Source organism: Gorilla gorilla, chromosome 4, assembly GCF_029281585.2.
Source record: "Gorilla gorilla gorilla isolate KB3781 chromosome 4, NHGRI_mGorGor1-v2.1_pri, whole genome shotgun sequence".
NCBI classification, from domain to species: domain Eukaryota; kingdom Metazoa; phylum Chordata; class Mammalia; order Primates; family Hominidae; genus Gorilla; species Gorilla gorilla.
In genome coordinates, this window is record NC_073228.2 from 81746844 (window position 1) to 81858008 (window position 111165).

The 111165-nt window shown below is 49.4% G+C and overlaps 2 protein-coding genes and 4 long non-coding RNA genes across 7 annotated transcripts; 1 reads left to right on the forward strand and 5 right to left on the reverse strand.

Annotated features, from left to right (window-relative positions):
* Positions 1 to 20758: 20758 nt before the first annotated feature.
* Positions 20759 to 23950, reverse strand: LOC101141502 (ubiquitin carboxyl-terminal hydrolase 6-like). The gene is made up of 3 exons (XM_063706619.1): positions 23673 to 23950; positions 23157 to 23306; positions 20759 to 22210 (listed from the first exon to the last, which is right to left on the reverse strand). Exons 1-3 carry the CDS (start codon positions 23935 to 23937, stop codon positions 21825 to 21827), a joined length of 801 nt encoding a protein of 266 aa, XP_063562689.1. The 5' UTR covers positions 23938 to 23950; the 3' UTR covers positions 20759 to 21824.
* An 86-nt stretch (positions 23951 to 24036) lies between these two features.
* On the reverse strand, positions 24037 to 27241 carry LOC134758551 (uncharacterized). The gene is made up of 3 exons (XR_010133860.1): positions 27042 to 27241; positions 25504 to 26705; positions 24037 to 24790 (listed from the first exon to the last, which is right to left on the reverse strand). It is a non-coding gene; the product is annotated as an uncharacterized lncRNA (long non-coding RNA).
* Positions 27242 to 27331: 90 nt separating this feature from the next.
* On the reverse strand, positions 27332 to 30779 carry LOC115934598 (uncharacterized). The gene is made up of 3 exons (XR_008679534.2): positions 29995 to 30779; positions 28136 to 28235; positions 27332 to 27820 (listed from the first exon to the last, which is right to left on the reverse strand). It is a non-coding gene; the product is annotated as an uncharacterized lncRNA (long non-coding RNA).
* A 5248-nt stretch (positions 30780 to 36027) lies between these two features.
* Positions 36028 to 69345, reverse strand: TNFRSF13B (TNF receptor superfamily member 13B). 2 transcript variants are annotated; one of them, XM_004042197.3, is made up of 5 exons: positions 69242 to 69345; positions 49549 to 49686; positions 45820 to 46065; positions 37420 to 37605; positions 36028 to 36891 (listed from the first exon to the last, which is right to left on the reverse strand). In XM_004042197.3, exons 1-5 carry the CDS (start codon positions 69300 to 69302, stop codon positions 36641 to 36643), a joined length of 882 nt encoding a protein of 293 aa, XP_004042245.1. In that variant the 5' UTR covers positions 69303 to 69345; the 3' UTR covers positions 36028 to 36640. The 2 variants fall into 2 exon arrangements, with proteins under 2 accessions (XP_004042245.1, XP_055241971.1); XM_055385996.2 differs by lacking the exon at positions 49549 to 49686 and having other exon boundaries at positions 69242 to 69343.
* A 4191-nt stretch (positions 69346 to 73536) lies between these two features.
* LOC109026903 (uncharacterized) lies at positions 73537 to 78980 on the reverse strand. Its single transcript, XR_002005956.4, has 3 exons — positions 78828 to 78980; positions 77730 to 78245; positions 73537 to 75166 (listed from the first exon to the last, which is right to left on the reverse strand). It is a non-coding gene; the product is annotated as an uncharacterized lncRNA (long non-coding RNA).
* Positions 78981 to 85906: 6926 nt separating this feature from the next.
* On the forward strand, positions 85907 to 87760 carry LOC115934573 (uncharacterized). The gene is made up of 3 exons (XR_004070347.3): positions 85907 to 86101; positions 86492 to 86627; positions 87693 to 87760. It is a non-coding gene; the product is annotated as an uncharacterized lncRNA (long non-coding RNA).
* Positions 87761 to 111165: the final 23405 nt, after the last annotated feature.

Genomic DNA, 111165 nt, shown 5'->3' on the forward strand with positions numbered 1-111165 from the left:
CCTGTATAGCCAAGACAATCCTAAGCAAAAACAACAAAGCCAGAGGCATCATGCTACCTGACTTCAAACTATACTACAAGGCTACAGTAGCCAAAACAGCATGATACTGGTACCAAAACAGAGATATAGACGAATGGAACAGAACAGAGACCTCAGAAATAACAAGACACATCTACAACCATCTGATCTTCAACAAACCTGGCAAAAACAAGCAATGGGGAAAGGATTCCCTCTGTAATAAATGGTGCTGGGAAAACTGGCTAGCCATATGCAGAAAACTGAAACTGGACCCCTTCCTTACCCCTTATAAAAAAATTAACTCAAGATGGATTAAAGATTTAAATGTAAAACCCCAAACCACAAAAACCCTAGAAGAAAACCTAGGCAATACCATTCAGGACATAGGCATGGGCAAAGACTTCATGACTGAAACACCAAAAGCAATTTCCACAAAAGCCAAAATTGACAAATGGGATCCAATTAAACTAAAGAGCTTCTGCACAGCAAAAGAAACTACCATCAGAGTGATCAGGCAACCTACAGAATGGGAGAAGATTTTTGCAATCCATTCATCTGACAAAGGTCTAATTTCCAGACTCTACAAGGAACTTAAACAAATTTACAAGACAAAACAATGCCATCAAAAAGTGGGCAAAGGATATGAACAGACACTTCTCAAAAGAAGACATTTATGTGGTCAAAAAGCATGAGAAAAAGCTCAACATCACTGATCATTAGAGAAATGCACATCAAAACCACAGTGAGATAACATCTCACACTAGTCAGAATGACAATTATTAAAAAGTCAAGAAACAATAGATGCTGATGAGGCTGTGGAGAAATAGGAATGCTTTTACACTGTTGGTGGGAATGTAAATTAGTTCAACCATTGTGGAAGACAGTGTGGTGATTCCTCAAGGTTCTAGAACCAGAAACACCATTTGACCCAACAATCTCATTACTGGGTATATACCCAAAGGAATATAAATCATTCTACTATAAAGACACATGTACACATATGTTTATTACAGCACTATTTACAACAGCAAAGACATAGAACTAACCCAAATGCCCATCAATGATAGACTGGATAAAGAAAATGTGGTACATACACACCATGGAATACTATGCAGCCATAAAAAAGGATGAGTTCATGTCCTTTGCAGGGACATGGATGAAGCTGGAAACCATCATCCTTGTTTGGGGGGTGAGATTTATTGGCTCTGTAAACAGAGCATGAACTTTTGCCCATTTATAAAATCAGATTGTCGGCTGGAAGCAGTGGTTCATACCTATAATCCCAGCACTTTGGGAAGCCGAGGTGGGTGGATAGCCTGAGGTCAGGAGTTCGAGACCAGGCTGGCCAACATGATGAACCCCTGTCTCTACTAAAAATACAAAAATTAGCCAGGCGTGGTGGTGGGCGCCTGTGATCCCACCTACTTGGGAGGCTGAGGCAGGAGAATCGCTTGAACCTGGGAGGTGGAGGTTGCAGTGAGCCGAGATTGTGCCACTGCACTCCAGCCTGGGCAACAGAGAGAGACTCTGTCTCAAAAAAAAAAAAAAAATCAGATTGTCATTATCTTCCTTATTGCTTTTAAGAGTTCTTTATGTATTCTTGATATAAGTCCCTTGTCAAATAATTGTGTGGCAAATACCTTCATCCAGTGTGCCTTAAATGTTCTTCTTTTGATGAACAAAGTTCTTAAGTCTAATTCATCAATATTTTCTCTAACGGTTAACGCTTTTTGTATTCTGTGTAAACATTGTTTATTCCAAGATCATGAAGATACTGTCCTATGTTTTCCTGCAGAAGCTTTATTGTTGTATCTTTCACACTAAATAGAAACCCTCTTTAAAATCACCAACTCCTACTGCATTCTTAAAATATTTTGCTAAACTTTTCGAAGATTCTGGCACCACAACACTCGCTTCCCAGCCTCAAACCTTTTGGGGAGGTGGGGACAGAGAAAGAAAGAAGCTGGCAGGGAAAACCCAGCCTCAGCCAAGACCTAGCCCAGATAGTAAATTAGCAGGGCTGGGAGTCTCCATCATATCAGCAGTCACATGTCTTAAAACCAGAATCTACCCAGATTATATATATATCTTGTATCTGCCACTGCCATTACCTTCTTTTCACTTTATGTCAAAAAAAGAAAAAGAATCCCAGCACTGAGGCAGGAGGATTGCTTGAGCCCAGGAGTTTAAGTCTGCAGTGAGCTGTGATAGCACCACTCCACTCCAGCCTGGGTGACAGAGGGAGACCCTGTCTGAAAAGAAGAAAAGAAAGGAAAACCTATCGTGTTACTGACCAGTAATAGGGGCTCCCAAAGTATAAACTCACCTCAGACCCCTGTTTGTTCTTCCTGCTACCCTGTCCATTCTGCCTCCGCCCCGTTCCGAGGCTGGACCATACCATGAAGGAAGGCCCCTTGGTTACAGCCTCCCCAGCCCGTCAGCCATGCTGCCAAGAATACTGGAAAGAATAAAAAGCTAGAGGGAGGCGGCTGCCTGCAGGAGGTTTAGCATAAAGGAAATAGGAATGGTAACAGGAAATTGAAGAAAACAGTTAAAAAGAGCAGTCATTCAAGAATGACCCCACTGATGCCACCTGTGCTGTCCCCCACCTGACAGAAATGGACCGAGGCAGCTGCCAGAGTGGATATGCAAAGGCAATTCACATGTTCATTAGTGCCCTTTTATGATGTAACCTAGTCATAATGAGATTGCAGGGAAGAGATGGAAAATAAGATGTTTCCAATCTTGATCATAAGAATAGTATTTCCTGCTGGCGTGATTGTGTGTGTGTGTGTGTGTGTGTGTGTGTGTGTGTGTGTGTGTGTGAATATTTTGGATTAGCTTTCAAAACATTTTACATTTGATGAAACCCAAAACTCATTTTGCCTGGAGTAATTTTTATTCATTGTTAAATCTCTGTAAAATTAGAAATATAAATATGTGTCTGGTTTATTTACTCTTCACAAAATATGGTGTCTAGACCTGTTTGTTTATGATGCCTCTTAGGCTCGTTCTCTCTGAATTAAGAAGCCAAAAAAAAGTGGTAAAAGTCAGATGATTCGTAGTCTTTTTGAAAACCAGTAGCCATGTGCATTTTACTTAAAATGACTTTTCTTTTTACCTCACCAAAGTACTACATGATAGGTTATGTTCAATCCCTGTCGCTCTCCGTGTGTGTGTACATATGTATGTATTTTATTTTAGATTGAGGGGGTACATGTGCAGGTTTGTTGCATTGGTATATTGTGTGATGCTGAGGTTTGGGGTACAGTTGATCCCATCACTCAAGTAGTGAGCATAGTATACGACAGTTAGCTTTTCAGGCCTTGTACCCGACCCTGCCTCACCCCTTTCAGAGTCCCTAGTGTCTGTTGTTCCCATCTTTGTGTCTCTATGTACTCTATATTTAGCTCCCATTTATAAGTGAGAACATACGGTATTTGGTTTTTTGTTCCTGCCTTAGTTTGCTTAAGATAATGGTCTCCAGCTGCATCTGTCTTGCTGCCAAGGACATGGTTTCCTTCTTTTTTTATGGCTGTGTAGTATTTCATCATGTATATGTACCGTATTTTCTTTATCCAGTCTATCATTGATGGGTATTTAGGTTCATTCCATGTCTTTGCTATTGTGACTAGTATTGGAATGAACATATGAGTGCACATGTCTTTTTGGTACAATTATTTGTTTTCTTTTGGGTACATATCCAATGAGATTGCTGGGTCAAATGGTAGCTCTGTTTGAAGATCTTTGAGAAATCTCCAAACTGCTTTCTACACTGGCTAAACTAATTTACATTTCCACCAACAGTGTATAAGTGCTCCCTTTTCTCTACAGTCTCATCAGCATCTGTTATTTGTTTGACTTTTTAGTAGCCATTCTGACTAACGTGAGAAGGCATCTGATTGTGGTTTTGATTTGCATTTCTCTGGTGATGAGTGATGATCAGCATTTTTTCATATGTTTGTCGGCCACTTGTGTGTCTTCTTTTGAGAAATGTCTATTCATGTCCTTTGCCCATTTTTTAATGGGGTTATTTGTTTTTTGCTTGTTGATTTAAGTTTTTCTTATAGATTCTGGATATTAGATACATCGTTTGTGAATATTTCTCCCATTCTGTAAGTTGTCTGTTTACTCTGTTGATACTTTTCTTTGCTGTGCAGAAGCTCTTTAGTTTAATTAGATTCCACCTCTTTTGGTTGTTATTGCAATTGCTTTTGGGGACTTAACCAAAAATTCTTTGCCAAGGCCAATGTCGAGAAGGGTATTTCCTAGGTTTTCTTCTATAATTTTAACAGTTTGAGGTCTTGCATTTTTATTTTTTATTTTTTATTTTTTTTGAGATGGAGTCTCACTGTGTCCCCCAAGCTGGAGTGCAGTGGCGCGATCTCGGCTCACTGCAAGCTCCGGCTCCTGGGTTCACGCCATTCTCTTGCCTCAGCCTCCTGAGTAGCTGGGACTACAGGCGCCCGCCACCATGCCTGGCTAATTTTTTGTGTGTTTTTAGTAGAGACGGGGTTTCATCGTGTTAGCCAGGATGGTTTCAATCTCCTGACCTCGTGATCCACTCACTTCGGCCTCCCAAAGGTCTTACATTTAAATCTTTAATCCATCTTCAGTTAGTTTTTTTATGTGGTGAAAGGTAGGTGTCTAGTTTCATTCTTGTGCATATGGCTAACCAGTTATCTCAGTATCAATTTCTGAATAGGAAGTCCTTTCCCCATTGCTTGTTTTTGTTGAAGATCAGATAACTGTAGGTATGCAGCTTTATCTCAGTTCTCTATTCTATTCCAAAGATCTATGTGTCTGGGTTTTATACTAGCAACATGCTGTTGTGGTTTCTGCAGAGTTATAGTATAGTTTGAATTCCAGTAGTATGATGCCTCCAGCTTTTTGTTCTTGCTTAGGACTGCTTTGGCTATTCAGGGTCCTTTTTAGTTCCATATGAATTTCAAAATAGTTTTTTCTAAATCTGTGAAAAGTAGTTTGATGGGAATAGCATTGAATCTGTAAAGTGCTTTGGGCAATATGGCCACTTTAATGATATTGATGCTTCCGATTCATGATCATGGAATGTTTTTCCACTTATTTGTGTCATCTCTGGTTTCTTTCAGCCTCCTTCCATATATTAACCCAATAATGAACTTGTGTTCAGGGACCTGTTCAGCTCCAGTTAATATTGTAGGTGCTGGGGATTCCACAGTGAATGAAACAGGCAACAGTCCCTGCTCTCGTGGAACTTACATTGTCATGGGGTCTGGCAGTTAACTGAAATAGAAGGTAACGTATGTACCATATTTGAAGGGGATATTACTGTGGAGAGAAATAAAGCAGGGAAGGAGGATTGGGAATGTTGGGTGAATGGTGCAGTGTATATACAGTAGTCAGGGAGGTGACATTCGAGCACTTGCACCTCTTCCCTGAAGGGCTTTGGTGTCTGCATGAAGGTTTATTTCCCACCAAGGACTAGGTGTGGAAGGTCAAAGTAAGGAGGTCATCACTGCCGTGACTGTGCCAATAGGAGCTGAAGTGACACAATGGTGGTCGCCTCAGGTCAGCAGCACTGGGAAGTGAGCATCGCAGCCAGACCCACCTGCAGAGCCCTGGGCCAGCTGCCTGACGTCTTGAGTGGCCCAGAATTGAGACCCAGTAAAAGGACATGAGTCTGCTCTCACTGTCAAGTGAGGCCCACGCTGAACTCAAAAAGGTGCTCCTAGGAGACCCTTCCACACATTCTGCTCAACTCAGACATCCTGGGGTCTTTTTGGAATAAGTCACTCCCAAGAAGGCCCTGCAAATTACTCTCAGTCCTCAAATTTCATGCTCCTGATGCATGTTAGCTCTTTTCCAAATCAAGGGCAGCCCTGACCCATGGAACACCTATACCTCCTTTTCTTTCATCTAAGAGTCTACTCTGAGCTCCTGGTTTTGTGTTACGATGGGGAAATCTCCATCTCTAATGTACTTTCCAGTAAGAATTCTGGAGGGACGGAAAGCCAAGAGGGTGAATGTGACAGACAGAATTCTAAGGATAATCTTCATGACTCTCCCCGGAATAATGTCCTGCCCTTTATATGACACAGGGAGGTGGTCTGGATGTGCCCCACCTAATCACAGAGCCCTGTAAAAGCCAAGAGGTGTAAAGCATGAGAAGGACTCTGCATGTTCTTGGTGGCTTGAAGAGGGAGGGGCACATGAGAAGGAGCTGAGAAGGGCCCGGGCCCCTGGCTGACAGTCACCAATGCTTTAGTGCTAGAAAGTCCCTAGCCATGCCCAGAAATTGTCATGTGGGTGCTCTGCAGTTCTGAGGTTGACACCTGCAAATGTGGTGCCACCAGGTCCTTTGTCTCCGTCTCTGTCCTGATGCCCTCAGACCTCAGCCAGACCAAGGATGCTGTTTGCTTTGCCTTCTGCCTTCCTTCAGCCGGGGGATCTTGGCCTGGAAGTCACTCTGATGAATGTGTGGAATTCAGCTCTAAGTCTCTCCTGCATCCTCTGTTACCTCCCAAGAAGCATGATGAGGCACAGCCACCCCACACCTTCATGGGTGGCACCTTGGCTGTGGTCCTTGGGTCCTGTCATGCCATGGACCCTTGGACACTGGTGAATCAGGCAAGGGCATGGGTAGAGAGTCCCTGCATCTCACCTGCATCTCAAAAGCTGGAATCCGTAACCCTTAGCAAGTTGTGATGGGACGAGTTTAAGAGTTTTAAAGGCTGCTGTTTTCATGTTTGAAACTACAATATTAGAGCAGTATTGTAGTATTAGAGTCAGCAGCTCTGTGAGGTGGTGAGAACCCCAGCCCTGGGGGTGTGCAACCAGGAGGGGAGGTGGGGCACAACAAGAGCATCCTGTAGTGACTGTAGGCTTGCTTGTTTCTACAGACAGAAAGTTCCTAGCAGTGGGATTTGTTTGTTACCTCTTTCTTAGAAATCCACCTGCCAGAGCCCAGCTGTTGTTTTGCTACTGTTCATTGACACAAGCAATGAAATTTAAGTTACAAATAGCACTAAAGGCCCCTTTGACGGTCACCCCCAGTTCTGTCCCACCCAGTGGTAGCCAGTGTCATCATGCATGTCCTTGCAGGCTTCTTATGCTTCACAGTCACGTGTGCATGATCACGAACGACACAGCACTGTAGTGTATGTGTGTGCGAGTGTGTGTGTGTGAGTGTGTGTGTGTATGTGTGATGTTTGGTTTATCATACTGAGGCAGGAGAATAGGGTCTGGAGGCAGAGAACTTAAAGCCAACTCATGCTGAATTCCTAAAGGTGAATCAAGGGAAACCACCAAGGTCTGGGGGCAGGGAACCTGGGGTCAATTCATGCTGACTCCCTAAAGAGAGAACAGCTGGATCTGGGGGCAAGGAACCTAAGGCCAATTAATGCGACCTTCCTAAAGCTACCACTCCCCCCACACAAACCATTCTCCCCACACCCAAGTGGCAAAGGATCAAAGGCTCCTCTCCTATAGCCCTCCCCTTCCACCACGTCTCAGATGGAAAGGGAGAGTGCCTTGGATTGGCCAGGGCCAAGCACGAGCCATCCCTTCCTCTGCATAGGGCACCAGTTTGCCCCAGCCTTTAATTAGCCACGACCAAATCCTTCATCCAGGTAAGGGGTAGCCTATAGGGTCCTCAAAGGAGTACTTAAAACCCAGAAAACTTTGTAACCAGGCCCTTGAGCCCATTGCTCGGGCCCACTCCCACCCTGTGGAGTGCTTTCTGGCTTTAATAAATCCCTGCTTTCCTGCTTCCTTCCTGTGTTTAATTTCTTTGTTACTTTGTGTGTTTCGTTCAGTTCTTTGTTCAAAATGGCAAGGACCTGGACAACTCACGCTCCCTTCCTTCCAGTAACAGTACTGTAAGACTTACGCTATAAACTACTTTTATTCACTCAATATCTGTCCCGAGAGCTTCCACATCTGTCTCACGCTCTTAATTGTAGCACAGATTCCTGGCTCTGCCCTGTGCACCCTGCTTATTCAGGCATCCTCTGCTGCATGAACATTTACATTGTTTCCTGTTTCTCTCTGTCATCAGGAGGCTCACGGAGGAGGAGAATTTCTCGAGGGTGGGTTAGATCTGTGTTGTACATTTAACTGACCCTGGCTGATTACTCACCAGAACGCTGCTGCCAGCTCCCTCCCTCCAGTGGGCCCTGAGTTCATGTTTCTGTAGATCACCCCCCTGCCCTTGATGTTACCAACTTTAAAACTTTGCAACCTGATGGCTGAAAGTTAGTTTTTCATTGTTCAGTTGTGTTTTTCTGATTTTTGGGAGACTGGACATTTCCTGTGTTTGCTGACCATCTGCTTCTCCTCTCATGCTCTGTGCACCATCACCCTGCTCCGTGCACCATCACCCTGCTCCAGCTGCTTCCTGGAGCCTCCCTCCTTCCTCTCCACCTGCTCACATCCTCCTCGTCCTTCAGTTTCTTCCCAAGGGCCCATGGGCTTTCTTTGGCTTTTACGTTCCTCTCACTCCGCCTTTGGCTGTTGCTGGGCTTCCCATCCCCTGGGAAGTTTCAGAGGATCGGGAAGACACAGGAGTGCAGTCACCATGCAGTGCAATATGGGCCGTAGTATTCATCCTCCACGGCCTTTATTGAGGACTTACTGTGTACCAAGAACCTGCTCTAAGAACGTAACTGTGCTCCCTCACTTCATGCTCATAACCACCTGTGAGATGGGCAATGTTCTCATCCCCTTTTATGCAGAGGGACAGAGGAGTAGAGGCACAGAGGAGTTCCATAAATTGTCACCAAGGCTTTCCACTGGTGTGCGGCAGGGTCAAGATTGAAACCCAGGCTGTCCAGGCCTAGGGTTCAGCCTTTCCAGTGCTCTGCTAGGTGTTGGATAGGGCCAACGAGACACAGAGAAAGAGCATCACCTGACTTGGGCTGGGTCAGGGATGGCTTCCTGGAGGAGGTGACAGCTCAACAGAGCCTTGAAGGAGGATCAGGAGGAGCTGACTAGGCAATGAATAGAATAAGTATGTCCAGGAAAAGGGAAGGGCCTTCTCAGTGATGCTGGGAGGCTGGAGAGCTGTCCTGGCCCAGGATGTGTGCCGGGGGGGCAGGATATCAGGCCCAAGGGGTGGCCAGGGCCAGATCTAGAAGACTTGGGCCATCCCACAGTTGATACCTGATCCCAAGGCCAGGCAGGCCTTCCACTGCTCTGTGCGCACTGGTGGGCAGTGCCCCATGGGACCCCAGGAGCCTGGACCCCAGCCACTCACCTGGGCTCCTGAGACCCAAGGCGCAGGCACGGGGGTGGGAGGGGGTGCGGCTAATTTACATCTAACAGGTCAAGGGGGAAACTGCACGTCTCACTGTGCAGATGGAACCCACCGCTGGATGGACCTAGGACACAGCCTGGATTCACAGCCTTTCCCTGCTGCTGTGTCGCCACACCCCAGGCAGGGAGCGAATCTGTTCTCTGATCTTCTTTTGTGTCCAGTTAACCATGTCCCCAGATACATACCTGATCAGGAGCTCAAGTACATAAACTTTCTGAGAATTGAACAATGCAGTGACCAAAGGCTGCCTCGACACAGGATGATGTTGCTTAGAGCCCTGGGACCACGAGTCAGGACCAGCCGGAATTGTGACCTCGTGCTGGCAGAGGCTGTCTGGTGCTGCAGAATCAGCCCTGGCCAGTTGTTCCCTGACCCACACTGGGACTTTGGCTGAGACACTTCCCGTCAGCTGTAAAACAAAGAAGACTGTCTTTCCTATTAGATACGCCTCAAAAACACAAAAGTGCTTTGAACCTGCCAGACTTCCTCTTGAAGAGTCACAAGCACACAAGGAAAGGCTCTGAGAAAGAAGGCCTGCAGTTAAAAAAAAAATACTTTGGCTTTCTTTTTTTTTTTTTTTTTTTTTTGAGACGGAGTTTTGTTCTTGTTGCCCAGGCTGGAGTGCAATGGGCGATCTTGGTTCACTGCAACCTCCACCTCTCGGGTTCAAGCGATTCTCGTGCCTCAGCCTCCCAAGTAGCTGGGATTACAGGCATGCGCCACCACGCCTGGCTAATTTTGTGTTTTTAATAGAGATGGGGTTTCACCATGTTGGCCAGGCTGGTCTCGAACTCCTGACCTCAGGTGATCCACCTGCCTTAGCCTCCCAAAGTGCTCGGATTACAGGCGTGAGCCACCACACCTGGCCGCTTTGACTTTGTTTAACCCAGCATTTTTCAAGCTAATTTGACCACAGAGATCTAGCAGCATCTGTTAACCGGACAAGCACATGAGGCACAGGCAGAGGGCTCTAAGAATCACCCTCCTTGGCTGCTGTCTGGTCTCAGGGTGCAGGGGAGAGTCTCTCCTGCATCCAAGTCTGCGCTGCCCAGAGTGTGAGCCCAGCCCACAGAGCTAGTGCCTAAGAGGAGTTTTTCCTTTCTTTTTCTGTCAACAGAGCTTCTCTCTCAAGCTTCTACTCCGCCTGGCTGTGTCAGTCTTAGGGTTTTCCTGTTTCTCTTTGGGGCTTCATGGGGGTTCTGAGATTTTATGTGGGTTGAGATGGTGGTAGAAGAGGAAGGGCATGGACAGCTCCTCTGGTCAGTTGGGCAACTGCCATCTGGTCAATAGGGCACTGTCTCCCCTTAGGTCCAGTGGCTTTGGTGGCTTCCAGGCCATGAATGGGTCCTGGAAACTCCCCAAAGCTGCCCTTGTCCAATAGAACCCACTACCGGCCTTCCACTCAGCCACTGCTTCACACTATGGCAGGGTGTGCGGTAGCTCCTTCCCTCTCCACTCCCCAGCCCAAACTGGGGGAGAATCAGGGGTCTCTCTTTAATTTTTTTTGTATCCTTTGATTTCAGACTTGCTTTTGAATAGACAGTATTAGTCAGGTGGCTTGAAACCCAGAAAGTATTGAAAGATATGATAGAAAGTCTTTTTTTCCTTCTTTTTCTCCAGCTGCCCAGTTCTTGCCTCCCCTTGAGTAAATAGTTTTATCGAAATATAATTCCTGTGCCATAAAGTTCACCTGTTTAAAGTGTATGGGTCTATGTTTTTTAGTATTAATGTATTTACAGAGTTACGCAACTGTCACCATAATCTAATTTTAGAACATTTTGATCACCCTAAAAGGAAACTTTGTCAGTCTTCATTCCTCCCTAGCTACAGGCTACTACTAATCTATTCTCTGTCTTTATAGATTTACCTGTTTTGGACATTTCACATGAATGGAATCACACAGTGTATGGTGTATTGTGACTAGTTTCTTCTAATTGGCATAATGTTTCCAAAGCTCATCTGTGTTACAGCATGTATCAGTAGTTCATTTTTATGGCCAAATAATATTCCATTTTATGGATATATCATATGTGGTTTATCCATTCATCAGTGGGTGGACATTTGGGTTGTTTCTGCATTTTGGTCATTATTATTAATAATGGTTCCATGAAGGCCAGGTGCAGTGGCTCACACCTGTAATCCCAGCACTTTGGGAGACTGAGGCAGGCAAGTCACTTGAGGCCAGGAGTTCAAGACCAGCCTGGCCAACATGCAAAACCCTTTCTCTACTAAACACACAAAAATTAGCTGGGTGTGGTGACACATGCCTGCATTACAGGCATGCACCACCAAGCCTGGCTGATTTTTGTATTTTTGTAGAGACAGGGTTCACCATGTTGCCCTGGCTGGTCACAAACTCCTGGGCTCCAGCTGTCCACTTTCCTTGGCCTCCCAAAGTGCTGGGATTACAGGCATGAACCACCATTGCCAGCTGATAAACCACATTTATGAAAAACCCACAGCCAACCTCATATTCACTGGTGAAAGACTGAAAACATTTCACCTAACATAGGAGGAACAGGTCAGAACGCCCCCTTTTACCACTTATGTTTAACATAGTATTGGAATTCTAGCCAGATAAATTAGGCAAGCAAAATAAATAAAAAGCATCATATTGGAAGGGAAGAAATAAAACTATTTATTCACAGATGAAATTACCTTACATAGAGACAGTTCTTAAAATCCAGTAGAAAGCTACTAGCACTAATAAAGGAATTCAGCAAAGTTGCAGAGAACAAGGTCAACACGCAGAAATCAGTTTTATTTCTATACACTAGCAATGAATTTTCATTTGAAAACAAACCCACCTACAATAGAAACCAAAAGGATAAAATTCTTCAGAATAAATTTAAGGTGAGAGACTTGTGCACAAAAACTATGAAACATTGCTGAACAGAATTAAAGGCCTATATACCTGTAAATACAGCTCAGGTTTATGAATTGGAAGACCTAATATTGTTAAAATGCTATATACCACCCAAAGCAAAATACAGACTCAATGCAATCTCTGTCAAAATCTCAATGGCCTTTTTTGTAGAAATAGAAAAGCTGATCCCCAAATTGGTGTGGAATTCCAAGGGATCCCAAAGAAACAAAACAATCTTGAAAAAGAGGGACAAAAAAGCTGGGCATAATGGTTCATGCCTGTAATACCAGGACTTTGGGAGGCTGAGATTGGAGGATTACTTGAGGCCAGGAGTCTGAGACCAGCAGAGCAACATAATGAGACTGGTTTCTACAAAAAACTAAATTAAAAAAAAAAAATAGCTAGGTGTGTGTCATGTGCCTGTAGTCCCAACTAATTGGGAGGCGGAGGTGGGAGGATGGTTTGACCCCAGGACTTTGAGGCTGTAGTGAGCTATGATTGCACCACTGCACTCCAGTCTTGGTGAGACTGAGACCCTGTCTCAAAAATTAAAAAATGAGTAAAGTAAGAAAAAAGAAGAAAAAGGAGGACAAAGTTGAAAGACTCACACTTCCTGGTTTCAAAACTTATTACAAGCTACAGTAATGAAAAGAATGTGGTCATGGCATAAGGAGAGAGATGGAAATCAATGGAACAGATTGAGAGTCCAGAAATAAACCCTCACATATAAGGTTCATTGATTTTTGACAAAAGTGTCAAGATCATTCAATGGGGAAGAGCCAGGCTCTTGAAAAATGGTACCGAGGCCAGGCACACCTGTAGTCCCAGCACTTTGGGAGGCCGAGGCGGGTGGATCACCTGAGGTCAGAAGCTCAAGACCAGCCTAGCCAACATGGTGAAACCCTGTCTTTATTAAAAATACAAAAAAGCAGCTGGGCATGGTGGCGGGCCCCTGTAATCCCAGCTACTCGGGAGGCTGAGGCAGGAGAATCACTGGAACCCAGGAGGTGGAGGTTGCAGTGAGCCAAGATTGTGCCATTGCACTCCAGCCTGGGCAACAAGAGTGAAACTCCATCTCAAAATAAATAAATAAAAATAAAATGGTAATTTTGATGTGAATTTTACCTCAAAAATATTTTTTAAGAGCTGCATAGGGAGACTTTGTCTGTAGAAAAAAATCAAAAACTTAGCCAGGCATGGTGGCCTGCGCCTGTGGTCCCAGCTACTCGGGAGGCTGAGGTGAGAGGATTACTTCAGCTGAGGAGGTAGAGGCTGCAGTGAGCAAAGATCACGCCACTGCACTCCAACCTTGGTGACAGAGCAAGATCCTGTCTCCAAAAAAAAAAAATCAGAGCTGCTCTTGCCCTTGTGCTAATGGGCGCTCCCTCTATGACATCACCTACCTGGCTCTTAGGGGCACCTGAGTTTAAGACTCCTGCTCTAGATTCATGTTACCAAATCCCCTTCCGGAGAACGTGCAGTCAGTTACACCACCACTCAGGATCCAGGAGAGAAACATTTTCACCAAACCCTGCTCAACACATTGACTTCCTCATTTCAGTGGGTAGGAGAGTGAGGTTCAGAGACGTTAAGTGACTTGCTCCAGGTCACACAGCCAGTCAGGACAGTGTCAGGACTGGAACCCAGTTCATCTCATCCTGAATCCAGTGACCTGTCCTTGTGCCCCACAGGTTTCCTACAGCCGGGGAAGCCAAAGAATAGGGCTGGGAGCCCCATTCAAGGGCTCTGACGCTCAGAAACTCATCACAGCCCGCTCTGAGGCCCTCAACTGGCACAGTTCCCAGCCAGGTGAGAGAAGAGGAGTAGTTCAGACCCCTGAGTCTGGGAGCAGTTGCCGGTGGCCGGCTTCCTCCAGCATTGGTGGAGGGGGAGCCACCAGGGGGCATCTGCGTGCATAAGAGTCTTGGTCTTGGCTGCCCAGTTAGTCATGGGGCTGCCCAAGTATCTGCTCCTCTTTTGCCAGGAGTGGAAGGAGCAGCTCAAAACCAAGCTGTGGCAGGTGCCACAGGAGATGGGCTTCCCTGAGATTAGCACCTCCCTTTCCACCAGGAGCCGAGAATACTCAGGTTGCTCATTTGAACCCATATGGTGAAGTTTCCCTCTCTCTCTCTGGATATTTATTCTGTAGTTTCAGTTTTCAAAAACAAAACCCTTCTGTAGCATGGAGTTCTCAGACTGGGTGCTGTCTCCAGTGTGTTCCTTGTGAAACAAATGGATTTTGCTTGTGGTTGTGCGAAGTCTCATAATTACCCCAGGGGGGAGTGGTCCAGTTGTGAAAGGGGATGGGGTAGCACATCAGCTTTGTTTTGGGGCTGTCCTATGCATCCTAGGATGGTTGGCAGCATCCCTGGACTCTACTCATTAGATGCCAGTAGATCACCTCCCTATCCCCCCCATTGTCATTGAGACAACCCCAGTGTCCCCAGGCACGGCTACCTGTCTCTTGATGGTGAGGGCAGAAGCATCTTGGTTGAGCACTGCTGGTGTAGAGACAGCCTGGATGAGAAGAGGAGAGAGATGAGAGGCTAAAGCCTCTTTGAGGTGAAGGTGCAGACTCTGGAGCCCAGCACGTGTCGTCAGCTGGGCCTCAGTGTTTCCCTGGACAGTGTTGCCCTTGGGTTTCCAGCCGTAAACAGCAGGAATAAATCCCACGAGAGGCTCATGCCTCATTCTCCGTTTGCTTCTTTTTTCCTTTTCTTTCCTTTCCTTTTTCCTTTTCTCTTTGTTTTTTTTTTGAGACAGGGTCTTGCTCTGTCACCTGGACTGCAGTGCAGTGGTGCAGTTGTAGCTCACTGCAGCCTTGACTTCCTGGGCTCGAGGAATCCTCCCACCCCAGCCTCCTGAGTAGTTGGGACCACTGGCACGCACCACCATGCCCAGCTGATTGTATTGTTTTGGGTTTTTTTTTAGTATGTTTTGTAGAGATGGGGTCTCGCTGTGTTGCCCAGGTTGGTCTTGAACTCCTGGCCTCAAATAATCCTCCTGCCTTGGCCTCCCAAAATGCTGGGATACAGGCATGAGCCACCATGCCTGGCCTAAATTTCTAGTTTTGACAGATGTGCCAGGGTTATGCAAAATGTCATTCTTTTTTTTTTTTTTTGAGACGGAGTCTCGCTCTGTTGCCCAAGCTGGAGTGCAGTGGCGTGATCTCAGCTCACTGCAAGCTCCGCCTCCCAGGTTCCTGCCATTCTCCTGCCTCAGCCTCCTGAGTAGCTGGGACTACAGGTGCCCGCCACCCCGCCCGGCTAATTTTTTGTATTTTTAGTAGAGACAGGGTTTGCAAAATGTCATTCTTAAGGAGAGTTGGATGGAAAGCACAGGCGAACTCTATCGTATCTGTTTAATTTTTCTGTAAATTTAAAGTCATTCAAAAAGTAAAAGTAAAAGTTCATTTTAAAAAACTGAGGAGGTTATCATTCCCTCTGTGTAAAAAGCACAGGAGGCTGGCCTACAGAGTCAGGCCGTGGTTGCAGGGGCAGTGCTGGGAGGGCCTGGGCATGTTCTGCTTCATGATCTGGGGGCTGGCGAGTTCCATCTCTAAGTCTTTGGAGCTGTGCACTCACAGCAGATGTAAGTCTTCATCTTACATCTGTAAGATGTAAGTCTTCATCTTACATCTGTAAGATGTAAGTTATATCATAATAACTTTTTGAAAGTTTAATTCATATAACAAGGTCAAGAAATGTCCATTTGGGCTGTGGCACCTCAGATGCTTATCCAGCCATGAGCCTTGGCCCATACGCTTCTAGAAGCATCCACTCCCACATAGCATTTGTCCAGACCCAGGGCACCTGGGGAACAAGGAGCAGGATTGGGGAGATTTGAAGTTTCAAGTGGGGAGGTCAAGAAGAGTCACTGAGAAGGGGCCAATTGAGCAAGGAGCTGCAGAGGGCGTGGAGGGCCCTGAGAACATTGCAAGTGGATGGCACAGAGCCAGGCCCTGAGGTGGGAGCCTGGCCAGTTGTGGGGACAGCAAAGAAGTCAATGAGAGCAGGAAAAAATGGGGTAAGGGAGATGGGTGGGAGGAGGTCAAGATTATGGGGGGTTGGGTGCTTTTCGAGGTCCTTGGCTTTGCCACAGTAGGGTGGGTGCTGTTGGGAAGGGTTTTGAGGGGGAGGGGCATGATCTGACTCAGGGTTCACAGGGTGCCTCCCTCCAGCTGCAGTGCTGAGAGCAGCTACAGGGGCAACCACTGGGAAATTGGGAGACCCATTAGAATTGAATTGCAATGACCCCAGGGAGAGATGAGAGTGGCTTGAAGCAGGCATGAAGGTGGTGAGAAGTGGTCAGATGCCTCTGCAGAGTGAAAGGGTAAACACCATAAAAGTTCTATCATCTGGCTGTCTGGCCGGGGTGGTGGCTCACCTGTAATCCCAGCACTTTGGGAGGTCGAGGTGGGCGGATCGCCTGAGGTCAGAAGTTTGAGACCACCCTGGCCAACATGGTGAAACCCTGTCTCTACTAAAAAAAAAAAAAAAAAATTGGCTGGGCGCGGTGGCTCACGCCTGTAATCCCAGCACTTTGGAAGGCCGAGGCGGGTGGATCACGAGGTCAGGAAATCAAGACCATCCTGGCTAACATGGTGAAACTCCATCTCTACTAAAAATACAAAAAAAATTAGCCAGGCGTGGCGGTGGGTGCCTGTAGTCCCAGGTACCCAGGAGGCTGAGGCAGGAGAATGGCGTGAACCCGGGAGGTGGAGCTTGCAGTGAGCCGAGATCGCGCCACTGCACTCCAGCGTGGGCGACAGAGCGAGACTCCGTCTCAAAAAAAAAAAAAAAAAAGTCCTATCATCCCATAAAACCACTCACTCCTCATTGCAGCCCTAGACTTGCTCTACCCACACACTTCAAAGGGGGGCTCTGCGCTCTTCACCCTCCTGCACCCGCGCCCATCCAGGAGTCAGAGCAGGATGTTTTCCTCTAAGGGAAAGCAAAGCGAGTGTGTGCACTCGTGCAGAATAAAGTTTGGGCCACTCATTTGATTTCTTTGTAGATTTTATTCTCGTCTTTTTTCCAATAAGAAACACCATAACTAATTACTTCAGAGAGGCTCTTCCTAGTGTATTTTTAAGAGGAGAGGCAGTATTAATAGTTCCAGCCGCATGGCAGGTGGCCCTCTGTGACCCGTCACAGTGAACAGCAAGCTCTTGGGGCCCTCTTAGGCTTGCGCTTTGAGGCTCCTGCCTGCCCTGGTGGTTCTAGAGTCCCCCAGGTTACCAGGCCTGAGGCTTCTGAACATCCCCTAAACACAGCCTAACTTCCCAACAGTCTCCTTCCCCTCGGGGAGTCTCCAAAAGGAGATTTTTTTTTTTTTTTTGGAGACAGAATCTCGCTCTGTCACCCAGGCTGGAGTGCAGTGGTGTGATCTCAGCTCACCCAAGTAGCTAGGAATACAGGAGTATGCTACCATGCCCAGCTAATTTTTTAGTAAAAACAGGGTTTCACCATGTTGGCCAGGCTGGCCTCAAACTCCTGGCCTCAAGTGACCCACCCACATCGGCCTCCCGAAGAGCTAGGATTACAGGCATGAGCCACCCCTGCCCAGCCTGATGGTTGCTCTGAAATAGCCAGAGAGCTGGGATGCAGTATAGAGCAGTTCGTTTCCCAGTGCTGCCTTGAGCCTGGGTTAGATCTTCTCTTCATGCCAATCCAGGCCTTCTGTTTTCAAAGTTTCTCTTGGAGTCTCATGGGACCTTGGCTTCTCCTGCAGCATAGTCCCACAGCCTGGCCCCAGGGTGGCGCCCTCCTGAGGTACTCAGAGGTGTGTGGCGTTGATAGTTGGTGGGGGCAGCTTTTAGGGCTGGAGGTGGTAGGCTAGGACTGAATGACTTCAGCCGAGATTGGCTCCTCCCCACTCCTCACGGTGGAGATCCCAGGGTGAGGGACCTGCAGCTGAAGTCCATCCATACAGGCAGAGAGACTGAGGGTGATTCTCAGACGAGTGTGGGCTGGTCACTTGCAGGTCTTCCTAAAGCCCGTGCTGGCGTTTCTGATTCAGCAGGTCTGTGGGGGGCAGGGGCTTCTTCACTCTTAATCAGTTCCTAGCCGATGCTGATGAGGCTGGTTCAAATGCCGTGCTCTGAGAACCCCTATACTTAGGTAACAGGGCACCTGGCTGCCTGTAGGTTACCTGTGGCCTCTGGGCTGGCACTGCTAGTTGTAGGCGATATCCTACCAGTTAATTTTAACTTGGAGTCTTTTAGAGGACAAAGACCTGTTTTGGTGGTTCACTGAGTTGAACAGCCTGGTGGGCTGGCCTTCCCAGCGCTTCTCATCAGTCTCAGGGCTGCGCCGCCAGGCCCTAGGTGTGCATTGTTCTCTCTCTTTGCTACCGGTGGAGTCTCCACCACCATAGACCTTTTCTAGGACATCAGCTTGGATCTCCCCAGCTCTTCCACTCTGTCTGGCCGCTGAGCCCAGGGAGTGTGGGCAGCGTGGTAAATGGGGACAGCCACGTGTGGGGAACCGCCATGCTCACGGACTGCTTGTGACAGTGGGAAGCCTTCCTCACCCACATGGCAGGGGCATGTCTCCTGGCCAGAAGGCTGTGCTCCATCAGAACCAAATCAGGGCTCTTTCACACACCCAGGACTGAGCAAAGATATGGCATTAGCCTGGGTTGGCTGCGGTCTCTGGTGCTAGTTTGTCTTTTGTTTTGGCCAGATGACTTGATATTTCTGTCCCTCAGCTTTGCACTATGCTGGGTATTGGTGTCAGCAGTTGCTGTTCCAACCTCCTCATGTAAATGAACCCAGAGCCAAACTGGATGCCCCTCAGCCTTTGTGTTAATCACCTACCCCAGAGTGTGAGCTGAGAAGCGCCCGGCCCTCTCCCCATGGTCCACAGCCTTCTCCACATGTGATTAAAACTTAGCTGTGACGTTCTGCAGTAGGGCCATTTTTGAAATTGTGCACTTACTGCTTCAGTTGAGATAAGTAATAAGATTTCGGATGTGATTGTTTAAAATGTTTTTAAGTAGCCATAGCATACAGTTGTTCAAAAAGCAGAAAACGTTCCTAAATTTTAATTGTCTAGTGTTTTATAGTCTTATTTCCTGTTAGTTGCATTAATTAAAGGTTACTGCAGAACAGTCCTTGTTGAGTGGAAGTATTCCTTAGAAGAGGTACAAGCTTTTGGTTTCTATCTTGCTGAATAGTCTGCAGGACGAAAGCTGCATGTATAGAATTTTAAAATGCAGCAACTTTGTTACTCTTGTCAGAGGCGTTGGAACCAGTACAACTCCATCTTGAATAGAGGCTGGGTAAAATAAGACTGAGACCTACTAGGCTGCATTCCCAGACAGTTAGGGCATTCTAAGTCACAGGATGAGATAGGAGGTCAGCACAAGATACAAGTCATAAAACCTTGCTGATAAAAACAAGTTGCAGTAAAGAAGCCAGCCAAAACCCACCAAAACCAAGATGGCGACAAGAGTGACCTCTGGTCGTCCTCACTGCTACATTCCCACCAGCACCGTGACATTACAAATGCCATGGTGACATCAGGAAGTTACCCTGTATGGTCTAAAAAGGGGAGGCATGAATAATTGACCCTTGTATAGTATATAATCAAGAAATAACCATCAAAATACCTCCCCAGCATTAACATCAGCACAGACCTAAAGTCTGATAAGAAACATTTTATAACCTTTCTCTGAAGACTGCTAGCTGGAGGCAAACCAATTTATTTCTTAAATATGCGTGATTGAAGTCTCAAGTCTCTCTAAAATGTATAAAACCAGGCTGCACCACGACCACCTTGGTACATGTTCTCACGATCTCCTGAGGGCTGTGTCCCGGACCACGGTCACTCATATTTGGCACAGAATAAATCTCTTCAAACATTTTACAGAGTTTGACTCTTTTTCATTGACAAGACCATAGAGAGTAACTTCTGGATGTTGCCATGGCATTTGTAAACTGTCATGGCCCTGGTGGGAGTGCCTTTTAGCATGCCAATGCATTGTAATTAGTGTATAATGAGCAAGAGGACAACCAGAGGTCACTTTCATCCCCATCTTGGTTTTGGTGGGTTTTGGCCAGCTTCTTTACTGCATCCTATTTTATCAGCAAGGTCTTTGTGACCTGTATCTTGTGCTGACCTCCTGTCTTATCCTATGACTAAGTATGGGTAACCTTCTGCAAATGCAGCCCAGTAGGTGTCAGACTTATCTTACCTAGACCTTATTCAAGATGGAGTCAGTCTGGTTCAAATGTGTGTGACACATTTAGATGGTCACAGGGGAGGTGAGGGGCCTTCAAATTTTATTTTGGTTCATGATATGGCTTGGCATGTATGCTTTTCATTTGTAAAATTGCTGTTCTTTTGACAATTTAAGTGACTATTTCATTGACTAGAAGTTTGAAAATAAAAATTAATTAAGAAAAAAATTCCAATGACTGTGCTGTGGTTGGAGACTTTATTTACCAAGATGTTTACCCTTTCCTTTCCCCTCTCATTATGAGCAGCTGTGTCACTGCTCCTCCTCCTCCCCTAATGCTTTGTAATCTCTCCTATGTCATAATAAAGCTACACTTTATTCTGAAAACTGGCCAGTTCTCCTTTTATTGACACAAGCAGTCAAAGAGAGGGTGGCAGGAGGGAAAACAGCAGCCAGGGCAGACCGACCTGGATGGGGCGCCCTGGTCACAAGTAATGCCATATAGGCTGCCATGGTGGCGATAGGTAGAGCCGGCAAGTCTGTGTCCAGGTAGGGGCTTCCTACAGTGAAGGCTGATCTCAGCCCCCTCCACAGTGTGGGCGGCCTGCCCACAGGCAGCCCGCTGGTCCTCCTGGGAAATGGTGCCGGCCCAGGAATCCACAGCAAGTCTCTCATCATCAGATGGGGTGCTCAGCAATGGTGAGGCAGGCGTGCAGCAGGCAGGGCCTTGAAGCCTCCAGGTGGCGTATTGGCATGTGAAGCCGGGGCACTCAGGACACTTTTGGGCTGGGCTCCAGAGATCAGACTGCCTGCACTGCAGTGATGAGGCTGGGAAGAGGCAGCAGTGTTCACAGCTGTTGGCCCCATTGAACCAGCCCTCCACATCCTCATTACTGCACGGGCTCCCGTCTTGCCCAGGTTCTCTGATGTGAATCCTTACAGCATGAGGGCTCACAGTGCCCTGGTCCCCTCTGTGGTCACCCTGGGAGCCCGTGGTGCCTCTGGTGCCTCTCTCCTCCTAGGACTCGAGTTGAAGCCGGGGACCTCTGGGCCTGGGACTCACAGGTGGGGTCAGAGGCCCCAGGGCATGCTGCTGGCTGGCTGGCTGGCTGGGGCTGCAGGAACCCTATGCTTAGCCTTCCCTCCAGAGGCCTTGATGGGACCAAGCCTCCCTGAATGGGATTTTCCAAAGCCCAGAACCAAGGTCGAGCAGCCATCTGGGGCTGCGACGCAGCTGGGCGTGTGCCACCTGGGCTCCTTCCATGCCACGTTCTTCTACTGAGGGGCATCGCAGGCAGGTGCTGCCTTGTTGCTGGGGTGTCTCCTGACCTGCCTCCTCTGTCATAAGCCTGGGCAGGGCCTGGTGTCGGGGTCCCAGTGGGCTTGCTGGGCCAGGCCCGTCCTGTGGTTGCAGGGCTGTCCAGGTAACATGTTGAAGTGACAGGGGCCCAGTAGCCCTGTTCAAAATTGTAGTAAGGAAACCATGGATCCCAGCATCCAGGTCTGTGTGGAGGTGTGGCATAGAGTCCCAGCACAGGTATTTTTATGTAATACGAGGCCTGACCTCACCGGGAAACAGGGTGGCCACATCTTGATCCTCTGGGCCACCCAGAGAGCAGCCTGCTGCCCTGGGTTCTGGGGAAGCCCCTTCGTGCTGCTGGGCCTTGGCCTCCGCCATGGAGACAACCCTGTCAGGCCAGGCTGGGGGAGGACAAGGCTTTTGTCCTGGGGGGCTGATGGCATGAGCCCCTGGAGCTGAGCTGGTGGGCTGGGCAGGGCCAATCTGTCTCCCTCACAGAGGGGCCTAATGCCAGGAGACAACCTCGAGGACCCTCGCTCGAGTTCTCCTGAAAAAAAAAAGAAACAGATGTGGTCGGCATCTTCACCAAGCTCATCGGGCACCTTCAGGGCTGGGCCCCACAGGCCTGGGTCTCTGGAGTCCTCGGGGTCCCTGACACTGAGTATGCCCCCGCAGGCTGCTGATCTCAGGGCGAGGACTGTGTGCAGTCTGGGGTCAGGGAGCTTTCAGGGAACCTCAGGTTGCTCCTGAAATGGCCCCCAGGGTTCAGGCTGGCTCAGGGCTTCCTGCCTCATGCCCTCACCTCAGGACTGTTCGGCAGCCCCAACTCAGAACTCAAGTGGGAGGGACCTGCACTGTCACCCAGCCCCCTTGCCACCACACATGGGGGCCTGTCTCCACAGAGCATGAGAAGGTCCCAGGCAGGGGTTCCCCTCTGCCCTCCAGGCTGTTCACCCCATGCCGGGGCTGGACCAATCCCATGTCCAGCTGAACTCTTGGTTCTGGCTCTGGGTCAGGGCTTCCCCTATCCTGTGCCTGAATCCTCTTGGGTCAGGGGCACTGATTCTCTTGTCTCCCTGGCTTGTTGTCTTGACATCCTTGGAGGGGCACTCAAGAATGAGGGTTCCCTGCTGCTCTCTGAGGCTGCTTGAAGGTGGGGGTGGGGGCTTCCACAGCTGGGTCTGACTGCCCCAGTGTCCCTCAGGGCCCTTCGAGGAGGAGAGGAGGACAGTGTGGAAAGTGGGGGAGGGGTGTTGGGGGTTCCTGTCCATGGCCCCTGCCTGTCCACACAGCATGTCCAGCACACACACATGCGCTCAGCGCCTGCCCTGAGGAGCGGCAGACCCATTTGACTTTCTTAGAGTAGAGGAGGAAGAGGAGGAGGAAGAGGTGCAGGAGGAAGGCCAGGTAGGAGGGCTGATGGGGCCAGGACACCCCCAACCATTGACTGCCCCAGAGGGAGACTCGGGAGGGGACCTGGTGCTGGAGCCCACCTGGGGGTGGCAGGTCCCATTGTTTTTTTGTGAGTTCCTTCATAGAGGTTTGAAGGTTCCTGAGGACCGTGTTGTCCTCCAGGGCCCAGCTCTGAGAGAGTCGCTCCTGAAACTCCCAGACGGTGCTCCAGGAAAGCTTCATGAGGCACTCTAGGGAGAGGGCGGGCATCAGGCCAGGAGAGTTCCCTGGGAGGGGTCAGTGCCCGTACCCCATTTCCACCAGGGCTACCTCCCACTGGGTGGTGCCGGATCCTTTTTGGCCACCCCAGAGTCGAGCTGTGCACAGGAGGCCACAGCTAGGGGAGGCCGGGCAGGGAAGTGCTCCCCACACTCCTTTCATCTGGGTCATGTGGGGGGGTGGACTCAGTGTCATCATGCCTTGCCCAGCCCACCAGGCCAGGCCCTCTGCTCGGATGGAGCAGAGAGTCATGGTAACAGTGTGAGGACGCTTCCCTCAGGCCAGCGGAGGTCTGTCCCACGTGTTCCCTTGGGCACCCTCAGGCACATGGGACTTACCCCTGTGTATTTTGAATGATGCATGCGCCATGGCTGTCAGTACCTGCTCGCCCTCCAAGATAAGCACATCCCACAGTCGCAGGGTGAGCCCGAAGGATTTCTTTGGGGACAGCAGATGTGGGAGGACCTGGCCTTTCCAGGCTGGGGCTGGTGGCCTGAGCAGGACCCATTGGGGTTTCAGTCCTCTGGAGTGCTGAGGACCCCTTTCCATGGGATGAGACCCCTCCATGAGGCTGCGGTCAGACAAGGTCCTGCAGCTCCTCATGGGGGACTCATCTCAGCAGTGAGGTGGCTTCTGGAAGAAGGGGCCTCCTGAGGACTTGGGGCTTCCCTGGGCGCCTCCAAGTTGGGTCCTAGCCCAGTCTCCCCATGAGGCTGGGCCTGAGCCCTGGCCTCTGCCATGGGATGCCCCCTCTCAGGCAGAGCCTGGTTTATGTGCCCTGTAGGGAACTGCCTGTGCCTCCTGCAGGCTGGAGGGGATCTGAGTCCTCCTGGCGGAGCTCGACCCCTGGGCTGGGGGTGCCGGGCACTGCGGGACAGGAGGGTCCCTGGGCTGGGGTCTCCCTGTGCCTCCTTACCCCATCAAGGAAACACCAGAGGAGCCTCGTCAGCATGGAACCCTCAATGCATAGCCCTTCCTTGCCCTGAAGGGAGGAGCAGAGGTGCTCAGGGCCCCTTGGGCTGCCCTGAAGTCCTCCCACTTCCAGGCCCCTCTGTAGACCCTTCCTCAAGGAACAGAATCCAGGGCGGTGGCCAGGGCTCCAACACCTGCCCCATGCACGGGTGCCCAGTGGACATACTTCCCTTAGCCCTGCTTAGCCAGAGCTTGGCCCTGGTCCCAGCCCTTCTGCCTCCGCCAGGGCAGGAAAAGGAAACCCAACTCCGAACCCTTGGAGAATCCCCATCCCAGGTCAGGCTGTGGTTGGGACTTGGCCTCTTGTCAGCTCTGTGAGAGACTACAGCCTCCCCTGGCCTGTGGGGCCCAGGGCCTATGGGGAGGAGCAAAGGGTGTCATCCACTCACCAGCTGTCTCATGATCTTTGGGAAGGACTTGTGCAGCACCTGCTCCTGATGTGATAGGAGCTTCCGGAGCTGGGCAGTATTTGGGCTGTGGAATACTGAGAAGCCGCCGACCCATCACCCCATCAGAGCCCACACCCAAGATGTGGAGGCATCAGCTGGAAGAGCTGGGCAAGATGGGGGACCCCGGACCCCGAGGCTTCCCTCCTTCCCATCTGGTGACCCCATCACGCGGCCTCAGCCCTGGGGAGGAGGGCCCTGGCTGGAGGCGCTGCCCGGCGGCATCCTGGGTTGAGGTGCCAGGAGAGCAGCCTGCCTTTGACACCATGAGGTAGGGCCGAGGCAGGCAGGTGCTAGCGGGGAGACCGGAGTGGGAGCTGGGGGCTGTGTGGCCATCTCCTGGATGTGGGATCAGGCTGGGGGACATGGGATGGGCAGACATTGCCATCTTGGCTTCGTCGGCCCATCCATAGGAAGGGAGGGTGGCTGGGAGCACAGCCAGCTGGAGGCAGGAGGACACTCAGGGAGGTGAGTGGCGCCTGCACAAAGTCGGGGCTGGCTTCGGGCAACAGAGGGTGGCCAGGAAAAGGTGTCAGTGCTCTCTGATGTTAGGGATGAAACGTGTCTGACTTGAGGTTTGAGGGTCCATGTCCAGACCCAGGCTGCTGTGGGACCTCAGCAGGGACATCCTGGAGGCTCCAAATAAGCTGGGATACAAGGAAAGCACCTTGACTGGAAGTTGGGATCACCGGCCAGAGTGGCTGTCCCCTGGCATGACTGTGTAAGGCCCTGGGGGCAGCTGTCCACCTACCCTGCAGGGAGTGCCTCTCACCGGCCAGCAGCTGAGCCAGCACCCAGAAAGCATCTTCCTCCGGCAGATAAAGGAGGACAGCAGTGATGCGGCTCAGGTCCCTGTGGTAGCCCACCTCCTGCAAGAGCCAGAGTCACCGTGGAAGGATGTCACCTGGGAGGGCTGAGGCCACCTGGGAAGACTCACATCACCAGAGATGGCAGAGATCCTTGGGGACACCTGCCACAGGCCCCCGGGGATTTGGGGTGGGCATGAGGACTGAGCAGGTCACGTATGACTCAGCTGACAAAGAGCCTGGGGGACTCCTGCAGTGAGTGTCTAAGCTCAAATGGCCCTAAAGGGCACAGTCAGGGATTGTTTATGCTCCTTCCCCTAGGCAGGCTGGGGAGGCCACTATGCCAGGCCCGGAGCATCACCTGTGAAGTGCACCCACCATGAGGGCAGGCGGCAGGGTGCTGACCACCACACAAAGGGTCCTGCGACCACTCAAGGGCTGCCTGCCCGGCACAGGAGGGCGGCTGGGTCCAGACCCCATGTGGCAGCCCATGGAGTCGGCTCAGCAGCTCTCCCTGCCTGGAATGGTCTGGAAAGTGGGGGCCGAGCAGGAACAGCCACCTGGGTGACCCCCTCCCTGTCTGCTGCACTCCTACGGGGTTCAGGAAAAGGGGAAATTGGATCTCTGTCTGGTTTCTGGTGAAGAAGAGGCTTCCTCAGGATGCCAACTCATTTCATGACAAGAGCCTGGCCCATCAGGCACCCCAGCCACTTGTCAAACCTGTCTCCTGCCAGGACCATCTGCATGCGCCCCTGCCAAGCTCCTGGGCTTTGGGGGCAATGCCAGGAGGGGAAGGTCATTTCTTCATCTGAGACATGGTGGTCGGGTCCAGGTGACACCAGGAGTCTGGGCTTCAACCCTTTTCTGTCTCAGTTTGACCCCTTGAGCCGCCCCCTTGCTTGGGTGTCCATGCTGGCAAGTGAGCTTGAGTCCTGCCTACTACGTCCTGGTGGGTCACAAACACTGAATTTTCAAGAAGTGCTGAAACCCCCGAGAGGCACCTATGCCTGTGAGTATGGGCACATGGCCCAGGAATATTGCTGCCCGGGAATACTCTAAACATCATGTGATTCTGCAGGGTGTGGCTGACATCTGCCTTGATGCGGTGGGTGATCCTGGAGTACCTCTTGCCCTTCTCCTTCATGACCTGTAGGGCAGGGCCAAGAGGAGGAAGCAGCCTCAGAACAGACAAAAGACTCCCTGCCCCTAACAGCTGTCATCCCACAGTCAGCACTTCTGGAAGGAAGGGAGGAAGGTTTCCTTCTGCAGAAAGTTCCTTTTTTGTCGTGTTTCTGAAGCCAGGGAGGGTCAGCAGAGCCCAGCGCACCTGTGGTGCCTGTGTCACCGTCTGTGCCTAGTATGTGCATCTGACTACAGCCCCCACCCCCAACCCGGGCTTGACATTCCTTCCGGCTGGAGTCCTGGGCTCCTGACACAGCCTGGCCTATTTGTCCTGCCCTGGCCGAGTGTGGGAGGGCCTTACCTTGTATTTCCTGGGTTCTGGGACTTGACTTTGTCAGTGTCTAGCAGGAGTGCCCATGCCTGGCCTCACACCAGGGGAATGCCTTTGTACCTGGCTTCGAGACAGCTACAGACAAAAGAATACTCCAGTGAGACAGGATGTGTAGTGACTTGGGGAGGAAAGCCGGTAAACAGGCCTGCTGTCCTATGATGGGGATGGAGTGCCACCCATCTGCTGAGAGGCAGATGGTGCCAGGTCATGGCCATGGGCACCTGTCTCCTGACTCTGCAGAGAACAGTCATGGAGGCCACTCCCTCCCCACGTTACCTTCTTTTCCTTTTGAGATGAAGTCTCGCTCTTGTCACCCAGGCTGGAGTTCAGTGGTGCGATCTTGGCTCACTGCAACCTCCACTGCCTGGGTTCAAGCAATTCTCGTGCCTCAGCCTCCTGAGTAGCTGGGATTACAGGCGCCCGCCACTGTGCCCAGCTAATTTTTGCATGTTTAGTAGAGACGGGGTTTCGCCATGTTGGCCAGGATGGTCTCGAACTCCTGACCTCAGGTGATCTGCCCACCTCAGCCTCCCGAAGTGCTGGGGTTACAGGCCTGAGCCACCAGGCCCAACCGCCATGTTACCTTCTTGCTGTTCTTATATTTTGGCCAGTCTCCAAGCATCTTCAGCCACTTGTCAGTACATTTTATTTCCTGACATCTTTGCTGTCAAATGAGCCATGATGGAGTTAGCGGAGCTGCCAGGCCTCCGGCAGCGGCCCATGGATGCTGGGTCCTGGGCTTTGGGGCCCTGAAGGAGCAAGGAAAGAGCAGACCCCGGGGCCTGAGACCCTCTGAACTAACTGGAGCTGGTGGTCTGGACTGGTCATGCCAGGACACACCATCCTCAGGCCACAGACACCCCGAGTTTTGGTCAGGCCCTGGCCTTTAGCTGGGGACTTGGTACAAACAGGCAGTGACCTCTGAGCCAAGACTGTGGTTCTTGATTTGGGTTTTGGTCAAATGCTCATGGGAACAGAGTCCGTCAGGAAAGGCCGCCCCTCCCAGGGACAGCCCTGGCCCACTTACCACCGCCCGGGCCCGCGGGCCACCCCCTCTGTCTCACCAACCACTCCTGATTCCCTGTCCCTGGACCAGTCTCCCACGCAGCAGGCACAGGCTCTTCCCTTCACCTCCAGGGCACTGACACGGGCAGCTCTGTCTCACTGTAAGGCAACCCAGACAGAGCTGAGGACCTGCCTGGGCCAGGAGCCATCCTCATCCATGAGAGGGCCCCAGCCCTCCCCATCCACCCTAAGTCTCAGCCCGGGAGAAGGCACAGGGAAGGAAGGCAAGGGCCTCCCTGTGGAGCTGATGCCCACGAGGCACCAGGACCCTGGAGAAGAGAGAGCTCGAGGCTGGCCTGGAGGGGGCCACTCGGGGCCTGTGGGGTGCCTTGGGCTGCACAATGGGGCTGCTCCTCCTGGGCTGGAGGTGACACCCTCTGTGGGAGCTGAGAAAGTCCAGTCCTGAGACGAGATGGGTGCCACCCAGGGTGGGTGGCTGAGCCCTGACTGACAGCAGTGCCTCGTGAGTGACCACATCACCCACCAGAGTCCAGGGAGCCTGGCCTGAGAGCTGCCTAGTGCCCTGAGGACGCACCTGGGACCTGTCCCACCTGACACTCCCCATAGGCCTTGCAGGGTGTGACCTCCCAGCGTTCACCTGCCTCTCCCTGCATCGTGGCTGCAGACCCTGCCTATTCCTCATCTTCCCCCATCCTGCCCGCCACAGAGACTGTGACCCTCTCTCCGGCCACCCTGGCCCTTCCAGGACCCTCTTCCTGTCAGAGCCTAGGTATGAGACCCCCAGGTCTCTTACTGGGCTGCTCAGCGCTGCTGGGGAGAAGCTTGGGGTGACAAGGGTGACCAAGGGCCCTGCAGGCAGTGGGGCTGGCCCCACCACCCTGCCTACAGCCTCAGCTGGCTCTCAGGGCAGTCAGCCTTCAACCCTCAGCCTCCTCCCAGCCACTGCAAAAACCAGGACATGGGATGCCTGGCTGTCCTCCCCCTACTGTCCTGCCTGCCCCGACTCAGCCTCCCGTCCACCTTCTGCGGTGCTGACTGAGCCAGCAGGAAGCAGAGTCTCTGGAGGGCCACGTAGAGCTTGGGGACTGACTGAGTCACCCCCACTGAGGGGTCCCAGGTGAGCCGCTGTTCCCTGACCACCCCATCTGTTTTCCTCCCCAGACTATCAGCTCTACCCTGGGCCAGCTTGGTTCAGGTGCGTCCCAGAAGTGGCAGGTCTCACAGGCTCACCGCCCCCCAACCCCAGGCTCCTCCCTCTCTCCATCCTGTGAGTCCTGAGGGGCCGGCTCCAGGCTGGGCTCCCCTTACCAGGCCCAGGTCCCTTCCCAGCACCACTCCTGGGGCCTTCAGCTTCAGGCTCTGTTGCCCCCCAGGCCTCACTGTGGGATGCCCAGGACAGGCCCTACCCTTCTTCTCCCCCAGCCTCCCAGGGTCACAGCCCTTGCTGTCCCCATGCCCCTCCCTATAGGATGCCCCAGTGGGCCCCCTGAGCCCTTGGAGACCTGCTACACAACAGCCCACAGGCCTGGCCAGGTGTCCCCTTGCCCTGTGGCCACCACCCTCAGATCTCACCAGGGCAGGCCCCAAGGGGACAGGGCCAGACCCTTAGGCTGCCCCCTCCTCTCCTGCTGATGTGGAGCGCTCAGTGCTGAAAGCCCCGGGCCTGACCCAGCCCCCTCTCTGTCCCACCCGCTCTCTTGAGCTCCCTAGATGGGCCTTGAGGCTCTGCCCTAACCCTGACCACAGGCTGGACTTGCAGGAGAGGCAGAGAGGAGTTCTGACCCTGGAGAGGAGATTGTCCTGAGCCAGGGGAGCCTGCCCTACCTCAGAGAGACCTTTCTAAAAACAAAACCCGTCCCTGAGGTGAGACTGGTGGGTGGGGGGACAGAGGACTCACCACACAACCCAGAGACGACTGGTGAATTTCCAGATGTCAACACGCTCATGCTCTGTGTCCACTGCTGCCCCAGCTCAGCGTCCCTGTGACCCAGCGAGGGCCAGGGAGACAGGGGCAAGGTGAAGGGCTTGGGATCCTGACGGCATGGAGAGCCTGTCTTCACCCTGTGGTCCTGGGGAGCCCAGGACCCTCTGACCAGGCTCTGACCAGTGGGGGAGGTGAGGCCCCACCTTCCTCAAGGGAGTGGCCCGACCTGTACCTGCTCATACTTAGTAATGATGATGTTGCCTTGCCCCTGGGTGGGCAGGATATCCGGGTGCTCATCCATCTCCATCGTGCAAGACAAAGTCATCCAAAGGCTCTGCAGCACCCGAGAGCTCCAGAGAACACCCGAACGGCTCCCACCAGACCCCCAAATGCTGGCCAGACAGGTGAGCCCCATTCCACCATTGCTCCCCAAGACAAAGGGTTAAACCCAGTATTCCCACCCATGCCCTAGTCTCTAGAGTCCCTGCCCTGGACCAGGAGTAGGCTCCTTCCTGAGGACTTGAACACAGGGGGACCTGGACAGAGAGGCCCATTGTTCCCAAATGCCCTAAGACAGACACACACTTGCCCTGGCAGGACCAACGGCTCCCACCTGCTGAGGGTAAAGGGCCCACGATGGGCTGTTCCGGGCACCTGGAGGCAGTTGGGGTCAGGAACCAGACGTCTCTATAGGATCAGCCTCCTGGGATCCTTCTAGGACCATGAAGATGCCCAGTTTTCTGTAGGAAGCAAGACATCTGGTGACTGCTCCGTTCTGCTCCAATTCTCACTCACTCTGGCTGGTGAAGCCGCTTCAGGAACAACACCAGCTAAGCAGGAGGGCATTTGGTTTGGGGGAAAAATGACCTATTGAGTCCAAAGCAGCCTCTGTCCTCGTGGAGACCCTGTGCTCGTCTCAGGTGGAGGACGGTGGACTCCACAATTCCCAGCTGTCAATACAGGAGGGGGCTTCGTTTTCCTGGATCACCAAGGAAAAAACAAGAGAATTCTGGGGACTTGGTCCTGGAGAACACCCAGGGGGACCATCTTCCTTGGAAATACTTGGGACAAAGGGAAGACAAGACCTCTAGAGGATCAGACAGAGAAGGTTCCAGTCCCCAAGCCCCTTTGACCAAGAGGGACGATCATCACCCTCCAGGCAGCCCTCTAGAGCTCCTTGATTTTCCACAACTGCCCGAGGGCAGAGGCCTCCCCACCCCACTCCCAGACGATGGACTCCATGTGTCCAGTGGGTCCCACAGCAACCATCAGTGACCGCACCTGAAGTCTGAGTTGGTGAGACCTCCCGCGGGGTCCCAGCTTAGGGCACAGACTTGGACTGAGGACCACGCCCTCCACCTCACCCATAGGAGCTCTGTCCCAGTGGCTCTTCCAGGGCCAGACTCTGCCCCATCAGGGGCTGGAACCCCGGGTGGATTTGGAATCCAGGGCAGGGAGGCCACAGAGGTCAGGGCTTGAGTCCAGCATAGCACAGGGCAGGGCTAAGAGCATGGCCCAGGGTCACATCTGGGTCTCTGGACCAGTCGCTGCCTCTCTGACCCTAGACATCTCACCTGTGGAATGGGTACATTAGGGGACAGCACCCAGCCCCACCAGCGTCACTGTGACGACCAACAAGACGAACATCTATACCGTCAGTGGAGAACAGGCACCTACCTGGTGAGTGCTCAGGGATGACCCTCCTCGGCACCTGCCCAGAGGCCAGCACTGCCCGGTAGCGACTGTCCCAGGTCAGCAGGGAGGGAACAGAGCAGGTCACACTCACCTGAGTCTGCTGATCCAACTGTGCCTCTCACTTAAGAAAGCCTCCTCTGAGCAGAACCAGACATCGCTGTTTATCTTGTCTCCAAGAGCTCCAGACACAGAGAAGGCAGCCAGGTAGGCGTGTGGGTACTCAGCACCAGTGACGTTACAGGGTCACGGCACCCATCACAATGGGCCCCCGCCTGGGTCAGCAGGGCCCACAGTCACCGTCCTCCACCCCCGAAGCATCAACATGTGTGCATGCAGTGTGTTTGTAAATGTGAGCGTGCACATATATGTGGGTGAACACATGCATATGGTGTGTTGCTTCTGTGGCTGGGTCAGGTGGCCCCATTCATGTACGCACTCAGGTCCTTGTCACTGTCACGCCCGGCCCTGGGCCTGTGGCCAGCATCAGAGTGTCCACAGGTGTTCCCCAACCTCAGCCCTCCCTAGGTGTGGGGCAGTCCTGTGGACGGGGAGCAGAGAATTGAGGGTGGAGGGCAGAGAGCAGGCCCCCTCTTTAGCAGGGGACTCAGCTAGGGTGTAAAGTGCTAGGTCTGTTGGGCAGGGCCGGATTCCACACACCTGCTCATCTCCTCCTCCCAGTAGCCCTCTGGGGTGACGTGACTCATCCCCACTACAGATGGCGGCAAGCAAGCTCCAAGGACAAACCCCTGCATGAGGTCACCCAGCGGCCGGCTGGCCAGGACCCCACTAACTAGGCCCCCACTGACCAAGCCTCCCCCGACAAGGCTGCTGCTGACCAATGCACCCCCACAAGTCCTTCACTGACCAGGTCCTGACTGACCAGGCTCTTGATGACCAAGCCCCCAGTAATCAGATTTCCACTTACCAGGTCCCCACTGACCAAGACCCATTGACCAAGCACCCAGTGACCAGGTCCTCACTGACAGTCCCTCAATGACCAGGCCGCCTGACCAACTCTCTGATGGCCATGCCCTTTCTGATCATATTTTTTGTGACCAAGTCCCAGTGTCCTAGTCTCTGCTTACCAGGCCTCTACTGCCAAGGTCCCTGAGCCATGGAGCTCAATGTCTTCTTTCAGTGACCCCCTTCAGTCCTCAGAGCCACCCCTCCCCACATTGGCACCCATAAGCCAGGCACTGGGGATCTTCTCAGGTCAGGGCCCCTCCTCTGGGACACAGGGAGGGGCACCCGGCCCCAGGCTTTGGGTGCCCAGCTTCATGCTCACCCCACAAAACCCTCTGGGCCCATCTCAAAGGGGGCAGTGAGGTGAACTGGCACCACCTGGACACACTGTCTGGGCCTATTCCTGAGCCACACAGCCAGAGGAACGGGGGGATGTTAGACAAGGCACCCCGCTCTGTTGGGCCTCCCAGGGCCCTTCCCTCAGAGCCCGGATCTGGAGACACAGCACAGAGGCTGCAGGGTGACCGGTCCAGAACCCTTGAGACTAGGCTGGGGACCACACAAGAACTGTCCACAGACAGCCAGAAGATGCTTTGCTAGTTTCTTGATACCTCATTTCTCACCAGCTACCCTTCCCCCACCAGGAATCCCCTTCATGCAGAGTCAATGAGGAGAGGAAGATGTCACAGAATCCGTGGAAGGAAAGAAAACAAAAGGTGGGTGGGGAGAAGAGTTGGGAGTGTAACGTTGTAAGGGTCCTACACTATGCGTATTATTTGAGGGTTGGCTGTGATTAATTAAAGGTGTTTCTTGCAGACAACCATTACACACACACTCTCTCTCACACACATACACATATATATATATACAGATATATATATGTGTGTATGTATATATATATAATAGAGAGAGAGAGGAGGTCTCACTCTGTCGCCCAGGCTGAAGTGCAGTGGCCCAAACACAGCTCACTATACAGCCTTGACTTCCCAGGCTCAAGCTCCCACCTCAGCCTCCTGAGTAGCTGGGACTACATGTGTGGGCCCCCATGCCTGGCTGCTTTTGAAATGGTTTGTTGTAGAAATGGGATCCTGCTGTGTTACCCAGGCTGATCTGGACCTCCTGCCCCCAAGCAATCCTCCAGGCTCAGCTGGAAGTGTTGGGATTACAGGGATGAGCCACTGCACTCGGCTTAGACATGTTTTTAAGAAGCATAAATACGAAGTTCAGTGTTGCCATGAAGTCAGGCAGGGGTTGGCAAACTATGGCCCACAATCCAGATGCAGTCCCCTCCTGTCATGGTGAATAAAGGTTTATTGGACCCACAGTTCCTCCTCTGTGTTCGCTTCTTGTCTGGGGCTACTTAGGGCTGCAGTGGCGAAGCTGAGTAATTGTTGAGTAGGTGCAACAAAGACCACAGGGTCCACGAAGCCCAAGATGCTTACTACCAGGTCCTTTGCAGAAAAATCTTGCTGAGTCCTGGGGAGGGGCCAGTGGCAGCGGGGAGGCCAGTGGGGAGGCTGGTACAGTAATCCAGGTGAAAAACGATGGGAGCTCAGATTAAAACTATCATGACAAGTGGCTGGAATCAGGATATATTTTGGGGAAAGGACCAATAATACATAGATAAAATGGACACTATTTAGAGTTTCAGATTTTCTTTCTACCAAAGGATCCCTTTCTAAAAAAAAAAAAGAGTACAAAAGATCAATTTAAAAAACTGACCAAAGAAACACCACCACAAGATTATTTGTGTGATTGAAGCTGGGGTTGAGCCTGGGTACCCTGTGTTTTCAACACCCCTAAAACCCCGGCTGTTCCAGAGGCACCTACAGAGCCCCTTGGGTTCAGACGAGCAGAACTTGAAACCATGGATCGGAAGGAATAGAAATCTGCGTATCTTTCACACAAGCCGTAACATTCTAAGCCGCATCTTTGCAGCACGCTGACGTGGGGCTACTTCACCCACAGCCAGCAAGCGTCTGCACCAGTGCTGGGATTTGTGTCCACCTTGTTGTAAGAAGGCAGCTGCTTGCGTGAGGCATGGCGGTGAGGAAACAATGCCACCCGGATCTCACCATTGGCCGTGTGGACTGGCTGTACCACGGGCCAGACGCATGTCTTGGGCAGACACTTTTTAGATGCCAACTTGCCTGTAGACAAAGATGACACAGAGGTGGCCTCGAGGACGGCCTGTGTGATGGGTTGAATTTGTCCCCCGAAATTCCTGTGTTGATGTCTTAAGCCCCAGTGCTTGAGAATGTGATCTTATTTACAGATATCATCTTATAGAAATAAGTTAAAATGAAAAATGAGGTCAGTAGGGGGGCCCCCAATCTAACTACTGGTGTCGTTATTATAAGAAAAGGAAATGTGGACAGAGACACACAGAGGGAAGACGAGGTGAAGAGACACCGGGAAGGCCACCTACCTGCCAGGAGAGAGGCCTGGAACAGAGCCTTCCCGCACCACCCTGAAAAGGGACCTTCCCTGCCGACACCTTGATCTTGGACCTACAGCCTCCAGGACTGTGAGACAGTGAGATTCTGTTGCTGAAGCTGCCCAGTCTGTGGTACTTTAAGGAAGCCCAAGCAAACCAATGCAGCGTGGTAGCCCACAGCTGGTGAAAAGATGGAATGAGCGACGGAGCCCCAGGCTTCCTGTCTACACCTCCCAAAGTGCGCTACGGGATCCTTTGGTGGGTGCAGGTTTGCAAGATAATTTTAGGAGGTGCAGGGTGCATAATTTCAATGTACATTATTATGGATTTATCTTACTGTGAAAATGCTTCTAAGAATAGTTTACTTAAGGTTTACATGCTACTCAAGATATAGCTTTAAATGCTAACAAAAAGTGGACGCAAATGAAAACATCTCTTGCTGTGGTCCAGGGAATCTCAATGTTTTTTCCAGAGAGACTCGCAGCTTTCAGCTACAGCTGCCCTCCCCTTCCTGTCCACTGCACACCCCCACAACACACACACATATACATACATACATGCACAGACATACACATGCACACACATATACGTACGTGCACACACATACATGCACACACATATGCATGCACACACCTGCACACACACACACACACACACACACACACACACACACACACACACACACACACACACACTGTGCGTCATGCCCTTACTAAGGAGGCATGGAAGGGAATGTGTGTCTGTAAGGAAATGAAGATGGCTCAAGCCCCTGGTTCCCTGGGTGTTTGCACAGGCACCCTCCCTGCAGACCTTTCTTTGGTCTCTTTCTCTCTCTTAGTGAAAGAGAGAAGCAGAGCCCCAGTGGGTACCCGGCTGCTTAGGGCTCAACCCAAGGTCACAAGCTTCCTCGAGAGCCTGGTGAGATGGGGGCACCACAGGGCCTCCCAAACCAAGGGGGCAGCGTTCAGTGGAGCCTAGTGCCCAGGAAAGTGATAGACAAGATGTCTCAGTTCATCAAAGACCCAACCACAATGCAGTGAGGAAGGGCAGCTGCCAAAGGTTTTATTCTCCAGGAGGAGGGGCTCTCGGGGGCTGTGAGCAGCAGGCACGAGGACTTTATTGCACGTGTGGTTAGGTGATGACGACCTACAGCTGCACTGGGAACTGGGACTCAGAGTGCCCTGACCTCCTGCTCTATCTCTCTCTGTCCCTCTCTCCCTCTCTGTCTCTCTCCCCCTCTGCCTCTCTCCCTCTCTGCCTCTCTCCCTCTCTGCCTCTCTCCTTCTCTGCCTCTCTGTCTCTTTCCTTCTCTGCCTCTTTCCCTCTCTGCCTCTCTTCCTCTCTGTCTCTCTCTCCCTCTGTCTCTCTCTCCCTCTCTGTCTCCTCTGTTTCTCTCCCTCTCTGCCTCCTCTGTCTCTCTCTCCTCATATCTCTCTCCCCATCTCTCTCCCCTCTCCCCACCTCTCTTTCTCTCTCCCCTCCTCTCCATCTCTCTCCCTCTTCCTTTCCCTCCCTGACCCCCATTTATGCACCTGGGCCCCCCTCCTGGGCAGGCACACACACAATGCCAAGGCCGCTGTCTGGGATGTGTGGGCAAGGCTGCAGGACTGTGGTCCTGGTGTGGCACCCCCACCTTCCAGCACAAGTGGGGTCGGGGGTCCCAGGCGTGACTGCGCTCTCCTGCGTGGGCGCCCTGCACTCGGGGAAGCAGAAGCTGCAGGTCTCCACTGGCTCGGGGGATGTGCTCACAGGGCTGCCGGCTTCCATCGCGTGATCTGCAGAGGCGAGAGTGGAGGGCGTGGGCCAGGCCTGGCCCTGCACCAGGGTAGGGGTGACGGTGTGGGCAGCCGCACTCTCCCCCGACCCAGGAGCTAAGGGCAATCACCAGCGTAGAATGCCCCCAGACAGGTGTCAGTGTCCGCCAGTTGCTGACCAGAACCTGTGCCGGGGCAGGGGTGGGCAGGCAATTCTTGGCTCTCACTTCTGTCCAGCACCGAGCTTGCCACGCCCCCCAAGGGGACACCTCCTCCTGGGCTTAGCCCTGAAGGCTCTGCATCCGGAGAATCCTGGGCCCAGGCAAACCTGAAGACCGGCACCCCACACCCACCCTTCCCGGGTGCCACTCTCCCAGGTATCTGTCTGCCAGGATGTCTTAACCTGATTTTATCAAGGTATAGCAAGTAACAGGGATGAGCCCTGGGCCTCTCCACTTAGAAGCAGGGGCAGTGACAGGACCGAGGGATGGCCCGAGGCTTGTCACCCAAGCAGCGAGAAGGGCGAGGACCCCAGTTTCATGCACTCACCCTGGGAAGACTTGGCCGGACTTTGACGGGGCCTTGAGCGGGGCTGGCAGGAGCAGAGATCCCCCCTCTTCTTGAGGAAGCAGGCCACCGCCACCAGGAAGCAGCAGAGGACGGCGCACAGGCAGAGCCCCAGCGTGCTGTAGACCAGGGCCACCTGATCTGCACTCAGCTTCAGCCCCGGGAGAGCTGCAAGACAGCATGAGACCCCTCTCTGCAGTGCCTTCTCCTCTTCCCGTCATTAGGCTCAAGCAATCCACATCCCCCCATCCCCCTGCTGTGAGCCTGTCTGGCTCCTGGAGAGGCTGGGCTCCTTTTCTGACCCTGAGGCTGCTGGGATGCTCTCTGGATCCTGGAGGAAGTTGATCCACTCCCCCATCCTGGCAGCAACTTTCTAAGGCCTCAAAGCTGGAAACGTGAGCTAGGCCTTCTTGTTGTCTCCACTTGCTAGGGCTGTAATTGGGACAGCGCTGGAGATGGGCTGATGGGTGAATCCACAGACGAACAGACGATGCTCCAGGGAGCATGTCTCTGTGCATCCTGAACTGGGCCCTTCCTCCAAGGAAAAGGCTTCCTGAGTGAGCATTTACAGTCGTCCCTTGGTATCCATGGGGGACTGGTTCCAGGATCCCCTACAGATACCAGAATCCGCGGATGTCCAAGTGCCTGATACGAGACGGCCTCGCATTTGCATATAACCTATGCACATCCTCCTATACGATTAGAGTCATCTCTAGATTACTTATAATGCCAAATACAATATAGATGCCATGTAGTAGGGTGTTATACTGTATTGTTTAGGGAATAACAATGAGAAAAAATGGCTGCAGAGGTTCAGTACAGATGCAACTATCCCCTATCTTTTCTGAGTATTTTCCAGCTGCTGTTGGTTGAATCCACAGACATGGGTCGCACGACACAGAGGGCCCACTGTGTTTGAGAGTAGGACAGGCGACGTTACACTGAGACCAGGACAGCAGGTGCCAACCAGGAGGGCTTTGGGCATCAGGGCACCTGGCCACCCTATGACTCAGGACTTGTGCCTCCAGGTTTGGATGCCAGAGACAGACTCAGCCCACGTGAAAGCCCTCCCCTTGGAAGTTCTCCTTATCCCAAAAGCTCTTCCTTGTCCCTGGAGCTGGGCATCCTCTAGGCGCTGGGTGGAAAGACAGATGAGCCAGATTTAAGATGACACGTCAAGAAGAGCGAGTCCCACTTCATGCTGGGCACTTCCCCTACAGCACCCCCTTCATCTTCCCGCTCTGATGGCAGACAACTACCCCCATTAAAAATACTGAGACAGAATTTGTATACCATCAAATTTGCCGTATTAAAGTGTACAACCAGTGGCTTTTAGCACATCACAAGGTTGTGCAGCAATGGCAACTGTCTAATTGGAGACAATTTTTATCACCAAACAGAAACCCTGTCTCATCAGCAGTCACTCCCCATTCCCTCTTCCCAGCCCCTGGCAACTGTTCATCTCTTTTCTGTCCCTGTGGATTTGCCTATTCCGGACATTTCATATTAATGAAATCATACAACACGTGGTCTTTTATGCCTGGCTCCTTGCACTTGGCTTTTGAGTTTTCAAGGTCCACCATGTCCTGCCGTGCTGTGTATTAGACCTTCGTTTCTCTTTAGGCGGAATGGACAGACCACATCTGTTTACGCGTTCAACAGGGAATGGGCATTTGGGTTGCTTCCACTTTCTGGCTATTGTGAATGACGCTGCTGTGAACATTCACATCCACATGTTTGTGTGGATGGGTGTTTTCCGTTTTCTTGGGTGTATACCTAGAAGAAGAATGGCTGGGTCACATAATAACTCTGTTTCGTTTTTTGAGGACCTGCTGGACTGCGTTGCACAGCATCCGCCGTTCACACTCCATTTTACAGATGACAAAACTGAGTGTCTAAGATATTGTTCTCGGTCTTAGACCTGCACCCGGGAGCCGCTCTCACCAATTCCCAGGCCGGTGCTCCAAGCCCGCGGGCCACACAGCGGCCCCAGGGCTGGCACTGCCCGTCTTCCTCACACACGCTCTTAGATTCAGGAATCTCATAAAGTGACAGAGCTGCCAGGACTCTTAGGGGTCATCAGTGTCACTCTGACATTTACAGGGGGGAGATGGGAACTTGGGGTGAGTTAGTGTCACTCCGCCAGTCAGTGGCTGTGCTTCCTGTCCAGTGCCCAGAGCTCAGAGAGGCCTAACGGAGGAAAGCAAAGACCCCAGGACCTGCAAACTTGGTGCCACATATCCAAGGCTTACCTGCTCCTATTCACCTCTCAAATCAAATGCAAACACTGCCCTGGAGGCATGAGCAGGGGAGACGCTACCAGCCCTCAGAACACAGACAGAATGCCAGGCTACAAGTTGTTACTAAGCGGAAATGAACGGCGTTGATTCAAGGAGGAAAACTAAACATTCGTGCATATTTCAAACATTTCATCATAAGATTCTGAAACCCAACTGTTCAGAGACCATGCAAGTGTTCAGAGACCACACCCAGCGCACAGTCACCCGACATCATGCCCTGTGGACCATCTGGGCTGGGCTGGGCCTCATCCTATCCAGGAGAGTGCCACGGGGGCGAGGTTGTGCCACTCCGGGCCTCTGCCTCAAGAAGGCCTGACAGCCTCGGTGTTTGCTCCCTTGGGCCTGAGCCACCACTCGAGAAGTCCAACTGGAGAGTCCCAGTGGAGAGGGGCAGGCCCTGAGATCAGCTGGAGGAGAAGCAAGGCCTGAATATCCCAGCATCAGAGTCGAGCCTCCAATGGCTCTATCCCCAGCACCATCTGCATGACAGACGCCAAGCAAGAGCAGCAGAAGACCTGCCTAGCTGAGCCCCGCCTCCCCACAGAGCCACGCAAGGTCACAACATGAAGATAAGGATCTGGTGCCAAGTGTCCAGATCCAGTGACAAGTGTCCTTATACAAGAAGAGAAGGGAAGAGACACAGGCACGAGAGAGAAGCCATGTGAAGACAGAGGCAGAGATGGGAGTGATGCAGCCACAAGCCCAGGAGGCCTAGTTCTGACCTTATTCCCAGAAGGGGTCACGGGCACCCCCAATGTCTGCAGGACACAGAGGCTGAGCAGTTCCATGGCTGATCACATGCCAGCACCTTTCCCTCCAGTTCTAATCTCATGCCAATGCACTGTCCCTCTGTCCCCCTCCCAGGTCTCTGGTTCCTATTATTGCCAGAAGTAGCCTCTCACAGGGCCCCTGCTACCATCGCCACCATCCAGGGGCAACAGAGAGCTCTCCCCACAGCCCTGCTCTGACCCCTTCTCCCATGGCTGCCCCTGCCCCCAGCAGGACATCAGCCTTCCAGCCTGGCACATAGGGCTCTCTGTCATCTGGCATCTGGTCCCTCCTAGTGCCATCTCCAGCTGCCCCTGAATCCTTGCTCTTCCCAACTCAGTCCTCTGCAACCCCCATGTTGGGTGACAGGGTCCTGCCCTTGGTGCTTTTCCTCGTCTTCTGCCGGACAGATGAGCAGCCCCACCCAGTAGGGCAGGCTGCCTGGGCCACCTGTTCCCCTCAGGGAGACACAGACACTCCCTGCACCTGCCCTGGAGCCCGGGCAGGAAGCTCCTCGCGTCGGCCTGGAGTCGTCACAGTAGAACCCTATGCCAGTCTCCTCTCCTGCTCAACATCTCAAGCCATTTTCAGTCCAGCTTGGGAACCTGCCCTGCTCTCCCCACCAAGCCCCATGTGTGAGCAGCAGGGCTTTCTGTGCTCTCTTGGTGAGCATGTGGAGCGGTCAGTCTCTACCTTCAAAGCAGATCTGGGGTGGGGTCCCTCCTGCTTCTGTGGAGTGGCCACCACACTCCTGCAGGCTGGGAGCCCGAGAGGAAGGGATTTATCCCAGCCTCCAGCACAGAGCCCCTCACAGCCTCCCAACGGCACAGTTCTCTGCTCCTAGCAGCACCTGTTCATGCTGTTGCCTCTGTCTGGAACTCTGTCTCCACCGTGTGGCTTCAACATAGTTGCTTTTTGAATGAGCAGTTCCAGTGCACAGAGCACATGCTCCCCCAAAAACATATTCTCCCAAATCACCCTCACAGCAACTCTATGAAGGCGAACAACTCCAGCCTCACAGAACTAAGGCTCAGAGAGGGTCGGTAGCTTGCTCCAGGTCACACAGCTTGTGAGGGACATAACTAGGGGTCTGGCTCCACACTCCACACCCGCACCCCAGCCTGCCCTAAAGACTCCTCCTCGGGGAAGCCTTCCTTGTCCCCATGTCACCTGCAGCTGGGTTACGTGGCCCCCGTGCACTGAGAGGAATTTGTCATCTGCGTGGCTTGTCCACTGCCTGGCTTTCCACGAGACAGTGAGCTCCATGGGTCTGGGACAGGAACCGCCTCATTCCCCCCGCTCCCCATGCACAGCAAGCCTGCCACAGTTCCAGGTCCCACTAAGGAGTGGCAGTTCTGAGTGGGATGCAAGAGAAACCTGGAGTCAGGGTGAGGTGGGACCTGGCAGGGCTGGAGAAAGGGAACGGCAGAATTCAGGGAGCCCACGGAAGGGGGCAGAGAACAGGTGAGCCCTTCCACCGTGTGCAGCTGGACAACTTGGTCACATGGTGTCCTCTGCTCTATGCCCTTAAATAGGTCCACCTCTGGGTCCCTCCCCTGGCCATCTGGCTCTGTACTTCCTGTTTGCAATCCACAGCAAGCTCCCCTCCTGCCCCACCAGCCCATGCAAGCATCAGAAGTCAGAACAGAACAGACCTTAACCCTGGGACCCTGGAGAAATAAAGGGCAGGGTAGGGCAGTGCACAGCGACAGTCACAGAGCCACCAAAAGCCGCACCATGGCACAAGTGTGGCAGCTGATGTAGGGTGAGGCATGGTAATGCCGACCCCACTGGCACCAACACATCCTCACACAGCCCCCAATGCTCACAGCCTTGGGCTCCATCCCTGGAGCCAAGATGAGGCTCCGAGGTTCTGCCCAGTGCCCTCTGGCAAGGGGGCTTGGCTGATGGTCACACACATGAAGTGGCTAACCTTGTCCCAGGGGCAACAGTTCACCGCCAAGGAGCAATAGCCTGCAGACGCCACTCTGGGTCATTTTGCTGTTGCAGAGGGGACAAACTTTGGAACCCCCAGACTGTGCTCAAATCCCAGCTCAGCCACGCACTCCCTGTGTGACTGTCAGCAAGTCACTCCAAATTTGAGACTCACTCTCTAGATCTGTGAGGTGGCTAGGAATGACCCACGGGGGAATCTATTGCATCAGAGGTGGGCAATGTTCCAGGTTTGCAGGAAGTTTCAAATGCATCACTGGATGCAGGGAAGGTGTGCAGGTGGCCAGACAACAGGGCGGCAGGCATGGCCCCTCGCATCTGTGGCTGGGCTCTTCAGCCCCTCTGTATCCACACCCCCTCCATGTGAATCTGCACTTCTTCCCCTCAGGAGAGGCTGTGCTAGATTAAAAATGGCCTTGAATTCACCATGGCTACAGGTTTCCCCCCTCCCCCAGCTTGCTCCTTCCACCAAGAGGTGGCGTCTGTTTCCCCTCCCCTGAATCTGCTGGCACTGTGAATGGAAAGAAATGCAGCGGCGGTGATGAAGTGTAAGTTACCAGCCTAGGTGGCGAGAGGACTGCGTGCTACTGTCTGCTGCACTCCTGTATCGTCATGAGATGGACGCACCTGGCCAGCCCACTTGTCCCAGGAGGAGGATGAGAGGCACATGGAGCAGAGCCAGCCTGGCACAGAGCCCAGCCAAACCCCTGACTCGGGAGAAAGCACACACCTCCCCATTTAGGGATGGCTTGTTAGGCAGCAGCAGCTAACTGACAGGAGAGCAGGAGATGCCAGGCTAAGCAGGGACAACGGGGTGCTGGGCAACCTCCATCATCAGGCACACAGGCCCTGCCCATGGGACCTTAGCCCTGGGACCTGGCCTCATGGAAATGATGTTATCACAGGAAAGTCACTGCAAAGGAAAGGAACCAATCAGCCCTGAGAAGAGCAGGACAGGCCGAGAGCAGGGCAGATGCCATCGCTAGTGTTTATGGATCCACACGGCATCCCTCTTCTGTCCTTTCTGATGCCACAGAGCAGGGCAGGTGCAAAAAGAGGTGTTTGCTGGGATAGGATTAATGAGATCATTTCTGATGCCTGGCACTTACCAGATGCCCAGCTCAACAGGACCCTTCTTCCCATGTCCAAAGTGGCCATCTCCAGCCATAAGTTTTTTCATTTTCTTTACTTATTTTTTATTCTTTTTATTTTTATTTTATTTTATTTTATTTTTTTGAGACACAGTCTCACTGTGTCCCTCAGGCTGGAGTACAGTGGCACGATCTTGGCTCACTGCAACCTTCACCTCTTGGGTTCAAACAATTCTCCTGCCTCAGCCTCCCAAGTAGCTGGGACTACAGGTGTGCACCACCAGATCCAGCTAATTTTTGTATCTTTGGTAGAGATGGGGTTTCCCCTTGTTGATCCGGCTGATCTTGAACTCCGAACCACAAGTGATCCGCCTGCCTCTGCCTCCCAAAGTGCTAGGATTACAGGCATGAGTCACCATGCCGAGCCTTCTCTTTTTACAATTTTTTTCCCTCTGGCAGTTGTTAATGAACTACATAAACTTTTTTAGTGATACCTTTCCCTTCTCTTTCTTAGGAAGCCTCTTTTGCCTCTAAATGGAATCTGATGGATTCACAGCCAGATTCTAGCAGATGCACAAAGAAGAGCTGGTACCAATTCTACTGCAACTATTCCAAAAAATCAAGGAGGGTCTCCTTTAACTCATTCTGGAAAGCCAGCTTCACTCTGGTACCAAAACCTGGCAAAGACACAACAACAAAAAAAAGAAAACCACAGGCCGATATCCCTGAGGAACATAGGTGCAAGATGGATTACAGATTTAAATGTAAGACCCTAAACTATAAGAATCCTAGAGAAATCCTGGAAAATACCATCCTGGACATTGGCCCTGGGGAAGAATTTATGACTAAGTCCTCAAAAGCAATTGCAACAAAAACAAAAATTGACAAGTGGGATCTAATTAAATGAAAGAGCTTCTGCACTGCAAAATAAACTATCAGTGTAAACAGGCAACCTACAGAATGGGAGAAAATGTTTGCAAACTATGCACCCAACAAAGGTCTAATATCCATAATCTATGAGGAAGTTAAACAATTCAAAAAGCAAACAACAAATAACCCCACTAAAAAGTAGGCAAAAGACATGAACAGACACTTTTCAAAAGAAGACATGCAAGCAGCCAACAAACATGACAAAATGCTCAACATCACTGATCATCAGAGAAATGCAAATCAAAACCACAATGAGGGACCATCTCACACCAGTAAGAATGGCTATTGTTAGAAAGTAAAAAAACAACAGATGCTGGTGAGGCTACAGAGAAAAGGGAACGCTTATACACTGTTGGTGGAATGTAAATTAGTTCAGCCACTGTAGAAAGCAGTTTGGAGATTCCTCAGAGGACTTAAAACAGAGTTACCGTTCAGCACAGCAATCCCATTACTGGGTATATATCCAAAGGAAAATAAACCATTCTACCAAAAAGACACATACACACGTATGTTCATCACAGCACAATTCACAATAGCAAAGACATGGAATCAATCTGGGTGCCCGTCAATGGTTGGATAAAGAAAATGTGGTAAATATACACAATAAAATACTACACAGCCATAAAAAAAAAATATGTTTTTTGCAGCGACATGGATGCAACTGGAGGCCGTTATCCTAAGTGAATTAATGCAGAAACAGAAAATACCACATGTTCTCACTTATAAGTGAAATGCTAAGTGTTGAATACAGATGGACATAAAGACAGGAACAACAGACACTGGGGCCTACTAGAAGGGGGAGGCAGAGAGAGAGGGCAAGGGCTGAAAAACTACCTATTGGGTGCTATTGTCACCACCTGGGTGACAAGACCATTTGTACCTCAAACCTTAGCATCAAGCAACATACCCATGTAACAAACCTACACATGTACCCCCGGATCTAAAATAAAAGTTGAAATTATAAATAAAATAATAATAGAAATAAATGGAGTCTGCAGCACTGGTGGAGGGCAGGTGGTGGCTGCTGCTCAGGTGCTCACACAGGTGGGTCTGCTTACTTGTGCCTGTGCTTCAATGACTGGCACAGCCTCGGCAGCCTCTAGTGCAAGGCTCTTCCTCACATGGCAGGTCCTTTCTTCTGCTTTCTTCTTGTCCACAGACTTCTGGAAATGTTGCCTACATTGTTTTTTTCATCCTGGGATGATCTCCCTGGCTTCTGGCCATTTGCTTGGACTCTGGGCTTCATGCATTGTGGACTCTCCTGTTCTAGGCCTGGCATCAGGCCTCCCATGCTTTCTCACCCTGCGTGACACCATGCAGGTTTGCCTTGGGTGGCTTACCTGGACTTGCTTCTGGGCCTCTGTGCTCCAATCCTTGGTACCTTCCCGAGTTGTCTGAATTGTTTTCAACTTCTCCACTCTGCTGTCTCCTGAGCTCTGGTGGAAGGTTCACTGGGCTCCTGAGCTTGTTCTCACAGAAGTATGCACATTGCTTAGGGTGCTGTCCACAGATGGAGGCACAGCTGATGCAGTCCCTCAGGAGATGGTCATAGAACTTGCCTTGCTCCTTGCGGCAGCTGAGTGACCCTGGGAGAGAGAAATTCATGATACTGCTGGGTGACACAGACTAGCAGGAACTCTGGGTTTGACCACAAAGGACATCAAAGTTAAAAAAAAAAATTCAGTAAAATTCCAGAAGGCAATTCCAGAGTAAGCCAAGTACTTTTAAAATATACACATTGAAGACTATGCATTGTCCTCTAAGTACTATTTTAGCTGCATTGCATTTTGACGTATAGTATTTTTCCTCTACCTAGATCAAAATGCACTTATTTTTCATTATTATTTTTTCTTTGACCTATGGGTTATTCACAAGTGCATTTCTTAGTTTCCAAACATATGAAGATTTTCAGTTATCATTTAAAATTTAGATCTGGATTACATTGTTACATAAGACTTTTACTTGCATTTTTCAAGCCTCATCAAGGAGACATATATTTCAAATCAGCATAAGGAAAGAAGGGGAAAAGCCAGAATCCTCTTTGACAAGCTGGGGGAGGGGGCTAGAAGGAAGGTGGAAAAGTTCACATGAATAGTGTTTCTTCTGTCTTAATACTAGATGAGAATTACAGCAGCTTACACAAGTATCAGTGCCAAGGCACAGAAGCCAAGGAAACTAAAGCCAAATCACACTTGCCTTAAGAGAGCACAGTGGACCCAACTTTGAATGCATAAAGAAATCTATTTGGAACAATCAATTATCTAAAGTCTCAGAATATTTCTTTCTAATTTTTTTTTTTTTTTTTTTTTGAGAAGGAGTTTCGCTCCTGTCACCCAGGCTGGAGTGCAATGGCATGATCTCGGCTCACTGCAACCTCTGCCTCCCAGGTTCAAGCAATTCTCCTGCCTCAGCCTCCCGAGTAGCTGGGATTACAGGCGACCACCACAACACCCGGCTAATTTTTGTATTTTTAGTAGAGATGGACTTTTGCCATGTTGGCCAGGCTGGTCGTGAACTCCTGACCTCAGGTGATCTGCCTGCCTCGGCCTCCCAAAGTGCTGGGATTACAGGTGGCATGAACCACCGCATCTGGTCTAGCCTCCGAATATTTCTATATGGAAGTTTTTACGTGAAAAAGGCAAGTTTCCTTTGTCTTTAGAATAAGGTATGGCTTTTGAGATGTCCTGACTTCGTAAATATGAATAAATAAATAAATATGTATAAATAAAATATATGTGGCTCACACATATATTTTAGGGACACATTTCGGAGACAGTGCAGGATAGTGAATAAGAACCCAAATTTCAGAACCAAATTTCAGTTGGGGCCATCCCTGGCTGTACCACTTGCAGGCAGTGTGGTCTTAGCCTCTCCATGCCTCAGTTTCCTCATTTCCAACATAGGGAAAATAACAGTACTGACTTCTTCGTAGGGTTGTTGGCAGAGTTGTAGGGCCCAGCGCAGTGCCTGGCACATACTAAATGCTCACTTAATGGAAGGCTTAAGTAGAATATTCATTTGAGCCTCTTCACAAAGCAAACAGATCCGTTCTTGTGTCTTTGACAGAGTAAAGGAAGGAACTAAAAGATCATGGAATTGGGACCTTAGGGAAAACTCAGATGGCCCACATAGGGCCAGTGACCTCCCCTGCTCTGGCCCTGCCCTATCCCCAGGGCGCCCCTGAACCGCACAGAAACTGACACCTCCGCTCTGCATCACACAGGGTTAGCCCAGCATTGGTGTCCTTGGGGCTTTCTGTGACCTCCTCCCCTGTTGCAGGTGGTGCTGTTGCAGGTGGTGCCTGAGTGCCCCAGCCCACTGACCCTCCCTGCCTGACCTCACACCCCTCCCTGCCTGACCTCACACCCCTCCCTGCCTGACCTCACACCCCTCCCCTCCCCCGCCTGGGACTCAGTCCTCCCCACTGTGTTTCCCACCTCTGAGCCTCTGCTCATAGTGCCCTTTCTTCCAGGTGCCCGTCTGATTTCCGCATTCTGTGACCTCTTAACAATCTGCCTCTGATGGTGCTTCCTCTAGGGACACCTCCCTGCTCCCCAGCCCTTTAGCTGAAGGGGGTCTCTCCCAACTGTGGCTTTCTACCTTGACACATAGTCATTTCTCCCATTAGATGACACTGTCTTTGAAGGGCCACAGCAGATTCCTATTTCCATGGGGCTGGAGCACTCCATCTATGTTTGTGGGATGAACCAATGAATGTTCTAATTCATTAATGGGTAGTGGTTCAGGTCATGATTTAGGAGTCGGAGTCCTGGGTTCAAACCAGGATGTCGCTGTGACATCTCCACTTTTAAACTGGGTGATCTTGGGTGAGTCACTCAGCCTCTCTGAGTTCCCCTCCATAAGCATTCATGAAGGACTTACTATGTGTCAGGCACTGTGCTAGGCTCAAGTCAGACATGGTTCCCCTGCCAGGGAGCTCCCAGTCTAGTGGTTGAGTCAGACATAAAACACATACACACGAAAGAACAAAACAGCAAATTGTGGTAAGTTCTATCAAGGAAAAGAACAGGTTATGAAAAAGAACAGCAAGCAACGAATAATTTTCAAGACAATCAGGGAAAACTGGATATGGCCTGAGTATTAGATGATGTTAATAAATTATTGCTGGCAGTGATAGGATATTTGGACTATGTTTCACAGGTCTTCGTGGTCCAGTATCTGCAGGTAAAATTATATGAGATCTTGGCTGTGCTTTAAAATACACAAGGCAGGCTGGGCGCAGTGGCTCACGCCTGTAATCCCAGCACTTTGGGAGGCCGAGGTGGGTGGATCACCTAAGGTCAGGAGTTCAAGACCAGCCTGACCAACATGCAGAAACCCCATCTCTACTAAAAATACAAAATTAGCCGGGTGTGGTGGCACATGCCTGTAATCCCAGCTACTCGGGAGGCTGAGGAGGGAGAATCACTTGAACCCGGGTGGTGGAGGTTGCGGTGAGCCAAGATCGCACCATTGCACTCCAGCCTGAGCAACAAGAGCGAAACTTCATCTCAAAAATAAAAATAAAAATAAAAAATAAAATAAATAAAATAAAATACACAAGTCAAAAAAATTGGTTGGGAAAGTACAAGGCAGAATTTAAACAATTTGTGAAGCTGGTGATGGGTGCAGAGGGCGTCATTGTGCTGTCCTCTCTATGTACATGTGTGATAAGTTCTGTAATAAAAAGTTTCAAAAGAATGTAACAACACACAGTGACAAGGGAGGGCCTAGTTCTACTGGGTGGTCAGAGGAGACCCCTGACGTTTGGGCTGAGACCTGAAGGTTGAGTAGGAGGGAGCTGAGGGAAGATGATAGAGGGAATGCATTCCAGGCAGCGGGAATAGCATGTGCAAAGGAACTGAGGCAGGAAAGAATGGACTGTGTTTGAGACACTGAAAGGAGGTTGTGTGACCAAAGCAGAAAGGTGGAGGGGTAAGAGGTGCCACACTGTACATCTCCTCCTGCCACCCTTTCCTCAGCCACCTGACTGTGGGGCCAGAGGGTGCTCTAGGGAGAATGGAGGAGGGTGATCACACTGTCCCCTCGGCTCAGGTCCCAGAACTCACTGCAGAAGGCTGCACAGGTGCGCTGGCTCTGATGGTGGCAAATGGTTTTGCAGGACATGCAGGTACCCAGCAGAGGATCCCAGTACTGCTCTTCGGGGCAGGATCTCATAGCCACCCCTGTCCACAGGCCCTGTGGAACTGAGAGACCAGGAGAGTGAGGGCAGCTGGCAGGCGGCCACAGCCCGGCCTCTTGTCCCTGATGGGAACCAAGACGGCCTCTCCTGCCCACATTCGCACAGACAGCCTTTCTGTCTGAGGAGCAGAGAGGGCAGACAAAGTTGGCTTCTAGCCCCCACTGCACTTGCTAGGGGCCTGGGTCAGCCACCTCCCCTCTCCAGCCTCAGTTTCCCCATCTGCACATGGTTGTTTTCAGGCCCCCTGCTCTCTCACATCAGCAGTGCCCTACTGGGCCCTGTTCCCTGCCCTCCTTAACGTGCCACGCCTCTCCCTGCCACAGGGTCTTTGCACATGCTGTTCCCTCGCATGACGTGCCCTTCTCCCCAGCCCCTGCCCCTCAGCTGTTTATTCCTTCTCAGACTGAGACCTCTGTCTAAACCTGATCTCCAAGGGAAGCCTTTCTGACTCAACCCCTAGACTAGGACACGGTCCTTCTTCTACACACTTGCGCTGCCCTTTACTTGTTGCTGTGGTCAGTTTCCTTCTGTGCGTGTGGTTATTTGATGCTGGCTCCTACACTAACTGTGAGCACCATCTGGCAGGGACTGTGCCTAATTTTTCTTATTAATTGCTGAGTCCTCAGAACCTAGATAGTACTTAGGACATAGCACCTGCTCATTAAGTGAATGGTTTCTTTAAGTGCAGACCTAGTCAGTGCCCAGCACACAGCAAGAACCAAGAAATGTCAATTTCCTTTCCATTTTCTTTTTTTACTGAAGTATAAAACAACCACAATGATGTGTGTAAGGTGCACAAAAAGCTGAAGAATACAGCTTGGTGAAATTTGATGTATGTATGCACCTGTGTCATTACAGCCCACATTGAGATGTAGGACATTTCCTCACCCCTGAAGCCTCCCTGGGGTCCCCCGACACCCAATGCCCATGCCTAGAGGCAGCTACTGTTCTGTTGTTACCCTCATAGGCTAATATTGCCCCTTCTGGTACTTCCGTGTCTGGTTTTGTTCCTCCACGTGGTGCCCGAGACTCATCCATGTGGACGCTCTCTGCATGTCTGGTTTTGTGTTACTGTGAGTCTTCCACTGTGTGCATGCATCACCTTCTCCATCCTCTTCTGACTGCATGACATTTGCTTCCCCCAATAACTTCTCCTTAAAAATGCTTAAAAGCATTTTGCAAGGCATATGTTTGTTCTTTTTTTTTTTTTTTTAGATGGAGTCTTTCTCTGTTGCCCAGGCTGGAGTGCAGTGGGTGTGATCTTGGCTCACTGCAACCTCCACCTCCCGGGTTCAAGCAGTTCTCCTGCAGCCTCCCAAGTAGCTGGGATTACAAGTGCATGCTACCATGTCTGGCTAATTTTTGTATTTTTAGTAGAGAGCGGGTTTCACTACGTTGGCCAGTCTGGTCTCAAACTCCTGACCTCGTGATCCGCCCGCGTCGGCCTCCCAAAGTGCTCGGATTATAGGCATGAGCCACCACGCCCAGTGGCATGTGTTTGTTCTTTAACGAAAGCAAGCTGAGGGAAGACCAGAGGTGGCTGGGCACCATGGCTCATGCCTGTAATCCGAACATTTTGGGAGGTAGAGGTGGGAGGATTTCTTGAGGCCAGGAGTTCAAGATCAGCCTGAGAAACATAGTGAGATCCTGTCTCTATAAAAGGATTTTAAAAATTAGCCACGTGCTATAGTCCCAGCTATTCAGGAGGCTGAGACAGGAGGATCGCTTGAGCCTGAGAGTTCAAGGCTGAGGTGAGCTATGACCACATCACTGCACTCCAGCCTGGATAACAGAGTGAGACCCAGTCTCTAAAAAAGGAAAAGAAAAAAGACCAGGGGCCTCTCATTTAACACCGCAGCTTAAACACAGGGGTTTATCTTCCTTCCCTCCTGAAACCATGCTAAGCTGACAGTCAAGTCCATCTGTCTTCAGAGATCAAGGGAATGGCAGAGGTTTCTACAGCAAAGAACACATGTCTCTAACATTCTGGGAGATGGAGGAGCCAGAGTGCCTGACTGCCTTTGAGAATCTCTCATCATTGATGCCTACATGGGAAGGAAGTTGTTCTGAGTCACAGAACTCAAGGAAGTCTCCAGATTTGGAGGCACCACCTATCTCTGACAGCAGGGGCTGGGCAGAAGGCGTGAAGCTCTGTAAGAGGATTGGTTGGAAACTTACATAAAGAGGGTGTGACCCCAGCACATCCCCATTCCAAGGCAGGTGCCAGTCCCTCACCCACCCAGGCATAAGAGTGGGGTCTCCTTGGACACAGCTGAGGGTAGAAACGTGGTCCTTCCTGGCAACAGGGGAATTGTGATAATCTTCCTCCTGGACAGTCAGTCTGCCCTCTCCTTACCCACCCCACTTTCTATCTAAGGAGTGTGGCAACCAGGTTTTTAAAGATGCCTCCCTCCCTACCCTGCAATTGGCAGGAAATCAGAAGTCTCTGCTCTGGGAAAACAGACCCAAAGGAAAAGACCCAGAGGCACTGACAGCGGGAGATTCTCTCCAGAAAATGTCCAAGTCCCTGCCTGATCCCACTGGGGCAAAGCTTCTACGTCAGTGAGCCCATCTGCTTACCCAGAACTTCCAGGCAGCTGTCAGTGCCTCAGTCTGACTTGTGAACCAATGGCCAAGGGTCACCTGATATGGGAGCACAGCCTCTAGCAGGAAAGCAAACTCAAACCAAACAGAAGGCAGACACCTGGTGCCAACGAAGACACGCGGGAAACAGAAAAGCATTTTAAAACAAGAGCAGCAACAGCTGAGATCCCCAGAAATATAAGAGAGGATTGTGTATCTAAGAAACAAAACAGCAGACTATTGTAAAGGACGTTCGTAGAACAAATGAGAATTGTTAGAATTATAATTTATAGCCAGAATAAAAACATCAGTAGAAGGGCTGGAAGATGTAATCGAATAAATTGTCTAGAAAATAAGAGACAAAAGATATGAGATTATGGAATCATTTCAGGAGCTCCGAAGGTTGACTAATGATTGGAAGGACATTGGCTCCAGACTGAAGGAGTCAATCAAGTATCAGTGCAATACAGTCGTCTCACAAACTAGGGTACATCATCATATTTACGAAGTCAAGACATCTCAAAAGCAATCCTGGGATGTGAGGAGTGACATGGAGGAAAGCACTAAAGTGGCAAGCTCTGGGAATCTGTGCCTCCTGCTAAATGACTACAGAGCTGCCAGCCACTGTCTGAAGTCACTATTTGGGAACTCTGGAGTTGTCCAGGGGAGAGCTTGATGGTAAATTTTAGGAATTTCAGCCTATCACATGGTAGTGGCTACTATTCCATGGCAGTGCCACTTGCTAGAGCCAGGATAAGCAAGAAGGACCCTTGTCCTCCAAATATTGAGGTTGTGGGTTCTGATTGCTGATGGCTACCTGTGACCACTGAGGGGCCAGCACAAAGGACATTGTTTCAACCCTCAAGGGCTGAAGTGGCTTCCACGGGATTTCAAGAGACAGTATCCTTCTCTGGTCTGGGAGCCAAGCACTTAAGGAAATCTTTGTTGGGTCACTGGTTGACTGCAGAGATAAAAGAACAGAAACTTCAGTGACTACACACAACAAGGAATACATACTGTGCAAAAATACAAATTAAAGTTGGAAAAATACATAGCTTAAAACTAAAAGTTTGGAAAAGTCACAAACGGATGGCTTCAGCCCTTAACAGGCAAGTTTCAGCAATCCTTGAGGAGTGGTAAGGTTATATTTCCAGTCACCACAACATAACACTCAAAATGTCCAGGTCTCAAAAAAATATTACAAAGCATACAAAGCAGCAGTTTTGCCACATTTACAGGAAATACAGACTATGACAGAAACCATTTCCAGGGACGTCTATACATTGGGATTACTAGTCAAAGGTGTGAAATCAAGATTTGTGTTAAGCGTGTTCAATGAGCTTAAGGAAACCGACAAAGAACTAAAGGAAGTCAGGAAAATGTTGTGTGAACACAATGAGCACATGGTAAAGGGAAAGAAGTGGTAAAAAAAGGAACCAAAACTTGGAAGCAACCAAAATGTCCTTCAGTAGGTAAATGTATAAATAAAGTGTGGTATATTCAAACAATGGACTGTTATTCAATACTGAAAAATGAGCTATCAAGGCATTAACAGACATGCAGTAACCTCAAATGCATATTACTAAGTGACAGAAACAAAGCTAAAAAGTCTACTATATGATTTCAACTCCATGACATTCTGGAAAAGTCAAAAACTATGGAGACAGTAAAAAAATCAGTGATTCCCAGGGGTTGGAGGATGGGAGGGATGAGTAGGTGGAGCACAGAGGATTTTTAAGGCAGTGAAGCTACTCTGCAAGATACTCCAATGGTGGACACATGTCCGCGTACATTTGTTCAAAGCCATGTACAACACTGAGAGTGAACCCTAATGTAAACGTCGGATTTTAAATGATAATGACGTGTCAGTGTAGGTTCACTGATTGTAACAAATGCACCGTCTGGTTTAGGATGTTGATAGTTGAGGAGGCTGTGCGGGGGATGTGGACAGGGATGTGGGAACTCTCTGTACTTTTGCTAAATTTTTCTGTGAGCCTAAAAATGCTCTAAAAGTAGTCTTTTTTTTTTTTTTAAAGAACCATACAGAAGTTCTGGAATGAAAAAGTTCAAAAAGTGAAATACGAACCTTAATGGAAGGGAACTATCGCAAATTTAAGCAAGCAGAAGAGGCAATTGGCAAACTTAAAACAATTGAAATAATAGTCTGTGTAGCAAAAATGAAAAAAGATTGAGGAAAATTGAACAGAGCCAAATGTACTAATGTATGCTCATAGAAGTTACAGAAGGAGAAGGGACAAAATGGCAGAAAAAAGTATTTGAAGGAATAATGGCCCCAAACTTCCCAAATCTGAGAAGACGTGAATATACTCATTCAGGAGTCTCAATAAATTTGATGCAGGAAAACCTCAAAGAAGCCCACACCAAGACATATTACAATAAAATCAAGGAAACCCAAGGCCAGAGAGAATTGTGAAAGCAGCAAGAGAGAAGCAACTTCTTGTGTACAAAGGATCATCGATACGGTAACAGCTGATTTCTCCTAAGAAACCATGGCAGCCAGAAGGTAGTGGAATGATATATTTAAAGTCCTAAAAGAAAACAGTAAGCTGTCAACCAGGAATTGTATATAATTTTAAATCACCTTTCAATAATGAAGGAGAAATTATGACTTTTCCAGATAAACAAAATCTGAGCAGTGCATTATCAGTAAACTTGCCCTACAAGAAATCCTAAAGTGAGTCTTTCATGCTGAAATAAAAGTACTCTAGACGGTACCTTGAAGCCATAAGAAAAAGTGAAGTAAATATAAAGGTAACTAAATAAGTAACTATAAAAGCCAGAATTATTTTACATTTTGCATGGTTTGTAACTCCTATTTTTTTCTATATGATTTAATAGGCAATGAGTTAAACAGTGATTGCAAACCTATGTTAGTGGTCATAGAGTGTACAAAGATGCAATATGTGATAATCACAATATAAAGGGAAAGGCAGGGACATACAGGAGCAAAGCTCTTATGACCTACCAAAACTAAGTTGATATTATTCAAACTAGGACGTCATAAGTTTAAGATATTAATTGTAATCCCCAAGAAAATAACTAAAATATGTATAGAAAAAGAAAGAAAAGGGGACTCAAAGTGGCCCACTACAAAAAAAATGAACAAAATACAAAAATGAAGTAATTGAAGAAACAAAAACATGTAAGACATACATAAAACAAATATATAAATGGCTGAAGTAAATCTTTATCAGTAATCATATTAAATGTAAATGAACTAAACTCTGCTAGTAAAAAAAAATTGGCAGATTGGATTTAAAAACCCACAGGCTTCATGTATATTCAGTGTATAAGAGACTTACTTTAGATTAAAAAAAATACAAAGCCAGAATTATTTTACTTTTTGCGTGGTTTGTAACTCCAATTTTTTCCTATATGATTTAATAGGCAATGAGTAAAATAGTGGTAAAATAGAAGTTGAAAGTAAAAGAATGGAAAAGGTATTTTATGCAAATAGTAAGCAAAAGAGAGCCGGGGCAGCTATACTGTTGTCAGACAAAGCAGACTTTAAATCACAAAAAGATTACAAAAGACAAAGAAGGACAATATATATTAATAAAGGGGATACAGCATAAAGATGTAACAATTATAAATGTATACACACCTAATGACAGGGTTCCAAAATATATGAAACAAAAATTGACAGAGTTGAAGGGAGTAATAGATAGTCCTACAATAATATTGGGATATTTCAGTACCTCACTTTCAATAATAAGACAGAACTACCAGACAGATAAATAAGAAAATAGAGGACATCAAGAACACTATAAACCAATTAGACATCACAGACATATAGACAACGCTCAATGCAACAACAGCAGAATACACATTCTTTTCAAGTGCACATGGAACATTCTCCAGGATAGACCTTATGTTCAGCCACAAAACAAGGCTAAACTTTAAAATTTTTTAATTTTTTAAAATTAAAATTATTCAAAGTTTCTTTTCTGATCATAATGGTATAAAACTACAGATCAATAACAGAAGGAAAATTGGAAAATTCACAAATATGTGTAAATTAAACAACACACTCTTCAACAACAAATTGGTCGAAGAAGAAATGACAGGGGAAATTATAAAATATCTTGAGACAAATGAAAATGAAAATACAACATACCAAAAGTTATGAAATACAACAAAAGCAATGCAAAGAGGGAAATTCATGTAAATACATACACTGAAAAAGAAGAATCATAACCTGATCATAACTAAATCATAACCTAATTATATACCTTGAGGAAATAAAAATAGAAGAACAAACCAAATCCAAAAATAGCAGAAGGAAAGAAATAATGAAGACTAGAGCAGAGATCAATAACACAGAGAATGAAAAAACAATAGAGAAAATCAACAAAACCAAAAGCTCCTCTTTGAAAAGATCAACAAAATTGACAAACCTTTAGGTAGACTGACTATGAAAAAGAGAGATGACTCATATTATTAAAATCAGAAATGACATTAAGAACTTTATTACTTATTTACTTATTTTACAGAAATAAAAAGGATTATAAAAGAATACTATAAACAATGGTACACCAACAAATTGGATAACCTAGATAAAAATGGACATATTCTTAGAAATACACAATCTACCAAAACTGATGAATGAACAGAAAATTTGAATACTCCTATAACGAGACTGAATCAGTAATCAGAAACCTAACAGTGACAAGCTCAGGACAAGATTGCTTTACTAGTGAATTCTACCAAAACATTTAAAAAAGAATGAACACCAATTCTTCTGAAACTCTTCCCAAAAATCAAAGAGGAAAGAACACTTCCTAACTCATTCATGAAGTCAGCATTACACTAATACAAAATCACAATAAAGATGTCACAAGGAGAGAAAATTACACACCAATATGTCTTATGTATGCAAATTGAACCCAATGGCACATGAAAAGTTTATTCACCATAACCAAGTGGGATTTATTTTTGGAGTGCAATGGTAGTTCCACACTAAAGGAATGAATAATAAAACTTAATGGTCATCTCAATTGATGCAGAAAAAGCACTTGACTAAATCCAACTTTTTTTAATGATAAAAACACTCGAGAAGCTAGGAATAGAAAGTAACTTTCCTATCATGATAAAGGCCATATTTGAGAATCCCACATTCTCAATGGTGAAAGTGAAAGCTTTCCCCTAAGATCAGAACAAGGCCAGGATACACACATTTGCCACTTCTCTTCAACATAGCACCAGGAGAACTAGCCAGAGCACTTAGACAAGAAAAAGAAATAGAAGTATCCACAGTGGGAAGGAGAGCATAAGATTGTCTCTGTTCACAGATAACCCGATCTTATATGTAGAAAACCCTAACAATTCCATTCAATGGGGAAAAGGACAGTCTCTTCCATAAATGATGCTGGAAAAATTGGATATTCACATGCAAGAGAATGAAATTGAATGCTTACCTAATGCCACATACAAAAATTAACTCAAAATGGACTAAGGGCTAAAACTATAAAACTTTTGGAAGAAAACATAGGGGAAAATCTCCATGCACTAAATTTGACAATGATATCTTGGATACAGCACCAAAGGCATAGGCAACGAAAGGAAAAAATTAGATAAATTGGACTTCATCAAAATTTAAAACTTTTGTGGACCAAAGGACACTATTGAGAGAGTAGAAAGACAACTCACAGAATGGGAGAAAATATCTTCAAATCATATACCTAATATGGGATTAATATCCAGAATATATAAAGAACTCCTAAAACTCAACAACAAAAAACCAAACAACTCAAGTCAAAACTGAGCAAAAGGCTTGAATCAGCATTTCTCCAAATAAAACATTCAAGTGGTCAACAAGCACAAGAAAAGATGCTCAACATCATTAGTCATTAGGGAAATGCAAATTAAAACCACAATGAGATATCATTTCACACCCATTAGGATGGCTATTATTAAAAATGGAAAATAAGCAGCGTTAGAGATCTGAAGCAAGTGGATGTGAAGGCACTGCTCATGGGAATGTATAACAGAGCAACAGCTGTGGAAAAGTCTGGCAGATCCTCAAAAAGACAAACATAAAACTACCACAAGACCCAGTAATTCCACTCCTAAGTAAACATCCAAAAGAACTGAAACAGGGATGTGAACAGATACTTGTGCCCCAACATTCAGAACAGCATATTCACAATAGCCAAAGGTGGAAACAGCCCAATCGTTTATCAGCACATGAATGGACAAAGAAAATATGTTACAGGTACGCAGGATACTATGATGTTATTAAAATGAATGGAATACTTATACATGCTACAATGTGAATAAACTTTGAAGATATTATGCTAAGTGAAATAAGACAGTCATATAGAGACAAATATTGTACAATTTCCCTTACCTGAGGGAAGTAGAAGAGGCAAATTCACAGAGTTAGAGAGTAAAATAGAGGTTAGCACAGGCAGCCGTTATTGATTAATGGGGTACAGAATTTCTTTCTGGGGCCATAAAAAAGTTTTGGATATAGATAGTGGTGCTTGTGCATGTACGTAATGCCACTTAATTGAATGTGTCATAATGATTAAAATGATAAAAGTTTCATTATATATATTTTACCAGCAAAAAGTGGAAGTAGAAAGCAGAAAGTAAGCAGAAAATGGAGCAATGCCTTAAAGTTTATGATAGAAAGTTATTTTCAGTCTAGAACATTGTTATCTATCAAGTGCGAGGTAGAATAAAGACGTTCTCAGACATGCAAGATCTTGGAAGCTACTGGAGGGCTTGCTCCACTGAATCTGGGGAGTGGCCAAAAAAACCACGGGTAGTGAAGAACAGGACCCCTCTCAGCAGAGGGGAAGATGGACATTCTCAGCATGATGGTGAAGGACTTCCCCAGTGACAGCTGCTTGGAGGTCTAGAGGGTACTCTGTCCCAGCTAAAATGGAAGAAGGGTAAATGTCACCAGCGAAAATACAGAAGTGATAAGTGAGGATGTCTGACCAACTGACAGGGTGGGTTTGTCCCAGAGCTGGAGATGAATTACCTGCATGGAAAACAGAGGAGTTACCAACTCTAGGGAAACAAAGGACATTACTGAGAAAAGAAAGGTAGGCCAGGTGTGGTGGCTCATGCCTGTTATCCAGTCACTTTGGGAGACCAAGGCAGGTGGATCATTTGAGGTCAGGAGTTCGAGACCAGCCTGGCCAATATGGTGAAACTCTGTCTTCACTGAAAATACAAAAATTAGCTCGGTGTGGTGGTGCATGCCTGTAATCTCAGCTACTTGAGAAGCTGAGGCAGGAGAATCACTTGAAACCAGGAGACAGAGGTTGCAGCGAGCTAAGATTGTGCCACTGCACTCCAGCCTGGGCCACAGAGTGAGACTTGGTCTCCCTCCCCCCCAAAAAAAAGAAAGAAAAAAAAAAAAGAAAGGAAAAGAAAGGTAATCATAGGACATGTACAGCAGCTCAGCTGTGGGCAATATTTATATTGTCATAAATAAATTAGCCATCTGAGTCAACGAATAAGGTGGAGATGTGGAATTATTCCTTCTGTAAAAGAGTTTACTCACTGTGAGAGCCATTAGACCATTGTCAGCTTGAGCAAAGGCAAAAACAGGCTTTCTAGGAGAGAGGAAGGAGAAGGGGAAGAACAAAACTGCAGAGGAGTTGACATTCTGGAGCAGAGCTGGCAGCCAGCAGGTCTATCTTGACTCCAACTGAAAACGCACCCCTCCTTCACTGGGGGCCTGGGGAGGGGAAGCTGCATGCATGCAGATAGTGACGTCCAAGTTAAGTTCTCACCTTAGAAAGTGGGGAATCAATCCAGAGCGTCTAAAATGGACAAGTCAAGGACCAGCAGGGGGAGTGGACCAGATTCTGAGCCACTTTGGGGATGAGCCTGGGGAAAGCCACAGGGCAGCCCTGCTTGGAACCCTGGGCTGTGAGTCATGGGTCTGGTACTCCTTGCTGTGTGACCTTGGGCACGACTTCTGCTCTTGGACACCCAGCGTCCTCCCCTGTAAGATAAGGATGCTGTTGCTTACTCACAGAATCATTGTGAGCAGCATATGCATGGCAGGTGCCTAGTATGGTATTGAGCACGTTAGTAAAGACAACCCCCTGAGCTGCTGCCCTTATTAATATTGCCATTTCTTATGTTAAGGAGTGCTGTGCTGGACAAGGCCTACACCTGGATCGAGACAACAAAAATTTTAGGGGCCAATTCCTGTTGGCGTGAGCCAACTCCCTCTTTTCCTCCTTGGTGGGGAGGGGTCTGTGCAGGAGTGAAGGAGCAGGGTTGGGGCGATGAGTGGGCTCCTCGTTCTTGCCCTTTACAATTTCACCAAGAAAACCTGTAGATGTGACTGAAAGAGAAGGAACAGTAAAAGCTTGGCAGATAGGAGGAATTTCTTATCAAGTTTTGTTTTTGTTTTTGTTTTTTTGGTTTTTTTGAGACAGAGTCTGGCACTGCCACCCAGGCTGGAGTGCAGTGGCACCATCTCGGCTCACTGCAAGCTCCACCTCCTGGGTTCACGTCATTCTCCTGCCTCAGCCTCCAGAGTAGCTGGCACTACAGGTGCCCACCACCACGCCTGGCTAATTTTTTTGTATTTTTAGTAGAGACAGGGTTTCACCCTGTTAGCCAGGATGGTCTCGATCTCCTGACCTCCTGATCCGCCCGCCTCGGCCTCCCAAAGTGCTGGGATTACAGGCGTGAGCCACAGAGCCCGGCCTTTCTCATCCAGTCTTTCAAGCAAACACTGACTGCAAACTTGGGCTGGGGGCTATGAGTTGAGCTCACCAGTGGGGTAGGGGCAGGAGAGGATTCCAGCGTGCAGAGACAGGGTGTGTGCCCCGATAAGGCTGCAGCCTGAGACCTGAGGGATGTGCATGGGAATGGATGGTGACCTTACAACCTGGCTTCTGCTAACTGGGAAGGAGGAGGAGGAAGAAATGGAGGAGGAAAAGAAGGATGAGGAAGAGGAGGCAGAAGAGGAGAAGAAGGGAAAAAGAAGAGAGATGAGGAAGACAGGGAAGAGAAGGGGAGGAGAAGGAAGGAGGAGGAGGAAAAGATGGCTTTTGGTTTCTGTGAGCTGTATATGCTTTTTCCCCGGGCTATTTCGAAATACTGGAAATGGCTCTAAGACCCCCCTGCCTGCTCCCACCTCCACTCAGAATGAACCTTCAGAGATGTTCAAAGTTGAGAGTCCACCATCTCCATGCTTTTTTTTTTTTTTTTTTTGAGTTGGAGTTTCGCTCTTGTTCCCCAGGCTGGAGTGCAGTGGTGAGATCTCGGCTCACTGCAACCTCTGCCTTCCGAGTTCAAGCAATTCTTCTGCCTCAGCCTCCCGAGTAGCTGGGATTACAGGTGTGTGCCCCTACACCCGGCTAATTTTTGTATTTTTAGTAGACGAGGTTTCTCCATGTTGGTCAGGCTGATCTCGAACCCCTGACCTCAGGTGATCTGCCTGCCTCAGCCTCCCAAAGTGCTGGGATTACAGGCGTGAGCCACCACGCCCGGCCTCCCATGCTGGTTCTAAAGGAAGAAGAACTTAGTTAGGTCCTGGGAGAACTGGTCAAGTCACCTTCTCAGTTTTCTCTTTGTGAAATGGGGACAGCCACTTCTACCCATCATAATGTTCACCTCCTGCCAGCTCATGTTGAAAACGGATTCGCCATGGTTCAGTGACCCAGAGTGTGCCGGAGTGAAGTGCCCGTGGTGGGGAAAGCACGGCTGAGTCATCCTGGGAAGGACTCTGGCTGTGCACAACCTCAGTTTTCCTGACCTGTAAAATGGACACTCTAGGCTTTCTTTTGTAGATCTTCTCAAGGGTGTGTACATGACAAGCATGTAACTGGCCCAAGACACGGCTGCTGCTACTGGTATAATAACTACCAGTAGTGATATAAATAGTATGAAATATAATGGGTTAATAGTTATCATTTTATAATAATTTATAATAATGTAAAATAATTTTAATATTAGTGATAATTACATTTTCTTTTGTAGAGACAGGGTCTTGCTCTATCTCTACAAAATTACAGTGGTGCAATCATAGCTCACTGCAGCCTTGAACTCCTGGGTTCAAGTGATTCTCTCCCCTCAGCTTCCCAATTAGCTAAGACAACAGGTATGAGCCCCTGTGCCCAGCCAATGATAATCATTAATAACGATAGTAGCATCAAATTAGTGCTCTGGGCTGGGGGAACTACCCCCAGAACCTGAACTCCCAGAACCCACTGCTGGGTGACATTTCTTGTTGGTAATGTGACATTTCAGGGTATAGCCATTCTGCCTCCCCGTACTGTCTCATTCGTCTCTGAATCCAGTGCCTTCCAAGATAGCAGGCACACAGCAGGTGCTGGATAAATGCTAATCAGTAGCTGGATATAGTTGTACTCAGTAAAGACTTGCGGAAGGAAAAGCAAGCCGCATTCTTGCACTGTGCTGATAGACAGCTGGGCAGGGATCATACTGAGTTTCAGCAGCAGCTCCCTGCCTGCCTGCATCTCCTCCATCCAGGGAGGACGCAGGGAGAGGTGGCCTGGTGGGGAAAGGCGAAAGTCCTGGGTGTTGCTTTCAACACTTGGGAGAGAGGATTCTTGGCACAAAGTGACTGGGCCAGAAACGAGCACAGGAAATAATTTCCCTCGGATCAAAAAGCAACCCGCTAAAATATTTAAATGTGAAAAGAATAAAAACATGTAAATTTAATAGAGAAGAAACCATTTCATAATTTTTTCACATCATCAAAGTGCGAAAGGCCTTTCTAACTATGACCCAAAATCTCTAAAAGAAAAGACGCATAACATAGAATCCACAAAACAACAGGCAAACAAAAAAACTTTTTTATGGCTGGACGCGGCGGCTCATGCTTGTAATCCCAGCCCTTTGGAGCCCGAGGTGGGTGGATCACCTGAGGTCAGGAGTTCCAGATCAGTTTGACCAATATGAGGAAACCTTGTCTTTACTAGAAACACAAAAATTAGCTGGGCATGGTGGTGTGCGCCTGTAATCCCAGCTACTCAGGAGGCTGAGGCAGGAGAATCTCTCGAACCCAGTTGGGGGAAGTTGCAGTGAGCCAAGATTGCACCACTGTACTCCAGCCTACGCAACAGAGTAAGACTCCATCTCAAAAAAAAAAAAAAAACCAAAAAAACAAAAACAAAAAACGACAACAACAAAAACCCCAAAACTTCTCTATGACAACAAACACCCAATTCCAAAGACATATGAAAAACAGGCACAAAACCTTTGCAACTCAGATCTAAAGAATAAGCAGAAAAATAAAGAGCTACCCATGAGAAAAATGGGCAAAGGTCATGAATAGACAGTTCACAGTCAGGGAAATACAACATAAGGATGCTTGGTCTCATTCAAAAGAGACAGGCAAATTCAAACTACACTGATACCATATTCACGCTGAGATTGTTAAAACTCCAAAAGTTTAGTAAAACCTTCTATTGGCAGAGCCTGTGGGGAGAGTGGCATTCTTATTCATTGTGGAAGGAGAGTAAATAGAAATAACCCCCATGGAGGGTAATTTGGCAACATTTGTCAAAATTACTGATGGATTTACCCACTGACCCAGTGATTAAACTTTGAAATTTATCCCGAAGTGTGAAATGATAAATTTATTACAGCAACATTTTTTTTTTAGTATATGTGCTGCCGAAGTGAGCACAACATTTGTTTTTTTTTTTGTTTGTTTTTTCTTTTTCTTTTTCTTTTTTCTTTTTTTTTTTTTTTTTTTTGAGACGGAGTCTCACTCTGTTTCCCAGGCTGGAGTGCAGTGGTGCGATCTCGGCTCACTGAAACTTCTGCCTCCTGGGTTCAAGCGATTCTCCTGCCTCAGCCTTCCGAGTAGCTGGGATTACAGGCACTCGCCAGCATGCCTGGCTAATTTTTGTATTTTTAGTAGAGATGGGGTTTCACCATGTTGGCCAGGCTGATCTGGAACTCCTGACTTCAGGTTATCTGCCCACCTCAGACTTTCAAAGTGCTGGGATTACAGGTGTGAGCCACCACGCCTGGCCAATTGCAGCAACATTTGTAATAGCAGAAGATTAAAAGTAACCCAACATCCATCAGCAGGGAATTGACTGAGTAAATTACAGTACATTTATACATTAGATTGTTCTGTAGCTATCAACAAAAGTAATGAGGAAGCTCTCTGTATGTTGCTGTGGAAAGAACAGCAAGACATATTAACTAAAAAACAAAAATAAAAACAAAACAAGGTATATAACGGCGCATGGCTCATAGGCCCTGTTTTTGTTTTGGACGTTATTTTTGAAAAAAGGGGGAAATTCTAATCATATTTGTAAATGGTCATGTATGCATAAAAAAATTGTGTTAAAAATAAGAAACCAGGCCGGGCGCAGTGGCTCACACCTGTAATCCCAGCACTTTGGGAGGCCGAGGCTGGCGGATTACGAGGTCAGGCTAACCTGACCTAACATAGTGAAACCCCGTCTCTACTAAAAATATATAAAAAAAAAAATTAGCCGGGCATGGTGGCGGGTGCCTGTAGTCCCAGCTATTCAGGAGGCTGAGGCAAGAGAATGGCGTGAACCCAGGAGGCGGGGCTTGCGGTGAGTGGGGATCGCGCCACTGCACTCCAGCCTGGGCGACAGAGTGAGACTCCGTCTCAAAAAAAAAAAAAAAAAGAAGAAAAAAAAAAAGAAACCAAACACACTATTTTAAGGAAAATATTTAAGAAAAAATTTAATAAAAGAAATGCAAGAAGGCCAGGCATGGTGGCTCACGCCTGTAATCCCAGCACTTTGGGAGGCCGAGGTGGGTGGATCACGAGATCAGGAGATTGAGACCATCCTGGCTAACACGGTGAAACCGCATCTCTACTAAAAAAAAATACAAAAAATTAGCCGGGTGTGGTGGCGGGTGCCTGTAGTCCCAGCTACTCGGGATGCTGAGGCCCTGAGGAAAATGGCATGAACCCGGGAGGCGGAGCTCGCAGTGAGCCGAGATCGCACCACTGCACTCCAGCCTGGGCGACAAGAGCAAAACCCTGTCTCAAAAAAAAAAAAAAAAAAAGAAAGGAAAAGAAATGCAAGACATACATGAAAACTAAAAAACATTGCTGAAGGAAATTAAGGATTTAAATAAATGGAAAGCTATCCCATGCTCATGGATTGAAAGAAAACAAAGCATAGTCGGAAGACTCATGTTTCCCTACTTCAAAACTTATTGCAAGGCAATGCTAATTAAGATAGGGTGGTACTGGCATCAGACAGGCATAAATCAACAGAATATAATTGAGAGTCCAAAAATAAAGCCTAACCGTTATGATCAATGGATTTTCAACAAGGATACCCAGACTATTCAATGGGAGAAAGAATAGTGTTTTCAAAAATGATGCTGGGTCAACTGGGTATTCACATACCAAAGAATGAATTTGGACCATTATCTCACACCACACACAAACATTAACTCAAAGTAGATCATAGACTTACATGTAAGAGCTAAAACCACAGAACTCATAGAAGAAAACATAGAAGTAAATCTTCATGATTTGAGGCTAGGCAGTGACACCAAATGTGCATGTGATAGAAGAGAAGATTGATCAAAATTGGACTTAATCAAATGAAAAACTTTTGTGTTCCAAAGCAAATCATGAAGAAAGTAAAAAGACAATTCACTAACTTGGAGAAAATAGGTTCAAATATTATACCTGAAAAGGAGCTTGTATCCAAAATATATAAAGAATGCTTATAACAGAATAATGAAAAGGCAACCCAATTTTTATATGGGCTAAATATTTCAATAGACATTTTCCCCAAAAAAACCATATAAATGGCTAAAGAAGCACATGAAAAGATGCTTAACATCATTTGTCACTAGGGAAATGCAAATCCAAACCACAGTGAGATACCACCTCACACCCCTTGGGATGGCTACAATGAGAAAGACAGTCAATGACAAATGTCGGTGAAGATGTGGAGAAATTGGAACCCTCATGCATGAAGTGAATTATAAAATAGTGCAGCTGCTTTGGAAAGCATTTGGCAGTTCCTTAAAATGTTAAACATAGAATTTATCATATGATCCAGCAATTCCACTTGTAGATATCCATCTACTTAAGAGAAATGAAGACATGTTCACCCAAAACTTGAATCCAAAAGTTCATAGAAGCTTTGTTAATAATCACAGTGACAAAAAAAGTAGAAACAACCTAAATGTCCATCCACCGACGACTGGATAAGCCACATGACATATCCATAAAATGGAATGTTATTTAGCCACAAAACTGGAGGAAGTACTGACACCTGCTACAACATGGACAGCCCTTGAAAACATTATGCCAAGTGGAAGCAGCTAGTCACAATACGCCACATATGATTTCATTTATGGAAAATGTCCAAAATAGGCAAATCTATAGAGACAGAGAGTAGATTAGCCTGGGGCTAGGGAAGAATGAAGACTGACAAAGTTTCTTTTTGGGGTCATCAAAATCTTCCAAAATTAGCTTATGGTGATGGTTGCACAACTCTGTAAATATACTAAAAACACAGACTTGTATACTTTACACAGGTGAATTTCACGGCATGTAAGTTATATGTAAATAAAGCTGCTTATTCTAGGGGAGGTGGGAACTGGGCAGATGGAGGACAAGGAGGAAGAAAAGACTTTCTATTATATATCTTTCAATACTTTCTGGGTTTCAAACCATCTGACTATACTATCTATTCAAAGGCAAATCTAAAATCAAAGGATCAAAGAAAATTAAAGACAGACCCCTGATTCTCCCCACTTTTGGGTTGGGGAGCAAAGAGGGAGAAAGCCACCACCCGCCGCATATCACCGTGAAGGGTTGGTTGTGTGGAAGGTGGGCAGGAGGTTCTATGTGACAAGGGCAGCCTTGGAGAGGTTCCAAGACCCATTCATTGCCTGGACCAAAGCCACCAAAAGCCACTGGATCTGACAGAGAGACAGTGCCTGACTGACCAGACAGCAGATGCCAAGCTGACCAGAGGGCCTGTCCCCGCCCCCTCCTCTACCACCATGTGGACCTACATAAAATCCCAGAACCATCATCAAGTGCCAAAGGAGGGCAGGAAAACCCCACGACTGACACCAGCCAGGCAGAATAGAAGCTTGAGAGAGAAGCTTCGTTGATGGAAAGGGAAGAAAGGGAACTCCTCTCTTGACACTAGCTGTGTGGGCTGGGCTCAGACTCTGGGCCGCCACAAATTTGGATGCAGGATGGAGACTCTCTCCTGCACCCCGAGACCAGAGAGCAGCCAAGGAGGGTGATTCTCAGAGCCCTCTGCTTGTGCCTCCTCACGTGCTTGGCCGGTTAACAGGTGCTGCACCAAGAAAGATCTCTGTGGTCGAATTAGTTTGAAAAACACTGGGTTAAAGAAAGTCAAGGCAGTTTTTTAACTGCAGGCCTTCTCAGAGCCTTTCCTCATGACTCCCCAAGAGGGGATCTGGTAGTTTCATCAAAGCACTTTTGTGTTTTTGAGGGATGTCTCGTAGGAAAGACAGTCTTCTTCATTTTACACTGAGGGGAAGCGGCTCAGCCAAGGTCCCAGAGTGGGCCAGTGGACAACCGGCCAGGGCTGATTCGGCAGCACCAGACAGCTTCTGCCACTGCCAGGTCACAGTTCTAGCTGGGTCCTGACTCGTGGTCCCAGAGCACTGGGCAATTTCATCCTGTGTTAAGGCAGCCTCTGGTCACTGCCTTGTCCAAGTCTCTCAGAAACTTTACGTATTTGAGCCCCTGGCTGTGTAGATTCTGGGGACATGGTGGCTGGACACAAAAAAGGACTGAAGAACAGATTTGCTCCCTGCCTGAGGTGTGGGACAGAGCAGCAGGCAGAGGCTGTGAATCTAGGCTGTGCCCCGGGTCCATCTGGCCATGGGTTCTGTCTGCACTAAAGGACCTGGGGCCCTTTCGTAAAACCTTAGAAACCCACCCTGATAAAAATGCTATACGGGCCGGGTGCCGTGGCTCATGCCTGTAATCCCAATACTTTGGGAGGCTGAGGCAGGTGGATCACCTGAGGTCAGGAGTTTGAGATCAGCCTGGCCAACGTGGCGAAAGCCTATCTCTACTAAAAATACAAAAAATTAGCCGGGCGTGGTGGTGGGCACCTATAATCTCAGCCACTCGGGAGGCTGAGGCAGGAGAATGGCTTGAACCTGGGAGGCAGAGGTTGCAGAAAGCCGAGATCATGCCATTGCACTCCAACCTGGGTGACAGAGCAAGACTCTGTCTCAAAAAACAAAAACAAAAACAAAAACAAAAAACAAAACAAAAAACAAAAACAAAAAAAAAGAAAGCTATAGGATAAATAGTCCAGTTTCGTCAACTGGACTATTTATATATAAATATAAATATATAAATATAAATATATAAATATAAATATATATAAATATAAATAAATAACAGAAAAAATGGGTGGAAACTGTTATAGATTAAAACATAGCCAAAAGTCTAATGTGGGACAGGCTGATTTGAACAAGTCAACTGAGAAAGACATTGGTGAGACAGTTGGTACAGTTCGAACCCTGGCGGGCTATGTGATGATGTTCAGGAATTGTTGTTTCAGCAGGGGTGAAGGTATGATGCTTAGTTTTTTGTTTTGTTTTTAGGGTTTGTGTTCTTAAGGAATAAATCCTGTGGTCTCTACAACTCAAACAATCTGGTATTTGAGATTAGCATTAAAATGGTCCAGCGGGCATGTAAGGGGGAAAATGGGGGCTGTGCGGGGGCCATGGTGACAAAGGGAATTCCTGCCGGTGTGGCCAACCCTGCAGCCTCAGTGGCTTCTCTCACGGAAGGCAAGCGCCACATCCCAGAGGCATCCAGACTCAGGGCTCTCCATGTGCAGGAGCTTGGGGAGGCTGGGACTGCCCCAGTGTGTGGATCTGCTGTGGGCTTTGCACCTACTGGACCCTGCAACCCCCACGGCACTCAGGCCCAACCCTCCTCACACCTCCCACCTGCCCTCCTGCCCTCCTGCCCGGCTACTCACACCGCTCCTCCTGGTCCACACGGCTCCGGCCACCTCGCCTGCTCCGGCCCAGGCCACTCATTACTCAGGATGCTTACTACTAGTCTTAGATTTGATTAGTGCTTGGGCTGCACTTCCTGGGTTTTCCCCTCAACCTGTTGGATGTAAATCAGCCACACCCACTCCCGCCCCCATGCCTGTGCATTGGGTCTCAGGAGCCCAGGTGGGTGGCCGCGGCCCAGGCTCCTGGCGTCCCATGGGGTACACACAGAGCAGTGGAAGGCCTGCCGGGCCTTGTGATGAGGTATTGACTATGGGATGGCCCAGGCTCTTCTAGATCTGGCCTTGGCCATCCCTTGGTCCTGATCTCCTGCCCCCCGGCACACACCCCGAGCCAGGCCAGCTCTCCAGCCTCCCAGCATCACTCAGGCCTTTCCCTCTTCCTGGGTATACTTACTCTATTCATTGCCTGGTCGGCTCCTCCTGCTCTTCCTTCAAGGCTCCATTGAGGTGTCACCTCCTCCAGGAAGCCATCCCTGACTGTCCCAGCCTGTCAGGTGGTGCTCATTCTCTGTATCTCCTTGACCCTCTCCAACACCTAGCAGAGCACTGGAGAGGCTGAACCCCAGGGCCGGACAGCCTGCGTTTGAATCTTGACTCTGCTGCATACTAGCAGAAGGCCTTGGTGGCAATTTATGGAACTCTTCTGTACCTCCATGTTCTCTGTGTAAAACAAGGATGAGGTCGGGCATGGTGGCTCACGCCTGTAATCCTAGCACTTTGGGAGGCTGAGGCAGGTGGATTGTCTGAGCTCAGGAGTTCGAGACCATCCTGGGCAACATGGTGAAACCCCATCTCTACTAAGAAAAATACAAAAAATTAGCCGGGGGTGGTGGCGCGTGCCTGTAGTCCCATCTATTTGGGAGGCTGTGGCAGGAGAATGAACCTGGGAGTCAGAGGTCGTAGTGAGCCGAGATCGTGCCATTGCACTCCAGCCTGGGCAACAGAGATGCCATCTCAAAAAAAAAAAAAAAAAGGATGAGAACATTGCCTGTCTCACAGGCGGTTATGAGCATGAAATGAGGGAGGGAGCACAGTTACATTCTTAGAGCAGGTTCTTGGCACACAGTAAGTCCTCAATAAAGGCCGTGGAGGAGGAACATTACAGCCCGTATTGCACTGCATGGCGACTGCACTCCTGTGTCTTCCCCATCCTCTGAAACCTCCCAGGGGATGGGAGGCCCAGCAACAGCCAAAGGCGGAGTGAGAGGAACGTAAAAGCCAAAGAAAGCCCATGGGCCCTTAGGAAGAAACTGAAGGACGAGGAGGACATGGAGAGGTGGAGAGGAAGGAGGGAGGCTGCAGGAAGCAGCTGGAGCAGGGTGATGGTGCACAGAGCAGGAGAGGAGATGCAGACGGTCAGCAAACACAAGAAAATGTCCAGTCTCCCAAAAATCAGAAAAACAACTGAACAATGAAAAACTAACTTTCAGCCCTCAGGTTGCAAAGTTTTAAAGTTGGTAACATCAAGGGCAAGGGGGTGATCTACAGAAACATGAACTCAGGGCCCACTGGAGGGAGGGAGCTGGCAGCAGCATTCTGGAGAGTAACCAGCCAGGGTCAGTTAAATGCACAACCCAGACCTAACCCACCCCCCAGAAATTCTCCTCCTCCGTAAGCCTCCTCATGACAGTGAGAAACGGGAAACAATGTAAATGTCCATGCAGCAGAGGATGCCTGAATAAGCAGGGTGCACAGGCCAGAGCCAGGAGTCTATTGCACAGTTAAAAGAATGAGAAATCTCGAAGCTTTCAGGACAGACGCTGAGTAAATAAAAGGAGCTTATAGCATGAGCCTTACAGCGTGATGCCTTTTAGTAAAACAAAACCAAAAGCAAACAACACGCACACACACACACACACACACAGTACAGCGCTGTGTTGTCCGTGATCACGCACACATGACTGTGAAGCATAAGAAGTCTGCAAAGACATGCATGACGAAACTGGCTCTCGCCGGGCGGGGCAAGAGGGAACCAGGACTGGGGGTGACCGTCAAAGGGGACTTTAGCCCTATTTGTAGGGCTAAACATTTTACATTTAGGGCTTTTACATTTGTAGGGGTTTTACATTTAATTACTTGTTTACATTTAATTACTTGTGTCAATGAACAGTGACAAAACCATAGCTGGGCTCTGGCAGTGGATTTCTAAGAGAGAGGTAAGAAAGAGAACTCATTGCCAGGAACTTTCTGCCGGTTGAAATGGGCAAGCCCAAAGTCACTACAGGATGCCCTCATTGAGTCCCCCCTCACCTCCTGTTTGCATACCTCCAGGGTCAGGGCTCTCACCACCTCACGGAGCAGCTGGCTCTGTGGGGGGTAGCTCTGATGGTTAGAAAGCTCAGCTCTAGCCTGAGCAACATAGCGACCCTGTCTCTATAATTTTTTTTTTTTTTTTGAGACCGAGTCTCACTCTGTTGCCCAGGCTGGAGTGTGGTGGCGTGATCTCAGCTCACTACAACCTCCACCTCCTGGGTTCAAGCGATTCTCGTGCCTCAGCCTCCTGAGTAGCTGGGACTAGAGGAGTGAGCCACCACTCCCGGCTAATTTTTGTTTTGTTTTTTTTTTTTTTTTTTGAGGCGAAGTCTCGCTCTGTGGCCCAGGCGGGAGTGCAGTGGCGCAATCTCGGCTCACTGCAAGCTCCGCCTCCCGGGTTCACGCCATTCTCCTGCCTCAGCCTCCCGAGTAGCCGGGACTACAGGCGCCCGCCATCACGCCCGGCTAATTTTTTTGTATTTTTAGTAGAGACGGGGTTTCACCGTGTTAGCCAGGATGGTCTCGATCTCCTGACCTCGTGATCCGCCCACCTCGGCCTCCCAAAGTGCTGGGATTACAAGCGTGAGCCACCGCGCCCGGCCTAATTTTTGTATTTTTATTGGAGACAGGGTTTCACCATGTTGTCCAGGCTGGTCTCGAACTCCTGACCTCAGGTGATCTACCCGTCTTGGCCTCCCAAAGTGCTGGGATTACAGGCGTTAGCCACTGCACCCAGCCTAATTTTTTTTTAATTAGCTGGGTGTGGTGGTGTGCACCCGTAGTCCTAGCAACTTGGGAGGCTGGAGGATTGCAACCCTGGGCTGGAGCTCAGGAGTTCAAGGCTACAGTGAGCTATGATCACACCACTGCACTCCAGCCTGGGCTACAGAATGAGAACCTGTTGCAAAAAAGGAGGAGGAAGAAGAAGGAGAAGGAGAAAGAGGAGAAGGAAGGAGAAGAAGGAAAGACAGCAAGTTCAGCTTTGTCCAGTGAGCAGACTGTGCTTCCAGACTGTGCTTCCATGGGACTGAATGCTGCTCTCTGCAGCCACACACATTGTCCTGGAGTTTTAAAGCCAATACCTGTTATGCATGAAATGAAAAACAAACAAAATCCAGCCTGATTTGAGGAGTGGCTGAGAATTGAATGGCAGGGTTCCCTAATGTCTTGCTGCCAATCACAGCTTGTTAATGCTTTTGCTCAAATGCAGTTTACAGAGAATGGAGTTAATTTGCTTTCTATTTTCTTTAATTAGATGGTGTAATTTATAGACAGTGAAATGCACCCTTTTAAAATGGGAAGTTCAGTAAGTGTTCTCATACATGCACACCCAGGCAACCACAACCCAGATCACAACTCAGAGCATGCACAGCCCCCAGAAGGTCTGTCACTGTCCCTTCCAGCCAGCACACCCCACTCCATCCCCAAGAGAGTCACGATTCTGACTCCTGCCACCACAGATTCATTTTGCTTGTTCCCCAAACTTTGTATAAATGGAAACATACAAATGGGATCGTTTCATGAAACACAAAAATAGATTCCCCTCTGCACTGGCTCCCCCAGAAGATTGAACAGGTGCTGGAGGTTTCTAAAGCTCATTCTGAGACCAGCCTTTTTTTGAGCTGTCTCCCAAGAGGATGCGGGATTCTAATTTTAAGCTCCACAGCCAAGGTGACAGAAGAGATTTGGAACCTAGAGTAGAGATAACTCATGTACCTTAAGGTTTTGGACCTGATTCATTTATATATGTATAATTAACGAGTTAAAATGCACACATAGTAAAGAAAAAAATTCAAGCAGTAAAAGAATATGGCAGAAGTAAATTTCTCTCCTATCTAGTTATCCTAGGCCCATGATGTCCCTACTCAAAGGCGGCAACCCTTAGTGGACCTTGTTCATACAGCCTCCCAGCAAAGCCTAGGCATTTCTGAGCATGTGCGTGTCGCTAGAGGATATATTTCACCTCTCCCTCCCCCTCCATACCTTTTTTTTTTTTTTTTAACACAACTGCTGGCTTATACAGATCAAGGTTGCTGTTTAGCATGCTACCTTTTCCATTTAGTATAGCCTGCCGGACAGTTCTTAGCTTTTTAAATGAACTCCTACAGTGCTCATTGGGAGTAACAGCAGGGAAAACTTAGGGCACTGTTCTAAACACCTAACATCTGCGCATTTAATTCACATTTTACCGTCTTTGTCACCTTGAAGGGCATGAGCTCCTTAAGTTAAATTGTTTGAAGAAAGGGAACACTGGCCTGTTGATCAATGTTTCCCAGGGAGATGGTTCCACTCTGCACTGGCATGTCTGTGGCATTTTGGCTCTAAAGACCCACATCCCTGCAGGTGCTGTGGTCTCTTTGAGCTCCCTCATGTCTGCCACCTACTCCTGGTCCCTTGAGGCCCTGCTGTTGAACCTCCTCTGAGACAGTTCTGGGTGTAAAACAAAAGGAAGAGTCTCCAAAAGAGGACATTTCTTAGACATGCAGCGAAAGCCCTCATTTTCATTATTGCCATTTACATAGATGACTCAGATGTGCTGAATTTCCTGTTGCTAATGTAGCTGTACATTTGTGCTAATTTCTCAGAAATGCTAGATACCATTATTTTAGCAAAACTCACTTTGAAAAAGCAAAGAGCAGGGTTTAAAAAAATAATAATAAGGGTCCCCAGTGTTCTGTGGGAAGATCTAGTTCTCTACTTTAAAATGTTTCCCTCCTAACTTTTTATTATGAAAACTTCAAAACTTCAAGAAAGTTAAAATTATAATGAAGACTCAGGGACCCTCCACCAAGATTCAGTAGCTCTTCACCTTGGTGTCTGCATGGCTCCATCCATCTCTGTCTCTTCCTGCCTGCCTTCTGGCTGAGACCCTGAAGGCAATTTGCAGACATCCCGACACTGCAGTCCTAAGTGTGTCCACAGGCACCTCCTAAGAAAATGGACATTCTCTCACATAGACTGTCATGATCACATCTAAGAAAGTCAATCATAGTTCATTAAGACCATCTGACATCTAGTCCACATTTAAATGGCCCTGGTGCTTGTAAGACATTTTCCATGGCTGCATCTTTTGAATCGGAATCCCTCTGGGGGTCACATATTACATCCAGTCATTGTATCTGTGTAGTCCTTTTTTGGCTAGAGCAGTCCCTTCCCTTTTGCTCTTTTTCTTCTCTTTTATCTTTTTTTCCTTTGTTTGGTGTGTTTGACATTGACTTTGTGAAGAGACTTGGCCGTGGTCTTGTGAAATGTCCCACGGCTGATCTCTCGGGCTGCGTCCTCCTGGTGTTGGTTCACGTGTTCCTCCATCCTCTGAGAGCTCCTGGAGGTGCACGATGTTGGCTTTTTCCCCCCACGGTGATGCTGTCAGATCCCTTGTTAAGATGGTGACACCAGCTGTCCCCCTGTGGAGGCACACTGTCCCTTTTGCAATTAGTGTCCCTTGTGGGCAATGCCTTGTGAGCATCCTGGTTCCCAACAGAAAGGACGACCCTTCTGTTGATCATTTTAACATCTTTGGCCAAAACCAATATTCCACTTGCAAGATGGTAACTTTCGATACCTTTTAGATTCCTTCTACATTTTTTAGCTGGTGTTTTTCTGTAAATAGAGCTTTCTTGTTATTTTCCCCTTTGAAAAAAAATATACAGAAAATAACCATGAAAAATATAACCAACATCCATATTTTCACCACTGAGAATTTGTGTTAAAATTTTGGCATATTCACCTTCAAGTTTTTCTTATAAGAAGGAAAACATGACAGTGAAATCTCCGAAATCCCCCAACTCCCTATTCTACTTCCTACCCTACACTCACCATCATAAATGTGGCTCTATCTTCCAGGCCCCTTTTTATACTTTTATGAGTACAGTACAGAATGTTTTAGCTATGAAAAATACAGTGTATAGCATTATTTTGCGTGAGTTATTTTTAAACATTTTATATAAATAGCATTCTAAATCTATCATTATGCCCCTTTCTTTTCTCACCAAACACCTTTGAGATCAGCTCATATGGATGCTCATATAATGAGCTCATTCCTGTTTAGCTGCTCTATGGGATTCCACACATTCTTTTCCGTTCCTCCTCTACTGAAGAACACGTGGACTGTTTTTGATTCCTTGCTGTTAGGAGCCACGCTACAGTGGGCAGACCTGTGCGTGCCTTTGTGCAGATGTATGAGCATCTCTCTGAGTTGTGGCCAGCTTCACTAGATATTGCCCAAATGACCACACTAATTAATATTCTCTCCCACCAGCAGCCACATGTGGCTGGCTCCTCCCTCATATCTTCATCCACATGGGATAGTATCAGACTATTACATTTTTGCCAAACTAATAGGTGAGAAATGGTATTTGTTGCCTTAATTTGTATTTCCCGATTTCTAGCAAGGCAGTGCACAGATGTTTCTCAGCCACTGTGAAGGGGTGTTTCCATGAGACCCATGGGGTATGCTCTGCTCTGTGGATCTGAGCTGCTAGTGAATGCTGGTCTCTCCTCAGCCAGTCGAGGCACTAACAATCAGGTGGCTATCACAAAGGGAATGAAATTATTCTCAATTGTCATTGTCCTTATATTTGTATGAATAATATTGCTTGTCGCCTAGTACTTATCACCCGGCTTTCTATGTGCCAGGCTTTATTACTTTACCCACTTTACTTGATCCTCTCAGAAATTTATTTATATTTACTTATGTGTTTATTTTGAGATAGGGTCTCACTCTGCCACCCAGGCTGGAGAGCACTGGCACAATCACAGCTCACTGCAGCCTCAACCTCCTGGGCTCAAACAATCCTCCCACCTCAGCCTTCTGAGTAGCTGGGATGACAGGTGCGAACCACCATGCCTGCCTAACTTTTAAATTATTTTTTAGTAAAGACAGTCTCAATTGTTGCTGAGGCTGATTTCGAACTCCTGTGCTCAAGTGATCCTCCCAGCTCGGCCTCCCAAAGTGCTGGGATTACATTCGTGAGCCACCATGCCAGGCCTAGGAATTGATTTATTATTTCCATTTTGCTGAAAAGGAGACAGAGGGTCAGAGTGGAACAGTGACTTGCCTAAGGTCATAGAGCTGGTAAGCAATCTGCTTCCAGAGCCCAAACCCTTCCCTCTGTACAGTATTGCTCCTTCACACTCCTCCCAGATGCCCAGATAGTTCCCAGGAAGAATAAAAGATGGTTTCACACTGAAAGAAGAAGATTGGTTCTGGTTTTCTTGTCTCCTTCCCTGGTTCCCATGGCTATGAGCAGAGAAGTTGTTCGTTAACCAAAAATTACAGCCTTGCAAATAGCTCCTAGCCCATTTGCCCAGGTTTCTGGGTAGAAGACAAGCAGAGCAGGCAGTTATAGTACAGCCGGCCCTTCATAGCTGCAGTTTCTGCCTCCACAGATTCAACTAACCACTAACCACAAGTAGAAAATAGAAATAATGGCCAGGCACAGTGGCTCATGCCTGTAAACTCAGCACTTTGGGAGGCTGAGGCGGGTGGACTGCTTGAGGTCAGGAGTTCAAGACCAGCCTGGTCAACATGGTGAAACCCTTTCTCTACTAAAAATACAAAAATTAGCCAGATGTGGTGGCAGACGCCTATAATCTCAGCTACTTGGGAGGCTGAGTCACGAGAACTGCTTGAACCCAGGAGGCAGAGGTTGCAGTGAGCAGAGATTACGTCATTGCACCCCAGCCTGGGTGACAGAGCAAGACTCCATCTCAAAAAAAAAAAAAAAAAAGAAAAAAATAGAAAATAATGCAAATGAAAACAATATAGTATAACCATTTATATAGCATTTACATTGTATTAGGTGTTATAAGTAATCTAGAGATTATTTAAACTCTATGGGAGGATGTGCATAGCTTATATGCAAATACTACACATTTTATATCAGAGACTTGAGCATCTGCATATTTTGGTATTGTTAAGGACCTGGACCAGATCCCCTGTGGATACTGAGGGACAACTGTGCTTCTTTCTCACTCCAGGTCAGAAAGGAAGGGTGGGTTGGTAAACTCTTAATCTGTTCAAGTTTTTGGATTGGTTGTAGCCAGGGTGGGTGATCTGGGTGGGCAATGGAGCCACAGAACTGAACGTTCAAGAAACTTTTAGATCCTAAGTTGGGAAAAAGGAATCTCTCTCTCCCACTCGTTTTAGTTAAAGTCCTCTGTTGTACATGTGGTATTGGGCAGAGACATGTACAGGCTTCTGCAGCGTCATCAGAACTCCAGAGGAGAGGTGGCTTCCAGGCGGGTGAGCCTTCAGGACTTCAGGTCCAGTCTGCCCATTTATAAATAGGAAAGCAGAGGCATTGAAACCTCTAGGTCCTGGGCTGCTTGAGGGCATCAAAGTGCCTGACTGGTCCTCAGAGCCTGGCAAAGTATTCAGCTTACAACATACATTTCGTGAATATTTGTTGAATGAATAAATAAATGGACAAGAAGGCCAGACGTGGTGGCTCACGCCTGTAATCCCAGCACTTTGGGAGGCCGAGGCACGCGGATCACTTGAGGTCAGGAGTTCGAGACGAGCCTGGCCAGCATAGTGAAACCCCGTCTCTACTAAAGATACAAAAATTAACTGAGCTTGGTGGCAGGCACCTGTAGTCCCAGCTACTCGGGAGGCTGAGGCAGGAGAATTGCTTGAACCTGGGAGGCGGAGGTTGCCGCGACATGAGATCGTACCGTTGCACTCCAGCCTGGGCGACAAGAGCGAAATCTGTCTCAAAAAAATAAAAAATAAAAAGGTAAATGGACAAGAAAGTTGGAGTCTTAAAACAAATGCACGAAACCCCCAAGCTTTTGATTCCTTTGGGTTCTGCTGGGTGGAGGGGACCTATTTGAGGAAGGAGAATCAATGAACCGGGTCCTTCGTGAGAAGATGTGGCCAGGTCCTGCCATGAGGCCCTGGGTGACTCAGTGAGCACTCCCTGTCCACAGCTCAGCGACTCACAGATGTCCCCAGGGAGAAGTACAGAAGCTGAGAGTCTGGATGAGGCCCCAGGCTGCCTGGCCCCTGCCTTCCTGCTCTCCTCTCCCACCTCTCCCTTAACTCCGCTGCAGCCGCAGCCGTCTTGGTCTTGAGACAAGCCTGGCCCATTCTCCGCTCGGCCGCCTTGCCCCTGCTGCTGCCCTGCCAGGAGTGCTCAGCCTGTGGCTCTCTGAAGGACTGAGTCCTGGTTCCAACAGCACCTCCTCAAAGAGGACTTCCTGGATACCCTGGCCAGAGTCCCCACCCTGGCCACTCCCTACCACTCCCATCTGGTTTATTTCCTGAGCACTTGCTCCTGCTTGGACTGACCTGGCATGTTCCTGTGCTCGCTGGTGGGCTATCTGCTTCCCTCATCCGAATGTGACTATGCCTCCGGCATCTGAGGCTGCACCTGGCATGTGGCAGGCACTCAACAGACAGATGGTGCAAGAATGAGAGAAAAAGAGGCCGGGGCTGAGCGTCATGCTGACGCCTCTGGAAACCTTTATCTCTGAGCAGTGGTGAGCCCCAGCTGGAAAAGGCCACACGGCTCATGGTGAAGGCGATGATGATGCATGTGTGTGCATGGCAGGTGTTAGGCTGACAATAAGTGGCCACAGTTAGTTGAACATCTACTATGTGCCAGATATGAACTTGATTTTTAAATCACTCTATCCTCAGAATAAGGCAAATGCTGCCACGACCCCTTTCTCACAGACAAGAGAGTCAAAGCCCAGAGAGACTGAGCTTTTTGCATCCAGTCTGGGATGTGGGGAGCTGAGATGTGCTCCCACAAATACCTGACCCCAAAGCCCAGGCTCTTTCTAGTGGGCAATGAACAGCTGAGGCTGTTACCAATTTTCATCAGGCCCTGAATGGCAGCCCAACTTCCCGCTGACCCTGTTGTTCTTCCTTCTGCCCAGGGACTCCCTACCCTCTCAGAGCAGAAGACAGGCCCAGAAACAGAATGTCCACTCACTCAGTCCACGAACATTTATTAACCACCTACAACCTGCAGGGGTGCGGGGATGCAGCAGGGCTTAAGTCAAAGCTCAAGCACTGGTGGAGCTCACAGGTGGAGCTGCTGAGGGCATAACAAAGAAGTAGGCAAAGGAGTGGGCAGCAGATACTGGTCTGAACTGGGACAGTCAGGGGACAGTACCAGGAGAGCTGGGGCTGGGGACCTGGGTGGGGGGAGTCAGGCAGCCTCTCTGCGGAGGAGAAGCCAGCTTGCAGCAACCCGGGTGAGGAGCTGCCCAGCAGTCGGTGCACTTAGGAGAGAGTGGACTTAGTACACTAGTGGAGAAGAATGCACTTAGGAGAGAGTGGACTTAGTACACTAGTGGAGAAGAAATGAAGGCCAGTGTGGTGGGGGTGGGGAACAAGGTGGAAACAGTTACTGAGCTAACGAATACTGAAATATCATCTCGGGCTCCCCCACACGTAATCACAGCTATTTCAAAGTCTGGCACAGCGAAGCCCCTCCAGAAATGTCTGCAATGAATGGAATTGGATCAGGTCAGTGTCCCGCTTGACAAAAACAAAAAGCAATGTCTGGTGCAGCCTGTCTCACAGAAAAATTTCCTTCAGGGAGGAGGATGAAGGTGAACCTCCTGGTTTTAGCAAACCAAAACAATATATTCAGATGGAATAAGGCAGATTAGCAATTCTCAGGTTGCAGGTTGCAGAGGCAGAATTTAAACGTTTTGGGTAAAAAACAAAAACCCACTTAAGATCGTATTTTTTTTCCTTTTTTTTTTCTTTTTGAGATGGAGTCTCCTTCTGTCACCCGTTCTGGAGTGCAGTGGCGTGAACTGCAACCTCTGCTCCTGGGTTCCAGCGATTCTCCTGCCTCAGCCTCCTAAGTAGCTGGGATTATAGGTACCTGACATAATGTCCAACCAATTTTTTTTTTTTGTATTTTTAGTAGAGGTGGGGTTTCACCCTGTTGGCCAGGCTGGTCTCAAACTCTTGACCTCAAGTGATCTACGGCCTTGGCATCCCAAAGTGCTGGGATTACTGAGCCACTGCACCTGGCCCCACTTAAGACCTTCTATGTTGCAGGATTTGAGCTTAATCTCCCATTACTATTGAAGGCTTATCTATTTTTCCCTTTTTGCAGATAAATGAGGAGTTGTCTCTGGCACAGGAACTAAACCAGCTCTGGGATCCCTAATGGCTGGGCTGGCCTGGTTGCTTCAGCTCTGGATTCAAACTGGCCAAGGATACAGGAGCCCAGGGGTGGGAATGGTAAGATCCTGCTTCCAGCTGCCTGCCAGAACCATTGACTTAAATGTGTATAATAACAGGAGCTAACATTTAATCATCCTAATAAAGCTATGAGGTGAGTACAAGTACGGCCCCACCCAGAGATGACGAAAATGTAGCTCAGAGAGAATAAATTACCTACTAAATGTAAGACATCCCAAACCGCTTCCTTCCCCAGTCTTTCCCATTTCACTAAATGACACCACCCCTTACTGTACTAAATTGCTCAAACAGAAATCTGGGGGTGACCCTTGATTCTTTCCTTGCCTCACCCCCACATCCTACCCATCACCAATTTATCTGTTCTATCTTCCAAAACACAGGACATCCTCAATGTGGCTATTTCTCTTCCATTCCCCCTGCTATCACCATCACTGTACCCACCATCAGCTCTCTGCTGAGCCACTAACTGGCCTACTACTACCACCCATTCTCCTCCAGCAGTGGCGGGTGATCTTTTTAAAACATAAGTCAGATGCCATGTCAGCCCTCACTGAAAACTCTCTAATGCCTTCTCATTGCCTTTATTTTTTTCTCCGTCTAGTTGTAAGATTTTCCCTTTGTCTTTCATTTCCTGTAATGTTACATTGTACCTAGGGGTGATTTTCTTTCTATGTATGCTGCTAAGTGTTCACAGTCCTTCTCAAACCCATGGCTCGATGTCTTTCGTTTACTTGCAAATATTCCACACATAATCACAGCTATTTCAAAGTCTGTGTCTAGTAACCCCGCTATCTGGATCCCCTTCGACCTGTTTTGGTTGTTTGTTTGTGTTTTTCCCCCTGAATTGTGGTCAGGTCTTGTATTCTTGTAAGGATAGACATTAAATAGGAAAAATGGTAGAGATAATTTATGTCATCTTCCTGTTTACTTTTGCTTTTTCTCAGGGAGTATACCTGGATCTCTGACCTTTGGGCTCCCTACTTCCCTGGTGCCATGTTTCTGCCCTCTGCCTCTCCTGATATGATTATTAATTTTATATGTCAACTCAGCTAGGCCACAGTACTGGTATTTGGTTAAATACCAGTTTAGATATCCCAGTGAAGGTATTTTTTAGATGAGTTTAACATTTAAATCAGTCAACTTTAAGAAGAGCAGATTGGGGTGGGTGCGGTGGCTCATGCCTGTAATCCCAGCAATTTGGGAGGCCTAGATGGGTGAATCACCTGAGGTCGGGAGTTCGAGACCAGCCTGACCAACATGGAGAAACCCATCTCTACTAAAATCACAAAATAAGCCGGGCGTGGTGGCACATGCCTGTAATCCCAGCTACTCAGGAGGCTGAGGCAGGAGAATTGCTTGAACCTGGGAGGCGGAGGTTGTGGTGAGCCGAGATCACACCATTGCACTCCAGCCTGGTCAACAAGAGTGAAACTCCATCTCAAAAAAAAAAAAGAAAAGAAAAGCAGATTGCCCCGAAATGTGGGTGGATCTCATCCAGCCATTAAAAGGTTTTACAAGAAAAGGCCTATGGTTCCCCCGGGGAAGAGGGAATTTTGTCTCCAGAACACTTTCAGGCTTGAGCTGCGATATCAGCTCTTTCCTGGGTGGCCAGCCTGATGGTCTGTCCTGCAGATTTCAGATCCACAAGCCCCACAGTCACCTGAGCCAATTCCTCTCTCTCTCTCTCTATCACACACACATGCACACACACACACAACTGGTTCTGTTTCTCAGGAGAACCCTAATACACTTGGCCTGTGTTCAGTGACAGCACCCAAATCCCTATCTGCAGTCTGGGCCTCCTTCTGGGCTTCAGAACTGAGGATCCATTGGCCTCCTCTGTGTCTCCTCTAGGATTCCTAGCGGGCATCTCAGTCTTAGCACAGCTTCACCAAAGTAAGCATCTACTTCAGCTCCACGACCTGCTGTGTCTCAGCCATCCTGGTCTCAGAGGCTGGCATCCATTCTTCTGGTGGCCCAGGCCCTGCTGTGGTCTGAATGTGTCCCCCAAAATTCATGTGTTGGAAACCTAATCCCCAATGCAACAGTGTTAGGAGGTGTGGTCTTTGGGGAGGTGTCAGGTCAGGAGGGCTCCACCCTCAGGAATGGATTAATGCTGCTATAAAGAGGCTTGTGGGAATCGGCTCTCCATTCTCCTGCTCTTCCACCATGTGAGGGCTCAGTTCATCCCTTTTTGTCTTTCCACCTTCTGTCATGTGAGGATCCAGCAAGACGGTCCACACCAAATGTTGGCACCTTGATCTTGGACTTCCAGCCTTTAGAACAGTAAGAAATAGATTCCTATTCTATGTAAATTACCCAATCTCGGGAATTCTGTTACAGCAGCACAAAATGGACCAAGGCAAATATTAGTACCCAGAATGTGGCTGCTGTAACAAACGCCTAAAAATGTGAAAGCAGCTTTGGAACTGAGTAATGGGCAGAGGCTGGGACAGGATGGAAGTGCATGCCAGGAAAAACCTGTATTGCCACGAACAGCCCGTTGAGGGTGATCCTAGTGAGGGCTCAGAGGAGGACAGCTGTAGGGAAAGCTGGAATCTCCTTAGAGATTACCTGAGTGTTCATGAAGAGAATGCTGGTAGAAATATGGACAGTACAGGCCATTCTGATGAGGTCTCAGATGGAAATGAGGAACAGGGTATTAAAAACAGGAGGGGAAGTGATACTTGTTCCAGAGTGGAAAGAACTGGGCTGAATTATGTCCATGTGCTAGGACTTCACGGAAGGCAGAACTTAAGAGTGATGAACTATGACTAGGCACAGTGGCTCATGCCTGTAATCCTAGCACTTCGGGAGGCCATGACAGGAGGATCATTTGAGGCTAGGAGTTCAAGGCCAACCTGGGCAACATAAGAAGACCCTGTCTCTACAAAATTTTTTAAAAATTAGCAGGCATGGTGGCATATGTCTGTAGACCCAGCTACTCAGGAGGCTGAGGCAGGAGGATCACTTGAACACAAGGGTTCAAGGCTATAGTGAGCTATGATCATGCCACTGCACTCCAGCCTGGGTGACAGAGTGAGACCCTGTCTCAAAAAAACAAAAAAAAAAAAATTGAAAAAGTAATGAACTAGATATGTGGCAGAAAAAACCTCTAAGCAGCAAAGTGTGCAGGATGCTGTACATCCTCTCTTAGCTGCTCATAGTAAAATGCGAGAGGACAAATGATTTAAAGACAGAATGTATAACCACAAGCGAAGCAGAACACAAAGATTTGGAAAATTCTCAGCCTGGCCGCATAAAGAATAAAAAGGTGTGTTAAGGAGAATATACCAAGCGTATGGCCAAGAGCCCATGTGATAAGGAGATGAGTATGGCTAGAAAGAAGCCAGGTGCTGTTCATCAAGACAGTGGGAGAAAGACTCTGAAGGGATTTGAGAGATCTGGATGACTCATCTCATCATAAGCCCAGGGCCCTTGGAGCTTGAGGGCAGAATGATTTGGGGGGATGGGCCAGGGGCTGGCTGCCTTTGGTCTCTACTCCTTGTGTTTTGGCACGATGCTCCTTGGCCACCCCAGCTGTGGCTCAAATGGGCCCAGGTGCGGCTTCGGCTGCTGCTCCAAAGGGTGCAAGCCGTGAGCCTTGGCAGCATGCATGTGTTGCTAATTCTGCAGGCACACAGAGTGCAAGAGCTTTGGGGGTATGGCTGCCTCCCCTTGAATTCAAAGAATGCCACAGAGGGATAGCCCCCATTAGGGCAATGCCCACCAGAATTGTGGGGTTGGGTCTAAAACTAAGACAGGCCCTAAGTCCCCGGAGTCATCCTTGACTTCTCTTTCTCTCCCTGTCTCCTTCCCTTCCACCAATCCATTAGCAAACGCTGTTGACTTTACGTTCAAAATATGACCAAAATCATCTGAGCACTTCTCACCACCTTCAGGCCTGCTTCAAGCCACCCCCTACCGGCCCCTTCTCAGAGGCCCCCCCACCCCCAGGTGCCATGTACTCTGTTAGCACCTGAGCCACAGCTGAGCCCTCCACTGCCCAGGAACCTCTGCCACTCCCCAGCTGCTCTGACTAAACACTGGATCTTTATAATGGCACTGGGCCTTGAACCTGGGCCTTCTCTCCCTGAGCCCTCTGCCACTCTCCCCTGCTCACACCAGGCCAATGCTGACAACTTTCCCTCTGTGCTGTTCCGCTGCCTGGAATGCTCTCTGCCCAGATGTGTGCTTGGGTGACTGCTTGCTTCCCAGGAAGCTTGCTCAAATCTTGCCTCCTCAGTTAGGACAGCCCCGGCCATTCATCTCAAAGGCAAGGGGCACAGAGTATGGGCTCAGTACACGTATGGGGGAGGAGGGAGGGAGGGAGGTGGAGAGGGAGGAGGAGGAAAGGAGGAATGCACAGGCCATTTCATTCCAGCGAGAACAGGTCACAAGGCATACCCAAAAGCAACCCGGGTGGTACAAAACTAAAGATGACCGAAGGCCACCATGAACAGGCGGGAGAGGGCATCTCTGTTCATCACCCCTGGGGCAGATGTGGAGACTCCAGATGTGTCACATCTGGACAGCCCCTTCTCTGCCCCTTTCTACCCCCTGCCCCGCCCATCCACCAGGGGTTCAAGACAATACAGGAGACAGTTGTCCTCCTCCCAGGACCCTGAGAATGGCTGGGGCTGGGGAAGATGCTCAGTGGCCTTTGAAACTCAGCTTATTTTTGCGCCAAACGGGTGACCCTGCCACCCCCATGAAAAGGCAGAGCACTAGAATGAGAGTCCAGACTATGGACTCTAGTCCTCTTGATGTCCCAAGCTCAGCATGTGACCTCAGACTAGGCACTTAGCCTCTGTGGGCCTCAGTTTCCCCTTCTGTCCAAATCAGGGGGGTTGGAATGTGGTCACCCAACTAAAAGCCCACTCTATACACTGAGCGTCTACAAATACAAGGAACACAGAGTTGATTTGTTAGGAAACCCATCACGCCCATCCAGACCTAGATGGGTTTCACTCTGACGTTGTGCAGTCAAATGCTCTACCCCTGAGCTACACCCCCTACTCTGACGTTGTGACCGCTGCACCTGGGCTGATTGTACCCCAGACCAGGGGCAATGTCACCTGGCACCACCCTTTCCCACTACTCTTCCCTCTCGAGAGAGACTGGGGTTTCACACAGAGCAGTCGAGCCCCATAAATAGCAGCTGGCCACTCACAGGCCAACCCTCCCAGGCCCCAAAAAGGAAGTGAGAGACAGGCAGACACTTCTGTTCTTCCTGCAGAAAGTGCTGCTTCTGCAGTGACTCGTCAGATGCTCCCCAGAGCCCAGCACAGACCCGGCTCCACCCACTTCTGTGGGTTGGCCAGATGAGTGAGAAACACAGGCACAGCCAACGAGAGGGAGCTGAGGCCGGACCCAGGAGTCTTTTTCCTATGGTAGGGGATATCTCTGTGTGAGGAAGCCCCATGGGGAGTCCTTGGGTGAGTTGCCAGGAGGAGGTGACTCAGGATAAATTCCCTTAGGAGGTGCATTCACTTCTAGATCCAAAGAGTCATCCCCTACCTCCTTAGGGTAAAACTAGATTTTGAGTATCACAGTGTTTGTGGATAACCTGGCCCCAGTGAGTCCCCTTGCAAGGGCCTTTGGAGATGCTTCTGCACATGGACACTAGGAGCCATGAGCAGAGACAGTCCCTGCAGCAGCATCTGAAACCATGAACCCCGGGAAGACAACGTGGCACTGTTTTTGTCAGCCCTGCCTACGCTTTGCTAAAGTCTGTCCATTCAGCTCTTTTTCATGTTGACCGTACCACTGTTTCCTGCCAGGTCCTGCCTGATATAGTAACAGGGAAAGGGATGAATATGATGCAATGTGCTCTTGTAATGGAGCATCACAGAGCAGGTCAAGGACACAAGCCACACAGCGATGAGTGCAGACAGGCAGAGCAGAGCACAGCTGCATGTAAGTACATTTTAAACACGGACCCCAACACAGCACTAGACATTGTTCATAATGCCTCCCTACATATGTAAAACACAAAAGTGGATTGGAGACACACAGAGGGGAGACTGCAGGCGCCTCAGCCTCTCATCCCTCTTCTCATCAGGCCATTTCTGCTCTGCACCAGCGGTTCTCAACCAAAGTGCTTCTGCCTTCACTGTCAGGAGACGTGGCCATGCTGGGGACATCTGGGGTGTCTCAATGATGGGGGTGGGAGGGATTGCTACTGGCATCTGGGGGTAGAGGCCAGGGATGTTCCCAACCATCCTAGGATGCATGGGACAGCCCCACCACAAAGCAGGTGTGGCCCCAGCTCGTTCACAGCTGTCTACTTCCTCCTGGCGTAGCTGTGCAACTTGTACAACCACAAGCAACACGTATTTGTTTTACAAGGAACTCACTGGAGACAGCACCCAGTCTGAGAACTTTGTACTACGGAAGGGTTTTGTTTTTGAAAACTGAAATTACAGAATAAATTACAGAGAGAGAGAGAGAGAGCAAGAGCGAGAGCGAGAGCGAGAAAGAGAGAGAGAGAAACTTCACCATATGGGTTCAAATGAGCAACCTGGGTATTCTTGGCTCCTGGTGGAAAGGGAGGTGCTAATCTCAGGTGGGCCCATCTGCTGTGGCATGGGGCTTGGTTTTGAGCTGCTCCTTCCACTCCTGGCACAGGAGGAGCAGATGTTTAGGGCAGCCACATGACTAACTGGGCAGCCAAGACCAAGACTCCTGTGCACGCTGAAACTCATGTTCTCAGTGGAAAGGAAAGATCTGCTGACCACTCACTCAGGATGAGGGATGTGGTGAGTCAGCCGTGGGGCCTCTGTGTGGGCCAGACCAAACAGCTGGTTTTGGGCATGGCAGAAGTCAGTGAGGCAAGGCCCTGATGGGTAGCGCTGACCTGAGTGCTACCTGGCTAAAGCCAAGGAGGAGGAGCCATGCGGCAGAATCCGTTCATGCAGCTCGCATGCTACAAGTGTCTGCTAGTGTCTTGTGGAGATTTAAACTTAAAATCTTGCTTCTCAGCCCCACCAGGTACATTTCAGGTGCTCAGCAGTGCACTTGTGCTTTGTGGCTGCCTTCTGGACAGCATGGATGCAGACCGTCTCCAACCATCCCAGAAAGTTCCATCACAGGCACTGAGCCAAAACTGGCCATGGTGATGGAGCTGCCAGGAGGGCAAAGCCCAATCTCACTTTGGTCACCATGGTCAACATGTCAGGGAAGGGTATCCAGGGACAGGTGCCCAGGGGCGGGTGCCCAGCTGCAGAAAGGTCTTCAGGGAACCTCCCCGCTCACAGGCACTCTCTCAATGTCATCTCCTGCCTCCCAGCCCAATCACACTACATCCTGTCTTGGCTGCTCTCCTCCACTCTGCCCCAAGCCTGAAGCCATCTGTCCTTCCTCTAAGCTCCAGGAGTCTCTGGGAAGTGTTTATGGGTTAACTCTGTTGGAATGCACAGGGATTGCTCAGAATAAAGCTCACCAGCCTTTGTTGGCCTGGAGGCCCTGCCTGCCCTGCCTCTACTGCCTCTCTGTCCTCCCCACTGGCTCTCTCCACCCCAGCCTAGGTTCCCCAAACACATCAGGCAGGGCCTGCTTGCGGCCTTTGCAGCTGCTGTTCCCTCTGCTCAGAATGCTCTTCCCCGAAGCCTCCGGTCATCCCCCTGCCCCCCACTGCTTCAGTCAGATATCTCAAATATCACCTCATCAGAAAGCCTCCCATTCTAGCCGAAAGAGCTCAGGTATATGCACACTAATACACACACACACACACACACACATTCACACATGCACCACACTCTCACTCTGATGCTCACACACACATCCTACATGCACACCCCACACGCCCCACAGGCACACTCTCCACACACTCACACACCCCACAGGCACACCCCCCCAAACACTCACACACCCCACACACCCCACAGGCACCCCCCCCACACACACCCCATAGGCACACCCCACACATACTCACACACCCCACAGGCACACCCCCCAAACACTCACAAACCCCACACACCCCACAGGCAGCCCTCCACACAAACACACCCCATAGGCACACCCCCCAAACACTCACACACCCCACACACCCCACAGGCACCCCCCCCACACACACCCCACACACCTCACAGGCAGCTCCCCACACAAACACACCCCATAGGCACAGCCCCCACTCACACACCCCACACACCCCACAGGCACCACACACACACTCACACACCCCACAGGCACACCCCACACATACTCATACACCCCACAGGCACACCCCCCAAACACACACTCCACACACCCCACAGGCACCCCACACACACTCACACACCCCACGGGCACCCCACACACACTCACTCCACAGGCACACTCCCCCCCCCCACACACACACCCCACAGGCACACCCCATACACACACACCCCCTGTGCACACGCCCACACCCAGACACAGCCCACAGGCTCCATGCGCCCCTCATGCCCATGCTGCCAGCAACCCACTGTGATTTTCCTAAGCAGACGCCCCCTGGCGGCTGTCCCTCCACCGATGCTGGAGAAAGCTGGCACCCAGCAGCCGCTCCCAGGCTCAGGGGCCTGAACACCTCCTCTTCTCTTACCTGGCTGGGATTCGTGCCAGCCAAGGGCCTCAGAAGGGATATGATGGGTTTCTGAGAGTCAGAGCCCTCGAATGGGGCTCCCAGCCCTATGCTTTGGCTTCCCCAGCTGTAGGAAACCCGTGTGGGAAGGGGACAGGTCACTGGACTCAGGATCAGACGAGCTGGGCTCCAGTCCCGACACTGTCCTGACTGGCTGTGTGACCTGGAGCAAGTCACTTAACATCTCTGAACCTCACTCTCCTACCCACTGAAATGAGGAAGTCAATGTGTTGAGCAGGGTTTGGTGAAAATGTTTCTCTCCTGGATCCTGAGTGTGGTGTAACTGACTGCACACTCTCTGGAAGGGGATTTGGTAACATGAATCTAGAGCAGGGGTCTCAAACTCAGGTGCCCCTGGGAGCCAGGTAGGTGATGTAATAGAGAGAGAGCCCATTAGCACTAGGGCAAGGGCAGCTCTGATTTTTTTTTTTTTTATAGCATCCTGCTCTGTTGCCCAGACTGGATTGCAGTAGTGCAATCTCAGCTCACTGCAGCCTTGATGTCCTGGGCACAAGTGATCTTCCAGCCTCAGCCTCTTGAGTAGCGACAGATGTGCACCTCAATACCTGGCTACATTTTTAACTTTTGTAGAGATAAGGTCTTGCTTGTTGCACAGGCTGGCCTCAAACCCCTGGCCTCAAGCAGTCCTCCTACCTCAGCCTCCCACAGTGCTGAGATTACAGGCCTGAGCCACCGCACCTGGCCCGATTTTAAAGAAAAAAATTGGGCAGGTGCAGTGTCTCATGCTTGTAATCCCTACACTTTGGGAGGCCGAGCTGGGTGGATCACCTGAGATCAGCAGTTCGAGACCAGCCTGACTAATATGGTGAAACCCTATTTACTAAAAATACAAAAATTAGCTGGGCATGGTGGTGTGGGCCTGTAGTCCCAGCCACTTGGGAGGCTGAGACAGGAGAATTGCTTGAACCTGGGAGGCGGAGGTTGCAATGAGCCGAGATCTCACCACTGCACTCCAGCCCGGGCAAGAGAGAGCAAGACTCCATCTAAAAAAAAAAAGAAAGAAAAAAAATTTTGAGGTAAAACTTACATAACATAAAATTCATCATTTTAAATATATATATATATATTTTTTTTGAGACGGAGTCTGGCTCTGTCGCCCAGGCTGGAGTGCAGTGGCGCAATCTCAGCTCACTGCAAGCTCCGCCTCCCGGGTTCACGCCATTCTCCTGCCTCAGCCTCCCCAGTAGCTGGGACTACACGCGCCTGCCACTACGCCGGGCTAATTTTTTGTATTTTTAGTAGAGACGGGGTTCCACCGTGTTAGCCAGGGTGGTCTTGATCTCCGGACCTCGTGATCCACCCGCCTCGGCCTCCCAAAGTGCTGGGATTACAGGCGTGAGCCACCGCACCCGGCCCATTTTAACTATTTTAAAGTGTACACTTCAGTGGTGCTTAATACACTCACAATGTTGTGCTACCATCAGCAGTATCCCATTCTAGAACATGTTCATCACGTTTAAAGGACACCCGTACACATTAAGCAGTCATTCCCCATTTCCTCCTCCCCTCGTTCCCTGAAAGCCATTCATCTCCTTTCTGTCTTTCTGGATTTACCTATTCTGGCCATTCCATATAAATGGAATCATACCATATGGAATCTTTTATGTCTAGCTTCTTTCACGTAGCATAATATTTTTATAGATTTATCCACATCATAGCACGTATCAGTATTTCCTCACTTTTTATGTCTGAATAATATTCCATTATGGATGGAACACATTTTGTGTATCCATTCATCAGCTGTGCACATTTAGGGTGTTTCCACCTTTTGGCCATTACAGCAATTACAATGTACTGCTAAGAACATTTGTGTACAAGTGTTTGTTACCAATTCCTTTGGGATACACAGCTAGGAGTGGAAATGCAGGGTAATTCTATGTTAAACTATTTGGGGAACCACCACATTGTTTTCCACAGCAACTGCACCATCTTACATACCCACCAGGAGTGTACAAAGCTTCCAATTTTTCCACATTTTCACCAATACCTGTTATTCCCCCAGCCCCAAAATTATAGCCATCCTGGTGGGTGTGAAAAGGTACCTCATTGTGGTTTTGATTTTATGTCCCTAATAATTAATGATGTTGTACAACTTTTCCTGTGCTTATTGGCCACTTGAATATTTTCTTTGGAGAAATGTCTATTTAAGTCCTTTGCCAATTTTTAAGTTGGATTATTTGGGTATTTTGTCGTTGAGTTGTGAGAGTTCTTCCTCTATCCTGGATACTAGATGTTTATCAGCTATATGCTTTGCAAATATTTTCTCCTGTTCTGTGGGTTGCCTTTTCACTCTCTTGATAGTGTTCTTTGCTGTATATACGTTTTTAATTTTAGTGAAGTCCATGTAATTTTTTCTTTTGTTGCCTGCACTTTTGTTGTCATAGCTAGAAAACCACTGCCAAATTCAAGGTCATGAAGATTTACCATTATGTTTCCTTCTAAGAGTTTTATAGTTTCAGCTCTTATATTTACAATTTTAATCAATCTTAAGTTAATTTTTGTATATGGTGCGAGGTAAGGATCCAACTTCATTCTTTTTTATGGATATCCAATAGTTTCAGCACCATCTTTGAAGAGATTGGCCTTTCCCCACTGAGCAATCTTGGCATTCTTGTCCAAAATCAACAGACCATATATCTGAGGGCTTAATTCTGGACTCTTAATCTATTTCATTTTCTATATGTCTGCTTTGTCTCAATCCATTCCATTGTCTATATGTCTATATTCCATTCTGTAAGTCTGTCCTTATGCCAGTATCACAACCTTTTGATTGCTGTAGCTTTGTAGTAAGTTTTGGAAATCAGGAAGTGTGAGTCCGTCAGTTTATCCTTTTTTTCTTTTCAAGATTGTCTTGGCTGTTTGCGGTCCCTTGCAATTCCATAGCAATTTGGGAATCAACTTTTCCATTTCTACAATAAAGGCCATTGGAATTTTGATAGAGATCGCATCAAGACTGTATTTTGCTTTGGGTGGTATTGCATCTTAACAATATTAAGTCTTCCAGTCCGTAAACATGAGCTGAGTTTCCATGTATTTAGGTCTTCTTTAATTTCTTTCAGCAATGCATTGTAAGTTTCAGTGTACAAGTCTTTCATCTCCTTAGTTAAATTTATTCCTATGAATTTTATTCTTAAGGATGCTATTGTAAGTGGAATTGTTTTCTTAAGTTTCTTTTTGGATTGCTCGTTGCCAGCATATAGAAATACAACTAATTTTTGTGTATTGGCCTTGCACTCCACAACATTGCTCAATTCCTCTATTAGGGCTAATAGTTTTTCAGCAGATTTTTTCCTATATAAGATCATGTCATCTGTGAATACTTTTATTTCTTCTCTTCCGATATGATGCCTTTTATTTCTTTTTCTTGCCTAATTTATCTGGCTAGAATCCCAGTACTATGCTGAACAGAAGTGGTGAAAATTGGGCATCCCGTCCTGTTCCTCTGTTGGGGTAAATGCTTTCAGCCTTCCATCATTGAGGGTTTTTCACAAATGTGCTTTTTCATGTTGAAGAAGTTTCCTCTGTTTCAAGTTTGTTGAAGGTTTTTAATCATGAAAAGATGCTGCCTTTTGTTAAATGCTTTTTCTGCATCAATTAGGATGATCATCTGGCTGTCTCCCTTCATTCCTGTAATGCAGTGGATTACATTGATTGATTGGGCAGCTTTGATTTTCCAAGATAAGCTGTAAATCTGCATTCTGATGGGAAATCTTACTTTTAAAAATGTGTGCACAGGCCCGGTGGCTCATGCCTGTAATCTTAGTGCTTTGAGAGGCTGAGGCAGGAGGATTGCTTGAGGCCAGGAGTTTGAGATCAGTGTGGGCAATACTGCAAGACCCTGCTGCAAAAATAAAAAAAAAATTAGCCAGGCATGGTGGCATATGCCTGTAGTCCTAGCTACTATGAAGGCTGAGGCAGAAGGATTGCTTAAGCCCAAGAGTTTGAGGCTGCAGCGAGCTATGATCACGTCACTGCACTCCAGCCTGGGCAACAGAGTGAGACCTCATATCTAAAAAACAAAACAAAACAAAAAAACTGTATGTACATAAAAAAAAATGCATAGGCCAAATGAAACTCAGCTAACAGACAAACTGGCTCTGGCCCACCAGTTTGAAATCGCTAATCAAGGGACTTAATAGTCCTCCCTCCCTTTGACTCAGGAATTCCACTTCCAGGGATTCATCCAGAAGAAATAATCCAAAATGTGGGCAAAATTTGACACCTGCACTTGAGTATTACCTTTAATTGCCAAAGCTAGAAAGTCCCTGAACACCCAAAAACAGGGGACACAAAAATGTCACAGTCAGCCTAGTAGAGTGAATGTTTTGCAGCCACTTAGAATGGCTTTCATGAAGACTATGAAATGTCATCAATAGATACAGGTGATATCATTTTAATGAAGGTTGTTCAATATCACCACAATTGTCATCTACTATGAACATAAACTTTTTTTGTGACAAAAAGAAGAGGGGTTCACCAAGGCCTCCTCTCTGGCTTGGGTAGTGTGGCTCAACAATAGGTCATCTCCCCACTGCCCGCCTTTCCTCTTTTTCCAAATTTGGAATGATGTCCTGATATAACGTTTCTTGGCACTTCCCACATTTGATTCGCATTTTAAGCACTTGACTCTCAGGAGCACATCTCCACACACCAGTTTCCCTTTGGCTGGCTGCGTGCTGGTCCGCAGCCCTTTGCCCTGCTGGTCCCACATAGGAAGTGCTTTGGGCAGAAATCCACCCCCTGTCCCACCCATCCCTGTTTTTCATAAACACTTGAATCAAAACAATCTTTTTGTTATTGTTGTTGTTGTTGTTTTCAGACAGAGTTTCGCTCTTGTTGCCCAGGCTGGAGTGCAGTGGCGCAATCTCAGCTCACTGCAACCCCCGCCTCCCAGATTCAAGCGATTGTCCCGCCTCAGCCTCCCGAGTAGCTGGGATTACAGGCATGCGCCACCACGCCCGGCTAATTTTTGTGTTTTTAGTAGAGACAGGGTTTCTCCATGTTGATCAGGCTGGCCTCGAACTCCCAACCTCAGGTGATCCGCCCGCCTCGGCCTCCCAAAGTGCTGGGATTACAGGTGTGAGCCACTGCGCCCGGCTGAATCAAAACAGTCTTGAACATCGTTTCTCACATTGCTGGCTGGCAGGGAGGCACCTGTCTCCAAGAATTCAACACCATGGACAACGGGATTCACTGGGCTGCCATTTTTGACCGTTGCAACCGCAACCCTTTCTCTAAGCAGCTGGGATCACAGCCTCTTCCATTCTTCCTTCTTGTATATCATGTCATGGAGCAGATGCTACACACAGAAACCCAACAGTTCTTTCCAGGCTTCAACCTGTAAAACCCAACTCCACTCTGAGTATTCTAGGCCCACACATCAATGACATCAATGACAGTGCCTTGAAAACAGATTTAAAAAAGAAAGGGGCCCCTAACCCCGCTCAGCCTCCCCGAGGAGTTGCCGCTCAGCTGCGTGCTGTGAGGCAGATGTAGAGAGAAAATGCTTCACAACCAGCAAGCCGGGTGCAGTGTGGTGCAGGCCCATCCAGCCGCCCACAGCGCCCTGCTGGGCTCAGAGGACAGGGGACGCTGCAAAGAGGGGGCCCTGTTTGAGCTGAGCCTCTGTGCTGAGTTCAGTAGCGACCTCCCCAAAAGTCATGTCCACCCAGCATCTGTGAAGGTGACGTGATTTGGAAATAGAGTCTTCGCAGCTGTGATCAAGGGAAGATGAGGTCTTGCTGGATTAGGGAGGGCCCTAACCAATGACGGGTATCTTTATAAGGCAGGGGACATTTGCACAGAGACACAGGAAGGAAGGCCACGTGAAGACGGAGGCAGAGGTTGCATCCAGAGCCCAGGAACACCGAGGGCTGCCAGCCACCAGCAGAAGCCAGGGAAGGGGCCAGGAGGGGCAGAACCTGCTGACCCCTCGATCCTGGACTGTGGCCTCTAGAACCCTGACGGGATAAACTTCTGTTGTGTTAAACCCCATTTGTGACACTGTGTGATGGCTGCCACAGGACCCTGGCAGCTTGAAGAAGGCCTTGTCTAAAGGCCCTTCAGCACCTATGGGTGGTCGGCCACTCCTCCTGGGTGACAGCCCTCCTGGGTGACAGCCCTGGTGACAACCCTCTTGGGTGACAGCCCTGGGTGAAAGCCCTGCTGGGTGACAGCCCTCCTGCGTGACAGCCCTCCTGGGTGATGCTCCTCAGTGCCCCTTAGTGGCTGACTGGCATGCAACAAGGCACCAGGCGCTGGCACCTCCCTATGGTCACCAGCAGGTGGCACCCCTGACCTAGGTGCTGGGCACACTGCACCCCAGGTTCCTGGTCGGACTGGGAGGAGCTAGTTTGGGCGGGGTGGAGCCCTGGGACGCCAACCCTGGACCAAAGGCAGATGGTGAGCATGGGTGGACCCGGCTTCTTTACCTTCCCGAGGCCTTGGGCGAGGGGCTGGCTGCCTGCCCTGTGCAGAGGACTTTGTCCTTGGAGCAGGTGGGTGCAATGAATTTCAGGGCTCTGACCCAGGGACAGAGGGGCACAGAAGGGTAAAGGGTCCCTCACTCTCGCCTAGCCCCTAGTCACAATCTGGGAAAATTTCCAGAGGCTGTGTGGGGTGGTGTTTTTCAAACCAGTCCAGTGGCTCAAAAGCAGTCCAGCCTCCCCTCTGACTCTCAGAGGCTGGGTCTGAGACCCCGCTCCCATGCAGGCTGACATGAGAGGGAGTGTCTATCCCAAGGGGGGCGGGAGCAGCCTTCCCATCTGAGGATCCGCTGGGGTGGGTGGGCTTTGTCCTCCTCCTGACAGAGGGAAATGCTGGCTTCTTGAAGGACCATTCCTTAGGGTGGGGTGGGGTGGCATGGGGATGGGAATGGTGGAAAGAGCACAGATCAGGAAGGAGACCCAGAGTCCAGCCCCCTCTGCTGCTCACCTGCTGGGCTCCTCCCTCCTCTGGCCGAGCCTTGGTTTTCTCAGTTGTAAAATGGGCCTGACTCTGTCCCTGTCTTTCACGGATGGGGCATCAGCTGACCCGACAACACACAGGAAAAGCTCTGCAGAGAAACCTCTCTGAGTGCTTTTGGTTTTCAGTCTGGGGTTTTGTTTTATGTATGGTAAAATGCATAGAACATAAAAGTTACCATTTTAGGCCAGGCGCAGTGGCTCACGCCTATAATCCCAGCACTTTGGGAGGCTGAGGCGGGTGGATCACGAGGTCAGGAGATCGAGACCATCCTGGCTAACACGGTGAAACCCCGTCTCTACTAAAAATACAAAAAAAAAATTAGCTGGGTGTGGTGGCGGGCGCCTGTAGTCCCAGGTACTTGGGAGGCTGAGGCAGGAGAATGGCGTGAACCTGGGAGGCGGAGCTTGCAGTGAGCCGAGATCGCGCCACTGCACTCCAGCCTGAGCGACAGAGCGAGACTCAGTCTCAAAAAAAAAAAAAAAAAAAAACAAAGTTACCATTTTAACTATTGTTAAGTATCTAGTTCAGTGTCATTAAGTACATTCACATTGTGGCACAACCATCCCCATCGTCCATATCAAGAACCTTTCATCTTATAGAAATGAAACTGTCCCCATGAAACACTGACTTCCCTTCCCCCTTCCCCAGCCCTGGCAACCCCCATTCTACTTTCTGTCTCTAGAGATCTAACTACTCTAGTGCCTCACCTACGTGGAATCATACACGATTTGTCTTTGTGTGACTGGCTTATTTAGCTTAGCATAATGTTCTCAAGGCCCATCCATGTGGTGGCCTGTGTCCAAACTTCCTTCCTTTTGAAAGCTGAATAACATTCCACTGTGCAGATGTCCCATAGTGTGCTTCTCCATTCATCCGTGGAGGGACATCCATGGAAGGGACACCACTTCCACATTTCAGCTATTGGGAATAAGGCTGCTGTCGACACGGGTGTGCACGCATCTCTTTGAGACCTGCTCTCTATTCTTTTTGGTATGTTCCCGGAAGTGGGATGCCTGGATCATGTGGTAATTCTGTGTGTGTGTGTGTGTCTGTGTGTGTGTGTGTGTGTCTGTGTGTGTGTGTCTGTGTGTGTGTGGAATCTCCTTCCTGTTTTCCTTAACAGCTGCACCAGTTGACATTCCCACCAACAATATGCAAGCATTGCAGTTTCTCCACATCCTTGACAGCATTTGTTATTATTATTTTTTTAGAGTGGCCATCACAATGGGTATGGGTGATATCTCCAGGTGTTTGAGCAGCTAGGATTTGATGCAGGCATCCAGCACTTACAAAATCCCTGGGTGAGTTGGAGGAGAGGTCTTGGGTTGCCCCTGCCCCATGGCTCCCAGAGCCCAGCAGAACCAAGCTGCCCAGGAGGTAGGAATCAGGGATGCCACTGAAGCACCACTGACTTCGTGGGGTGCAGGGACCTGGGATCAGGGCCACTGGGCAGCTCAAGACCAGACACTGGAACATTGCTTTAGACACTTCCACATGCCTGTGACCCTGCTGGGTGGCAGAACACAGCCCAGAGCTGCCAAAAGATGTCCCCCACCCCCACCTCCTTGATCTCACCTGGGCGTGTTACTAGTGGATCCTAACCCTGGAAGCCATTGCAAGGGAACCTGGAAATGTAGCCTTCAGCTTCCCAGTCCCTGCTGGTCAGGAAGGCACAGGAGGAGGAGGTGGAAATGAGTGTGGAGGGCCACATATCAGGCCAAAGCAGCAGGCACTCAGAACACAGCGGCCTAGAAGCAGGGTACAGGAAGGGATGCCCCTCAGCCACACCAGCCTTCAGGGCCCCAGGCAGGCTCCCTCCTGCCAAAGGTCTTTGTGTATGTTGTTCCTGCCTTATCAAGTGTTCCTCCCTATCCTCTCTGCCTCCACATAGCAAGGTAACTTCCACTCAGCCAAAAACTATCACTGTCTAGCACAGCCCAAATATCCATAAATAGAAAACATCAACAAATGACAGTATATTCATACAATGAAATACTATACAGCAATGAAAAAGAATCACCTACGACCACAAACAACAATATGAGAGGATCTCACAGATGTCATTGTTGAGTGAAGAAGCCGGACTCAAAAGAGCACCATTCACAAACCTCCATTACTAGGAAGCTCAAAAAGAAGCAGAATTAATCTATGGCACAAGGGTTGAGAAGAATGGTTACTTCTAGGGGGATGGGGAGAGTGTTGGATGGGAGGGGACAAAGGAGCCCTCTAGGGGCTGGGCATGAACTTGGTCTTCTCCAGTTTGGTCTGGGGGCTGAGCCTGAGTGCACCCATGGGTAAAACTTCATCAAGCTGAACACTTAAACTGTGCACTCTTCCTATGATGAAAAAGTAAAAATAAAACAGACCCCTTTCTCTGAGAAGCCTTTTCCCAGACTAGAGCACCTTCCCCAGGATGAGCTGCCAGGGTTCTGTGCACCCCTCCTGCCAGGCTATTGTCGTGCTGTGACGGTCTGTTTCCCTGTGGGATAGTGAAGTGGTCCGCTCCCCCAGACAGTAAGCTCCATGCAGGAAGTCTCTCTGTCTTTCCAGGGCCTGTATGTCCAGTGCTCAGATCTTAAGCATCTGCTGCAAGCGTGGGTGACCCCCATCGTGGAACAAGCCCACTCTCTGGCAACAGCAATGTGAACCTTCTGCTTGTAATGTAAATGTGAAACCCAGGGCCAGTAAGAGATTCCTCAGATTTGCTGTGCAGCCATGGAAGGCAGGTTTTTCAAACAGAAACTCTTCTTCCTAAAAATATTCGATATTCAAATCTTTTCTCTGCAAAAAGACGGAGGAGGAAGAAGTGAAGTTGCTGTGCGTGAGCCCACCTGGAGGGCAGCAGCCCAGGAAGGGCCAAGGGACTGACAGTGACAGCTCAAGCATTGCAGCACCTGGGCCTCCTGCTCTCCCAAGCCAGCAGGATTTTCACTGACTCCCAGATGGCAGAGCCAAGCCAGTGAGAGACAGATGTTGGCTCAAGTGGTTTTGAGAGCTGATGAGTTCCCTGTCCCTGGAAGTGTGCAAGTAGAGACTAAAGGAACACTCCTGAGAAATATTGTGAGACAAGCAGGGGTTGGGACTGGGATGGCCCTTGGAGGACCTCAGAGACCCAGGCCTCTTGTGTCTGTGTCCTTTTGGAACTCTTGGTCTTCGCTGAGGGAGGGATGCCCTCCAGGCTGCCTGGGACCACGTAAGGTCTTGGGAGATAGGAGCAGCAGTAGCAGCTTCGTGTATGAAGGTGCTCCCAGTGCTGGGCACTGTAGGGAGGGCTATCCTACCACACCCTCTCAGCGAAGGGCTTTTGTAGAGTATGGTTAAGAATGCAGATCTGCAGTGGGTCACGCCTGCAATCCCAGCACTTGGGGAGGCTGAGACAGGAGGATGGCTTGAGCCCAGGAGTTCGAGGCTGCCTACCCCCTGCACCCCAGCCTGAATGACAGAGCGAAGAGAAATCCTGTTGTCTCTTTATTTGAAAAAAATTTTTAAGTAGGTTCTGGAGCCGGAATGTTGCAGAGGACCAGGCGCCGGCGCCTCCCGATGGTCACCAGCAGGTGGCGCCGCTGACCTAGGTGCTGGGCCCCTCGGCACCCCTCGTTCTGGGTGGCGCTGGGAGGAGCCAGTTTGGGCGGAGAGGAGCCCTGGGCCGCCTACCCTAGACTGAAGTCAGGTGTTGAGCACGGGTGGACCCGGCTTCTTTACCTTCCTGAGGCCTTGGTCGAGGGGCTGGCTGCCCGCCCTGTGCAGAGGACTTTGTCCCTGGGGTGGGTGGGTGCAATAAATGTCAGGGCTCTGACCCAGGGACAGAGGGGCACAGAGGGTAAAGGGTCCCTCACTCTCCCCTGGCAGCGGACGCTTGTCACAGTCTAGGAAAATGTCCAGAGACTGCCGGGTGGGAAGTTTTGCAAACCAGTCCAGTGGGTCGAAACCAGTCCAGCCGCCCCACTGAACAGATTCTGCAGTGGGTCACACCTGCAATCCCAGCGCTTGAGAGGCTGAGGCAGGAGGATGGCTTGAGCCCAGGAGTTCGAGGCTGCCTGCCCCCTGCACCCCAGCCTGAATGACAGAGCCAAGCAAGATCCTGTTGTCTCTTTATTTAAAAAAAAAAAAAAAAAAAAAAATTTTTTTTTTTTGTTTGAGACAGAGACTCTCTCTGTTGCCCAGGCTGGAGTACAGTGGCGCGATCTCGGCTCACTGCAAGCTCCGCCTCCCAGGTTCACGCCATTCTCCTGCCTCAGCCTCCCGAGTAGATGGGGAAAAAAAAAAAAAAACTTTTTTAAGGTAGGTTCTGGAGCCCGACTGTCTGGCCCAACTCCAGCTTTGCCACTGTCTCGGGCAGGGCTCAGAGTCAGACCCCAGGACAAGGATTCCAGAGCAAGTGCTTGGCTGGGGAGATGCAGGAAGCCCCAGGGGAGGGCACGAGAGGCAGGGAAGGGAAGGAGCCAGTAAAGTATGTGTTATCAAGGCAGTTACCAGTGAAGCACCAGGCTCCCTGCTGTGGGGAGCCCTGGGAGACAGCGTGGAGCAGACCCCAGAGGTTGCCCCGCTGAGGAGCAAGGGGCTGGAGTAGTTGTCCGCCACCCCCATAGCCACTGTTGGCTGAGACCCTCTCCTGGGGCAGGGACTCTCCAGGCCTCCAGAGGTGGAACCTGCCCGTCCTTGCAGCTGGGAGAAGCAGCCCAAGGATCCTGCTCGGGCGTCCCAGGCTTAGACGTGAAGAGGCGAGTCCTGCATGGGGAGGGTGGGTGACTGATGGATGGGACACCAGCTGTGTCCTCTGCGGCCACTGGGCAGCTGTGTGACCTCAGGCAATTGCTCAGCCTCTCTGTGTCTTCTCATCCTCCTTTGGTAGGAGGCTGCCTAGGCCCAGTGAAGGTAGAGGGCCCAGAACTGCGCCTGACACAGCACTACGCATGCCAGGATCTCAGGAGCCCAAGAGGTAGTCCTGTCGCACCCCATTTCACAGAGGAGGATGTGGAGGTCAGAGTGGCTAAGACAACTGCTCAATGCCACTGGGCACCAGAGGGCAGATGGGGCTTGGGGGACCCTGATCCCACACTCACAGGACCCCTGTCCAGTGCGCTCCTGTGGGTAGATCAAGGCAACGCTGCCTCTAGGACCACCTCCCTCTTGCCCCGCACCAGCCAGGCATCCTCTGGGCAGGGACCATGGCACCATGACCCCCACCTGTGGCCGGGCCTTCTGGGTCCTCTCCAGGAGGTGTCTTGGCACCACGCTGTGGCATCAGCATCACACACAATGCTGAGATGAAAAGTCTTACGCAGGTGTCTTCGCACACCTGAGCAAACATTTCTACAGGAATAACTCCCCCCAGCGGGATTCTTGGATCAAAGGGAAGCACACGTGATTATTCTAGAAGTTGACAGGCATTGTCCACCTGACACCCTCACCCACATCTCTTTCCCCACATCCTTGGCAATACCGGGTCCTTGTTTTTAAATCTGTGCCGACCCGATGGGCAGAGAGTGGCACCTTGTCATGCTGTCTCCTGCCTGTTTGATCCAGGATTTTGTGGACCGTGGGTTTGGCAGCTGCTGGCACTTCTTCTGCACGTTCCCTTTTTGTGTCCTTTTCCAGATTGCTATTTCTTTGGGGCTTTTTTCTTAGTGATTTGTAGGGTGCTTTAAAATAAAATCCTCTGTCTGCCATGGTCTGTAGGTTACAAATATTTCTTCTCAGCTAATTGTTTTACTTTCAGCCATGTTGGTGGGGACTTTGTGATTGTTTTGTTTTTTGTGATTGGTCTTTGGAAGTTGCTCATGTTTGTGTAATCGGATTTGTCATTCTTTTCCTTTGTCATTTCAGAGTTTGTGTCAGGAATTCTTCCCTCTTCAACCCATTCCTCCACCTCCCTCCGCAGACTGGCCGGTGTTCTCTCTAGATCTGCCTCTCCCTCCATGCCATGCTCTCAGGCCCTTCGTGGTGAAGCCAGGTGGCCGTCCTCCTGCCCCTGCCCCTGAAGGAGAAAGCTCCAAGACCTGCTGTGTTCATGTCCCCTTCCTGGAGCCCCACCTTCACGTGCCCACCTACCTCCTCAGCATGCCTGAGCCCCTATCGCTTTCCTCTCGCAGCAGCCTCAGGTGCAGAGCCCGGGGACTCTGGTCTGACACCGATGGCTTCTTAACTACAATCAGCACACCTGCTGCTCACCACCCTTGGCCAGGCCAAGCCACAGCCAGGCCCAGCCCTGGATTCGAGATTGTTATTTCTGCAAAATGGATCATCCAGGCATCTCTGGCTTGTCTCTGGCCCCCCCGCACCCCTCCACCACGCCCCTGGGCTGCTGCTGCTGATGTCTCCTTCCTGCCTACATCAGACCCAGTTCCCCCATGTTCATCGCTGGGGCTGGGCCACCTGCTGCTCCCCCTGGCTCATCCACTGCCCGTTACCAAGCCGCACACAGCTCATCGACCTACAGCCACACTTGTCACACCTCCTTGCAGACCATGAGTCCAGAGAAGCATGTGATGCAACCTCCCACACCTGACTCTTTTACAAACCAACAGGCCACTCGGAGGCTGCTCTCCTTGTCTCTGGGGCGGCAGCAGGGGAAGCAGGGAGAATGAACAGCCTCCAAACTTCTCCTCAGATGGAACCGCCGTGGAAGCACAAAGGGTCACCATCAACAAAGCCCATTTAGCCCAATCAGCCTCCTGCCCAGCAAACCAGGGAGGCATGCTCTGCCCTCAGCCAGCGTCCCAGGGGCCTGGCCCTGGCAGCCTCCTTGTTATTCCTGGCTCCCGGGACCAGGACTCTCAGGGTGCCCATGCCAGGGAGGCCTGCATGGCCCGGAGCAGATGTTTCCTTCTGTGCCCTCTGCGGGCTCAGGAAGACCCCACCACCCTGCAGGTGGCAGGAAGGGGCTGTGTTGAGCAAGGGGCCCAGCAGCTGGAGTGGGCCTGGGTCTAACTCTCCACTCCTGTTTGCATTGGCAAAGCACCGCGGTTGACACAGGCTACGGGAGCACCACGCTCAGAGGAGCCGGCGACGCCTGTTTCCCAGCTGCTTTGCAATTTGCTGAGTTCAACACACATGTATTGACTGCCCACTGTGTTTTCTGTGCTCACTTGGAAATTCTGTTGAGCACCTACTATGTGCTAGGCACTTGTCTGTGTGCTGGGGATATGGCCTGGGGCAAAGGTGTCAGTTCAGCTCCCCTGGGAAGTAGACAACAGGTTGGAGTTAGAGATGCAAGAACTGTGTTAGGAGAAGGAGCTGTAAAGGAGAAAGGGGCGAGGGGCAGAGCAGTCAGGGAGAGCCTGGAGCGCACCAAGCACAATGCTTGTGAAGGAGAGGGGCCACTGGAGAGCTGGGCGGGGGAGCCTCACCCAGCCCCAGGGGGTCTCTGGAGCAAAGATGGCCAGTACTGGGGTCCCAGGTTGGGCAGGATGATTTGAATGTGGCAGAAGATCCCCAAGTAGCTGGAGGCTGTCAGCTGACTGCACTTCTTGCAGAGGCTTCTCTCTTGAAGGCCGACCTGAGAAGAGCACCTCCATGGTGGCCACGGGAGATTAAATGCAGCTGCCATCCTGTGGAGGGGATGGACAGCACACCAAGCAGCAACTGCACCCCCTTCTAGAACAGAGGCCCCAAATGACAGTGCTTCAAGAGAGGTGGGAGCTGGCTGTGCACAGTGGCTCATGCCTGTAATCCCAGAGCTATGGGAGGCCGAGGTGGGAGGCTCACTTGAGGCCAGGAGTTCAAGGCCTGCCTGGGCAACATAACGAGACCCCATTTCCACAAAAAATAGCAAAAAAAAATTCAGCTGGACATGGTGGCATGTGGCTATAGTCCCAGCTACTCAGAAAGCTGAGGTGGGAGGATTGCTAGAGCCCAGGCTAGGCTGCAGTGAGCTATGATGGTGCCACTGTACTGCAGCCTGGGTGACAGAGTGAGACCCAGTCTCTAAAAAAAAAAAAATTATTAAGGGGAAGGCAAGCCCTTTTCCATACTTTCTTAACCCTGCTGTTTAGGATGTGGACATGATGGTGCACTGTCTTGAGCTACATGGACAAGAGAAACACCCTAGGGATGGGAGAGAGAAGGGTGGATCCCTGAATAACTGCATGGAGCAGAGTTGCCACCGCAGCCCTGACCTGCCCTGCCACCCCTAGACAGTGTGCTGGAGAAATGAACCTCTGTCTTGTTAAAGCCACTGTTGTTAGACGTAGCTAAACCTAGATCCTAAATACAAACATAGCATGTTCTTTTTTTTTTTTCTTTTTTTTCCTGAGGCGGAGTCTCACTCTTCGCCCAGGCTGGACTGCAATGGCACAATCTCGGCTCACTGCAACCTCCACCTCCCAGGTTGAAGCAATTCTCCCACCTCAGCCTCCTAAGTAGCTGGTATTACAGGCGTGTGCCACCACGCCTGGCTAATTTTTGTATTTTTAGTAGAGACGGGGTTTCACCACATTGGCCAGACTGCTCTCGAACTCCTGACCTCAAGTGATCCGCCTGTCTCAGCCTCCCAAAGTGCTGGGGTTCCAGCCACTGTGCCCGTCCAAACATAGCGTGTTCTTTTTGTCCACATAAAACTTACCATCTTGACCATCGTGAAATGCACAGTTCAGTGGCACTAAGCACAGTCTCATTGTTGTGCAACCATTACCATCGTCCATCTCAAGAACTTTTTCGCCGGGTGCGGTGGCTCACGCCTGTAATCTCAATGCTTTGGGAGGCCAAGGTGGGCAGATCACAAGGTCAGGAGATCGAGACCATCCTGGCTAACACGGTGAAACCCCATCTCTGCTAAAAATACAAAAAATTAGGCGGGCGTGGTGGCGGGCGCCTGTAGTCCCAGCTACTCAGACGCTGAGGCAGGAGAATGGCATGAACCCGGGAGGCGGAGCTTGCAGTGAGCCGAGATCGGGCCACTGCACTCTAGCCTGGGCGACAGAGCGAGACTCCGTCTCTTAAAAAAAAAAAAAAAGAACTTTTTCATCTTCCTCAAATTGAAACTGTCTCCTATGAACAGTAAACAGTAACTCCCCATTCCCCTTCCCTTAGCTCGTATAAGTGGAATCATATAGAGTTTGTCTTTTCACGGAATATTACGTCCTCACGTTCTTCCATATTACAGCATGTGCCAGAATTTCCTTCCTTTGTAAGACTGAATAATATTTCATTGTACGCACAGACCACATTTTGTTTATCGATGGTCATTTGGGTGGCTTCCACCTTTTGGTTGTTGTAAAGAATGCTGCTATAGTGAGCCGAGATCACGCCACTGCACTCCAGCCTAGGCAACAGAGTGAGACTCCATCTCAAAAAAAAAGAATGCTGCTATAAACATGGGTGAACAAACATCTGTTGGAGACCCTGATCTCAATTATTTTTTGGGTATTTTTTGGTATATACCCAAAAGCGGAATTACTAGATTGTATGGTAATTCTGCAGAGTGACTTTTCCACTAGTGTTTAACATGGTGTCTTGACAGAATAGCTGTAAGATGACACTGAAAAAGCAGCAGGGGAAGTGCTGTGAAGGCGGCCCATGAGCTTGTAGGAAAGGCGGTCAGCAGCACACCTCCACTGTAATGGGTTTGTTTACCCGCTAGTCTACCAACAGCTGCAGGCCCCTTTCCTGGCCCTGCCCCTGCCCCACATTGCTCCCCACATTAGACCCAGCTGTGCTGCACCTCTGCCCTTCTGCCCCGGCTCCTGCTTGTTACAGGGAAGGGCTGGAGGGCTCTTTGTCCAGGTTTGTCATCCAATATAAGCTCTCAGTGCACAGGGATGGCTTTACCTGGCACTCAGCCAGTGAACTCAGCGTCTGCTCCGGCCCTTTAGCACTGAGCTAGGCTATCTGCCTTCATAGGCCAATCACAGGTTGTCACAGGTAAATGACCACACGTGGTTTGTGCCTCACTTTCTGACTTTGGAACATAATCCCCCAGTGGATGTGGGGGAGGGCCTCTTATTTTCAAGCTTTATCATGCAGAACAAAACCTCCTAAGCAGAAGCCTCAATGTCCTCTTTCTGTGGGTTGAATGTGTCCCCCAAAAGGCGTGTATTCAACACTTAATCCCCAGTGCAATGGTATTGGGAGCTGGGGCCTAATAGGAGGTGTTTAGGTTATGAGGTGCCCACCATCACGCATGGGTTAATGCTGATTATAAAAGGCCTTGAGACTGTGAGTTTGGTCTCTTACCCTCCTGATTTCCACCATGGGATGAGGCAGCAAGAAGGCGCTCACCAAATGCTGGGCTCAGGCCGGCACCATGCCCTTGGGCTTCCCAGCCTCCAGAATTATGAGCCACATAAATGTCTGATTATTATAAATGACCCAGTCTCAGGTATTCTGTTATAGCAGCACGAAATGGACTCAGACATCTGTCTGCCAGCCCTGCCCTCCTGAGGGCTGGAATGCCGTTCGCCGCACTTCCCAGCCTCTCTACTTTGCCTCACACTGACTTCCCTCCCTGGAACCAGCAGTTCCTGCTTATTTGGGCATTTTCAGATCTTACTGATCTTTCAAGGGCACCTCCTCTGTGAACTTACCTGGGTCCTTCCCAGCTTGGAGGGATCTCACAGCACATTCTATAGCCAGTACCATGTTCTACCGTCTCTTCTAAAGCACAGTTCCTGGGCCAGAGCCCCAGCATGGCCTGCAGGCTGCAGGAAATGTGAATTCCAGGGCCCCCCTAGACCTCCTGATTCAGAAACTGGCAGTGGAGCCAAAAATCTGTGTCTTATTGGCATAGATAGTGCTAGGTCTACCAGGCTGCCAGGAGGCCTCAATGGCTTGACAATCATGGGGCATGAAGGCAACGCCCACGAGTCAGCAGCAGGGGGTCCCAGCTGGTCTCCCCAAGGGTTCTTCTTCCCTCCTCTTCTTCTTAAAGTGTGGGAAAATTTACAGCAAAGTACACAAATGTTGGTGTGCAACTCAATGCCTTTTAACAAATGTGTCCACCCTGTCATCACACCCCAGATGAAGACATGGAACATATCCAGGACCCCAGAAAGCTCCCTGGTGCCTCCTTCCCATCAATAACCCCATCCTCCACCAGCCCCACCAAGAAACCACCACCAGGACTTCTGTCTCCATAGATGACTTTTGCCTGTTTTTTTTTTTTTTTTTTTTTTTTTTTTGAGACGGAGTCTCGCTCTGTCACACAGGCTGGAGTGCAGTGGCACCATCTCGGCTCACTGCAAGCTCCGCCTCCCGGGTTCATGCCATTCTCCTGCCTCAGCCTCCTGAGTGACTGGGACTACAGGCGCCCGCCGCCCCGCCCGGCTAATTTTTTGTACATTTAGTAGAGAAGGGGTTTCACCGTGTTAGCCAGGATGGTCTCGATCTCCTGACCTCGTAATCCACCCGCCTCAGCCTCCCAAAGTGTTGGGACTACAGGCGTGAGCCACCGCACCCGACCTTGCCTGTTTTTGACCTCCATACTGTGCATGCTCTTTTGCGTCTGGATTCTTTTGTCTCACTTTATCTGCGAGATTCATCTAACTTGTTGCATGGAAGAGTCATTTGGTCTTTTCCTCTGCTATGCAATGCAGGAGAACATTTGTTTGATTTTAGTTTATAGAATGCAGCAAGTTTTCTTTTGGTGGACATCAGCACTTGTTTCTCTTGGGTGTCTGACCCTTTCCCATGCTTTCCAACCCTAGCTTCTAAGCTCTCTGAGAGTACAGAGTTTGCCTCTGTCTATCCTGGCCTGACACGCAGGCTCCTCCTGTCAGCATTTACTCAGTCCAAACTGCAACAGGGGCAGGTCCCTGCCAGCTGAGGGAGCTATTCTTCCAGCTCAGCGGGGGGTTGGCCAGTCTTGTCCTCTGGGACAAAGCCCAGCCAGAGTTCTGGGCACTGTGGTTCAGAAGGCCTGAGACACGTGGTTTTACCAGGGCTGGGTACCAAGAACCATACTTGAGGCTGACGGCATTTCATTGGCAGCGTCTGTGGGGGTCTGGGGGACTCAGCCGTGGGAAGCCTGTTCTGCACACAGCCATGGCGCAAGAAATGCTTTTTCCTGCGACGGTTCAGTGAGAACCATGATGGCAGTGGTGCAGCATCCTCCCAGCTTGGTTTTTAAACATGGGAAGGGCTTCTAAAAAGTCACACAGCTGGTTAATGTTTGAACCAGGGTGGCACAGGTTTGTGCAAAGCAGTGAGTGGAGATGTCTGAATGCTAGGAGGAGGGTCACCCTGGAGGCGGGTGACACAGGGGGCAGTGCAGGTCAGAGGCAGAGGCTGGGCCCAGATGCCATGCGAGCTCCAGGCCACTTTCCCAGAGAAGTGAGAGGCAGCCAGGCTGCTGGAGGTGGTGTGGCCTCTTCAAGCCCTCACTGGTCCTGATTTTGAGGGGTGACTCATGCCGGCTTGGACATCCACTTCTGGCTCAAGTTGCTCTGGGTTCCTCCACACAAACCAAAGGGATTCCTGCGTCACAGGAATCCAGGAATGGGCGGGGGGAGTTGCAGGTTGAGAAGACAGAGGTGAGTGGCCCCAGGGCCCCTCCCCTGTTGAGTCACGGGAAGGGAATGGAAATAGTGTGTGCTGAAGCTGAATCAGGGCCCAGCCTCACCTTCTCAGGACCTCATATGGGCTCTGAGGCGAGAGGCCCACCTGTCCCCCCCCTCCTTGCTGCCTACTCTCCCAAGCATGAGGAGGGCGAGCAGGAAGGATTTAGGGTAGCTCTCAAGAAGGACTTCCTGAATCGCGCCAGGCAACACTGAGAGGCATCTCTCAAAGGAAGTTGTGAAATCTTCCTTGGGACCAATTTGAGGTTTGGTCTGGGTCCAACCAGGACTATCTTTATGGCTCTAGAATATTTTCAAGTGTTAGACATTCCTTCCTCGACGTGACTCAGGGAGCATCCGATGTGTGCCAGGCCTGGTGGCAGGAGCAGAGCCAGCTGAGTGTGGGACATACACCACTCTGGGGGTCTTCTCTAGGTCAGCATTACAGCAGCCTTGGAGAAGACAGTCCCCACCCCTTCCCTCCTCCCCTCCTCCTGGCTCCCTTGGGCAGCCTGCTCTGCCAGCCACACCACACTCCACTTTCGGATTCCGGAAGGAAACCATGGGCAATAAATAGGACAAAGGGTCAATTTCCTTCCTGTGCAAATCCCAGTAGCATTTGCAGAGCGCCAGGCATGGGAGGGCGCCCTCCTAAGTGCTTTACCTGCCTTCACTCCACCACAGCCCTGTGAGGAAGGTGCTCCCCTTTCACAGAGAAGGAAACTGAGGCTCAGTGAGGTGAGCAGCCTGGCTACAGTGGCACTGCCAGCAAGCAGCAGACCCAGCCTGTGACCCAGGCAGTGGCGTGGCAAACAGCCAGCAAGCACTGGGTGCTTTTCCTGTGCTGGGCCAGCACTTTTCAGGCATCGACTCAATTGAACCCTCACAGCCACCACACATTGGTAAGAAAACCACCCTGAGAGTCCTGGGAAAATGCACAGTCTTAGTGCACTGAAGGAAACAAAAATGGACACATCAGTCATCAAAGAAAACAGAGAGATCCATCTGGAGTGCCTTGAATTGGCAAATGGTTTAATTTTGCTGTATAGGGACGCTGGCCTTGCTGGGGCGCCATGGAGCGGAGCCCAGCCCTGGTGCGTTGTTCACTGGGACCACCTTTCTGGAATGTGGGAAGGCGGCATGGCAGGACCCACCAAATGCCTTCAAAAGTGTTAGACATTCCTTCCTCGACGGGCGGGTGCGGTGGCTCATGCCTGTAATCCCAGCACTTCGGGAGGCCAAGGCGGGTGGATTACAAGGTCAGGAGGTCAAGACTATCTTGGCTAACAGGGTGAAACCCCATCTCTACTAAAAATACAAAAAATTAGCCGGGCATGGTGATGGGCGCCTGTAGTCCCAGCTACTCGGGAGGCTGAGGCAGGAGAATGGTGTGAATCTGGGAGGCGGAGCTGGCAGTGAGCCGAGATCCCACCACTGCACTCCAGCCTGGGCGACAGAGCGAGACTCCATCTCAAAACAAAACAACACAAATAAAAGCCAGTGGTCCATGCCCCTATTTCCTTCCTTAGACTCTTCCAGAAGAGACTGGTCAGAGGTGCAGCACAGATGAAACTACAAAGCTTTTTTCATCAAAGCATCACTTACAATGGTGAAAAGGCAGAAGAATCACTGAATTCCACCAAGGTGGAGCAGCCAAGGAAATTATGGGTAGAACACTAGGGAGTCACAAGAAACAACATGTTTGAGGGGATATTTATAGCAGAGGAAAATGCTCATGATCTAGTGCTACACAAAAAGCGCAGGATACAAAATAAGGTGTATTTGAAGAAAGAGAGTGGCATGGTTGTCCATCCACTGCTTTCAGGGACTGGACTAAGTGACCCGGATCAGAGGGAGGGCAAGAGATCTGCTTCCTGCCTGAGCCCTGTGAACAGCTGAAATCACTCATGCGTCTGCAGGAATCATTCTTACATTTGCTATTCTGAGATAACTTCAAACCTACACAAAATTTGCGAGAATAAAAAACACCCCTGCCACGTACTCTTCACCTACATTCATCCATTGTTAACATTTTGTCGCATTTATTTTCTTTCTCATTTTTTTTTTTAGACGGAGTCTCACTCTGTCGCCCAGGCTGGAGTGCAGCGGCATGATCTCTGCTCACTGCAACTTCCATCTCCCAGATGCAAATGATTCTCCTGCCTCAGCCTCCCAGGTAGCTGGGACTGCAGGTGTGGACCACCATGCCTGGCTTATTTACTTGTATTTTTAGTAGAGACAGGGTCTCACTGTGTTGGCCAGGTTGGTCTCAAACTCCTGATCTCAAATGATCTGCCCGCCTCAGCCTCCCAAAGTGCTGGGATTACAGGTGTGAGCCACCATGCCCAGCCTGTTTTTCACATTTCTATTTGATGCT

What these genes read in the sequence shown, in the direction of transcription:
- LOC101141502 (XM_063706619.1), bottom strand. Translation starts at nt 23,937, where the DNA reads ATGAGGAGCTGCAGGACCTTGTCTGACCGCAGCCTCATGGAGGGGTCT. An exon ending in ATCATTCAAAATACACAGGG is followed by an intron (nt 23,307 to 23,672) that starts GTAAGTCCCATG and finishes CCCTCTCCCTAG; the next exon opens with AGTGCCTCATGAAGCTTTCC. An exon ending in ATGGGACCTGCCACCCCCAG is followed by an intron (nt 22,211 to 23,156) that starts GTGGGCTCCAGC and finishes TTTTTTTTTCAG; the next exon opens with GAGAACTCGAGCGAGGGTCC.
- TNFRSF13B (XM_004042197.3), bottom strand. Translation starts at nt 69,302, where the DNA reads ATGAGTGGCCTGGGCCGGAGCAGGCGAGGTGGCCGGAGCCGTGTGGAC. An exon ending in CACCTGTGCAGCCTTCTGCA is followed by an intron (nt 46,066 to 49,548) that starts GTGAGTTCTGGG and finishes TCTCTCTCCCAG; the next exon opens with GGTCACTCAGCTGCCGCAAG. An exon ending in TCCGGCCAAGTCTTCCCAGG is followed by an intron (nt 36,892 to 37,419) that starts GTGAGTGCATGA and finishes TCGCCTCTGCAG; the next exon opens with ATCACGCGATGGAAGCCGGC.